Here is a 144179-nt window from a genome sequence, read left to right on the forward strand (position 1 = left end):
CACTTATGCACGCAATCTGTATTTTTAAAGTGTTGGATACACATCTTATCTGTGTGTTCTCTAGCCTAAAATCCTAAACAATGTACTCTAGTTTGGAAGATTTGCTTATAAAAAATTTTAAAGTAATGCCAACGAGATATTACCTGACAATTGTGGCCTGTCTCCAGCCCGTCCCAACGGCTTAGGAACTGGGCTTTCATCATGGCCGTCACTTCATGGTCACTCATGGAACGACTTCGAAGGAAAGAGTCTGTGTGGAGAGAAAGAAAAAGTCAAGCATGATGAATGTACAAAAAGACTCATTAATGCCCATTGATTGGGCACCAGTTGTCTAATATCACATTGAAGTCTAATACATACACCATTTGGCATGGCTAGAGATTGGTGACTTCCAAGAGCAACTTACCGATTTCATCGATGAAAATGATAGTTGGCTGGAGCTTCACAGCCAAAGAGAAAACAGCAGCTGCTAGTTTCTCAGACTCTCCATACCACTTGTTGGTCAGGGTGGATGGCTGGAGATTAATAAACCGGCATCCGGCTTCTTTGGCTGTGGCTTTGGCAATAAGTGTCTTTCCACAACCTGGAGGTCCATAAAGAAGGACACCTGTATAAAAAAACGTGCATGATTTTATTTATACAATAGAAGTACCTTTAGTAATTAAACAATATTAAAATAATGTATTTAAAGGCTCCAGTAATTTAATCTGCTTAAAAATATAAAGGGTACCAAGTGAAGATAGCCTCTGATCAAGCACATTTGTGCATATTGCAGTCTGGAGTAAGAGCTTCTAATAGTTAATTATATAAGTTTGAAAGAAAGCATTAAAAAGAAATAATCCCCCCCCCCCAAAAAAAAAAACAAAAAAAAAAAAAACATCCTTTTGGTGTTTTGTTTAGCAAGAATGTATAACCTTTTAAATATTTGAAAGTATTTCTTGGAGGTGCATACTATAATACAAATAAATGATACCGCAGCAATCTTATGCCAAGCTAAAACATCAAAATGTATTGTAACATAATATAACAGGGACAAAAAAGAAGAACTGGCACCACTCCAAGTCATTCTGCAGATTACCCTTGACAAAGGCTACCACTCCGAAACATTGTTGATCTCAGTAACACTGTCTACTTCTCTGCAACATTTACCTGAGTGACTCGTAAGTTCTGTACCAAGTCCTTTTTATATTATTTTAAAGTAGATTTCTACTTTTTTACTTCAGGTATCAGATTTTATAGTTTACTCTTATATTTTGCACCGCCTACAAATACATTTTCTGCTACCTGTTGCGCACAGGTTGGGAGTTTTTGCACCTCATTTACTTATTTCTGTGCTTTTTTGTGCCTTTTGTTTGCCACCTCTCATAACTACACAGTTACTAACCTATCTAGATATAATTATCCAGCCTAACTGCAAAGAAACCTGCCCAGATAGAGATACCATTATGTTAACTCCCTTGCAGTGAGCGCAAACAGCACAATCAGATACAGGTAAAAAGAAGTACAGATAAAATGTACTTTCAATTTACTGGTGAACAGAGCAGGCTTGTCGATAACTCAACCGAGTCTAAGGATATCCTGACGGTAACTGCCTGAGGGCCAGAATTGGACAGCCTTGTGGCTCACCAAAATGCTTCCACATAGATAATCTTTCTACATATAAAATAAGTCATGAATGGAGCACCTTAAGCCTTAATAAGTGAAACAGATTCAACCCAAAAAGCCCCGCATACAGGGTTTGAGTAATACCTTTAGGAGGCTGCATCAGCCTGGATTTTGGAAACAGGTGTCTCTTTCTTATAGGGAGGATGACGCTGGTTATTAGGGCCTCGATGACATTGTCAAGACCTGCGATGTCACTCCAGGTCACCTACAGGGAACAAACACAATTGTAAAACTGCTTCTACAATGCAACCTTAGAAATATTAGACAAAGCAAAAAGGAATAGCACTATAAAGTAATGGGGGTTTAAAAGGATATATACAGGTTTCTTCACTGTCCTGGTCCTTCCTTCCCCAGTTTACTTCTTTCCATGTAACCTTTTCCCTTACCTCCATGTTGAGTGGGTCCACTAACTGTGCGGCGATGCACATTTCGTATTGCGTCAGACTGACAGTTTTTTCCTCCAATCTGACTCATCGGTTGTTTAGCCTACAAGATACCAAAAGAATAAAAGTAAGTTTACCGTGTTTTAAAATGATTAACTAAGGATCCCACCAAGAATACCACATCTCAGGCAATGCTATTAAAACCCTTTCCCGTGTGAGGTCCACCTGGTGAGATTCATGGATGATCACTGCACATAGCTTTGGAGAACTAATGTAAATACTGATATCTGTAGATCCCGTTTACAATCACAGGATTTTATCTTTTAGGGAACATTGTTACCCCTTCTTTCTATAGACTTAACTAGTATTCTCTGTTGTCAAAGTTATTAAGAAAAAAGTTCCATACCTCTATCTGAGGTTCATCTTCTGGTTCCGGTTTTCTGGTTGAATCGAAGGCATGCATCATCCATTTGGCGGTGTAATAACTGGCTGCGCCCAATACCGTCAGTTTGACAATATTGCCGATAACATGATTCCCAACCAGATAACGAGAAAAGACATCCATAGAAAACATGTTCTAAAGACAAATAAAAATACATTAATACATAAGAACCTTTTTTGACAACTGCTACTTTAGATTTTCAAGTAAATGAAACATCACATTTGCTCACTTTACATATTTCCATATATGGTAATATTGCTGTGGCTGGTGGTACAGTGGTCATGTCACATAATTATTAGGACTTGAAATTTACCTGCTTTGTGTGTTCACAGCTTACTGATTTTTAAACCACAATAGAGAAGCAAACTAGTGGGTTTAAGAAAAAACAAAATCTTCCAAAACCTTTTTTTAATTTTAAAACTATACTTTTATACGTCTATTTACTTTTTAAGTCTAGATTGTAAACGTAATATCCTCACATTCTCTGTCACATTATAGCCTTGTAGCTTCTTTGCTATTATGACATCACAATTGCCCACTTTGCATATTTCCATATATGGTAATATGGGCCTTGGTAACTGTAAACAGGATGTTGGAATCAAATTGTTTATGAAATAAATTAAACCACATTTGGCCAGAAATAATAGCTCTCTGATCAGAGATATTTCAAACGTTTTGGTTATGGATGGATGTAATACCGGTCCTGAGTGCTTTGCTGGAGAAAGTTCAGCCACCTCTTGTATTGCAGCCATCTATCCATAGAGGAGATGATAACATCCTGTTTTGTTTTGCCATATTTGCTTAGCGCAGAGTAATTTCTATGTCATTGTTTTACTATCTATATTCTACCACGTTCCATGGGGAAGGACACCTCAGTTCAATCATTTTTCGACCAAAACAGAGAAGCAAGTTTTGAGCAAAACAATACTATCTAATTCCCTTTATCTTTTTATAATATAACTATACATTTGACTTATGGTCTATGTTAGATTATGTGCATTTATAATTTAGGGTATACATACTTTTCCTAAGAAGCTACAGTCCTGTAGCTTCTTCTCTCTCTGAGGTCCTCGTCTATGAACAATCACTGTGTGAATGAGGGCACAGTCACTGCAGGCATCGGGGGTTTATAGCCTAGCTATTATGACATCATAGTTGACTGCTTTGCATGTTTTCCATATATGGTGATATGGGCGTGGCTTAAAGTGTGTGTGTGTGTCAAGACCGTGCAAGTTAACTATTATGACATAACATGCCTGATTTACATATTTTCCATATTTGGCAATGTTGGTGTGGCCTGCATGTTTACAGCTTACTGATCATGAAAACATCAATTTCAAAGATGCAAATAATGATGGTTCAAGTTAAATAAATGAGATAAAAATAGATGTTGGACTAAAAGCAGACTGCAAATTATGTTTGTTTTTAACATCTTTAATAAGGAAAAAAAAAAACATTTTTCTTAGTAGTTTAATGAGTTATTTTTTGCTAAAGTACCTTGAAAGGAATGAAACAGGCTGCAGCACCTGAATCCGGTTTTGAGATGTAAGAACCGTCCGCACACTGTGACTTTTAATAGTATCGCTGTAGAGTCGCTCCCACAGTTACTGCAGAAAGGATCCATATAATGATATAATTGTCGGCACGCTTGAGTTGGGCTCTCCTCAGCGGTCCTGTCCTCTAGGTTTACAGACCCCCGTTTGCCTTTAGGAGGGGTAAATTTAAAAAAATATACATATGTAGAATATGCTAGTATATTTCTTAAAGACACTTCTGCTCCCTTTATGATGTTTTCTAATAAACACATGTTTTCCATGTGAATAAACAGAACTCCACATTCTCCTGTCGGGTGATGTGATCTGTCTGTTTATAAAAAGAGGGGAAGCCATTTTTATAAACTTTACTTTTAAAAAATAGTTTCAAAATTCAAAGCTGAATGGATTTAGGTGACATCAAAGACCCCCCCCCCCCGCTTTATGCATCCAATTATAGTGATGCCACCAGAAAAAAACGCTTGTGTAACGTCTACTGGAAATGCAAGATGTTTTTCCATGGTGATTCTCGTAAAGGATATCAGATGGCAACTGCGCACATCACGAAAATTAGTGACAGTCAATTATCCAATTAGACATTAAAATGGTTTAATATTATGTATTTTACTGTTAATGCACATCATTTGTGTAAGACATGATAACAACAAGTTTACACTTTTATCTGGATAGACGCATCTATAATAATCACTGCATGAATTGTTATCACAATATAAATAAAATATATTAATAAGGATAAAATATAGTAATAATCCCCACATGAACTGCCCTTGGTTATTCCCATCTATATTTGAGTGCAATTTGCACATGCTTTGTTTTACCATCTGGTGTCTCACTAGACGTCTTAAGGTTGTGATCGAGAAAGTTTAAATTAGACTTGGGCGCCGGCGAAGACGAAGACGTGTTTGTCTTCGTGTTAGTCTTCGATGGAAAGATATCTGCAAATTCTAGAAATATTCGTCCTTTCCCGTGTTAGTTTCGTATGTGTACTTTGTATTCATTTTTTCTTCGTTTTCTGGTGGTTGCCATGGAAATGCCATGAAACGGTGCTAAAGTCAATAAATGAATGCATTGTTCAATAGGGAATTTGAGACCGATTTTACGCACTTGCCTAACATTTGCGACTTGAGTATAATGGCATACTTACCTACAACCCCAATTTAACCGTACAGGATTGAATGACAAGCGGGACTGTCCCGTGAGATTTGGGACTGTTGGGAGGTATGTGGATGGATGAAAGTGGTCAAAAACTCAAAATAAGCTTAGACTTAGAGTTATAGGGTTAATTAAGGTTAAGGATAGTAGTGGTGCACCGGTTTGGTTAAACATCTATTATTAATTTATCTAACTTAAAATTTAATAGGTGTTATTAACATAAGGGGTTATTTTCTAATTATATTTTACAAGTTATTTAATTTATTATATTTTTTGTACCTATATTTGCATACCTACTTTACCCAAATGTGACGGGACAGGACTGAAAAAAACTGAAAAATCGGGACTTTTTTCAGGTAGAGAAAGCTGAAAACAGCCCATGGGCTATTTTGCTTATCTAACATTCAAAAAATAGATTAATAAATATAGTGCAGCGCTCCGTTTATAATAACTCTATATTAGTAGTGCTATGCAGTTTTGTATTATATAACAATTGAATATGTCCCTTCTTACAAAGTAACACCCATCGTATGTAAAGAGAAAAAAAAGGATACTTGGATTCAAATCACAGATGGTATCTTCTATGAGACCCTCAACATAGGGGTTATGTGTTAAGTGCTAGCAGCTATTTTTTATATTCATTTTATATACTTTATTTATCCATATATCTATTAGAAGCGCCATTAGTCACTTTATTTTTGTATGGCTTATCTAACATTTACTACAAGAATTTAGCTACATCCCTGGTGCCACGTCTCTGTTTCCTATTCATAGCTTTAAAGAAAGAAAGACCCATCCCGAAGGAGAGCCTTCAAGCCCTCATAGTGACAATTCCCAACCAGTGATAAAATTGGACAACTGCTCTATCTACAGGCCAATTTCCCTGCTGAATGGGGTTGTTAAATTGTATGCCAAAGTGTTTGCGAATTGACTTACTCCCTTTGTGTTGTCCCTTCTGCATCTGGATAAGTTGGGGTTCATTTTAGGTAGCCAACCCCATAACAATACCGCAACTTCTTGAATGTCATATGGAAATCAGAGGCCCACACCTCCCTTGTCTTCTGGCATCTTTTGACGCTGACACACAAAAGAAAGCCCTGCGCTCAAACTCCCATCATTCTTAGGCGGCAGCAACGGCTATAGTATTCATCAGCCCAAAATACATAGAACAAACACAAAAAAAGTTACCTGCGCACTATCCCAAACACCTGTGCTCATATAGACAAATGGAGGTTTTTAGTTTCACTCCAATGGCCATTAAAATGGAAGCTCGCCTGCCACGTCACGGCAAACCTCTTAGGCGAGTCCTACACTATACAATTCACCTCGCTGCTGTGAGCTAAAGGTAAAAATCTCCTTTGACGCTGAGAAGGCTTTTGACCGACTTTACTAGGAATGCTTACAAAAAAGTTTAGCGAAATTGGGCGTCCACCAATCCCTACAAACAGGGATAAATGGCACTATATAGAAACCCCGGCAAGTGTCTGTTTGTTAGGATTCTGCACTATGCTTTTTAATTTTACCAATGTGATCCGTGTAAGAGCATATGCCTTGATCAAAGGATTCCCAATTGAGACATCTCCCTCGGTCTCTTCGGGTATGATATCTTCACCGTCCTTACATCCCCAAACAGTTCTTCTTCTACCTAGATGAACGCCTGGAGAACTATAAATAAGTATCCTATTGCAAACCTATCATTTCGAAAACTCAGGCACTGAACAATCTTTTACTCATCCCAAAAAAAGCTCATGAAAAAACCTGCTAAATAGATTCTACTATTTGTCTTGAGTTTAGAAATACCAGATGGGAGTGTTGGTTAAGAAGGACCAGGAAAAAGCGGAAACTTTAAATAACAGTTTTTCCTCAGTATATATTAAGGAGGAACCTATGGCAATGGATATATTGAAGGGCTGTTTAGGGATAATATTCAAGCATTCATTGGGAAGAGAAGATGGATGGTGACGTAGAACGCTGCACGCATCACGCTATGCGTGCTGAGTAATACGCCTGCGGCTAGTGCCGGCTTTTGGAGACGTATGGCGATGCTCGGTTTTACCGGGTAATGGTGTAGCTGCCGAGACGAAAATTTAGCGCTTCCGAGCCTCAGAATAATCCCAGGACAGCGGTTTATTTTATTACAGCGGACTCAGCCTGACCCAGCCTGGGGGATCAACCTGGTATTTGGCACCCACTTACTTGCATACTTTCTATACATTTCCTGCGTGTTTTTATTTGCCTGGAGTAAGAAGCAGGATATATGGCATCCTGATGGTCGAATAGAAAACACAGATGCAGAGATATATGGACATATCCCTCGTCCACGACTACAACTGCGATTCCATCTAGTTGTTCACCGTCCGGTTTTCAACGCAAGATAAGTGACGTTTTTAGTATACATATATCTCTCTGTATACTGCTATTAACTGAGATTCAAAGAAATTTCTGGAAGTATCAACACACTATCGCACTACATTGCTGCACTACGCCATTAACTGGAGATATTTATACTTATAAACATCCGGAGGCCTAAATCTATGAGGTCCCTGGGAATTTCACTGCTTACCACCGAATATATTTTTTATTTTTCTCATTATTTTGAAATAGCTTGAATTTTTTGGACTCAAAATGAATTAATAAGAATTAATGCGAATAATCTAAGTAAAAGACGAGAGGTATAAAACCTTAGGAGATCAAGGAAATATATGAGGAGGGGGTTAACAAGCTAAGGAAAGAAAGGAGTAAAAAAGAGAGAGAGGAAGGAAGAAAAAGAGCAAAAAAAAAAAAAAGGAAAATAAAGGGAAAAAAAAATAAGGAGAGAAACATCATATAAGAAATTAACGGGTATAAACGGCTTCAGAGCACTTGTATTTAAAATACTAAGATGCCGCCAAAAAAGACAGAGAAAGGGATAGAGAAAAGGACAGAAGATTGAGCCATGAAAAATCTAAAGTCCTAACTACATAATACTCTCCCAAACCGATTCTCACTACACCTACACCCAAACATCCTTCAAAAGACTCCTCGGACATATCAGTTGATTCCTCTCTTGATACTCACCCCCAATTGGTACAAACTGAATTAATCAATCCAATCAAGATTAATAATATAAGTGATTTATATTCCAAACTCACTATAGAAATGAAAACCAATACAATCTCTCTGAAGCAAGACAGTGCATCAATTTCAGAAAAATTTATCTCACAATCAAACCTAATCCAGGCACTGCAGGACGAACTAGAGAATCTTAGAATGCAGAACAGTGATCTCAGATCTAATTATCAAGCTATAGAAACGAAATTAACACTCTTGGAAGACAGATCAAGATGGAAAAACTTGCGGATAAGGGGGATACCTGAAGAAATTAGCAATCTGGAGAATTATTTAAAGGATCTTCTATCAACCTTTATTAAAGAAGATAGTTTAGGTCATTTTTTGCTGGAAAACTTTCATAGACTTCCTAAACCAAAAGACCTAATCACTAGCACTCCAAGGGATGTAATAGTCCGTTTCAACAATTTTTACATCAAGAATCTTTTTATAACACAATTTAATAAAAATTCTGCACAAAGTCAGCAATATAAAGATCTGAAACTTCTTCCTGATTTCTCAATGGCAATACGAAAGTTTAGAAGACAATTTTATGATGGCACTAAGAAACTCCGCGATCTGAGCATCAAGTATAAATGGGGATCACCCTTTAAGTTGATTATACAGAATGAGGGAGAAACGCTAGTAATTAATAAACCTCCAGAACTTGAAGATTTCTTATCTACATTCTCGCATAGGAAAAGTACTTTGTAGGGACGACGATAGCAAGGCAGCTATCCCATTATGAATTGAACTTTTTATTAATAATTTATTTAATTTATTTAACTTATTATTATTTATTTTTTTTTGGTATTTAGGACACTTGTCACTTTAAATTATGAGTACTTGCACACTATTAGAAGATTTGCACACTCTCTATCATAATTGTATGTATTAGAAATGCACTTGGAAAATCTGAAGTTTTTTAAGTTATATTGATTTTGAATAGTTAATACACTATGAATTGAGTTTTATAGTTAGATATATCTACTTAAATATCTATAATATTTATTATTTTAACTTTCACCATATTTTCTATTTATTTGGATAGTTAGCACCTTTGCACTTTAATTCTGCAAATATTCACTATTATTTGCAGACTCAATACACCACATTATAAATATTAATTTTGGGTAAAGGAACATTAATATACACTAGAAATACACACTGTAATAATTTATTTATTATTATTATTGATTAACTAATTTTACCAATGATCACATAACAATGAAGTGGCAGCACACTAAATGCCTTTGGCACTTTATACCCGCTAAATTGCACTTAATTACTACCTATAATAATGTATTTATTTGATGCAGTAATTTATTTATTATTATTATTATTGATTGATTAATTCCATTAATAATGAAATTATCATATAATAATGAAATGGCAGCACACTAAATGTTTTTAGCACTTTATTCTTGCTCATTTGCACTTAATTATCACTTACAATAATTAAAAAATAAGTTTGAGGAATTTGTAAGTTTAAAGTGCTACTGGGTTAAGCCATTTCTTACATATTTCATATGTTTACTAGTGTCTAAACAATATATTATATTATTTATTTACTTAATTTATATTTAATTCTGTAATAATTTACTTATTATTATTATTGATTAATTAATTTTACCAATAATGAATTTATTATATAACAATGAAATGGCTGCACACTAAATTTCTTTAGCACTTTATATCTGCTTATTTGCACTTAATTATTATTTACAATAACGTATTTATTTGATGAAATAACTTACTTATTATTATTATTACTGATTAATTAATTCTATTAATAATGAAAGTATTATATAATAATGAAATGGCGGCACATTAAATGCCTTTAGCACTTTATTTTTGCTCATTTGCACTTAATTATCACCTACAATAATTAATGATTAATTAATTCTATTAATAATGAAAGTATTATATAATAATGAAATGGCGGCACATTAAATGCCTCTAGCACTTTATTTTTGCTCATTTGCACTTAATTATCACTTACAATAATTAAAAAACAAGCTTGAGGAAATTGAAAGTTTTAAGTATTACTGGGTTAAGCCATTTTTTTACATGCTTCACATGTTTACTAGTGTCTAAACAATATATTATATTAAATATTTATTTAACTTATATTTAATTTTGTAATAATCTACTTATTATTATTATCGATTAATTAATTCTACTAATAATGAATTTATCACTTAACAATGAAGTGGCAGCACACTAAATTTCTTTAGCACTTTATACCTGTTTATTTGCACCTAATTATTATTTACAATAATGTATTTATTGGATGAAATAACTTATTTATTAATATTATTATTGATTAATTAATTCCATTAATAATGAAAGTATCATATAATAATGATACTTTGGTATCATTTAGCACCTTGTTTTTGCTCATTTGCACTTAATTATTACTTACAATAATGTATTTATTTATTTAATGTATATCTTTATTTTTATTAATTCATTTATTATTATTATTTTCATTAACTATATTGGTTAAAATCGAATTTATTATATTTTAATGAAAATAGAAGTGTATTAATTAATTAAATAATATACTAAGATATAATTACATCATATTAGTGTATTGCACATAAACACTGCTTAATAAATATTATTTATTTACTTATTTGGTTAAATTACACTTAAAATTTTTACTTATTTATTATCACCCTATTCATTAATTAATATGGCTAAAAGAATTTACCATATTTAAAGAAGTAGTAGTACACTAATTTGTTAATATGATCAATTTAAATTACATTAAGCTGGTCTACTGGTGCCTAGACATTATTTAAAATATACAAATATTTTTTTTTTTATTTTTTTTTATTAACTTAAAGGTCTCCTAAACGTCGGCACCTACGCATGAATTCGCCCAATCTAATGATGGGGCAAAGGACGCATGAAAGATTTTCATGTGTAAACTGTATAAATGCTTTGTTTTTTGTTGTCTGTCTATGTCTTGACGGTAAATCAAAGTTGAGGAGGGAGGAAGAGGGCCTAATATTATTTAATATCTATGACACTTAAACTTGTTTCTATTAATTGCCAAGGTTTAAATTCCCATACAAAAGAGGTTTCTTATATGATATGTTAATTAGAGAACAAATAGACATATGTTTTGCGCAAGAAACACATTGGAAAAAAGGAGTTTCCCACCATTGGACTTATAAGAAATACCCTGTTATTACTCACTCCAGTTTAAGTGGGGGAAAAAAAGAGGAGTTGCAATCTTGATAAACAAAAATATTAAGTTTGAACAGATATGGAATCTGACCAAGAAGCTAGATACACTATTCTCCTTTGTAAGTTGAATGACGTGACCTATACGTTAGTTAATATATATGCACCAAATATCTCTACAGTTAGATTTTTGGATAAAACTCCTGAAAAAGTCCATGCTATCTCAAAAGGTTTCTTAGTAATCGGAGGAGATATGAATTGTATATTAGACGTTAAATTGGATAAGAGTTTTATGCATGGTACATATCCAAATTTAAAGTTGAAATCCTTAGCTAACTCATTTTCTCTGTGTCTTGCGCGTAATAATTTGTTCGATATTTGGAGAATGTGTAATCCATCTGTGAAGGAGTTTACGCATTATTCTGTTAGGCATCACTCGTATTCCAGAATTGATATGTTTTTTTCAGACAATAAATCTTTAGAAATCTATGAGTCGCCTACTATAGGAAATTTGACTTGGTCCGATCACGCACCTATCTTTATAAAAATTAAAAACAATGAAGAATTTAAAATAAAATCTAATTGGAGGCTTAATGAATCCCTTTTGCTTTCACGCGATTTCAAGGAACAACTTAGGAATTTGGCCAAAAATTTTATTGAGACCAACGATAATGGTACAGTCTCGATTGCAACTCTATGGTGCGCTTTTAAATGCACCATGCGGGGCTATCTTATAAAACAGGGTGCATATATAAAGAAAATGAAAGGCGCGACCCTAACAGATTTATATATTGAGCTGGCACAATTAGAAGCTAGTAATAAAATAAGACCTTCAAATCTCCTATACACAGACATAAAAGAAATTCAATGTAAGATTAAAGAGAGACTAATGGAGAACATCAATAAAAATCTTTTATTCCTTAAACAGGATTGGTATTACAGTAGTAACAGGGCCAGTAAGAATTTAACTAAAAAAATTAAAAATAGGTTAGCTAAAAGTAGAATTAATAAGATCGTATATAATGGTAAAACCTATTTAACCCCAAAACTAATTGGAGAAGCTTTTAGAGAATACTATAGCACATTATATAATTTACCTATAGTTAATAAGGATAAAACACAGATAAGTTCATTTCTTAACGATTTAAATTTACCTAAACTATCTAAAGTAAAGTTGGAAAACTTAAATCTATCTATTCAACTCTCTGAGATTAACACTATAATAAGGAATCCAAAGCTCCCGGTCCAGATGGATTTTCAGCTCCTTTCTATCAATTATTGGACCCTATAATATCTCCATTATTATTGAAAGTATTTAGAGAAGTTCCTTTAGGGAAAGAGTTTCCGTCGGAAATGTTACAGACCACAATAACTCCTATCCCAAAGATTGGGAAAGATCTGAGTAAGGTTTCAAACTACCGCCCTATTTCTCTTATAAACCTTGACATTAAAATATTTTCAAAAATTTTAGCTAACAGATTAGCTGCTGTTATGCAGGACTTGATCCATTCAGACCAAACAGGCTTTATACTGGGTAGGAGTGGTGAAGATAATACCCGTAGGATATTAAATCTTATACATGAAATACACTTTAATAATACGCCGGCAGTCTTCTTAGCCTTAGATGCGGAGAAGGCTTTTGACCGGGTGAGTTGGCCCTTTTTGGAAGAAACTTTAAAAATGTTTGGCCTGAATGGACAGCAGTATAAAAATCTGCAAGCAAAGATCTCAGGTTCAAACTTAAATTCGACCATTTTTTCTATCAATAATGGGACAAGACAAGGATACCCTCTAGCTCCATTACTGTATGCCCTCTCTATTGAACCCCTCGCGACGATAATACGTCGGTCGGAAAAAATCTCTGGAATAACAACAGGTCCATATGAACACAAAATCTCTTTATACGCAGATGATATTCTCCTCACTTTATCTTTACCTGAAATATCACTCTCAGAGACATTGGAAAGTATTAAGGAATATGCAGTATACTCTAATTATAAATTGAATTTAGATAAATCTCAGATCATTGACTTTAATATGGATTTTCTAGATTTGAAGAAATTAAAAGTAACTTTGCTTTTTTATGGGGACAAAACCACATTGACTATCTAGGCATTAAGATATATCAGAACCTTAGAGATACTGTAATTAATAACTATACTATCCTTCTGGAAACTCTGAGAAATCAACTTACACAATGGAAAGGCTTAGAAATATCATGGTTAGGCAGACTAAACACATTAAAGTCGTATGTCCTTCCAAAATTAATTTACTTATTCAGAGTTATTCCTTTATCAGTTCCACTAAGAATTTTAAATCAATTTGAAAAATTATTTTACTCATTCGTATGGTTGGGTAAAAAATCGAGGATCTCATGAATAATACTTACCAAAAGTCTCTCACAGATTGGACTTAATTTCTCCAATTTACGTACCCTCCATCAAATCTGCCTCTTTGGCCATTTTTTGGCATGGGATACAAAACGAGAACTGCACCTTCCATGGTATAGATACGAGAGGTGGAAGTGTCATAATTTAGATCCATATTATCTGTATTGGTTCAATATAAAGGGAATAAATGATTTAGAGATTGTTAACCCTATCATCTCGAATATTTTGAACAACATGATTAGTTTCATGAAAAAATTTGGTATAACTGAGTCTTCTTCGATATTTACTCCTCTAATAGTCTTGCAAAATCTGATAAAAGATATTGATTTAAGACTCTGGTTTTCCCAAGGAGTGGCTACATTAGAGGACATCTGGTCTTCTACGGACCTAGCTTCCTTTAAAGAACTACAAGTTAAATATTCTTTCTTAAGTAAAGAATTTTTCCCATATTTAAGGATTAGAAATTTTATTAAACATAACCCGGTCAGACCTTTGACTAATCTGGATAGGTTTTTGAACAGACATCATAAAAGAAATACAATTATGCAAATAACTAAACTGCTTGAACAAGATTCTATTCCAGATAAACCCAATACTATCTTAAAATGGGAAACGGACTTGGGAATTTCTTATTCATCTGATATCTGGGCTGCAGCCTGGATTAACACAAGAAAGGCACGAACAATTTTTTAAACTCCTTCACAGATGGTATTACGTTCCGACATCTATACATAAAATGTATGGATCCACTTCTAACAAATGTTGGAGATGTAAATTAGAATTAGGATCCATGCTACATATCTGGTGGGAATGTGACAAACTCTCTAATATGAAATTTAAAGTTGTTGAATTATTTAGGAATTTATTTGGGTTCGACTTAATATTGTACCCTCAAACTTTTTTATTTCATATCGACATATCCTTGCAAAATAAATCAAATCGATATCTGGCCATTAACATTCTGGCCGCTATCAAAATTTGTATCGCAAGAAACTGGAAAATGGAACAAGCACCGTCATGGTCTCAAGTAATTACTCAGATAAATTATCAATATAAAATGGAAAAACAATTTTATAGGATATATAGTAACATCTATAATTATAAGGCAATCTGGCTCCCATGGCAAAATATGATCTCGGAGACCGATTTAGTATAATAGAGATTCCTTTTTCTCTCTCTTTTCTTCTTTTTTTCTTATATTTTTAATTTTTTCTTTTTTTTAACCTTGGCAAATTACTATTATTATTTTCATTATTAGTAATTTTATGATATTTTCTCTTCCTCCCTCCCGCAGCTCTGGTTATAATATCAGATTATGATAATCTCAATTTACTGTCATTGTATGTATGTCAGATATTTTATTTTGTAAAATTTTACTCTTGAGACATAGAAATGTAAGATCTTGTCTTGTTATATGTTTGTAATGGTCAAATTTTATATGTAATAAAATCTTAAAAAAAAAAAAAAAAAGAATTCATTGGGAAGAACAGTATTATTAGCAAAAATCAGCATGGTTTTATGAAACATAGGTCCTGTTAAACTAATTTAATTGCATTCTACAAAGAAGTAAGTCAAAGTATAGATCAGGGGGTTGCAGTGGATGTAATCTACTTGGATTTTGCCAAGGCGTTTGAGACGGTTCCACACAATAGGTTAGTATTCAAACTGCAGGAAATTGGTCTAGATGCAAATTCTTGTGCTCAGGTAGAACCTTGGCTTAGAGATAGAGAACAGAGAGTTGTTATAAATGGTAAATTTTCGAGCTGGTCAAAAGTGGTGTCCCTCAGGGTTCTGTTCTGGGACCAATTTTATTCAACTTATTTATAAATGACCTGGCAGGAGGCATTGAAAGTCATGTTTCTGTATTTGCAGATGACACAAAACTAGGTAAAGTTATACAGGGCGAGCAGGATATTACTGTGCTGCAGAGGGATCTAGATAGACTGGGGACTGGGCACTCAAATGGCAGATGAAATTCAATGTAGATAAATGTAAAGTTATGCACTTCTGGGTAGCGAATGCACAAGCAACCTACACCCTAAACGGTAGTGAATTAGGGGTAATGACAAATGAGGAGGATTTGGGAATTGTTGTAGACAACAAACTAGGCAACAATGTGCAGTGTCAGTCTGCGGTTGCTAAGGCCAGTAAGGTATTGTCGTGTATAAAAAGGGGCATCAAGTCGCGGAATAAAGATATAATTTTGCCTCTGTATAAATCAATGGTAAGGCCGCACCTTGAATATGCTGTGCAATTTTGGGCACCTATTCTAAAGAAGGATATCATAGCAATAGAAAGGGTGCAGAGGCGGGCTACAAAATTAATAAAAGGAATGGAGCATTATATGTTATGGTGTTAGAAAAATGCGTGTGTTATCATAAATAGTATTTCTGACAAAGACATAAGAAAGTAGAAAATGTCTAGTCTATGATATATGCACGAGTTCACGTCAAAACGTCTACTCTATGTTCTACATATATATATGTGCAAAGGGTCAAGTCTAGGCCATTCTTAATTATGCAGCTTAAAGAGGTGTAACTTGCTTGAAAGGTAACCAATCAGAATGAAGCATGCTATTAGAAATAGATAAGAGGTTATATAAACCATGTAATCCAAACATGTAATCAGACAACGCTTCGACTTTTGTTTCTTGTGTGTCTTGTGTCGATTATGCGCATGATCTAAATAAAGGAAAACTCTTTCTGAGGAGAATTCGACCATTAATTCAACCAACATTTTGGTGCCCTGTGTGAGGAGGTCCTGACCGGAGACAGGGACGACGGTCCTGAGGAACCACACCTCGAGGATCTGCATCTGGGGTAATAATATAAGTCCTCCAGCTAAGATTGCTGTTAACCAGAGGCACTTCGCGACATCGTCCCTGAAACCGGCAGCGTCCTCCCGAAAGTTTATGACGGTCTTCTCTTCAGAAATGTGAGTAGGAAAAATATTTCTGGGAAATATTATAAGTGGTCAAAGTCTGTCAGGGACTACTGAAATAAATAACTGCGTATGCATTCGACAATGAGAAATATTACTTGGAGTAATATGAGGCTGATCAGGAGAAATGTGCACAGATAGTTAGTCATTATTTTTGTGATAACGAATTGTTGTTGTTTGTGATTGTGGTAATACTGTTGGGGTTGCTTGCAGCTTGTATTATTGTGAAAGAGTATCACAAGACCTTAAAGAGAAGAACTCTTATGGTCCAGGGACAGCTATACCAACCCATGTCACAAATCATGTCTGAATGACTCTGTCTGTGTGAATGACTGTTCAGGAGTCTTTTACGGCGAACGAACAGTGAATAAGGTTGTTGTTAATACGCCCCCCGGCATTTGTGAGAAGCTCTCTGTGATCAAGTGCTGGGATTGCAAGTGAACAACTTCGCTGCAAAAGCAATTTTCCTACCTCTACTGTCTATGTACGGTATCTTATAATTACAGAGGTCCTTTGTTTCATTCTGTCTAGAAGCGGTATCTCATAAATACAGAGGTCCTTTGTTTCACTCTGTCAATAAGTGGTATCTTATAAATACCAAGAGCTCTCTGTTTCACTCTGTCCAGACGTGGTATCTTATAAATACCGAAAGATTTTCTTTTTTCTGTCTTTTTTGACATTGCGGTGAGATTGTATTATGGGGATATTCCACAGTAAGGGAAAGGGACAGAAGGATAAAAATGTTGGTATTTGAAATACCAGAAAGAATATATAGTGACAATGGGCCTCATTTTGTCAATCAACTAATCTCCAGATTTGCACAAGTATTTGGTATACAATTAAAGAATCATTGCGCCTATCATCCTCAGTCAGCAGGGTTGGTGGAAAGAAACATTGGAACAATAAAGAATAAATTAAAAAAGACCATGGCAGAAACTGAGAAGAATTTCTTGCCTACCTATGGTAAAATTGAGTATGCGTATTACACCCAATAAGCAAGGCCTCATCCCATTTGAAGTAATGTATGAGAGACCCTATAGTTTGCCACAGATAAAGATAAAAGAAGCAAATGATGAAAGGGAATTGACCCTAGCAGATTATATGGCAAAAATGTTGAATACCAGATCAATACAAACTGTTAATTCTCTTCCAGAAACATAAGAGCCAATTCCTGAGAAATTGAACGTTGCTTTGGAGATTGGGTACTAATAAGGATAATCAAATGAAAGAATTGGTCATCACCGAGGTGGGAAAGACCGTACCAAGTACTATTAACCACCCCACGGCGTGTAAGCTGAGAGGAGTTGTTGTATACATCAGTCACACTGTAAGAAGGTAACACCACTTGCTGGTAGTCACTCATTAAGTCTGGGTACAAAGGGGGGTCCAGACGATAGGTTGGACTCGTCTCAAACCAGTGAAGAAATCCATTCCCCAAACCCTGAGTTGACGGCCAGATAGGATGAAGGGGTGGTGCCTGCTTATAGTTTTTTGGGTAGTGACTGATGTTTTTACAGTAATTCCTTATTCTAATGCTAATGCTAAGTGGGATGAGAACAAGAAGGTGACCAGATGGGAAGATACCAAAGCACAAAATCTGACTTTTTTATTAACAGGAGATAGTTGCATTGTTATTGATCTGTGTAAATTAATTCATTGTAAAAATATTGGGCAAGCAAGAAACTATGCTAAGGCCGATGTATATATATATATATATATATATGCTGGATGCCCGAAAAGCCCCCTGGAAAACGAAGTATAACATCATGCCTTGGTTGGGATTATGCTATGTGGACAACAGCTAGTCGAGATTGGGGATATGATATTTTCGGGGCAGGAGCGAGCAAGATCAAAACAAGATTGAAATGATTACGATCCGAATGTACAACCTTTGATAACTGTAATAAATTGCTATTTACTTTAAAGGAACCTATGAAGACGGATGAGAGACTATATACCATAGGTCCGTGGGTTTCCAATAGAGACCCGAAGGGAACTTTCTTTTTGTCTTTTCCAGAAAATAAGGTCCAAGCAGAAAAAAAGTTACAGATCCAGGAAGAAAAACAAATTCAGGAAAGGTTAACAAATTTAAATCTGTTTAGTTTAGAAAAACAGCGCCTCAGAGGGAATATGATAGCTTTATATAAATATATTCGGGGCCAATACAAACCATTGTGTGGAAATCTGTTCATAAACAGGACTATGCACAGGACACGTGGTCATGCATTTAGACAGGAAGAAAGCAGATTTAGTCTAAAGCAGAGGAAAGGGTTTTTTACAGTAAGGACAATAAGGATGTGGAATTCTCTGCCTGCAGATGTAGTTTTATCTGAGTCTGTACAGACATTTAAACAGCAACTGTATGGATACTTGGGGGATATAATCTTTAATTATGGGGAAACAGCTTATTTGTTTTTGGACTTTTTTTACATTTTGATGGAACTGGATGGTTCCTCTGATTATTATTTTAAATTATTTTAAAATGTTACTAATTTTATTTTTACATTTTTTTCATTTTCTTTTATTATTTATTAAATGTTTTACTAATCACATTGTGATTAGAAAGCTGGGCTCCATTGACTTGTATGGTTGAATGCAGTAACCTGCAAGTGGAGCCAGAGTTCTCAAGAGGGTCTGGAGACCCTCTAGTAAACTTTTCCATCTTTGTTATAAGGACGTGCCGCCATCTTGCGAGTGGTAAAATCACTCTCCGGAAGCACCAATGTGACGGGACCTACCCATACCCCAACTGGGTACACCCTCCAGAGGCTGTTTTCTTTTCCCCATAGCTACCAGGAATACAAGACTTCAATCGTGAGGTGGAGCTAGCGCCGAAGACAGCAGGAAACACCGCTCCTCATGAACCTTAGTGGCACTGGAGCGTAGCAATATAGTTCATTACTGTCCTTACAAGGACAGCACCGAGGCTTACCCCAATAATAAGACAGAACGCGTATTGAGGTAAAACAGGAACTGACTTTATTGAGAACATCAAAGATATGTATATCTATAGACAACATATTTGGATCAGGAGTATAATCCCATCAACGACCAGACAGCCCAGTGCCTCCATACAGTTATATGTCCAGCAATGCCCACACGACAAAAAGTCTCTATTTCGTGCATCAATCCCGGTATACCAATGGAGAGCTCATGGTCCGAGGATGTTGCGTTCCAAAAAGCGAATTGATCCGACGTCGGGACCTGGTGATCCCTCTTTTCTCAATACGTCTGATCGGTTTAACAAAGAACTCTATGCAACAGACAAAAAGATGAGGCGAAAGAGGGCTGTGATGAGTGACTCCTGAGCAAACAGGAAATACATTGTACATATAGAGTATATACATATACAATGAGTGTGTGTCTCATTTCATTCATACATGCATAATATATATATATTAGATTTTTCCAACCAAAGCAAACTCAATAACTTATAACACTTTATTCAAGTGAAAATGTTTTATAGACTCCTAGACTTGAAAAGTGCATATTGTATGCATCTTGGAACCCTGTGTCTTTTAAGTCTGCCGCAACAACTATTGTCTCCAGTTTATGTTTTATATACTGTTCCATCAGTAGGTGGTGATGTTTCTGGATGTCTCTGCTCACTGTTTATATGGTATCTTCTCGCTTGCCTTAATAAAGTTTTCTAAAGGCCTCAGCCATGTTTAAGTGGATAAGACTGTGACAATTCATTTCTGTAGAGCTTTAAAGTATTTCTAATAATGTTAGTCTGCATTTTATCAGAATTTTGTCCATACGTTAAGCCTTCACAGGACTGGACGTTTGCGCTAGTCTATGAATGGCGCAGAAGAACAAGAGATTTGGTTTTACTTTTCATGATCATTAAGAAGGAATATATATCCTTCCTTCTAGGCTAATTTTCTTGCCCTGTACAATTAAATGTTACCACGCATAGCTTTTCTTTTCCCTGTAAACCTATAACATAAGTACATACCCTTGTCCTCATACACACATGAGAAATGCACTCATTTAATTTCCGGAATAAAATGCGTATGTTTTTGGACTATTAAATGACATTTATATAACACACGCAGGTTCTGCAGCTCTGTTATTGACTTAAGCGTCTTAAGAGGAAAACTATTCACACTATTCTGTAGAAGACACACACACACAACCTTAAACAGAAAGATAACACTGCCCTTGGCCTTAACCTACTTTATTCAAACTACAACTTACAACTTACAACTAACAATACTATTACTAATAATAATCCTATGAGTCCAACTTGAGAACCAATACGTCTTGGTTATCTCTAAATCCATTAGGCTTCGTGTATTAGGACAGCATGTCGATTCCCTGGCTCATTGGCTCCTGGAACATGCACATTCTTTCTATTGCCTTATGTAAGTGGAGCCGTCCTATTTTTACACTATCCTGACAAAAGCTGGAAAAGAAGAAATAAAAATAGCTTGTCAGTGGGCATAGTTTTGTTATCAGCTCATTGTCACTCTGAAATCTAACTTACTGCGAGTTGAGTTTACAAAGTGTGAAGATGCTGAGAAATGATACAATGATTCACTTGGTGGAGCCAACTCTACAATATGAAGTTGTAAAGTTCTCTGGACTGTATTCACTCAATCATTCAGTGGGACAAAAAAAAAACAGGAGGTCTATGGGGGTTTCTCCTCTGAGAAGGACAGAGTGTGTGCTCCATAACACGCACTTACTATGTCAAAATGGCACATCTTGCTTTGACTTTGTCACGTCAGTTTTTTGTGTCACTGAACACAAAGGCTTTTCTTACGTTTACCATTAGCCAAAAAACATTACATAGGAGTTTCATATGCAATACATGAATATAAGAGAGAGAGAGAGGTGACACATACCCAACGTCTGAATGGCTGTCTGCATATTCTTTGAGGGAAAGCAGAGCGGCATCGCGGCATATTTCCCTCAGATCACTTCCTGAGAATCCATCGGTGTAGTCGGCAATTTCACGCAGGTCTACATCTTCATTCACCTAAAGAAAACATATTAGGACACATAAGGACAATGAATTGGTGATTTTCCCCAGTGTAATTCAAATAACTACCAAGAGACCAAAGCCGGGTGATATAGATTCATAAGGAGTAAACAAGGGCATGTTTTTCTAAACATTTAGGGAAAGGAAAAGAGTCAAACAAGACTGAGAAGAATCGTGTCCAACTGAAAATGCATTGTGTAAAAAGATCGCAATTGCCTAGGAATCATGTAAAAGATTGATATTATACCAGTAGCCAGAGAATGGTGGCGTTATGATTTTTGACATTTAACAGTATGTTGTGGAAAGGGGTGACTATCTGAGGCAGTTCCAGCTGAGCAGGACGGTTCTTGGGCCATTGGTGGAATAGTCAACCATTACATAAAAATCACATATATCATAGTATAAGTTGCTTACATTTTCATTTTCCAAGATGAGACTGAGAATTGATTGACGCTGTGCCGTAGACTAGAAAAAAAAGATGAAAACAGCATTTTAGAAAAACTATTCATAATTAGTCTTGTTAATCCCAACAAGAATGCATTTTGAAGTATAGGAATGGGGAAATATATGAAGAATTCATAGTTATGGAGTGGCTAAAACAAACTTTAAATAACCTTGTTTCTTCAGTAGCATTTAGTATTAGTAGTATTTGACCCATACATCACTATCTAAGAGAACCGCAAGTTCTAATTATCTTCATTATTTATCTTAACAATAGTGATTTGGTTTAAAACCGGCTGTAAAAGTTGTGTATTTATACAATAGCTACTAAATGTTTAATGCAGGTCATAAAATGGGTTTGTTTTAAAATATAAACAACTCCACTTTTTACTAAAGTTCTATTTGTCATGCAACATTTTTTGCAGGTTGATGTATTGAGATTATTTAGAACATGGATATACACCAGTTTAACATGAGGATTTCCTTCAAAAAGACATTTTAGTTACATACTGGTTTCTTAATCAGGAATCTGGCTGGCATCCTCCGCAGTATTGCTGGATCGATGTCCTGAGGTCGGTTAGTGGCCCCCATGATAATAACCTATGAAAATACAACAAAAGTGAAACATAAGAAGTACTATATGGTAGGAAAATGTGTTGAAAAAATATGATAAATCTAGAATGAATGATGTGTGGTTTCTTCTCCAAATCCCAGAGCCTCAAAAATCCTTTAGGAACTACACTTATGCACGCAATCTGTATTTTTAAAGTGTTGGATACACATCTTATCTGTGTGTTCTCTAGCCTAAAATCCTAAACAATGTACTCTAGTTTGGAAGATTTGCTTATAAAAATTTTTAAAGTAATGCCAACCTGACAATTGTGGCCTGTCTCCAGCCCGTCCCAACGGCTTAGGAACTGGGCTTTCATCATGGCCGTCACTTCATGGTCACTCATGGAACGACTTCGAAGGAAAGAGTCTGTGTGGAGAGAAAGAAAAAGTCAAGCATGATGAATGTACAAAAAGACTCATTAATGCCCACTGATTGGGCACCAGTTGTCTAATATCACATTGAAGTCTAATACATACACCATTCGGCATGGCTAGAGATTGGTGACTTCCAAGAGCAACTTACCGATTTCATCGATGAAAATGATAGTTGGCTGGAGCTTCACAGCCAAAGAGAAAACAGCAGCTGCTAGTTTCTCAGACTCTCCATACCACTTGTTGGTCAGGGTGGATGGCTGGAGATTAATAAACCGGCATCCGGCTTCTTTGGCTGTGGCTTTGGCAATAAGTGTCTTTCCACAACCTGGAGGTCCATAAAGAAGGACACCTGTATAAAAAAACGTGCATGATTTTATTTATACAATAGAAGTACTTTTAGTAATTGAACAATATTAAAATAATGTATTTAAAGGCTCCAGTAATTTAATCTGCTTAAAAATATAAAGGGTACCAAGTGAAGATAGCCTCTGATCAAGCACATTTCTGCATATTGCAGTCTGGAGTAAGAGCTTCTAATAGTTAATTATATAAGTTTGAAAGAAAGCATTACAAAGAAATAATCCCCCCCCCCCCCAAAAAAAAACAACAAACAAAAAAAAACATCCTTTTGGTGTTTTGTTTAGCAAGAATGTATAACCTTTTAAATATTTGAAAGTATTTCTTGGAGGTGCATACTATAATACAAATAAATGATACCGCAGCAATCTTATGCCAAGCTAAAAAGTCAAAATGTATTGTAACATAATATAACAGGGACAAAAAAGAAGTACTGGCACCACTCCAAGTCACTCTGCAGATTACCCTTGACAAAGGCTACCACTCCGAAACATTGTTGATCTCAGTAACACTGTCTACTTCTCTGCAACATTTACCTGAGTGACTCGTAAGTTCTGTACCAAGTCCTTTTTATATTATTTTAAAGTAGATTTCTACTTTTTTACTTCAGGTATCAGATTTTATAGTTTACTCTTATATTTTGCACCGCCTACAAATACATTTTCTGCTACCTGTTGCGCACAGGTTGGGAGTTTTTGCACCTCATTTACTTATTTCTGTGCTTTTTTGTGCCTTTTGTTTGCCACCTCTCATAACTACACAGTTACTAACCTATCTAGATATAATTATCCAGCCTAACTGCAAGGAAACCTGCCCAGATAGAGATACCATTATGTTAACTCCCTTGCAGTGAGCGCAAACAGCACAATCAGATACAGGTAAAAAGAAGTACAGATAAAATGTACTTTCAATTTACTGGTGAATAAAGCAGGTTTGTCGATAACTCAACCGAGTCTAAGGATATCCTGACGGTAACTGCCTGAGGGCCAGAATTGGACAGCCTTGTGGCTCACGAAATTGCTTCCATATAGATAATCTTTCTACATATAAAATAAGTCATGAATGGGAGCCTTCAGCCTTAATAAGTGAAACAGATTCAGCCCAAAAAGTCCCGCATACATGGTTTGAGTAATACCTTTAGGAGGCTGCATCAGCCTGGATTTTGGAAACAGGTGTCTCTTTCTTATAGGGAGGATGACGCTGGTTATTAGGGCCTCGATGACATTGTCAAGACCTGCGATGTCACTCCAGGTCACCTACGGGGAACAAACACAATTGTAAAACTGCTTCTACAATGCAACCTTAGAAATATTAGACAAAGCAAAAAGGAATAGCACTATAAAGTAATGGGGGTTTAAAAGGATATATACAGGTTTCTTCACTGTCCTGGTCCTTCCTTCCCCAGTTTACTTCTTTCCATGTAACCTTTTCCCTTACCTCCATGTTGAGTGGGTCCACTAACTGTGCGGCGATGCACATTTCGTATTGCGTCAGACTGACAGTTTTTCCTCCAATCTGACTCATCGGTTGTTTAGCCTACAAGATACCAAAAGAACAAAAGTAAGTTTACCGTATTTTAAAATGATTAACTAAGGATCCACCAAGAATACCACATCTCAGGCAATGCTATTAAATCCCTTTCCCGTGTGAGGTCCACCTGGTGAGATTCATGGATGATCACTGCACATAGCTTTGGAGAACTAATGTAAATACTGATATCTGTACATCCCGTTTACAATCACAGGATTTTATCTTTTAGGAAACATTGTTACCCCTTCTTTCTATAGACTTTACTGGTATTCTCTATTGTCAAAGTTATTAAGAAAAAAGTCCCATACCTCTATCTGAGGTTCATCTTCTGGTTCCTGTTTTCTGGTTGAATCGAAGGCATGCATCATCCATTTGGCGGTGTAATAACTGGCTGCGCCCAATACCGTCAGTTTGACAATATTGCCGATAACATGATTCCCAACCAGATAACGAGAAAAGACATCCATAGAAAACATGTTCTAAAGACAAATAAAAATACATTAATACATAAGAACCTTTTTTGGCAACTGCTACTTTAGATTTTCAAGTAAATGAAACATCACATTTGCTCACTTTACATATTTCCATATATGGTAATATAGTTGTGGCTGGTGGTACAGTGGTCATGTAACATAATTATTAGGACTTGAAATTTGCCTGCTTTGTGTGTTCACAGCTTACTGATTTTTAAACCCCAAAAGAGAAGCAAACTAGTGGGTTTAAGAAAAAACGAAATCTTCCAAAACCTTTTCTTAATTTTAAAACTATACTTTTATACTTCTATTTACTTTTTAAGTCTAGATTGTAAACGCAATATCCTCACATTTTCTATCGCATTATAGCCTTGCAGCTTCTTTGCTATTATGACATCACAATTGCCCACTTTGCATATTTTCTTATATGGTAATATGGGTCTTGGTAACTGTAAGCTGGATGTTGGAATCAAATTGTTTATGAAATAAATTAAACCACTTTTGGCCAGAAATAATAGCGCTCTGATCAGAGATATTTCAAACGTTTTGGTTATGGATGGATGTAACACCGGTCCTGAGTGCTTTGCTGGAGAAAGTTCAGCCACCTCTTGTATTGCAGCCATCTATCCATAGAGGAGATGATAACATCCTGTTTTGTTTTGCCATATTTGCTTAGCGCAGAGTAATTTCTATGTCATTGTTTTACTATCTATATTCTACCACGTTCCATGGGGAAGGACACCTCAGTTCAATCATTTTTCGACCACAACAGAGAAGCAAGTTTTGAGCAAAACAATACTATCTAAATCCCTTTATCTTTTTATAATATAACTATACATTTGACTTATGGTCTATGTTAGATTATGTGCATTTATAATTTAGGGTATACATACTTTTCCTAAGAAGCTACAGTCCTGTAGCTTCTCCTTCTCTCTGAGGTCCTCGTCTATGAACAATCACTGTGTGAATGAGGGCACAGTGACTGCAGGCACCGGGGTTTTATAGCCTAGCTATTATGACATCATAGTTGCCTGCTTTGCATGTTTTCCATATATGGTGATATGGGCGTGGCTTAGAGTAAAGTCAAGACCGTGCAAGTTAACTATTATGACATAACATGCCTGATTTACATATTTTCCATATATGGCAATGTAGGTGTGGCCTGCATGTTTACAGCTTACTGATCATTAAAAAATCAATTCAAAGATGCAAATAATGATGGTTCAAGTTAAATAAATGAGATAAAAATAGATGTTGGACGAAAAGCAGACTGCTAATTTTCTTGCCCTGTACAATGAAATGCTACCACGCATAGCTTTTCTTTTCCCTGTAAACCTATAACATAAGTACATACCCTTGTCCTCATACACACATGAGAAATGCAGCTCTGTTATTGACTTAAGCGTCTTAAGAGGAAAACTATTCACACTATTCTGTAGAAGACACACACACAACCTTTAACAAGGCTCCAGGGCCTGACGGTATTCACCCACGAGTACTTAAGGAGCTGTGTCAGGAAATAAGTGAACCTCTGTCTCCAATCTTTCGGGATTCTTTTCTTTCAGGAATTGTACCAGAGGATTGGAGGAAGGCAGATGTGGTTCCTATTTTCAAAAAGGGTTCCAACTCTGTGCCCGGAAATTATAGACCTGTGAGCCTAACTTCCGTTGCTGGGAAAGTATTTGAAGGGCTGTTTAGGGATAATATTGAAGAATTCCTTGGGAAGAATAGTATTATTAGCATAAATCAGCATGGTTTTATGAAACCTAGGTCCTGTCAAACTAATTTAATTGCATTCTACGAAGAAGTAAGTAGAAGTGTAGATCAGGGTGTTGCAGTGGATGTAATCTACTTGGATTTTGCCAAGGCGTTTGACACGGTTCCACACAATAGGTTAGTATTCAAACTGAAAGAAATTGGCCTAGATGCAAATTCTTGTTCTTGGGTAGAACATTGGCTTAGAGCAGACCTGGGCAAAGCACGGCCCGCGGGCCACATCCGGCCCGCTGAATAGCTCGGACCGGCCCGCAAAGAGTGTCCTGGTGACTCACCAATGAGTCCGGTGTCCCCCCCCGCCCCGGTCACTTACCTTAAACTCCTGTGTTGGAAGCGTTTGTCTCGGGTGCCGGCGCTTTACGCTGGGCGCCGGCATATGACGTCAGACGCCGGCGATCAGCAGTGAAGCGCCGGCACCCGAGACAAACGCCTCACGCTTCCAACACAGGAGTTTAAGGTAAGTGACCGGGGCGGGGGGGGGGAGATCCTGAGAAGGGGGGGTTAGGGAGTTAGAGGGGAGATACTGAGAAGGGGGGGTTAGGGAGTTAGAGGGGAGATACTGAGAAGGGGGGTTAGGGAGGGAGGTCTTACTGTGTGTGTGTGTCTTACTGTGTTTGTGTGTGTGTGTCTTACTGTGTGTGTGTGTATCTTACTGTGTCTGTGTGTGTCTCACTGTGTCTGTGTGTGTCTTACTGTGTCTGTGTGTGTCTCACTGTGTCTGTGTGTGTCTCACTGTGTCTGTGTGTGTCTCACTGTGTCTGTGTGTGTCTTACTGTGTCTGTGTGTGTCTCACTGTGTCTGTGTGTGTCTCACTGTGTCTGTGTGTGTCTCACTGTGTCTGTGTGTGTCTCACTGTGTCTTACTGTGTCTGTGTGTGTCTTACTGTGTGTGTGTGTCTCACTGTGTCTGTGTGTGTCTTACTGTATCTGTGTGTGTCTCACTGTGTCTGTGTGTGTCTTACTGTGTCTGTGTGTGTCTTACTGTGTCTGTGTGTGTCTCACTGTGTCTGTGTGTGTCTCACTGTGTCTGTGTGTGTCTTACTGTGTCTGTGTGTGTCTCACTGTGTCTGTGTGTGTCTCACTGTGTCTGTGTGTGTCTTACTGTGTCTGTGTGTGTCTTACTGTGTCTGTGTGTGTCTTACTGTGTCTGTGTGTGTCTTACTGCGTGTGTCTTACTGTGTTCATAGCTTATTCAGTTATTGTAATAAATATTTTAGCCCATTTTTTAGCTCAAAATATTTTTTCCTTTTTTTTCTCCTCTAAAATCTAGGTGCGTCTTATCAGCAGGTGCGTCTTATAGAGCGAAAAATACGGTATGCACTCCGAAGCCTTGTTCATTTTGTTCACTTCTGTGCTGTGCTAATAGTTATTCAGGCCTTACTTATTCAAGCACCTCTACCAATGACGTAGGCTTGAATAACTTTATTAAACAGCACATAAGTTAACAAAATGGACAAGGCTTCGGAGTTTGTAGTTTGTAGAGGTCTGGCCCTCTAAAACCATTCCAATTTCTCATGTGGCCCCATGGGAAAATTAATTGCCCACCCCTGGCTTAGAGGTAGAGAACAGAGAGTTGTTATAAATGGTAAATTTTCAAGCTGGTCAAAAGTGGTAAGTGGTGTCCCTCAGGGTTCTGTTCTGGGACCAATTTTATTCAACTTATTTATAAATGACCTGGCAGGAGGCATTGAAAGTCATGTTTCTGTATTTGCAGATGACACAAAACTAGGTAAAGTTATACAGGGCGAGCAGGATATTACTGTGCTGCAGAGGGATCTAGATAGACTGGGGGACTGGGCACTCAAATGGCAGATGAAATTCAATGTAGATAAATGTATAGTTATGCACTTCGGGGTAGCGAATGCACAAGCAACCTACACCCTAAACGGTAGTGAATTAGGGGTAATGACAAATGAGGAGGATTTGGGAATTGTTATAGACAACAAACTAGGCAACAATGTGCAGTGTCAGTCTGCGGTTGCTAAGGCCAGTAAGGTATTGTCGTGTATAAAAAGGGGCATCAAGTCGCGGAATAAAGATATAATTTTGCCTCTGTATAAATCAATGGTAAGGCCGCACCTTGAATATGCTGTGCAATTTTGGGCACCTATTCTAAAGAAGGATATCATAGCACTAGAAAGGGTGCAGAGGCGGGCTACAAAATTAATAAAAGGAATGGAGCACTATAGTTATGAAGAAAGGTTAACTAATTTAAATCTGTTTAGTTTAGAAAAACGTCGCCTCAGAGGGGATATGATAACGTTATATAAATATATTCGGGGCCAATACAAACCATTGTGTGGAAATCTGTTCATAAACAGGACTATGCACAGGACACGTGGTCATGCATTTAGACTGGAAGAAAGGAGATTTAGACTAAATCAGAGGAAAGGGTTTTTTACAGTAAGGACAATAAGGATGTGGAATTCTCTGCCTGCAGAGGTAGTTTTTTCAGAGTCTGTACAGACGTTTAAACTGCAACTGGATGGATACCTGGAAAAACATAATATTCGGGGATATAATCTTTAATTATGGGGAAACAGCTTATTGATCCAAGGAGAAATCTGACTGCCATTTTGGGGTCAAGAAGGAATTTTTTTTCCCTGGTTAGTGCAAAATTAGAAAGAGTGAAGCCGGGGTTTTTTGCCTTCTTTTGGATCAAACAGCAATAAATTAACAGATATAGGAAAGGCTGAACTTGATGGACGCATGTCTTTTTTCAGCCTATGTAGCTATGTAACTATGTAACCTTAAACAGAAAGATAACACTGCCCTTGGCCTTAACCTACTTTATTCAAACTACAACTTACAACTTATAACTAACAATACTATTACTAATAATAATCCTATGAGTCCAACTTGAGAACCAATACGTCTTGGTTATCTCTAAATCCATTAGGCTTCGTGTATTAGGACAGCATGTCGATTCCCTGGCTCATTGGCTCCTGGAACATGCACATTCTTTCTATTGCCTTATGTAAGTGGAGCCGTCCTATTTTTACACTATCCTGACAAAAGCTGGAAAAGAAGAAATAAAAATAGCTTGTCAGTGGGCATAGTTTTGTTATCAGCTCATTGTCACTCTGAAATCTAACTTACTGCAAGTTGAGTTTACAAAGTGTGAAGATGCTGAGAAATGATACAATGATTCACTTGGTAGAGCCAACTCAACAATATGAAGTTGTAAAGTTCTCTGGACTGTATTCACTCAATCATTCAGTGGGACAAAAAAAACAGGAGGTCTATGTGGGTTTCTCCTCTGAGAAGGACAGAGTGTGTGCTCCATAACACGCATTTACTATGTCAAAATGGCACATCTTGCTTTGACTTTGTCACGTCAGTATTTTGTGTCACTGGACACAAAGGCTTTTCTTACGTTTACCATTAGCCAAAAAACATTACATAGGGGTTTCATATGCAATACATGAATATAAGAGAGAGAGAGAGGTGACACATACCCATCGTCTGAATGGCTGTCTGCATATTCTTTGAGGGAAAGCAGAGCGGCATCGCGGCATATTTCCCTCAGATCACTTCCTGAGAATCCATCGGTGTAGTCGGCAATTTCACGCAGGTCTACATCTTCATTCACCTAAAGAAAACATATTAGGACACATAAGGACAATGAATTGGTGATTTTCCCCAGTGTAATTCAAATAACTACCAAGAGACCAAAGCCGGGTGATATAGATTCATAAGGAGTAAACAAGGGCGTGTTTTTCTAAACATTTAGGGAAAGGAAAAGAGTCAAACAAGACTGAGAAGAATCGAGTCCAACTGAAAATACATTGTGTAAAAGGATCGCAATTGCCTAGGATTCTTGTAAAAGATTGATATTATACCAGTAGCCAGAGAATGGTGGCTTTATGATTTTTGACATTTAACAGTATGTTGTGGAAAGAGGTGACTATCTGAGGCAGTTCCAGCTGAGCAGGACGGTTCTTGGGCCATTGGTGGAATAGTCAACCATTACATAAAAATCACATATATCAAAGTATAAGTCGCTTACATTTTCATTTTCCAAGATGAGACTGAGAATTGATTGACGCTGTGCCGTAGACTAGAAAAAAAAGATGAAAACAGCATTTTAGAAAAACTATTCATAATTAGTCTTGTTAATCTCAACAAGAATGCATTTTGAAGTATAGGAATGGGAAAATATATGAAGAATTCATAGTTATGGAGTGGCTAAAACAAACTTTAAATAACCTTGTTTCTTCAGTAGCATTTAGTATTAGTAGTATTTGACCCATACATCACTATCTAAGAGAACCGCAGGTTCTAATTATCTTCATTATTTATCTTAACAATAGTGATTTGGTTTAAAACCGGCTGTAAAAGTTGTGTATTTATACAATAGCTACTAAATGTTTAATGCAGGTCATAAAATGGGTTTGTTTTAAAATATAAACAACTCCTCTTTTTACTAAAGTTCTATTTGTCATGCAACATTTTTTGCAGGTTGATGTATTGAGATTATTTAGAACATGGATATACACCAGTTTAACATGAGGATTTCCTTTAAAAAGACATTTTAGTTACATACTGGTTTCTTAATCAGGAATCTGGCTGGCATCCTCCGCAGTATTGCTGGATCGATGTCCTGAGGTCGGTTAGTGGCCCCCATGATAATAACCTATGAAAATACAACAAAAGTGAAACATAAGAAGTACTATATGGTAGGAAAATGTGTTGAAAAAATATGATAAATCTAGAATGAATGATGTGTGGTTTCTTCTCCAAATCCCAGAGCCTCAAAAATCCTTTAGGAACTACACTTATGCACGCAATCTGTATTTTTAAAGTGTTGGATACACATCTTATCTGTGTGTTCTCTAGCCTAAAATCCTAAACAATGTACTCTAGTTTGGAAGATTTGCTTATAAAAAATTTTAAAGTAATGCCAACGAGATATTACCTGACAATTGTGGCCTGTATCCAGCCCGTCCCAACGGCTTAGGAACTGGGCTTTCATCATGGCCGTCACTTCATGGTCACTCATGGAACGACTTCGAAGGAAAGAGTCTGTGTGGAGAGAAAGAAAAAGTCAAGCATGATGAATGTACAAAAAGACTCATTAATGCCCATTGATTGGGCACCAGTTGTCTAATATCACATTGAAGTCTAATACATACACCATTTGGCATGGCTAGAGATTGGTGACTTCCAAGAGCAACTTACCGATTTCATCGATGAAAATGATAGTTGGCTGGAGCTTCACAGCCAAAGAGAAAACAGCAGCTGCTAGTTTCTCAGACTCTCCATACCACTTGTTGGTCAGGGTGGATGGCTGGAGATTAATAAACCGGCATCCGGCTTCTTTGGCTGTGGCTTTGGCAATAAGTGTCTTTCCACAACCTGGAGGTCCATAAAGAAGGACACCTGTATAAAAAAACGTGCATGATTTTATTTATACAATAGAAGTACCTTTAGTAATTAAACAATATTAAAATAATGTATTTAAAGGCTCCAGTAATTTAATCTGCTTAAAAATATAAAGGGTACCAAGTGAAGATAGCCTCTGATCAAGCACATTTGTGCATATTGCAGTCTGGAGTAAGAGCTTCTAATAGTTAATTATATAAGTTTGAAAGAAAGCATTAAAAAGAAATAATCCCCCCCCCCCCAAAAAAAAACAAAACAAAAAAAAAAACATCCTTTTGGTGTTTTGTTTAGCAAGAATGTATAACCTTTTAAATATTTGAAAGTATTTCTTGGAGGTGCATACTATAATACAAATAAATGATACCGCAGCAATCTTATGCCAAGCTAAAACATCAAAATGTATTGTAACATAATATAACAGGGACAAAAAAGAAGAACTGGCACCACTCCAAGTCACTCTGCAGATTACCCTTGACAAAGGCTACCACTCCGAAACATTGTTGATCTCAGTAACACTGTCTACTTCTCTGCAACATTTACCTGAGTGACTCGTAAGTTCTGTACCAAGTCCTTTTTATATTATTTTAAAGTAGATTTCTACTTTTTTACTTCAGGTATCAGATTTTATAGTTTACTCTTATATTTTGCACCGCCTACAAATACATTTTCTGCTACCTGTTGCGCACAGGTTGGGAGTTTTTGCACCTCATTTACTTATTTCTGTGCTTTTTTGTGCCTTTTGTTTGCCACCTCTCATAACTACACAGTTACTAACCTATCTAGATATAATTATCCAGCCTAACTGCAAAGAAACCTGCCCAGATAGAGATACCATTATGTTAACTCCCTTGCAGTGAGCGCAAACAGCACAATCAGATACAGGTAAAAAGAAGTACAGATAAAATGTACTTTCAATTTACTGGTGAATAGAGCAGGTTTGTCGATAACTCAACCGAGTCTAAGGATATCCTGACGGTAACTGCCTGAGGGCCAGAATTGGACAGCCTTGTGGCTCACCAAAATGCTTCCACATAGATAATCTTTCTACATATAAAATAAGTCATGAATGGAGCACCTTAAGCCTTAATAAGTGAAACAGATTCAACCCAAAAAGCCCCGCATACAGGGTTTGAGTAATACCTTTAGGAGGCTGCATCAGCCTGGATTTTGGAAACAGGTGTCTCTTTCTTATAGGGAGGATGACACTGGTTATTAGGGCCTCGATGACATTGTCAAGACCTGCGATGTCACTCCAGGTCACCTACAGGGAACAAACACAATTGTAAAACTGCTTCTACAATGCAACCTTAGAAATATTAGACAAAGCAAAAACGAATAGCACTATAAAGTAATGGGGGTTTAAAAGGATATATACAGGTTTCTTCACTGTCCTGGTCCTTCCTTCCCCAGTTTACTTCTTTCCATGTAACCTTTTCCCTTACCTCCATGTTGAGTGGGTCCACTAACTGTGCGGCGATGCACATTTCGTATTGCGTCAGACTGACAGTTTTTCCTCCAATCTGACTCATCGGTTGTTTAGCCTACAAGATACCAAAAGAATAAAAGTAAGTTTACCGTGTTTTAAAATGATTAACTAAGGATCCCACCAAGAATACCACATCTCAGGCAATGCTATTAAAACCCTTTCCCGTGTGAGGTCCACCTGGTGAGATTCATGGATGATCACTGCACATAGCTTTGGAGAACTAATGTAAATACTGATATCTGTAGATCCCGTTTACAATCACAGGATTTTATCTTTTAGGGAACATTGTTACCCCTTCTTTCTATAGACTTAACTAGTATTCTCTGTTGTCAAAGTTATTAAGAAAAAAGTTCCATACCTCTATCTGAGGTTCATCTTCTGGTTCCGGTTTTCTGGTTGAATCGAAGGCATGCATCATCCATTTGGCGGTGTAATAACTGGCTGCGCCCAATACCGTCAGTTTGACAATATTGCCGATAACATGATTCCCAACCAGATAACGAGAAAAGACATCCATAGAAAACATGTTCTAAAGACAAATAAAAATACATTAATACATAAGAACCTTTTTTGACAACTGCTACTTTAGATTTTCAAGTAAATGAAACATCACATTTGCTCACTTTACATATTTCCATATATGGTAATATTGCTGTGGCTGGTGGTACAGTGGTCATGTCACATAATTATTAGGACTTGAAATTTACCTGCTTTGTGTGTTCACAGCTTACTGATTTTTAAACCACAATAGAGAAGCAAACTAGTGGGTTTAAGAAAAAACAAAATCTTCCAAAACCTTTTTTTAATTTTAAAACTATACTTTTATACGTCTATTTACTTTTTAAGTCTAGATTGTAAACGTAATATCCTCACATTCTCTGTCACATTATAGCCTTGTAGCTTCTTTGCTATTATGACATCACAATTGCCCACTTTGCATATTTCCATATATGGTAATATGGGCCTTGGTAACTGTAAACAGGATGTTGGAATCAAATTGTTTATGAAATAAATTAAACCACATTTGGCCAGAAATAATAGCTCTCTGATCAGAGATATTTCAAACGTTTTGGTTATGGATGGATGTAATACCGGTCCTGAGTGCTTTGCTGGAGAAAGTTCAGCCACCTCTTGTATTGCAGCCATCTATCCATAGAGGAGATGATAACATCCTGTTTTGTTTTGCCATATTTGCTTAGCGCAGAGTAATTTCTATGTCATTGTTTTACTATCTATATTCTACCACGTTCCATGGGGAAGGACACCTCAGTTCAATCATTTTTCGACCAAAACAGAGAAGCAAGTTTTGAGCAAAACAATACTATCTAATTCCCTTTATCTTTTTATAATATAACTATACATTTGACTTATGGTCTATGTTAGATTATGTGCATTTATAATTTAGGGTATACATACTTTTCCTAAGAAGCTACAGTCCTGTAGCTTCTTCTCTCTCTGAGGTCCTCGTCTATGAACAATCACTGTGTGAATGAGGGCACAGTCACTGCAGGCATCGGGGGTTTATAGCCTAGCTATTATGACATCATAGTTGACTGCTTTGCATGTTTTCCATATATGGTGATATGGGCGTGGCTTAAAGTGTGTGTGTGTGTCAAGACCGTGCAAGTTAACTATTATGACATAACATGCCTGATTTACATATTTTCCATATTTGGCAATGTTGGTGTGGCCTGCATGTTTACAGCTTACTGATCATGAAAACATCAATTTCAAAGATGCAAATAATGATGGTTCAAGTTAAATAAATGAGATAAAAATAGATGTTGGACTAAAAGCAGACTGCAAATTATGTTTGTTTTTAACATCTTTAATAAGGAAAAAAAAAAACATTTTTCTTAGTAGTTTAATGAGTTATTTTTTGCTAAAGTACCTTGAAAGGAATGAAACAGGCTGCAGCACCTGAATCCGGTTTTGAGATGTAAGAACCGTCCGCACACTGTGACTTTTAATAGTATCGCTGTAGAGTCGCTCCCACAGTTACTGCAGAAAGGATCCATATAATGATATAATTGTCGGCACGCTTGAGTTGGGCTCTCCTCAGCGGTCCTGTCCTCTAGGTTTACAGACCCCCGTTTGCCTTTAGGAGGGGTAAATTTAAAAAAATATACATATGTAGAATATGCTAGTATATTTCTTAAAGACACTACTGCTCCCTTTATGATGTTTTCTAATAAACACATGTTTTCCATGTGAATAAACAGAACTCCACATTCTCCTGTCGGGTGATGTGATCTGTCTGTTTATAAAAAGAGGGGAAGCCATTTTTATAAACTTTACTTTTAAAAAATAGTTTCAAAATTCAAAGCTGAATGGATTTAGGTGACATCAAAGACCCCCCCCCCCCCCGCTTTATGCATCCAATTATAGTGATGCCACCAGAAAAAAACGCTTGTGTAACGTCTACTGGAAATGCAAGATGTTTTTCCATGGTGATTCTCGTAAAGGATATCAGATGGCAACTGCGCACATCACGAAAATTAGTGACAGTCAATTATCCAATTAGACATTAAAATGGTTTAATATTATGTATTTTACTGTTAATGCACATCATTTGTGTAAGACATGATAACAACAAGTTTACACTTTTATCTGGATAGACGCATCTATAATAATCACTGCATGAATTGTTATCACAATATAAATAAAATATATTAATAAGGATAAAATATAGTAATAATCCCCACATGAACTGCCCTTGGTTATTCCCATCTATATTTGAGTGCAATTTGCACATGCTTTGTTTTACCATCTGGTGTCTCACTAGACGTCTTAAGGTTGTGATCGAGAAAGTTTAAATTAGACTTGGGCGCCGGCGAAGACGAAGACGTGTTTGTCTTCGTGTTAGTCTTCGATGGAAAGATATCTGCAAATTCTAGAAATATTCGTCCTTTCCCGTGTTAGTTTCGTATGTGTACTTTGTATTCATTTTTTCTTCGTTTTCTGGTGGTTGCCATGGAAATGCCATGAAACGGTGCTAAAGTCAATAAATGAATGCATTGTTCAATAGGGAATTTGAGACCGATTTTACGCACTTGCCTAACATTTGCGACTTGAGTATAATGGCATACTTACCTACAACCCCAATTTAACCGTACAGGATTGAATGACAAGCGGGACTGTCCCGTGAGATTTGGGACTGTTGGGAGGTATGTGGATGGATGAAAGTGGTCAAAAACTCAAAATAAGCTTAGACTTAGAGTTATAGGGTTAATTAAGGTTAAGGATAGTAGTGGTGCACCGGTTTGGTTAAACATCTATTATTAATTTATCTAACTTAAAATTTAATAGGTGTTATTAACATAAGGGGTTATTTTCTAATTATATTTTACAAGTTATTTAATTTATTATATTTTTTGTACCTATATTTGCATACCTACTTTACCCAAATGTGACGGGACAGGACTGAAAAAAACTGAAAAATCGGGACTTTTTTCAGGTAGAGAAAGCTGAAAACAGCCCATGGGCTATTTTGCTTATCTAACATTCAAAAAATAGATTAATAAATATAGTGCAGCGCTCCGTTTATAATAACTCTATATTAGTAGTGCTATGCAGTTTTGTATTATATAACAATTGAATATGTCCCTTCTTACAAAGTAACACCCATCGTATGTAAAGAGAAAAAAAAGGATACTTGGATTCAAATCACAGATGGTATCTTCTATGAGACCCTCAACATAGGGGTTATGTGTTAAGTGCTAGCAGCTATTTTTTATATTCATTTTATATACTTTATTTATCCATATATCTATTAGAAGCGCCATTAGTCACTTTATTTTTGTATGGCTTATCTAACATTTACTACAAGAATTTAGCTACATCCCTGGTGCCACGTCTCTGTTTCCTATTCATAGCTTTAAAGAAAGAAAGACCCATCCCGAAGGAGAGCCTTCAAGCCCTCATAGTGACAATTCCCAACCAGTGATAAAATTGGACAACTGCTCTATCTACAGGCCAATTTCCCTGCTGAATGGGGTTGTTAAATTGTATGCCAAAGTGTTTGCGAATTGACTTACTCCCTTTGTGTTGTCCCTTCTGCATCTGGATAAGTTGGGGTTCATTTTAGGTAGCCAACCCCATAACAATACCGCAACTTCTTGAATGTCATATGGAAATCAGAGGCCCACACCTCCCTTGTCTTCTGGCATCTTTTGACGCTGACACACAAAAGAAAGCCCTGCGCTCAAACTCCCATCATTCTTAGGCGGCAGCAACGGCTATAGTATTCATCAGCCCAAAATACATAGAACAAACACAAAAAAAGTTACCTGCGCACTATCCCAAACACCTGTGCTCATATAGACAAATGGAGGTTTTTAGTTTCACTCCAATGGCCATTAAAATGGAAGCTCGCCTGCCACGTCACGGCAAACCTCTTAGGCGAGTCCTACACTATACAATTCACCTCGCTGCTGTGAGCTAAAGGTAAAAATCTCCTTTGACGCTGAGAAGGCTTTTGACCGACTTTACTAGGAATGCTTACAAAAAAGTTTAGCGAAATTGGGCGTCCACCAATCCCTACAAACAGGGATAAATGGCACTATATAGAAACCCCGGCAAGTGTCTGTTTGTTAGGATTCTGCACTATGCTTTTTAATTTTACCAATGTGATCCGTGTAAGAGCATATGCCTTGATCAAAGGATTCCCAATTGAGACATCTCCCTCGGTCTCTTCGGGTATGATATCTTCACCGTCCTTACATCCCCAAACAGTTCTTCTTCTACCTAGATGAACGCCTGGAGAACTATAAATAAGTATCCTATTGCAAACCTATCATTTCGAAAACTCAGGCACTGAACAATCTTTTACTCATCCCAAAAAAAGCTCATGAAAAAACCTGCTAAATAGATTCTACTATTTGTCTTGAGTTTAGAAATACCAGATGGGAGTGTTGGTTAAGAAGGACCAGGAAAAAGCGGAAACTTTAAATAACAGTTTTTCCTCAGTATATATTAAGGAGGAACCTATGGCAATGGATATATTGAAGGGCTGTTTAGGGATAATATTCAAGCATTCATTGGGAAGAGAAGATGGATGGTGACGTAGAACGCTGCACGCATCACGCTATGCGTGCTGAGTAATACGCCTGCGGCTAGTGCCGGCTTTTGGAGACGTATGGCGATGCTCGGTTTTACCGGGTAATGGTGTAGCTGCCGAGACGAAAATTTAGCGCTTCCGAGCCTCAGAATAATCCCAGGACAGCGGTTTATTTTATTACAGCGGACTCAGCCTGACCCAGCCTGGGGGATCAACCTGGTATTTGGCACCCACTTACTTGCATACTTTCTATACATTTCCTGCGTGTTTTTATTTGCCTGGAGTAAGAAGCAGGATATATGGCATCCTGATGGTCGAATAGAAAACACAGATGCAGAGATATATGGACATATCCCTCGTCCACGACTACAACTGCGATTCCATCTAGTTGTTCACCGTCCGGTTTTCAACGCAAGATAAGTGACGTTTTTAGTATACATATATCTCTCTGTATACTGCTATTAACTGAGATTCAAAGAAATTTCTGGAAGTATCAACACACTATCGCACTACATTGCTGCACTACGCCATTAACTGGAGATATTTATACTTATAAACATCCGGAGGCCTAAATCTATGAGGTCCCTGGGAATTTCACTGCTTACCACCGAATATATTTTTTATTTTTCTCATTATTTTGAAATAGCTTGAATTTTTTGGACTCAAAATGAATTAATAAGAATTAATGCGAATAATCTAAGTAAAAGACGAGAGGTATAAAACCTTAGGAGATCAAGGAAATATATGAGGAGGGGGTTAACAAGCTAAGGAAAGAAAGGAGTAAAAAAGAGAGAGAGGAAGGAAGAAAAAGAGCAAAAAAAAAAAAAAAGGAAAATAAAGGGAAAAAAAAATAAGGAGAGAAACATCATATAAGAAATTAACGGGTATAAACGGCTTCAGAGCACTTGTATTTAAAATACTAAGATGCCGCCAAAAAAGACAGAGAAAGGGATAGAGAAAAGGACAGAAGATTGAGCCATGAAAAATCTAAAGTCCTAACTACATAATACTCTCCCAAACCGATTCTCACTACACCTACACCCAAACATCCTTCAAAAGACTCCTCGGACATATCAGTTGATTCCTCTCTTGATACTCACCCCCAATTGGTACAAACTGAATTAATCAATCCAATCAAGATTAATAATATAAGTGATTTATATTCCAAACTCACTATAGAAATGAAAACCAATACAATCTCTCTGAAGCAAGACAGTGCATCAATTTCAGAAAAATTTATCTCACAATCAAACCTAATCCAGGCACTGCAGGACGAACTAGAGAATCTTAGAATGCAGAACAGTGATCTCAGATCTAATTATCAAGCTATAGAAACGAAATTAACACTCTTGGAAGACAGATCAAGATGGAAAAACTTGCGGATAAGGGGGATACCTGAAGAAATTAGCAATCTGGAGAATTATTTAAAGGATCTTCTATCAACCTTTATTAAAGAAGATAGTTTAGGTCATTTTTTGCTGGAAAACTTTCATAGACTTCCTAAACCAAAAGACCTAATCACTAGCACTCCAAGGGATGTAATAGTCCGTTTCAACAATTTTTACATCAAGAATCTTTTTATAACACAATTTAATAAAAATTCTGCACAAAGTCAGCAATATAAAGATCTGAAACTTCTTCCTGATTTCTCAATGGCAATACGAAAGTTTAGAAGACAATTTTATGATGGCACTAAGAAACTCCGCGATCTGAGCATCAAGTATAAATGGGGATCACCCTTTAAGTTGATTATACAGAATGAGGGAGAAACGCTAGTAATTAATAAACCTCCAGAACTTGAAGATTTCTTATCTACATTCTCGCATAGGAAAAGTACTTTGTAGGGACGACGATAGCAAGGCAGCTATCCCATTATGAATTGAACTTTTTATTAATAATTTATTTAATTTATTTAACTTATTATTATTTTTTTTTTTTTGGTATTTAGGACACTTGTCACTTTAAATTATGAGTACTTGCACACTATTAGAAGATTTGCACACTCTCTATCATAATTGTATGTATTAGAAATGCACTTGGAAAATCTGAAGTTTTTTAAGTTATATTGATTTTGAATAGTTAATACACTATGAATTGAGTTTTATAGTTAGATATATCTACTTAAATATCTATAATATTTATTATTTTAACTTTCACCATATTTTCTATTTATTTGGATAGTTAGCACCTTTGCACTTTAATTCTGCAAATATTCACTATTATTTGCAGACTCAATACACCACATTATAAATATTAATTTTGGGTAAAGGAACATTAATATACACTAGAAATACACACTGTAATAATTTATTTATTATTATTATTGATTAACTAATTTTACCAATGATCACATAACAATGAAGTGGCAGCACACTAAATGCCTTTGGCACTTTATACCCGCTAAATTGCACTTAATTACTACCTATAATAATGTATTTATTTGATGCAGTAATTTATTTATTATTATTATTATTGATTGATTAATTCCATTAATAATGAAATTATCATATAATAATGAAATGGCAGCACACTAAATGTTTTTAGCACTTTATTCTTGCTCATTTGCACTTAATTATCACTTACAATAATTAAAAAATAAGTTTGAGGAATTTGTAAGTTTAAAGTGCTACTGGGTTAAGCCATTTCTTACATATTTCATATGTTTACTAGTGTCTAAACAATATATTATATTATTTATTTACTTAATTTATATTTAATTCTGTAATAATTTACTTATTATTATTATTGATTAATTAATTTTACCAATAATGAATTTATTATATAACAATGAAATGGCTGCACACTAAATTTCTTTAGCACTTTATATCTGCTTATTTGCACTTAATTATTATTTACAATAACGTATTTATTTGATGAAATAACTTACTTATTATTATTATTACTGATTAATTAATTCTATTAATAATGAAAGTATTATATAATAATGAAATGGCGGCACATTAAATGCCTTTAGCACTTTATTTTTGCTCATTTGCACTTAATTATCACCTACAATAATTAATGATTAATTAATTCTATTAATAATGAAAGTATTATATAATAATGAAATGGCGGCACATTAAATGCCTCTAGCACTTTATTTTTGCTCATTTGCACTTAATTATCACTTACAATAATTAAAAAACAAGCTTGAGGAAATTGAAAGTTTTAAGTATTACTGGGTTAAGCCATTTTTTTACATACTTCACATGTTTACTAGTGTCTAAACAATATATTATATTAAATATTTATTTAACTTATATTTAATTTTGTAATAATCTACTTATTATTATTATCGATTAATTAATTCTACTAATAATGAATTTATCACTTAACAATGAAGTGGCAGCACACTAAATTTCTTTAGCACTTTATACCTGTTTATTTGCACCTAATTATTATTTACAATAATGTATTTATTGGATGAAATAACTTATTTATTAATATTATTATTGATTAATTAATTCCATTAATAATGAAAGTATCATATAATAATGATACTTTGGTATCATTTAGCACCTTGTTTTTGCTCATTTGCACTTAATTATTACTTACAATAATGTATTTATTTATTTAATGTATATCTTTATTTTTATTAATTCATTTATTATTATTATTTTCATTAACTATATTGGTTAAAATCGAATTTATTATATTTTAATGAAAATAGAAGTGTATTAATTAATTAAATAATATACTAAGATATAATTACATCATATTAGTGTATTGCACATAAACACTGCTTAATAAATATTATTTATTTACTTATTTGGTTAAATTACACTTAAAATTTTTACTTATTTATTATCACCCTATTCATTAATTAATATGGCTAAAAGAATTTACCATATTTAAAGAAGTAGTAGTACACTAATTTGTTAATATGATCAATTTAAATTACATTAAGCTGGTCTACTGGTGCCTAGACATTATTTAAAATATACAAATATTTTTTTTTTTATTTTTTTTTATTAACTTAAAGGTCTCCTAAACGTCGGCACCTACGCATGAATTCGCCCAATCTAATGATGGGGCAAAGGACGCATGAAAGATTTTCATGTGTAAACTGTATAAATGCTTTGTTTTTTGTTGTCTGTCTATGTCTTGACGGTAAATCAAAGTTGAGGAGGGAGGAAGAGGGCCTAATATTATTTAATATCTATGACACTTAAACTTGTTTCTATTAATTGCCAAGGTTTAAATTCCCATACAAAAGAGGTTTCTTATATGATATGTTAATTAGAGAACAAATAGACATATGTTTTGCGCAAGAAACACATTGGAAAAAAGGAGTTTCCCACCATTGGACTTATAAGAAATACCCTGTTATTACTCACTCCAGTTTAAGTGGGGGAAAAAAAGAGGAGTTGCAATCTTGATAAACAAAAATATTAAGTTTGAACAGATATGGAATCTGACCAAGAAGCTAGATACACTATTCTCCTTTGTAAGTTGAATGACGTGACCTATACGTTAGTTAATATATATGCACCAAATATCTCTACAGTTAGATTTTTGGATAAAACTCCTGAAAAAGTCCATGCTATCTCAAAAGGTTTCTTAGTAATCGGAGGAGATATGAATTGTATATTAGACGTTAAATTGGATAAGAGTTTTATGCATGGTACATATCCAAATTTAAAGTTGAAATCCTTAGCTAACTCATTTTCTCTGTGTCTTGCGCGTAATAATTTGTTCGATATTTGGAGAATGTGTAATCCATCTGTGAAGGAGTTTACGCATTATTCTGTTAGGCATCACTCGTATTCCAGAATTGATATGTTTTTTTCAGACAATAAATCTTTAGAAATCTATGAGTCGCCTACTATAGGAAATTTGACTTGGTCCGATCACGCACCTATCTTTATAAAAATTAAAAACAATGAAGAATTTAAAATAAAATCTAATTGGAGGCTTAATGAATCCCTTTTGCTTTCACGCGATTTCAAGGAACAACTTAGGAATTTGGCCAAAAATTTTATTGAGACCAACGATAATGGTACAGTCTCGATTGCAACTCTATGGTGCGCTTTTAAATGCACCATGCGGGGCTATCTTATAAAACAGGGTGCATATATAAAGAAAATGAAAGGCGCGACCCTAACAGATTTATATATTGAGCTGGCACAATTAGAAGCTAGTAATAAAATAAGACCTTCAAATCTCCTATACACAGACATAAAAGAAATTCAATGTAAGATTAAAGAGAGACTAATGGAGAACATCAATAAAAATCTTTTATTCCTTAAACAGGATTGGTATTACAGTAGTAACAGGGCCAGTAAGAATTTAACTAAAAAAATTAAAAATAGGTTAGCTAAAAGTAGAATTAATAAGATCGTATATAATGGTAAAACCTATTTAACCCCAAAACTAATTGGAGAAGCTTTTAGAGAATACTATAGCACATTATATAATTTACCTATAGTTAATAAGGATAAAACACAGATAAGTTCATTTCTTAACGATTTAAATTTACCTAAACTATCTAAAGTAAAGTTGGAAAACTTAAATCTATCTATTCAACTCTCTGAGATTAACACTATAATAAGGAATCCAAAGCTCCCGGTCCAGATGGATTTTCAGCTCCTTTCTATCAATTATTGGACCCTATAATATCTCCATTATTATTGAAAGTATTTAGAGAAGTTCCTTTAGGGAAAGAGTTTCCGTCGGAAATGTTACAGACCACAATAACTCCTATCCCAAAGATTGGGAAAGATCTGAGTAAGGTTTCAAACTACCGCCCTATTTCTCTTATAAACCTTGACATTAAAATATTTTCAAAAATTTTAGCTAACAGATTAGCTGCTGTTATGCAGGACTTGATCCATTCAGACCAAACGGGCTTTATACTGGGTAGGAGTGGTGAAGATAATACCCGTAGGATATTAAATCTTATACATGAAATACACTTTAATAATACGCCGGCAGTCTTCTTAGCCTTAGATGCGGAGAAGGCTTTTGACCGGGTGAGTTGGCCCTTTTTGGAAGAAACTTTAAAAATGTTTGGCCTGAATGGACAGCAGTATAAAAATCTGCAAGCAAAGATCTCAGGTTCAAACTTAAATTCGACCATTTTTTCTATCAATAATGGGACAAGACAAGGATACCCTCTAGCTCCATTACTGTATGCCCTCTCTATTGAACCCCTCGCGACGATAATACGTCGGTCGGAAAAAATCTCTGGAATAACAACAGGTCCATATGAACACAAAATCTCTTTATACGCAGATGATATTCTCCTCACTTTATCTTTACCTGAAATATCACTCTCAGAGACATTGGAAAGTATTAAGGAATATGCAGTATACTCTAATTATAAATTGAATTTAGATAAATCTCAGATCATTGACTTTAATATGGATTTTCTAGATTTGAAGAAATTAAAAGTAACTTTGCTTTTTTATGGGGACAAAACCACATTGACTATCTAGGCATTAAGATATATCAGAACCTTAGAGATACTGTAATTAATAACTATACTATCCTTCTGGAAACTCTGAGAAATCAACTTACACAATGGAAAGGCTTAGAAATATCATGGTTAGGCAGACTAAACACATTAAAGTCGTATGTCCTTCCAAAATTAATTTACTTATTCAGAGTTATTCCTTTATCAGTTCCACTAAGAATTTTAAATCAATTTGAAAAATTATTTTACTCATTCGTATGGTTGGGTAAAAAATCGAGGATCTCATGAATAATACTTACCAAAAGTCTCTCACAGATTGGACTTAATTTCTCCAATTTACGTACCCTCCATCAAATCTGCCTCTTTGGCCATTTTTTGGCATGGGATACAAAACGAGAACTGCACCTTCCATGGTATAGATACGAGAGGTGGAAGTGTCATAATTTAGATCCATATTATCTGTATTGGTTCAATATAAAGGGAATAAATGATTTAGAGATTGTTAACCCTATCATCTCGAATATTTTGAACAACATGATTAGTTTCATGAAAAAATTTGGTATAACTGAGTCTTCTTCGATATTTACTCCTCTAATAGTCTTGCAAAATCTGATAAAAGATATTGATTTAAGACTCTGGTTTTCCCAAGGAGTGGCTACATTAGAGGACATCTGGTCTTCTACGGACCTAGCTTCCTTTAAAGAACTACAAGTTAAATATTCTTTCTTAAGTAAAGAATTTTTCCCATATTTAAGGATTAGAAATTTTATTAAACATAACCCGGTCAGACCTTTGACTAATCTGGATAGGTTTTTGAACAGACATCATAAAAGAAATACAATTATGCAAATAACTAAACTGCTTGAACAAGATTCTATTCCAGATAAACCCAATACTATCTTAAAATGGGAAACGGACTTGGGAATTTCTTATTCATCTGATATCTGGGCTGCAGCCTGGATTAACACAAGAAAGGCACGAACAATTTTTTAAACTCCTTCACAGATGGTATTACGTTCCGACATCTATACATAAAATGTATGGATCCACTTCTAACAAATGTTGGAGATGTAAATTAGAATTAGGATCCATGCTACATATCTGGTGGGAATGTGACAAACTCTCTAATATGAAATTTAAAGTTGTTGAATTATTTAGGAATTTATTTGGGTTCGACTTAATATTGTACCCTCAAACTTTTTTATTTCATATCGACATATCCTTGCAAAATAAATCAAATCGATATCTGGCCATTAACATTCTGGCCGCTATCAAAATTTGTATCGCAAGAAACTGGAAAATGGAACAAGCACCGTCATGGTCTCAAGTAATTACTCAGATAAATTATCAATATAAAATGGAAAAACAATTTTATAGGATATATAGTAACATCTATAATTATAAGGCAATCTGGCTCCCATGGCAAAATATGATCTCGGAGACCGATTTAGTATAATAGAGATTCCTTTTTCTCTCTCTTTTCTTCTTTTTTTCTTATATTTTTAATTTTTTCTTTTTTTTAACCTTGGCAAATTACTATTATTATTTTCATTATTAGTAATTTTATGATATTTTCTCTTCCTCCCTCCCGCAGCTCTGGTTATAATATCAGATTATGATAATCTCAATTTACTGTCATTGTATGTATGTCAGATATTTTATTTTGTAAAATTTTACTCTTGAGACATAGAAATGTAAGATCTTGTCTTGTTATATGTTTGTAATGGTCAAATTTTATATGTAATAAAATCTTAAAAAAAAAAAAAAAAAGAATTCATTGGGAAGAACAGTATTATTAGCAAAAATCAGCATGGTTTTATGAAACATAGGTCCTGTTAAACTAATTTAATTGCATTCTACAAAGAAGTAAGTCAAAGTATAGATCAGGGGGTTGCAGTGGATGTAATCTACTTGGATTTTGCCAAGGCGTTTGAGACGGTTCCACACAATAGGTTAGTATTCAAACTGCAGGAAATTGGTCTAGATGCAAATTCTTGTGCTCAGGTAGAACCTTGGCTTAGAGATAGAGAACAGAGAGTTGTTATAAATGGTAAATTTTTGAGCTGGTCAAAAGTGGTGTCCCTCAGGGTTCTGTTCTGGGACCAATTTTATTCAACTTATTTATAAATGACCTGGCAGGAGGCATTGAAAGTCATGTTTCTGTATTTGCAGATGACACAAAACTAGGTAAAGTTATACAGGGCGAGCAGGATATTACTGTGCTGCAGAGGGATCTAGATAGACTGGGGACTGGGCACTCAAATGGCAGATGAAATTCAATGTAGATAAATGTAAAGTTATGCACTTCTGGGTAGCGAATGCACAAGCAACCTACACCCTAAACGGTAGTGAATTAGGGGTAATGACAAATGAGGAGGATTTGGGAATTGTTGTAGACAACAAACTAGGCAACAATGTGCAGTGTCAGTCTGCGGTTGCTAAGGCCAGTAAGGTATTGTCGTGTATAAAAAGGGGCATCAAGTCGCGGAATAAAGATATAATTTTGCCTCTGTATAAATCAATGGTAAGGCCGCACCTTGAATATGCTGTGCAATTTTGGGCACCTATTCTAAAGAAGGATATCATAGCACTAGAAAGGGTGCAGAGGCGGGCTACAAAATTAATAAAAGGAATGGAGCATTATATGTTATGGTGTTAGAAAAATGCGTGTGTTATCATAAATAGTATTTCTGACAAAGACATAAGAAAGTAGAAAATGTCTAGTCTATGATATATGCACGAGTTCACGTCAAAACGTCTACTCTATGTTCTACATATATATATGTGCAAAGGGTCAAGTCTAGGCCATTCTTAATTATGCAGCTTAAAGAGGTGTAACTTGCTTGAAAGGTAACCAATCAGAATGAAGCATGCTATTAGAAATAGATAAGAGGTTATATAAACCATGTAATCCAAACATGTAATCAGACAACGCTTCGACTTTTGTTTCTTGTGTGTCTTGTGTCGATTATGCGCATGATCTAAATAAAGGAAAACTCTTTCTGAGGAGAATTCGACCATTAATTCAACCAACATTTTGGTGCCCTGTGTGAGGAGGTCCTGACCGGAGACAGGGACGACGGTCCTGAGGAACCACACCTCGAGGATCTGCATCTGGGGTAATAATATAAGTCCTCCAGCTAAGATTGCTGTTAACCAGAGGCACTTCGCGACATCGTCCCTGAAACCGGCAGCGTCCTCCCGAAAGTTTATGACGGTCTTCTCTTCAGAAATGTGAGTAGGAAAAATATTTCTGGGAAATATTATAAGTGGTCAAAGTCTGTCAGGGACTACTGAAATAAATAACTGCGTATGCATTCGACAATGAGAAATATTACTTGGAGTAATATGAGGCTGATCAGGAGAAATGTGCACAGATAGTTAGTCATTATTTTTGTGATAACGAATTGTTGTTGTTTGTGATTGTGGTAATACTGTTGGGGTTGCTTGCAGCTTGTATTATTGTGAAAGAGTATCACAAGACCTTAAAGAGAAGAACTCTTATGGTCCAGGGACAGCTATACCAACCCATGTCACAAATCATGTCTGAATGACTCTGTCTGTGTGAATGACTGTTCAGGAGTCTTTTACGGCGAACGAACAGTGAATAAGGTTGTTGTTAATACGCCCCCCGGCATTTGTGAGAAGCTCTCTGTGATCAAGTGCTGGGATTGCAAGTGAACAACTTCGCTGCGAAAGCAATTTTCCTACCTCTACTGTCTATGTACGGTATCTTATAATTACAGAGGTCCTTTGTTTCATTCTGTCTAGAAGCGGTATCTCATAAATACAGAGGTCCTTTGTTTCACTCTGTCAATAAGTGGTATCTTATAAATACCAAGAGCTCTCTGTTTCACTCTGTCCAGACGTGGTATCTTATAAATACCGAAAGATTTTCTTTTTTCTGTCTTTTTTGACATTGCGGTGAGATTGTATTATGGGGATATTCCACAGTAAGGGAAAGGGACAGAAGGATAAAAATGTTGGTATTTGAAATACCAGAAACAATATATAGTGACAATGGGCCTCATTTTGTCAATCAACTAATCTCCAGATTTGCACAAGTATTTGGTATACAATTAAAGAATCATTGCGCCTATCATCCTCAGTCAGTAGGGTTGGTGGAAAGAAACATTGGAACAATAAAGAATAAATTAAAAAAGACCATGGCAGAAACTGAGAAGAATTTCTTGCCTACCTATGGTAAAATTGAGTATGCGTATTACACCCAATAAGCAAGGCCTCATCCCATTTGAAGTAATGTATGAGAGACCCTATAGTTTGCCACAGATAAAGATAAAAGAAGCAAATGATGAAAGGGAATTGACCCTAGCAGATTATATGGCAAAAATGTTGAATACCAGATCAATACAAACTGTTAATTCTCTTCCAGAAACATAAGAGCCAATTCCTGAGAAATTGAACGTTGCTTTGGAGATTGGGTACTAATAAGGATAATCAAATGAAAGAATTGGTCATCACCGAGGTGGGAAAGACCGTACCAAGTACTATTAACCACCCCACGGCGTGTAAGCTGAGAGGAGTTGTTGTATACATCAGTCACACTGTAAGAAGGTAACACCACTTGCTGGTAGTCACTCATTAAGTCTGGGTACAAAGGGGGGTCCAGACGATAGGTTGGACTCGTCTCAAACCAGTGAAGAAATCCATTCCCCAAACCCTGAGTTGACGGCCAGATAGGATGAAGGGGTGGTGCCTGCTTATAGTTTTTTGGGTAGTGACTGATGTTTTTACAGTAATTCCTTATTCTAATGCTAATGCTAAGTGGGATGAGAACAAGAAGGTGACCAGATGGGAAGATACCAAAGCACAAAATCTGACTTTTTTATTAACAGGAGATAGTTGCATTGTTATTGATCTGTGTAAATTAATTCATTGTAAAAATATTGGGCAAGCAAGAAACTATGCTAAGGCCGATGTATATATATATATATATATATATATGCTGGATGCCCGAAAAGCCCCCTGGAAAACGAAGTATAACATCATGCCTTGGTTGGGATTATGCTATGTGGACAACAGCTAGTCGAGATTGGGGATATGATATTTTCGGGGCAGGAGCGAGCAAGATCAAAACAAGATTGAAATGATTACGATCCGAATGTACAACCTTTGATAACTGTAATAAATTGCTATTTACTTTAAAGGAACCTATGAAGACGGATGAGAGACTATATACCATAGGTCCGTGGGTTTCCAATAGAGACCCGAAGGGAACTTTCTTTTTGTCTTTTCCAGAAAATAAGGTCCAAGCAGAAAAAAAGTTACAGATCCAGGAAGAAAAACAAATTCAGGAAAGGTTAACAAATTTAAATCTGTTTAGTTTAGAAAAACAGCGCCTCAGAGGGAATATGATAGCTTTATATAAATATATTCGGGGCCAATACAAACCATTGTGTGGAAATCTGTTCATAAACAGGACTATGCACAGGACACGTGGTCATGCATTTAGACAGGAAGAAAGCAGATTTAGTCTAAAGCAGAGGAAAGGGTTTTTTACAGTAAGGACAATAAGGATGTGGAATTCTCTGCCTGCAGATGTAGTTTTATCTGAGTCTGTACAGACATTTAAACAGCAACTGTATGGATACTTGGGGGATATAATCTTTAATTATGGGGAAACAGCTTATTTGTTTTTGGACTTTTTTTACATTTTGATGGAACTGGATGGTTCCTCTGATTATTATTTTAAATTATTTTAAAATGTTACTAATTTTATTTTTACATTTTTTTCATTTTCTTTTATTATTTATTAAATGTTTTACTAATCACATTGTGATTAGAAAGCTGGGCTCCATTGACTTGTATGGTTGAATGCAGTAACCTGCAAGTGGAGCCAGAGTTCTCAAGAGGGTCTGGAGACCCTCTAGTAAACTTTTCCATCTTTGTTATAAGGACGTGCCGCCATCTTGCGAGTGGTAAAATCACTCTCCGGAAGCACCAATGTGACGGGACCTACCCATACCCCAACTGGGTACACCCTCCAGAGGCTGTTTTCTTTTCCCCATAGCTACCAGGAATACAAGACTTCAATCGTGAGGTGGAGCTAGCGCCGAAGACAGCAGGAAACAACGCTCCTCATGAACCTTAGTGGCACTGGAGCGTAGCAATATAGTTCATTACTGTCCTTACAAGGACAGCACCGAGGCTTACCCCAATAATAAGACAGAACGCGTATTGAGGTAAAACAGGAACTGACTTTATTGAGAACATCAAAGATATGTATATCTATAGACAACATATTTGGATCAGGAGTATAATCCCATCAACGACCAGACAGCCCAGTGCCTCCATACAGTTATATGTCCAGCAATGCCCACACGACAAAAAGTCTCTATTTCGTGCATCAATCCCGGTATACCAATGGAGAGCTCATGGTCCGAGGATGTTGCGTTCCAAAAAGCGAATTGATCCGACGTCGGGACCTGGTGATCCCTCTTTTCTCAATACGTCTGATCGGTTTAACAAAGAACTCTATGCAACAGACAAAAAGATGAGGCGAAAGAGGGCTGTGATGAGTGACTCCTGAGCAAACAGGAAATACATTGTACATATAGAGTATATACATATACAATGAGTGTGTGTCTCATTTCATTCATACATGCATAATATATATATATTAGATTTTTCCAACCAAAGCAAACTCAATAACTTATAACACTTTATTCAAGTGAAAATGTTTTATAGACTCCTAGACTTGAAAAGTGCATATTGTATGCATCTTGGAACCCTGTGTCTTTTAAGTCTGCCGCAACAACTATTGTCTCCAGTTTATGTTTTATATACTGTTCCATCAGTAGGTGGTGATGTTTCTGGATGTCTCTGCTCACTGTTTATATGGTATCTTCTCGCTTGCCTTAATAAAGTTTTCTAAAGGCCTCAGCCATGTTTAAGTGGATAAGACTGTGACAATTCATTTCTGTAGAGCTTTAAAGTATTTCTAATAATGTTAGTCTGCATTTTATCAGAATTTTGTCCATACGTTAAGCCTTCACAGGACTGGACGTTTGCGCTAGTCTATGAATGGCGCAGAAGAACAAGAGATTTGGTTTTACTTTTCATGATCATTAAGAAGGAATATATATCCTTCCTTCTAGGCTAATTTTCTTGCCCTGTACAATTAAATGTTACCACGCATAGCTTTTCTTTTCCCTGTAAACCTATAACATAAGTACATACCCTTGTCCTCATACACACATGAGAAATGCACTCATTTAATTTCCGGAATAAAATGCGTATGTGTTTGGACTATTAAATGACATTTATATAACACACGCAGGTTCTGCAGCTCTGTTATTGACTTAAGCGTCTTAAGAGGAAAACTATTCACACTATTCTGTAGAAGACACACACACACAACCTTAAACAGAAAGATAACACTGCCCTTGGCCTTAACCTACTTTATTCAAACTACAACTTACAACTTACAACTAACAATACTATTACTAATAATAATCCTATGAGTCCAACTTGAGAACCAATACGTCTTGGTTATCTCTAAATCCATTAGGCTTCGTGTATTAGGACAGCATGTCGATTCCCTGGCTCATTGGCTCCTGGAACATGCACATTCTTTCTATTGCCTTATGTAAGTGGAGCCGTCCTATTTTTACACTATCCTGACAAAAGCTGGAAAAGAAGAAATAAAAATAGCTTGTCAGTGGGCATAGTTTTGTTATCAGCTCATTGTCACTCTGAAATCTAACTTACTGCGAGTTGAGTTTACAAAGTGTGAAGATGCTGAGAAATGATACAATGATTCACTTGGTGGAGCCAACTCTACAATATGAAGTTGTAAAGTTCTCTGGACTGTATTCACTCAATCATTCAGTGGGACAAAAAAAAAACAGGAGGTCTATGGGGGTTTCTCCTCTGAGAAGGACAGAGTGTGTGCTCCATAACACGCACTTACTATGTCAAAATGGCACATCTTGCTTTGACTTTGTCACGTCAGTTTTTTGTGTCACTGAACACAAAGGCTTTTCTTACGTTTACCATTAGCCAAAAAACATTACATAGGAGTTTCATATGCAATACATGAATATAAGAGAGAGAGAGAGGTGACACATACCCAACGTCTGAATGGCTGTCTGCATATTCTTTGAGGGAAAGCAGAGCGGCATCGCGGCATATTTCCCTCAGATCACTTCCTGAGAATCCATCGGTGTAGTCGGCAATTTCACGCAGGTCTACATCTTCATTCACCTAAAGAAAACATATTAGGACACATAAGGACAATGAATTGGTGATTTTCCCCAGTGTAATTCAAATAACTACCAAGAGACCAAAGCCGGGTGATATAGATTCATAAGGAGTAAACAAGGGCATGTTTTTCTAAACATTTAGGGAAAGGAAAAGAGTCAAACAAGACTGAGAAGAATCGTGTCCAACTGAAAATGCATTGTGTAAAAAGATCGCAATTGCCTAGGAATCATGTAAAAGATTGATATTATACCAGTAGCCAGAGAATGGTGGCGTTATGATTTTTGACATTTAACAGTATGTTGTGGAAAGGGGTGACTATCTGAGGCAGTTCCAGCTGAGCAGGACGGTTCTTGGGCCATTGGTGGAATAGTCAACCATTACATAAAAATCACATATATCATAGTATAAGTTGCTTACATTTTCATTTTCCAAGATGAGACTGAGAATTGATTGACGCTGTGCCGTAGACTAGAAAAAAAAGATGAAAACAGCATTTTAGAAAAACTATTCATAATTAGTCTTGTTAATCCCAACAAGAATGCATTTTGAAGTATAGGAATGGGGAAATATATGAAGAATTCATAGTTATGGAGTGGCTAAAACAAACTTTAAATAACCTTGTTTCTTCAGTAGCATTTAGTATTAGTAGTATTTGACCCATACATCACTATCTAAGAGAACCGCAAGTTCTAATTATCTTCATTATTTATTTTAACAATAGTGATTTGGTTTAAAACCGGCTGTAAAAGTTGTGTATTTATACAATAGCTACTAAATGTTTAATGCAGGTCATAAAATGGGTTTGTTTTAAAATATAAACAACTCCACTTTTTACTAAAGTTCTATTTGTCATGCAACATTTTTTGCAGGTTGATGTATTGAGATTATTTAGAACATGGATATACACCAGTTTAACATGAGGATTTCCTTCAAAAAGACATTTTAGTTACATACTGGTTTCTTAATCAGGAATCTGGCTGGCATCCTCCGCAGTATTGCTGGATCGATGTCCTGAGGTCGGTTAGTGGCCCCCATGATAATAACCTATGAAAATACAACAAAAGTGAAACATAAGAAGTACTATATGGTAGGAAAATGTGTTGAAAAAATATGATAAATCTAGAATGAATGATGTGTGGTTTCTTCTCCAAATCCCAGAGCCTCAAAAATCCTTTAGGAACTACACTTATGCACGCAATCTGTATTTTTAAAGTGTTGGATACACATCTTATCTGTGTGTTCTCTAGCCTAAAATCCTAAACAATGTACTCTAGTTTGGAAGATTTGCTTATAAAAATTTTTAAAGTAATGCCAACCTGACAATTGTGGCCTGTCTCCAGCCCGTCCCAACGGCTTAGGAACTGGGCTTTCATCATGGCCGTCACTTCATGGTCACTCATGGAACGACTTCGAAGGAAAGAGTCTGTGTGGAGAGAAAGAAAAAGTCAAGCATGATGAATGTACAAAAAGACTCATTAATGCCCACTGATTGGGCACCAGTTGTCTAATATCACATTGAAGTCTAATACATACACCATTCGGCATGGCTAGAGATTGGTGACTTCCAAGAGCAACTTACCGATTTCATCGATGAAAATGATAGTTGGCTGGAGCTTCACAGCCAAAGAGAAAACAGCAGCTGCTAGTTTCTCAGACTCTCCATACCACTTGTTGGTCAGGGTGGATGGCTGGAGATTAATAAACCGGCATCCGGCTTCTTTGGCTGTGGCTTTGGCAATAAGTGTCTTTCCACAACCTGGAGGTCCATAAAGAAGGACACCTGTATAAAAAAACGTGCATGATTTTATTTATACAATAGAAGTACTTTTAGTAATTGAACAATATTAAAATAATGTATTTAAAGGCTCCAGTAATTTAATCTGCTTAAAAATATAAAGGGTACCAAGTGAAGATAGCCTCTGATCAAGCACATTTCTGCATATTGCAGTCTGGAGTAAGAGCTTCTAATAGTTAATTATATAAGTTTGAAAGAAAGCATTACAAAGAAATAATCCCCCCCCCCCCCAAAAAAACAACAAAAAAAAACAAACATCCTTTTGGTGTTTTGTTTAGCAAGAATGTATAACCTTTTAAATATTTGAAAGTATTTCTTGGAGGTGCATACTATAATACAAATAAATGATACCGCAGCAATCTTATGCCAAGCTAAAAAGTCAAAATGTATTGTAACATAATATAACAGGGACAAAAAAGAAGTACTGGCACCACTCCAAGTCACTCTGCAGATTACCCTTGACAAAGGCTACCACTCCGAAACATTGTTGATCTCAGTAACACTGTCTACTTCTCTGCAACATTTACCTGAGTGACTCGTAAGTTCTGTACCAAGTCCTTTTTATATTATTTTAAAGTAGATTTCTACTTTTTTACTTCAGGTATCAGATTTTATAGTTTACTCTTATATTTTGCACCGCCTACAAATACATTTTCTGCTACCTGTTGCGCACAGGTTGGGAGTTTTTGCACCTCATTTACTTATTTCTGTGCTTTTTTGTGCCTTTTGTTTGCCACCTCTCATAACTACACAGTTACTAACCTATCTAGATATAATTATCCAGCCTAACTGCAAGGAAACCTGCCCAGATAGAGATACCATTATGTTAACTCCCTTGCAGTGAGCGCAAACAGCACAATCAGATACAGGTAAAAAGAAGTACAGATAAAATGTACTTTCAATTTACTGGTGAATAAAGCAGGTTTGTCGATAACTCAACCGAGTCTAAGGATATCCTGACGGTAACTGCCTGAGGGCCAGAATTGGACAGCCTTGTGGCTCACGAAATTGCTTCCATATAGATAATCTTTCTACATATAAAATAAGTCATGAATGGGAGCCTTCAGCCTTAATAAGTGAAACAGATTCAGCCCAAAAAGTCCCGCATACATGGTTTGAGTAATACCTTTAGGAGGCTGCATCAGCCTGGATTTTGGAAACAGGTGTCTCTTTCTTATAGGGAGGATGACGCTGGTTATTAGGGCCTCGATGACATTGTCAAGACCTGCGATGTCACTCCAGGTCACCTACGGGGAACAAACACAATTGTAAAACTGCTTCTACAATGCAACCTTAGAAATATTAGACAAAGCAAAAAGGAATAGCACTATAAAGTAATGGGGGTTTAAAAGGATATATACAGGTTTCTTCACTGTCCTGGTCCTTCCTTCCCCAGTTTACTTCTTTCCATGTAACCTTTTCCCTTACCTCCATGTTGAGTGGGTCCACTAACTGTGCGGCGATGCACATTTCGTATTGCGTCAGACTGACAGTTTTTCCTCCAATCTGACTCATCGGTTGTTTAGCCTACAAGATACCAAAAGAACAAAAGTAAGTTTACCGTATTTTAAAATGATTAACTAAGGATCCACCAAGAATACCACATCTCAGGCAATGCTATTAAATCCCTTTCCCGTGTGAGGTCCACCTGGTGAGATTCATGGATGATCACTGCACATAGCTTTGGAGAACTAATGTAAATACTGATATCTGTACATCCCGTTTACAATCACAGGATTTTATCTTTTAGGAAACATTGTTACCCCTTCTTTCTATAGACTTTACTGGTATTCTCTATTGTCAAAGTTATTAAGAAAAAAGTCCCATACCTCTATCTGAGGTTCATCTTCTGGTTCCTGTTTTCTGGTTGAATCGAAGGCATGCATCATCCATTTGGCGGTGTAATAACTGGCTGCGCCCAATACCGTCAGTTTGACAATATTGCCGATAACATGATTCCCAACCAGATAACGAGAAAAGACATCCATAGAAAACATGTTCTAAAGACAAATAAAAGTACATTAATACATAAGAACCTTTTTTGGCAACTGCTACTTTAGATTTTCAAGTAAATGAAACATCACATTTGCTCACTTTACATATTTCCATATATGGTAATATAGTTGTGGCTGGTGGTACAGTGGTCATGTAACATAATTATTAGGACTTGAAATTTGCCTGCTTTGTGTGTTCACAGCTTACTGATTTTTAAACCCCAAAAGAGAAGCAAACTAGTGGGTTTAAGAAAAAACGAAATCTTCCAAAACCTTTTCTTAATTTTAAAACTATACTTTTATACTTCTATTTACTTTTTAAGTCTAGATTGTAAACGCAATATCCTCACATTTTCTATCGCATTATAGCCTTGCAGCTTCTTTGCTATTATGACATCACAATTGCCCACTTTGCATATTTTCTTATATGGTAATATGGGTCTTGGTAACTGTAAGCTGGATGTTGGAATCAAATTGTTTATGAAATAAATTAAACCACTTTTGGCCAGAAATAATAGCGCTCTGATCAGAGATATTTCAAACGTTTTGGTTATGGATGGATGTAACACCGGTCCTGAGTGCTTTGCTGGAGAAAGTTCAGCCACCTCTTGTATTGCAGCCATCTATCCATAGAGGAGATGATAACATCCTGTTTTGTTTTGCCATATTTGCTTAGCGCAGAGTAATTTCTATGTCATTGTTTTACTATCTATATTCTACCACGTTCCATGGGGAAGGACACCTCAGTTCAATCATTTTTCGACCACAACAGAGAAGCAAGTTTTGAGCAAAACAATACTATCTAAATCCCTTTATCTTTTTATAATATAACTATACATTTGACTTATGGTCTATGTTAGATTATGTGCATTTATAATTTAGGGTATACATACTTTTCCTAAGAAGCTACAGTCCTGTAGCTTCTCCTTCTCTCTGAGGTCCTCGTCTATGAACAATCACTGTGTGAATGAGGGCACAGTGACTGCAGGCACCAGGGTTTTATAGCCTAGCTATTATGACATCATAGTTGCCTGCTTTGCATGTTTTCCATATATGGTGATATGGGCGTGGCTTAGAGTAAAGTCAAGACCGTGCAAGTTAACTATTATGACATAACATGCCTGATTTACATATTTTCCATATATGGCAATGTAGGTGTGGCCTGCATGTTTACAGCTTACTGATCATTAAAAAATCAATTCAAAGATGCAAATAATGATGGTTCAAGTTAAATAAATGAGATAAAAATAGATGTTGGACGAAAAGCAGACTGCTAATTTTCTTGCCCTGTACAATGAAATGCTACCACGCATAGCTTTTCTTTTCCCTGTAAACCTATAACATAAGTACATACCCTTGTCCTCATACACACATGAGAAATGCAGCTCTGTTATTGACTTAAGCGTCTTAAGAGGAAAACTATTCACACTATTCTGTAGAAGACACACACACAACCTTTAACAAGGCTCCAGGGCCTGACGGTATTCACCCACGAGTACTTAAGGAGCTGTGTCAGGAAATAAGTGAACCTCTGTCTCCAATCTTTCGGGATTCTTTTCTTTCAGGAATTGTACCAGAGGATTGGAGGAAGGCAGATGTGGTTCCTATTTTCAAAAAGGGTTCCAACTCTGTGCCCGGAAATTATAGACCTGTGAGCCTAACTTCCGTTGCTGGGAAAGTATTTGAAGGGCTGTTTAGGGATAATATTGAAGAATTCCTTGGGAAGAATAGTATTATTAGCATAAATCAGCATGGTTTTATGAAACCTAGGTCCTGTCAAACTAATTTAATTGCATTCTACGAAGAAGTAAGTAGAAGTGTAGATCAGGGTGTTGCAGTGGATGTAATCTACTTGGATTTTGCCAAGGCGTTTGACACGGTTCCACACAATAGGTTAGTATTCAAACTGAAAGAAATTGGCCTAGATGCAAATTCTTGTTCTTGGGTAGAACATTGGCTTAGAGCAGACCTGGGCAAAGCACGGCCCGCGGGCCACATCCGGCCCGCTGAATAGCTCGGACCGGCCCGCAAAGAGTGTCCTGGTGACTCACCAATGAGTCCGGTGTCCCCCCCCCGCCCCGGTCACTTACCTTAAACTCCTGTGTTGGAAGCGTTTGTCTCGGGTGCCGGCGCTTTACGCTGGGCGCCGGCATATGACGTCAGACGCCGGCGATCAGCAGTGAAGCGCCGGCACCCGAGACAAACGCCTCACGCTTCCAACACAGGAGTTTAAGGTAAGTGACCGGGGCGGGGGGGGGAGATCCTGAGAAGGGGGGGTTAGGGAGTTAGAGGGGAGATACTGAGAAGGGGGGGTTAGGGAGTTAGAGGGGAGATACTGAGAAGGGGGGGTTAGGGAGTTAGAGGGGAGATACTGAGAAGGGGGGTTAGGGAGGGAGGTCTTACTGTGTGTGTGTGTCTTACTGTGTTTGTGTGTGTGTCTTACTGTGTGTGTGTGTATCTTACTGTGTCTGTGTGTGTCTCACTGTGTCTGTGTGTGTCTTACTGTGTCTGTGTGTGTCTCACTGTGTCTGTGTGTGTCTCACTGTGTCTGTGTGTGTCTCACTGTGTCTGTGTGTGTCTCACTGTGTCTGTGTGTGTCTCACTGTGTCTGTGTGTGTCTCACTGTGTCTGTGTGTGTCTCACTGTGTCTTACTGTGTCTGTGTGTGTCTTACTGTGTGTGTGTGTCTCACTGTGTCTGTGTGTGTCTTACTGTATCTGTGTGTGTCTCACTGTGTCTGTGTGTGTCTTACTGTGTCTGTGTGTGTCTTACTGTGTCTGTGTGTGTCTCACTGTGTCTGTGTGTGTCTCACTGTGTCTGTGTGTGTCTTACTGTGTCTGTGTGTGTCTCACTGTGTCTGTGTGTGTCTCACTGTGTCTGTGTGTGTCTTACTGTGTCTGTGTGTGTCTTACTGTGTCTGTGTGTGTCTTACTGTGTCTGTGTGTGTCTTACTGCGTGTGTCTTACTGTGTTCATAGCTTATTCAGTTATTGTAATAAATATTTTAGCCCATTTTTTAGCTCAAAATATTTTTTCCTTTTTTTTCTCCTCTAAAATCTAGGTGCGTCTTATCAGCAGGTGCGTCTTATAGAGCGAAAAATACGGTATGCACTCCGAAGCCTTGTTCATTTTGTTCACTTCTGTGCTGTGCTAATAGTTATTCAGGCCTTACTTATTCAAGCACCTCTACCAATGACGTAGGCTTGAATAACTTTATTAAACAGCACATAAGTTAACAAAATGGACAAGGCTTCGGAGTTTGTAGTTTGTAGAGGTCTGGCCCTCTAAAACCATTCCAATTTCTCATGTGGCCCCATGGGAAAATTAATTGCCCACCCCTGGCTTAGAGGTAGAGAACAGAGAGTTGTTATAAATGGTAAATTTTCAAGCTGGTCAAAAGTGGTAAGTGGTGTCCCTCAGGGTTCTGTTCTGGGACCAATTTTATTCAACTTATTTATAAATGACCTGGCAGGAGGCATTGAAAGTCATGTTTCTGTATTTGCAGATGACACAAAACTAGGTAAAGTTATACAGGGCGAGCAGGATATTACTGTGCTGCAGAGGGATCTAGATAGACTGGGGGACTGGGCACTCAAATGGCAGATGAAATTCAATGTAGATAAATGTATAGTTATGCACTTCGGGGTAGCGAATGCACAAGCAACCTACACCCTAAACGGTAGTGAATTAGGGGTAATGACAAATGAGGAGGATTTGGGAATTGTTATAGACAACAAACTAGGCAACAATGTGCAGTGTCAGTCTGCGGTTGCTAAGGCCAGTAAGGTATTGTCGTGTATAAAAAGGGGCATCAAGTCGCGGAATAAAGATATAATTTTGCCTCTGTATAAATCAATGGTAAGGCCGCACCTTGAATATGCTGTGCAATTTTGGGCACCTATTCTAAAGAAGGATATCATAGCACTAGAAAGGGTGCAGAGGCGGGCTACAAAATTAATAAAAGGAATGGAGCACTATAGTTATGAAGAAAGGTTAACTAATTTAAATCTGTTTAGTTTAGAAAAACGTCGCCTCAGAGGGGATATGATAACGTTATATAAATATATTCGGGGCCAATACAAACCATTGTGTGGAAATCTGTTCATAAACAGAACTATGCACAGGACATGTGGTCATGCATTTAGACTGGAAGAAAGGAGATTTAGACTAAATCAGAGGAAAGGGTTTTTTACAGTAAGGACAATAAGGATGTGGAATTCTCTGCCTGCAGAGGTAGTTTTTTCAGAGTCTGTACAGACGTTTAAACTGCAACTGGATGGATACCTGGAAAAACATAATATTCGGGGATATAATCTTTAATTATGGGGAAACAGCTTATTGATCCAAGGAGAAATCTGACTGCCATTTTGGGGTCAAGAAGGAATTTTTTTTCCCTGGTTAGTGCAAAATTAGAAAGAGTGAAGCCGGGGTTTTTTGCCTTCTTTTGGATCAAACAGCAATAAATTAACAGATATAGGAAAGGCTGAACTTGATGGACGCATGTCTTTTTTCAGCCTATGTAGCTATGTAACTATGTAACCTTAAACAGAAAGATAACACTGCCCTTGGCCTTAACCTACTTTATTCAAACTACAACTTACAACTTATAACTAACAATACTATTACTAATAATAATCCTATGAGTCCAACTTGAGAACCAATACGTCTTGGTTATCTCTAAATCCATTAGGCTTCGTGTATTAGGACAGCATGTCGATTCCCTGGCTCATTGGCTCCTGGAACATGCACATTCTTTCTATTGCCTTATGTAAGTGGAGCCGTCCTATTTTTACACTATCCTGACAAAAGCTGGAAAAGAAGAAATAAAAATAGCTTGTCAGTGGGCATAGTTTTGTTATCAGCTCATTGTCACTCTGAAATCTAACTTACTGCAAGTTGAGTTTACAAAGTGTGAAGATGCTGAGAAATGATACAATGATTCACTTGGTAGAGCCAACTCAACAATATGAAGTTGTAAAGTTCTCTGGACTGTATTCACTCAATCATTCAGTGGGACAAAAAAAACAGGAGGTCTATGTGGGTTTCTCCTCTGAGAAGGACAGAGTGTGTGCTCCATAACACGCATTTACTATGTCAAAATGGCACATCTTGCTTTGACTTTGTCACGTCAGTATTTTGTGTCACTGGACACAAAGGCTTTTCTTACGTTTACCATTAGCCAAAAAACATTACATAGGGGTTTCATATGCAATACATGAATATAAGAGAGAGAGAGAGGTGACACATACCCATCGTCTGAATGGCTGTCTGCATATTCTTTGAGGGAAAGCAGAGCGGCATCGCGGCATATTTCCCTCAGATCACTTCCTGAGAATCCATCGGTGTAGTCGGCAATTTCACGCAGGTCTACATCTTCATTCACCTAAAGAAAACATATTAGGACACATGAGGACAATGAATTGGTGATTTTCCCCAGTGTAATTCAAATAACTACCAAGAGACCAAAGCCGGGTGATATAGATTCATAAGGAGTAAACAAGGGCGTGTTTTTCTAAACATTTAGGGAAAGGAAAAGAGTCAAACAAGACTGAGAAGAATCGTGTCCAACTGAAAATGCATTGTGTAAAAAGATCGCAATTGCCTAGGAATCTTGTAAAAGATTGATATTATACCAGTAGCCAGAGAATGGTGGCGTTATGATTTTTGACATTTAACAGTATGTTGTGGAAAGGGGTGACTATCTGAGGCAGTTCCAGCTGAGCAGGACGGTTCTTGGGCCATTGGTGGAATAGTCAACCATTACATAAAAATCACATATATCATAGTATAAGTTGCTTACATTTTCATTTTCCAAGATGAGACTGAGAATTGATTGACGCTGTGCCGTAGACTAGAAAAAAAAGATGAAAACAGCATTTTAGAAAAACTATTCATAATTAGTCTTGTTAATCTCAACAAGAATGCATTTTGAAGTATAGGAATGGGAAAATATATGAAGAATTCATAGTTATGGAGTGGCTAAAACAAACTTTAAATAACCTTGTTTCTTCAGTAGCATTTAGTATTAGTAGTATTTCACCCATACATCACTATCTAAGAGAACCGCAGGTTCTAATTATCTTCATTATTTATCTTAACAATAGTGATTTGGTTTAAAACCGGCTGTAAAAGTTGTGTATTTATACAATAGCTACTAAATGTTTAATGCAGGTCATAAAATGGGTTTGTTTTAAAATATAAACAACTCCTCTTTTTACTAAAGTTCTATTTGTCATGCAACATTTTTTGCAGGTTGATGTATTGAGATTATTTAGAACATGGATATACACCAGTTTAACATGAGGATTTCCTTTAAAAAGACATTTTAGTTACATACTGGTTTCTTAATCAGGAATCTGGCTGGCATCCTCCGCAGTATTGCTGGATCGATGTCCTGAGGTCGGTTAGTGGCCCCCATGATAATAACCTATGAAAATACAACAAAAGTGAAACATAAGAAGTACTATATGGTAGGAAAATGTGTTGAAAAAATATGATAAATCTAGAATGAATGATGTGTGGTTTCTTCTCCAAATCCCAGAGCCTCAAAAATCCTTTAGGAACTACACTTATGCACGCAATCTGTATTTTTAAAGTGTTGGATACACATCTTATCTGTGTGTTCTCTAGCCTAAAATCCTAAACAATGTACTCTAGTTTGGAAGATTTGCTTATAAAAAATTTTAAAGTAATGCCAACGAGATATTACCTGACAATTGTGGCCTGTCTCCAGCCCGTCCCAACGGCTTAGGAACTGGGCTTTCATCATGGCCGTCACTTCATGGTCACTCATGGAACGACTTCGAAGGAAAGAGTCTGTGTGGAGAGAAAGAAAAAGTCAAGCATGATGAATGTACAAAAAGACTCATTAATGCCCATTGATTGGGCACCAGTTGTCTAATATCACATTGAAGTCTAATACATACACCATTTGGCATGGCTAGAGATTGGTGACTTCCAAGAGCAACTTACCGATTTCATCGATGAAAATGATAGTTGGCTGGAGCTTCACAGCCAAAGAGAAAACAGCAGCTGCTAGTTTCTCAGACTCTCCATACCACTTGTTGGTCAGGGTGGATGGCTGGAGATTAATAAACCGGCATCCGGCTTCTTTGGCTGTGGCTTTGGCAATAAGTGTCTTTCCACAACCTGGAGGTCCATAAAGAAGGACACCTGTATAAAAAAACGTGCATGATTTTATTTATACAATAGAAGTACCTTTAGTAATTAAACAATATTAAAATAATGTATTTAAAGGCTCCAGTAATTTAATCTGCTTAAAAATATAAAGGGTACCAAGTGAAGATAGCCTCTGATCAAGCACATTTGTGCATATTGCAGTCTGGAGTAAGAGCTTCTAATAGTTAATTATATAAGTTTGAAAGAAAGCATTAAAAAGAAATAATCCCCCCCCCCCCCAAAAAAAAAAACAAAAAAAAAAAAAACATCCTTTTGGTGTTTTGTTTAGCAAGAATGTATAACCTTTTAAATATTTGAAAGTATTTCTTGGAGGTGCATACTATAATACAAATAAATGATACCGCAGCAATCTTATGCCAAGCTAAAACATCAAAATGTATTGTAACATAATATAACAGGGACAAAAAAGAAGAACTGGCACCACTCCAAGTCACTCTGCAGATTACCCTTGACAAAGGCTACCACTCCGAAACATTGTTGATCTCAGTAACACTGTCTACTTCTCTGCAACATTTACCTGAGTGACTCGTAAGTTCTGTACCAAGTCCTTTTTATATTATTTTAAAGTAGATTTCTACTTTTTTACTTCAGGTATCAGATTTTATAGTTTACTCTTATATTTTGCACCGCCTACAAATACATTTTCTGCTACCTGTTGCGCACAGGTTGGGAGTTTTTGCACCTCATTTACTTATTTCTGTGCTTTTTTGTGCCTTTTGTTTGCCACCTCTCATAACTACACAGTTACTAACCTATCTAGATATAATTATCCAGCCTAACTGCAAAGAAACCTGCCCAGATAGAGATACCATTATGTTAACTCCCTTGCAGTGAGCGCAAACAGCACAATCAGATACAGGTAAAAAGAAGTACAGATAAAATGTACTTTCAATTTACTGGTGAATAGAGCAGGTTTGTCGATAACTCAACCGAGTCTAAGGATATCCTGACGGTAACTGCCTGAGGGCCAGAATTGGACAGCCTTGTGGCTCACGAAATTGCTTCCACATAGATAATCTTTCTACATATAAAATAAGTCATGAATGGAGCACCTTAAGCCTTAATAAGTGAAACAGATTCAACCCAAAAAGCCCCGCATACAGGGTTTGAGTAATACCTTTAGGAGGCTGCATCAGCCTGGATTTTGGAAACAGGTGTCTCTTTCTTATAGGGAGGATGACACTGGTTATTAGGGCCTCGATGACATTGTCAAGACCTGCGATGTCACTCCAGGTCACCTACGGGGAACAAACACAATTGTAAAACTGCTTCTACAATGCAACCTTAGAAATATTAGACAAAGCAAAAAGGAATAGCACTATAAAGTAATGGGGGTTTAAAAGGATATATACAGGTTTCTTCACTGTCCTGGTCCTTCCTTCCCCAGTTTACTTCTTTCCATGTAACCTTTTCCCTTACCTCCATGTTGAGTGGGTCCACTAACTGTGCGGCGATGCACATTTCGTATTGCGTCAGACTGACAGTTTTTCCTCCAATCTGACTCATCGGTTGTTTAGCCTACAAGATACCAAAAGAACAAAAGTAAGTTTACCGTATTTTAAAATGATTAACTAAGGATCCACCAAGAATACCACATCTCAGGCAATGCTATTAAATCCCTTTCCCGTGTGAGGTCCACCTGGTGAGATTCATGGATGATCACTGCACATAGCTTTGGAGAACTAATGTAAATACTGATATCTGTACATCCCGTTTACAATCACAGGATTTTATCTTTTAGGAAACATTGTTACCCCTTCTTTCTATAGACTTTACTGGTATTCTCTATTGTCAAAGTTATTAAGAAAAAAGTCCCATACCTCTATCTGAGGTTCATCTTCTGGTTCCTGTTTTCTGGTTGAATCGAAGGCATGCATCATCCATTTGGCGGTGTAATAACTGGCTGCGCCCAATACCGTCAGTTTGACAATATTGCCGATAACATGATTCCCAACCAGATAACGAGAAAAGACATCCATAGAAAACATGTTCTAAAGACAAATAAAAATACATTAATACATAAGAACCTTTTTTGGCAACTGCTACTTTAGATTTTCAAGTAAATGAAACATCACATTTGCTCACTTTACATATTTCCATATATGGTAATATAGTTGTGGCTGGTGGTACAGTGGTCATGTAACATAATTATTAGGACTTGAAATTTGCCTGCTTTGTGTGTTCACAGCTTACTGATTTTTAAACCCCAAAAGAGAAGCAAACTAGTGGGTTTAAGAAAAAACGAAATCTTCCAAAACCTTTTCTTAATTTTAAAACTATACTTTTATACTTCTATTTACTTTTTAAGTCTAGATTGTAAACGCAATATCCTCACATTTTCTATCGCATTATAGCCTTGCAGCTTCTTTGCTATTATGACATCACAATTGCCCACTTTGCATATTTTCTTATATGGTAATATGGGTCTTGGTAACTGTAAGCTGGATGTTGGAATCAAATTGTTTATGAAATAAATTAAACCACTTTTGGCCAGAAATAATAGCGCTCTGATCAGAGATATTTCAAACGTTTTGGTTATGGATGGATGTAACACCGGTCCTGAGTGCTTTGCTGGAGAAAGTTCAGCCACCTCTTGTATTGCAGCCATCTATCCATAGAGGAGATGATAACATCCTGTTTTGTTTTGCCATATTTGCTTAGCGCAGAGTAATTTCTATGTCATTGTTTTACTATCTATATTCTACCACGTTCCATGGGGAAGGACACCTCAGTTCAATCATTTTTCGACCACAACAGAGAAGCAAGTTTTGAGCAAAACAATACTATCTAAATCCCTTTATCTTTTTATAATATAACTATACATTTGACTTATGGTCTATGTTAGATTATGTGCATTTATAATTTAGGGTATACATACTTTTCCTAAGAAGCTACAGTCCTGTAGCTTCTCCTTCTCTCTGAGGTCCTCGTCTATGAACAATCACTGTGTGAATGAGGGCACAGTGACTGCAGGCACCAGGGTTTTATAGCCTAGCTATTATGACATCATAGTTGCCTGCTTTGCATGTTTTCCATATATGGTGATATGGGCGTGGCTTAGAGTAAAGTCAAGACCGTGCAAGTTAACTATTATGACATAACATGCCTGATTTACATATTTTCCATATATGGCAATGTAGGTGTGGCCTGCATGTTTACAGCTTACTGATCATTAAAAAATCAATTCAAAGATGCAAATAATGATGGTTCAAGTTAAATAAATGAGATAAAAATAGATGTTGGACGAAAAGCAGACTGCTAATTTTCTTGCCCTGTACAATGAAATGCTACCACGCATAGCTTTTCTTTTCCCTGTAAACCTATAACATAAGTACATACCCTTGTCCTCATACACACATGAGAAATGCAGCTCTGTTATTGACTTAAGCGTCTTAAGAGGAAAACTATTCACACTATTCTGTAGAAGACACACACACAACCTTTAACAAGGCTCCAGGGCCTGACGGTATTCACCCACGAGTACTTAAGGAGCTGTGTCAGGAAATAAGTGAACCTCTGTCTCCAATCTTTCGGGATTCTTTTCTTTCAGGAATTGTACCAGAGGATTGGAGGAAGGCAGATGTGGTTCCTATTTTCAAAAAGGGTTCCAACTCTGTGCCCGGAAATTATAGACCTGTGAGCCTAACTTCCGTTGCTGGGAAAGTATTTGAAGGGCTGTTTAGGGATAATATTGAAGAATTCCTTGGGAAGAATAGTATTATTAGCATAAATCAGCATGGTTTTATGAAACCTAGGTCCTGTCAAACTAATTTAATTGCATTCTACGAAGAAGTAAGTAGAAGTGTAGATCAGGGTGTTGCAGTGGATGTAATCTACTTGGATTTTGCCAAGGCGTTTGACACGGTTCCACACAATAGGTTAGTATTCAAACTGAAAGAAATTGGCCTAGATGCAAATTCTTGTTCTTGGGTAGAACATTGGCTTAGAGCAGACCTGGGCAAAGCACGGCCCGCGGGCCACATCCGGCCCGCTGAATAGCTCGGACCGGCCCGCAAAGAGTGTCCTGGTGACTCACCAATGAGTCCGGTGTCCCCCCCCGCCCCGGTCACTTACCTTAAACTCCTGTGTTGGAAGCGTTTGTCTCGGGTGCCGGCGCTTTACGCTGGGCGCCGGCATATGACGTCAGACGCCGGCGATCAGCAGTGAAGCGCCGGCACCCGAGACAAACGCCTCACGCTTCCAACACAGGAGTTTAAGGTAAGTGACCGGGGCGGGGGGGGAGATACTGAGAAGGGGGGGTTAGGGAGTTAGAGGGGAGATACTGAGAAGGGGGGGTTAGGGAGTTAGAGGGGAGATACTGAGAAGGGGGGTTAGGGAGGGAGGTCTTACTGTGTGTGTGTGTCTTACTGTGTTTGTGTGTGTGTGTCTTACTGTGTGTGTGTGTATCTTACTGTGTCTGTGTGTGTCTCACTGTGTCTGTGTGTGTCTTACTGTGTCTGTGTGTGTCTCACTGTGTCTGTGTGTGTCTCACTGTGTCTGTGTGTGTCTCACTGTGTCTGTGTGTGTCTCACTGTGTCTGTGTGTGTCTCACTGTGTCTGTGTGTGTCTCACTGTGTCTGTGTGTGTCTCACTGTGTCTGTGTGTGTCTCACTGTGTCTTACTGTGTCTGTGTGTGTCTTACTGTGTGTGTGTGTCTCACTGTGTCTGTGTGTGTCTCACTGTATCTGTGTGTGTCTCACTGTGTCTGTGTGTGTCTTACTGTGTCTGTGTGTGTCTTACTGTGTCTGTGTGTGTCTCACTGTGTCTGTGTGTGTCTCACTGTGTCTGTGTGTGTCTCACTGTGTCTGTGTGTGTCTCACTGTGTCTGTGTGTGTCTCACTGTGTCTGTGTGTGTCTTACTGTGTCTGTGTGTGTCTTACTGTGTCTGTGTGTGTCTTACTGTGTCTGTGTGTGTCTTACTGCGTGTGTCTTACTGTGTTCATAGCTTATTCAGTTATTGTAATAAATATTTTAGCCCATTTTTTAGCTCAAAATATTTTTTCCTTTTTTTTCTCCTCTAAAATCTAGGTGCGTCTTATCAGCAGGTGCGTCTTATAGAGCGAAAAATACGGTATGCACTCCGAAGCCTTGTTCATTTTGTTCACTTCTGTGCTGTGCTAATAGTTATTCAGGCCTTACTTATTCAAGCACCTCTACCAATGACGTAGGCTTGAATAACTTTATTAAACAGCACATAAGTTAACAAAATGGACAAGGCTTCGGAGTTTGTAGTTTGTAGAGGTCTGGCCCTCTAAAACCATTCCAATTTCTCATGTGGCCCCATGGGAAAATTAATTGCCCACCCCTGGCTTAGAGGTAGAGAACAGAGAGTTGTTATAAATGGTAAATTTTCAAGCTGGTCAAAAGTGGTAAGTGGTGTCCCTCAGGGTTCTGTTCTGGGACCAATTTTATTCAACTTATTTATAAATGACCTGGCAGGAGGCATTGAAAGTCATGTTTCTGTATTTGCAGATGACACAAAACTAGGTAAAGTTATACAGGGCGAGCAGGATATTACTGTGCTGCAGAGGGATCTAGATAGACTGGGGGACTGGGCACTCAAATGGCAGATGAAATTCAATGTAGATAAATGTATAGTTATGCACTTCGGGGTAGCGAATGCACAAGCAACCTACACCCTAAACGGTAGTGAATTAGGGGTAATGACAAATGAGGAGGATTTGGGAATTGTTATAGACAACAAACTAGGCAACAATGTGCAGTGTCAGTCTGCGGTTGCTAAGGCCAGTAAGGTATTGTCGTGTATAAAAAGGGGCATCAAGTCGCGGAATAAAGATATAATTTTGCCTCTGTATAAATCAATGGTAAGGCCGCACCTTGAATATGCTGTGCAATTTTGGGCACCTATTCTAAAGAAGGATATCATAGCACTAGAAAGGGTGCAGAGGCGGGCTACAAAATTAATAAAAGGAATGGAGCACTATAGTTATGAAGAAAGGTTAACTAATTTAAATCTGTTTAGTTTAGAAAAACGTCGCCTCAGAGGGGATATGATAACGTTATATAAATATATTCGGGGCCAATACAAACCATTGTGTGGAAATCTGTTCATAAACAGGACTATGCACAGGACACGTGGTCATGCATTTAGACTGGAAGAAAGGAGATTTAGACTAAATCAGAGGAAAGGGTTTTTTACAGTAAGGACAATAAGGATGTGGAATTCTCTGCCTGCAGAGGTAGTTTTTTCAGAGTCTGTACAGACGTTTAAACTGCAACTGGATGGATACCTGGAAAAACATAATATTCGGGGATATAATCTTTAATTATGGGGAAACAGCTTATTGATCCAAGGAGAAATCTGACTGCCATTTTGGGGTCAAGAAGGAATTTTTTTTCCCTGGTTAGTGCAAAATTAGAAAGAGTGAAGCCGGGGTTTTTTGCCTTCTTTTGGATCAAACAGCAATAAATTAACAGATATAGGAAAGGCTGAACTTGATGGACGCATGTCTTTTTTCAGCCTATGTAGCTATGTAACTATGTAACCTTAAACAGAAAGATAACACTGCCCTTGGCCTTAACCTACTTTATTCAAACTACAACTTACAACTTATAACTAACAATACTATTACTAATAATAATCCTATGAGTCCAACTTGAGAACCAATACGTCTTGGTTATCTCTAAATCCATTAGGCTTCGTGTATTAGGACAGCATGTCGATTCCCTGGCTCATTGGCTCCTGGAACATGCACATTCTTTCTATTGCCTTATGTAAGTGGAGCCGTCCTATTTTTACACTATCCTGACAAAAGCTGGAAAAGAAGAAATAAAAATAGCTTGTCAGTGGGCATAGTTTTGTTATCAGCTCATTGTCACTCTGAAATCTAACTTACTGCAAGTTGAGTTTACAAAGTGTGAAGATGCTGAGAAATGATACAATGATTCACTTGGTAGAGCCAACTCAACAATATGAAGTTGTAAAGTTCTCTGGACTGTATTCACTCAATCATTCAGTGGGACAAAAAAAACAGGAGGTCTATGTGGGTTTCTCCTCTGAGAAGGACAGAGTGTGTGCTCCATAAAACGCATTTACTATGTCAAAATGGCACATCTTGCTTTGACTTTGTCACGTCAGTATTTTGTGTCACTGGACACAAAGGCTTTTCTTACGTTTACCATTAGCCAAAAAACATTACATAGGGGTTTCATATGCAATACATGAATATAAGAGAGAGAGAGAGGTGACACATACCCATCGTCTGAATGGCTGTCTGCATATTCTTTGAGGGAAAGCAGAGCGGCATCGCGGCATATTTCCCTCAGATCACTTCCTGAGAATCCATCGGTGTAGTCGGCAATTTCACGCAGGTCTACATCTTCATTCACCTAAAGAAAACATATTAGGACACATAAGGACAATGAATTGGTGATTTTCCCCAGTGTAATTCAAATAACTACCAAGAGACCAAAGCCGGGTGATATAGATTCATAAGGAGTAAACAAGGGCGTGTTTTTCTAAACATTTAGGGAAAGGAAAAGAGTCAAACAAGACTGAGAAGAATCGAGTCCAACTGAAAATACATTGTGTAAAAGGATCGCAATTGCCTAGGATTCTTGTAAAAGATTGATATTATACCAGTAGCCAGAGAATGGTGGCTTTATGATTTTTGACATTTAACAGTATGTTGTGGAAAGAGGTGACTATCTGAGGCAGTTCCAGCTGAGCAGGACGGTTCTTGGGCCATTGGTGGAATAGTCAACCATTACATAAAAATCACATATATCAAAGTATAAGTCGCTTACATTTTCATTTTCCAAGATGAGACTGAGAATTGATTGACGCTGTGCCGTAGACTAGAAAAAAAAAAGATGAAAACAGCATTTTAGAAAAACTATTCATAATTAGTCTTGTTAATCCCAACAAGAATGCATTTTGAAGTATAGGAATGGGAAAATATATGAAGAATTCATAGTTATGGAGTGGCTAAAACAAACTTTAAATAACCTTGTTTCTTCAGTAGCATTTAGTATTAGTAGTATTTGACCCATACATCACTATCTAAGAGAACCGCAAGTTCTAATTATCTTCATTATTTATCTTAACAATAGTGATTTGGTTTAAAACCGTCTGTAAAAGTTGTGTATTTATACAATAGCTACTAAATGTTTAATGCAGGTCATAAAATGGGTTTGTATTAAAATATAAACAACTCCTCTTTTTACTAAAGTTCTATTTGTCATGCAACATTTTTTGCAGGTTGATGTATTGAGATTATTTAGAACATGGATATACATCAGTTTAACATGAGGATTTCCTTTAAAAAGACATTTTAGTTACATACTGGTTTCTTAATCAGGAATCTGGCTGGCATCCTCCGCAGTATTGCTGGATCGATGTCCTGAGGTCGGTTAGTGGCCCCCATGATAATAACCTATGAAAATACAACAAAAGTGAAACATAAGAAATACTATATGGTGGGAAAAATGTGTTGAAAAAATATGATAAATCTAGAATGAATGATGTGTGGTTTCTTCTCCAAATCCCAGAGCCTCAAAAATCCTTTAGGAACTACACTTATGCACGCAATCTGTATTTTTAAAGTGTTGAATACACATCTTATCTGTGTGTTCTCTAGCTTAAAATCCTAAACAATGTACTCTAGTTTGGAAGATTTGCTTCTAAAAAATTTTAAGGTAATGCCAACGAGATATTACCTGACAATTGTGGCCTGTCTCCAGCCCGTCCCAACGGCTTAGGAACTGGGCTTTCATCATGGCCGTCACTTCATGGTCACTCATGGAACGACTTCGAAGGAAAGAGTCTAGGTGGAGAGAAAGAAAAAGTCAAGCATGATGAATGTACAAAAAGACTCATTAATGCCCATTGATTGGGCACCAGTTGTCTAATATCACATTGAAGTCTAATACATACACCATTCGGCATGGCTAGAGATTGGTGACTTCCAAGAGCAACTTACCGATTTCATCGATGAAAATGATAGTTGGCTGGAGCTTCACAGCCAAAGAGAAAACAGCAGCTGCTAGTTTCTCAGACTCTCCATACCACTTGTTGGTCAGGGTGGATGGCTGGAGATTAATAAACCGGCATCCGGCTTCTTTGGCTGTGGCTTTGGCAATAAGGGTCTTTCCACAACCTGGAGGTCCATAAAGAAGGACACCTGTATAAAAAACAGTGCATGATTTTATTTATACAATAGAAGTACCTTTAGTAATTAAACAATATTAAAATAATGTATTTAAAGGCTCCAGTAATTCAATCTGCTTAAAAATATAAAGGGTACCAAGTGAAGATAGCCTCTGATCAAGCACATTTCTGCATATTGCAGTCTGGAGGAAGAGCTTCTAATAGTTAATTATATAAGTTTGAAAGAAAGCATTACAAAGAAATAATCCCCCCCCCCCCAAAAAAAAACACAAAAAAAAAAAAAACATCCTTTTGGTGTTTTGTTTAGCAAGAATGTATAACCTTTCAAATATTTGAAAGTATTTCTTGGAGGTGCATACTATAATACAAATAAATGATACCGCAGCAATCTTATGCCAAGCTAAAAAGTCAAAATGTATTGTAACATAATATAACAGGGACAAAAAAGAAGAACTGGCACCACTCCAAGTCACTCTGCAGATTACCCCTGACAAAGGCTACCAAGCCGAATCATTGTTGATCGCAGTAACACCGTCTACTTCTCTGCAACATTTACCTGAGTGACTCGTAAATTCTGTACCACGTCCTTTTTATATTATGTTAAAGTAGATTTCTACTTTTTTACTTCAGGTATCAGATTTTATAGTTTACGCTTATATTTTGCACCGCCTACAAATACATTTTCTGCTACCTGTTACGCACAGGTTGAGAGTTTTTGCACCTCATTTACTTATTTCTGTGCTTTTTTGTGCCTTTTGTTTGCCACCTCTCATAACTACACAGTTACTAACCTATCTAGATATAATTAAACAGCCTAACTGCAAAGAAACCTGCCCAGATAGAGATACCATTATGTTAACTCCCTTGCAGTGAGCGCAAACAGCACAATCAGCTACAGGTAAAAAGAAGTACAGATAAAATGTACTTTCAATTTACTGGTGAATAGAGCGGGTTTGTCTATAACTCAACCGAGTCTAAGGATATCCTGACGGTAACTGCCTGAGGGCCAGAATTGGACAGCCTTGTGGCTCACGAAATTGCTTCCATATAGATAATCTTTGTACATATAAAATAAGTCATGAATGGGAGCCTTCAGCCTTCATAAGTGAAACAGATTCAACCCAAAAAGTCCCGCATACAGGGTTTGAGTAATACCTTTAGGAGGCTGCATCAGCCTGGATTTTGGAAACAGGTGTCTCTTTCTTATAGGGAGGATGACGCTGGTTATTAGGGCCTCGATGACATTGTCAAGACCTGCGATGTCACTCCAGGTCACCTACAGGGAACAAACACAATTGTAAAACTGCTTCTACAATGCAACCTTAGAAATGTTAGACAAAGCAAAAAGGAATAGCACTATAAAGTAATGGGGGTTTAAAAGGATATATACAGGTTTCTTCACTGTCCTGGTCCTTCCTTCCCCAGTTTACTTCTTTCCATGTAACCTTTTCCCTTACCTCCATGTTGAGTGGGTCCACTAACTGTGCGGCGATGCACATTTCGTATTGCGTCAGACTGACAGTTTTTCCTCCAATCTGTCTCATCGGTTGTTTAGCCTACAAGATACCAAAAGAATAAAAGTAAGTTTACCGTATTTTAAAATGATTAACTAAGGATCCCACCAAGAATACCACATCTCAGGCAATGCTATTAAAACCCTTTCCCGTGTGAGGTCCACCTGGTGAGATTCATGGATGATCACTGCACATAGCTTTGGAGAACTAATGTAAATACTGATATCTGTAGATCCCGTTTACAATCACAGGATTTTATCTTTTAGGGAACATTGTTACCCCTTCTTTCTATAGACTTAACTAGTATTCTCTGTTGTCAAAGTTATTAAGAAAAAAGTTCCATACCTCTATCTGAGGTTCATCTTCTGGTTCCGGTTTTCTGGTTGAATCGAAGGCATGCATCATCCATTTGGCGGTGTAATAACTGGCTGCGCCCAATACCGTCAGTTTGACAATATTGCCGATAACATGATTCCCAACCAGATAACGAGAAAAGACATCCATAGAAAACATGTTCTAAAGACAAATAAAAATACATTAATACATAAGAACCTTTTTTGACAACTGCTACTTTAGATTTTCAAGTAAATGAAACATCACATTTGCTCACTTTACATATTTCCATATATGGTAATATTGCTGTGGCTGGTGGTACAGTGGTCATGTCACATAATTATTAGGACTTGAAATTTACCTGCTTTGTGTGTTCACAGCTTACTGATTTTTAAACCACAATAGAGAAGCAAACTAGTGGGTTTAAGAAAAAACGAAATCTTCCAAAACCTTTTCTTAATTTTAAAACTATACTTTTATACTTCTATTTACTTTTTAAGTCTAGATTGTAAACGTAATATCCTCACATTTTCTATCGCATTATAGCCTTGCAGCTTCTTTGCTATTATGACATCACAATTGCCCACTTTGCATATTTTCTTATATGGTAATATGGGTCTTGGTAACTGTAAGCTGGATGTTGGAATCAAATTGATTATGAAATAAATTAAACCCCATTTGGCCAGAAATAATAGCGCTCTGATCAGAGATATTTCAAACGTTTTGGTTATGGATAGATGTAACTCCGGTCCTGAGTGCTTTGCTGGAGAAAGTTCAGCCACCTCTTGTATTGCAGCCATCTATCCATAGAGGAGATGATAACATCCTGTTTTGTTTTGCCATATTTGCTTAGCGCAGAGTAATTTCTATGTCATTGTTTTACTATCTATATTCTACCTCGTTCCATGGGGAAGGACACCTCAGTTCAATCATTTTTCGACCACAACAGAGAAGCAAGTTTTGAGCAAAACAATACTATCTAAATCCCTTTATCTTTTTATAATATAACTATACATTTGACTTATGGTCTATGTTAGATTATGTGCATTTATAATTTAGGGTATACATACTTTTCCTAAGAAGCTACAGTCCTGTAGCTTCTCCTTCTCTCTGAGGTCCTCGTCTATGAACAATCACTGTGTGAATGAGGGCACAGTGACTGCAGGCACCGGGGTTTTATAGCCTAGCTATTATGACATCATAGTTGCCTGCTTTGCATGTTTTCCATATATGGTGATATGGGCGTGGCTTAGAGTAAAGTCAAGACCGTGCAAGTTAACTATTATGACATAACATCCCTGATTTACATATTTTCCATATATGGCAATGTAGGTGTGGCCTGCATGTTTACAGCTTACTGATCATTAAAAAATCAATTCAAAGATGCAAATAATGATGGTTCAAGTTAAATAAATGAGATAAAAATAGATGTTGGACGAAAAGCAGACTGCTAATTTTCTTGCCCTGTACAATGAAATGCTACCACGCATAGCTTTTCTTTTCCCTGTAAACCTATAACATAAGTACATACCCTTGTCCTCATACACACATGAGAAATGCAGCTCTGTTATTGACTTAAGCGTCTTAAGAGGAAAACTATTCACACTATTCTGTAGAAGACACACACACAACCTTAAACAGAAAGATAACACTGCCCTTGGCCTTAACCTACTTTATTCAAACTACAACTTACAACTTATAACTAACAATACTATTACTAATAATAATCCTATGAGTCCAACTTGAGAACCAATACGTCTTGGTTATCTCTAAATCCATTAGGCTTCGTGTATTAGGACAGCATGTCGATTCCCTGGCTCATTGGCTCCTGGAACATGCACATTCTTTCTATTGCCTTATGTAAGTGGAGCCGTCCTATTTTTACACTATCCTGACAAAAGCTGGAAAAGAAGAAATAAAAATAGCTTGTCAGTGGGCATAGTTTTGTTATCAGCTCATTGTCACTCTGAAATCTAACTTACTGCGAGTTGAGTTTACAAAGTGTGAAGATGCTGAGAAATGATACAATGATTCACTTGGTGGAGCCAACTCTACAATATGAAGTTGTAAAGTTCTCTGGACTGTATTCACTCAATCATTCAGTGGGACAAAAAAAAACAGGAGGTCTATGTGGGTTTCTCCTCTGAGAAGGACAGAGTGTGTGCTCCATAACACGCACTTACTATGTCAAAATGGCACATCTTGCTTTGACTTTGTCACGTCAGTATTTTGTGTCACTGGACACAAAGGCTTTTCTTACGTTTACCATTAGCCAAAAAACATTACATAGGGGTTTCATATGCAATACATGAATATAAGAGAGAGAGAGGTGACACATACCCATCGTCTGAATGGCTGTCTGCATATTGTTTGAGGGAAAGCAGAGCGGCATCGCGGCATATTTCCCTCAGATCACTTCCTGAGAATCCATCGGTGTAGTCGGCAATTTCACGCAGGTCTACATCTTCATTCACCTAAAGAAAACATATTAGGACACATAAGGACAATTAATTGGTGATTTTCCCCAGTGTAGTTCAAAAAACTACCAAGAGACCAAAGTCGGGTGATATAGATTCATAAAGAGTAATCAAGGGCGTGTTTTTCTAAACATTTAGGGAAAGGAAAAGAGTCAAACAAGACTGAGAAGAATCGAGTCCATCTGAAAATGCATTGTGTAAAAAGATCGCAATTGCCTAGGAATCTTGTAAAAGATTGATATTATACCAGTAGCCAGAGAATGGTGGCTTTATGATTTATGACATTTAACAGTATGTTGTGGAAAGGGGTGACTATCTGAGGCAGTTCCAGCTGAGCAGGACGGTTCTTGGGCCATTGGTGGAATAGTCAACCATTACATAAAAATCACATATATCAAAGTATAAGTCGCTTACATTTTCATTTTCCAAGATGAGACTGAGAATTGATTGACGCTGTGCCGTAGACTAGGAAAAAAAAGATGAAAACAGCATTTTAGAAAAACTATTCATAATTAGTCTTGTTAATCCCAACAAGAATGCATTTTGAAGTATAGGAATGGGAAAATATATGAAGAATTCATAGTTATGGAGTGGCTAAAACAAACTTTAAATAACCTTGTTTCTTCAGTAGCATTTAGTATTAGTAGTATTTGACCCATACATCACTATCTAAGAGAACCGCAGGTTCTAATTATCTTCATTATTTATCTTAACAATAGTGATTTGGTTTAAAACCGGCTGTAAAAGTTGTGTATTTATACAATAGCTACTAAATGTTTAATGCAGGTCATAAAATGGGTTTGTTTTAAAATATGTGCAAAGAGGGAAAAGAAAAAATGTCGGTGCGCTAAGCTAGTCACAGGCTCAAATAATACAAATATGTAATACGAGGCCTACCAAACAGGTGTAAGCATGCAGCAAGAAACAGTGTATTGGCTGTACAATGTATACAAAAAACAAAAACTGTCTGCGCTTCTTACCCTAATAAAGTTGGCAACAAATATATAAACATAATATAAATGAGAGGTTTTGGTTATATGAATTGGCCAAAGCATAATTAAGCTCACCCGCCACGTCAAGGCACACTCTCAATAGGGTGAGAACCTACTCTCACCTCCTACATAGTGGACACACAAAGCAGTTTATACTGCTACCAAAACCTTATTAATGTGTTGGGGGAGGTGCAATTAAACCTCCTCCACATTAACCCCTGGACAGCAAGCTGCAACCAGCTTAATTATGCTTTGGCCAATTCATATAACCAAAACCTCTCATTTATATTATGTTTATATATTTGTTGCCAACTTTATTAGGGTAAGAAGCGCAGACAGTTTTTGTTTTTTGTATACATTGTACAGCCAATACACTGTTTCTCGCTGCATGCTTACACCTGTTTGGTAGGCCTCGTATTACATATTTGTATTATTTGAGCCTGTGACTAGCTTAGCGCACCGACATTTTTTCTTTTCCCTGTTTGCACATATTTGAGGTTGTTGGCTCATCAGTCTGGTTGCAGCTTGCTGTCCAGGGGTTAATGGGGAGGAGGTTTAATTGCACCTCCCCCAACACATTAATAAGGTTTTGGTAGCAGTATAAACTGCTTTGTGTGTCAGCTATGTAGGAGGTGAGAGTAGGTTCTCACCCTATTGAGAGTGTGCCTTGACGTGGCGGGTGAGCTTAATTATGCTTTGGCCAATTCATATAACCAAAACCTCTCATTTATATTATGTTTATATATTTGTTGCCAACTATATTAGGGTAAGAAGCGCAGACAGTTTTTGTTTTTTGTATACATTGTTTTAAAATATAAACAACTCCTCTTTTTACTAAAGTTCTATTTGTCATGCAACATTTTTTGCAGGTTGATGTATTGAGATTATTTAGAACATGGATATACACCAGTTTAACATGAGGATTTCCTTTAAAAAGACATTTTAGTTACATACTGGTTTCTTAATCAGGAATCTGGCTGGCATCCTCCGCAGTATTGCTGGATCGATGTCCTGAGGTCGGTTCGTGGCCCCCATGATAATAACCTATGAAAATACAACAAAAGTGAAACATAAGAAGTACTATATGGTAGGAAAATGTGTTGAAAAAATATGATAAATCTAGAATGAATGATGTGTGGTTTCTTCTCCAAATCCCAGAGCCTCAAAAATCCTTTAGGAACTACACTTATGCACGCAATCTGTATTTTTAAAGTGTTGGATACACATCTTATCTGTGTGTTCTCTAGCCTAAAATCCTAAACAATGTACTCTAGTTTGGAAGATTTGCTTATAAATTTTTTTTAAGGTAATGCCAACGAGATATTACCTGACAATTGTGGCCTGTCTCCAGCCCGTCCCAACGGCTTAGGAACTGGGCTTTCATCATGGCCGTCACTTCATGATCACTCATGGAACGACTTCGAATGTACAAAAAGACTCATTAATGCCCATTGATTGGGCACCAGTTGCCTAATATCACATTGAAGTCTAATACATACACCATTTGGCATGGCTAGAGATTGGTGACTTCCAAGAGCAACTTACCGATTTCATCGATGAAAATGATAGTTGGCTGGAGCTTCACAGCCAAAGAGAAAACAGCAGCTGATTCGATGGGCTTCGATGACATTGTCAAGACCTGCGATGTCACTCCAGGTCACCTACAGGGAACAAACACAATTGTAAAACTGCTTCTACAATGCAACCTTAGAAATATTAGACAAAGCAAAAAGGAATAGCACTATAAAGTAATGGGCGTTTAAAAGGATATATACAGGTTTCTTCACTGTCCTGGTCCTTCCTTCCCCAGTTTATTTCTTTCCATGTAACCTTTTCCCTTACCTCCATGTTGAGTGGGTCCACTAACTGTGCGGCGATGCACATTTCGTATTGCGTCAGACTGACAGTTTTTCCTCCAATCTGACTCATCGGTTCTTTAGCCTACAAGATACCAAAAGAATAAAAGTAAGTTTACCGTATTTTAAAATGATTAACTAAGGATCCCACCAAGAATACCACATTTCAGGCAATGCTATTAAAACCCTTTCCCGTGTGAGGTCCACCTGGTGAGATTCATGGATGATCACTGCACATAGCTTTGGAGAACTAATGTAAATACTGATATCTGTACATCCCGTTTACAATCACAGGATTTTATCTTTTAGGGAACATTGTTACTCCTTCTTTCTATAGACTTTACTGGTATTCTCTATTGTCAAAGTTATTAAGAAAAAAGTTCCATACCTCTATCTGAGGTTCATCTTCTGGTTCCTGTTTTCTGGTTGAATCGAAGGCATGCATCATCCATTTGGCAGTGTAATAACTGGCTGCGCCCAATACCGTCAGTTTGACAATATTGCCGATAACATGATTCCCAACCAGATAACGAGAAAAGACATCCATAGAAAACATGTTCTAAAGACAAATAAAAATGGAATTTTTTTACTCACCGTAAATTCCTTTTTTCTTAATACAGTGGCAGTACGAGTGGTAATGTCCTTTTCTAAAGATATAAAAACAATTAAATGCCCCGGAGCCCCTCCTCCTTACCCATAAAGCCGGGGCCGACCATAGGAAGTCAGTAAGTAACAAGACACACACAGAATTGCTTGCCAAAAACATTTTATTCTATCACAAGAAGGGAGGGAAACCTGTACTGCCACTGTATTAAGGAAAAAGGAATTTACGGTGAGTAAAAAATTTCCGTTTTTCCTGGCATACAGTGGCAGTACGAGTGGGATGTAGCAAGATCCCGGAACTGGGGGGGAGAACATATCAGGAGACCACCGCCTGGAGCACCTTACGCCCAAAATCCGCCGCAGAGAAGGAGAAGATGTCTAGCCGATAATGGTGAACGAAGGTGGAGAATGAGGACCACGTAGCAGCCTTACAAATGTCCTCAGGCGAAGCTGCAGCCTTTTCTGCCCAGGAGGCTGCCATGGCCCTTGTGGAATGGGCCCTGATGGGCCATTGTAGAGTGAGACCATTGGACTGGTAGGCCATACAGATGGTATCCACCAGCCATCTGGAAATGGAAGATTTAGAAGCCGCTCTCCCAGCAGACCGCCCAAAAAAATTGACAAACAGACGGTCCGAGGAACGGATGGAGGAGGTCCGATCAATATAAATCTCTAAAGCTCTTTTGACGTCTAACGTGTGCCAAGCCAATTCCTCAGGAGAGGAAGGATACAGAAAAAAGTAGGAAGAACCAAGGGCTGATTAATACTGGTCCTGGAAATGACCTTAGGGAGAAACGAAGGTTTAACATGGAGAACAACCTTATCATCATGAAAAACGGTGAACTCCGGAGAGGAGGAAAGAGCCTGGATTTCCCCAACTCTCCTAGCCGAGGTAATAGCCACTAGAAAAACCGTTTTTAGCGAGAGAAGTTTCATGGACACTTCCTCCAGAGGTTCGAAGGGCGCTGAACATAGGGCTCGAAGCACAACGGTAAGATCCCATGACGGAAACAAAGACCTCCTAGGAGGACGTCGAATAGTGGCGGCCTTAAAGAAATGCCTAATAAGAATGTGAGAGGCCAGATCAGAAAGAAAAAAATGACTAAGGGCCGAGATCTGCCCTTTAAGGGTCGAGACACTAAGGCCCAAAGCCAGACCCTCCTGTAAAAAACGAATGACGGAGTTGATGGACGGAGGAAAAATCGTAAGATGCCTTGCGGAGCACCACAGGAGGAACTTGGTCCACACCCGGAAATAAATTCTGGACGTTGAACTTCTGACCGATGTCAACAGAAAATCTGAGATGTCTTCGTCCAGACCCTGGTTACTCAAAATCAGCCTTGCAACAGCCAGGCTGTCAGACGGAACACCTGAAGAAGTTCCGGGCGAAGGTCGACGTTCTCCAGTAACTGTGTTGAAATTGGCAGCTCCCAACAGGTGATGGTCAACTGCTTGAGGAGGACAAACCAACTCCTGTTGGGCCAGTACGGAAGGATGGCCAAGACCCTGGCCTTGTCGTAGCGAATTTTCAGCAGGACGCGAGGAATCAAAGCCACTGGCGGGAAGATGTAGGCCAACCAGAAATTCCACACCATGGAAAGACCATCTAGAAAATGAGGCGAATCCCATCTGTTGAGGGACGCGAACACCGGGACCTTGTGGTTTTTTCGAGTCGCCATCAAATCCACTTCCGGGAGACCGAAGCGTGCCACCAAAGCGCAGAAGGTTTGTGGGGTCAAAGACCATTCTGTCTGTGACCATTTTGCCCTGCTTAAATCGTCCGCAATTAAATTGTAGCGGCCTCTGATATGAGTTGCCGAAATATCTGTCAAATGAAGTTGGGACCACTCCTTAATTTCTGCACACAGGATCTGAAGACTCCGTATCCACGTCCCACCTTGCTTGTTGATATAGGCGACGGCCGCTGCGTTGTCTGATTGGATCTTCACCGTCTGACCCTCTAGGAAGGGCCTGAAGACCAGGAGAGCCTGAAGAACTGCCTTCAGCTCTTGGAAATTTGACGAGCGGACAACATCTACCGGAGCCCAATCTTCCCTTCGAAAAAGATGGGCTCCCCATCCTCGGCCGGAGGCATCTGTGGTGATAATTATCCAACTTCTTGGTCGAAAGAGAGCCCTCTGGCGAGATGGGTTGACTGTTTCCACCAATTCAATTGGGATAGGACCTGGCCACTTATTGTGAAGGAAGTGTCCAGATCCTCTTCTTGCTTGGACCAGTTTGAGAGAATCTGCCACTGCAAGGGACGAAGCTGACACCTTGCCCAAGGTACCGCCGGGATGGAAGCGGTTAGCAGACCCAGGACGCTCATAGCCTTCCTGACAGAACAAGTTGGACATCTTTGCAGTGTCGAGATCTCTTGTTTTATCTTTATCCGCTTGGGACGCGGGAGATAAACGCAAAGGGACATTGAGTCCACCAAAAACCCCAGGAAAAGAGTCCTGGAAGCAGGAATGAGGCAAGATTTTTGCTTGTTTATTAACCAGCCGTGTTGTTCCAAAAACTTCATAGTTGTGGACAGGTCTAACAACAACTTCTCCCGGGAAGCCGCCATGATCAGCCAATCGTCCAGGAATGATCGACATATTCTGTTCTCTGAGGTGAGCTGTCAAAGGACAAAGGATCTTTGTGAAAACCCTTGGGGCTGATGCCAGACCGAATGGAAGGGCCTTGAATTGAAAATGATGCACCCTCTGATTGACCCACAGAGCAAACCTCAGAAACTTCCTGGACGCCTCGGCTATCGGGACATGAAGATATGCGTCTTACAGGTCTAAGGTGACCATAAAATCTCCCTCCTTTAGAACCTGTGTGACTGAGGTGATACTCTCCATCCGAAAATTCTGTACAGCGGTTTACAGTAACCCTCTGAAATAATCTGAGTGCCGGAGGAGAGTCTGAAGTGCCGCAGGCGTCCTCCCACTTTGTCAGAATTTTCTTTAGTCCTGCTTTTTCGGCCGGTCTTGGAATTTCTTATCTCCAAAGGGCCCACGAAAATTCTGAGATCTAGCGGATTGGAAAAAAGGCCTCGGGTTCCTATATGGATATCTACGGTTCCACCTTGGTCTTCTATCCTGAGGTAAGGCTCTTTTAGTATCCGAAATCTGCTTAATAAGGTCTTCCAAAGGAGCACCAAACAACTTCTTACTTTCCAAAGGTAAGTCACAGAGAGCAGATTTGGAAGCGGAATCAGCCGTCCAGGACCGTAACCACAGGGCTCTGCGTGACACAGAAGACAATGCCATGTTCTTGGCTGAGAGCTTAAGAGATTCATGAGCCGAATCCACAAAAAAACTGTTAGAAAGCTTTAAGTTCTTTAAAAGCCTAGCAATCTCTGAATCAGAATCATCCGCAAGACGATCTTGCAAAACTGGAATCCACATGTGCTGGGCCCTAGCCACTGCTGCACTGGACACCGCCACCCTACATTGAGCTCCTGCAGCCTGGAAAATACGCCTGCATGAAGTCTCCGCTCTCCTGTCCATAGGGTCTTTAAGACCGGACACCTCACCAATAGGGAGAGTAGTCTTTTTGGAGAGCTGGGCCACTTGTACGTCCACTTTGGGGGGATCCTCCCAAGAATATTCCCCCTGAAGCCTGAACAGCTGCTTAAATTGTTTGGAAATGAAAGCTCGCTTCCCAGGGTGCTTCCATTCCCTGGCAATAAGGTCATCCACTTTAGGAAGCACAGGAAAACCTTTAATTCTTCCTACATCATCCTCTAGGAGTAGACGAGTCACCTCCTTGGTGAACTTACGGAGGTCACGGGGAGGAAAAACCATCTCATCCTCCGAACTATCACTTGATGATGAATTAGAGGACCGGGAGATCTCACCCGAGGAAAGGTCTGATTGAGAGAAATACCTGGACCTCTTGTGCTTGTGTGTAGAACCAATCTTGACTTTCTCCTGGGTTTGAGCTGCCGAGAACTGGAACGCCTCAAATGTCTGAGCCAAATTTTCCTGGAACCACCCAAGGAAAGATTGTAGGTCTTTACGCTTCTCAGAAGCAAGCTGTTCAGCAGAGCATGAGTTACACAATTTTTTCCAGCAGCCATCAGGCAGTGGAGTAGCACACTCAGAACATGTTAAATGTTTAGCTTTAGAAATGGCTTTTTTGGGAGCTGGAGCAGGTCTTTTATCCTTATCCGGATTCTCTGATGGTACCGGACTAGACATCTGATAAAAAGAAAAAAGCGTATAAATAAAAAAAAATTTTTTTTGTTTTTTTTTCTTTAGGAGGGAAGAGGATCAGAAAGAGCCAAGATAAAGAAATATCTTACCCTAACCACCTCTGAACCGTGTGGGGGGGCTGGTGACACGGCTGCCCTGTACTGACGAAAGCTCCAGCAGTCAGACAGGCAAAGCGCTTTATAAGCAATTTTAAAATTGCCGCCCTCCGGAAGATCCGACTCGCACATGCTCAGTAGCGCGATCGGATCTTCAGTGGAACGCAACGACACCCGGGCGTGCGTTCCACCAGACTGCGCATGCTCCCACTTCCTTGGCAACAAAAGGAAGACATCAAATACATCCTCCGTAACGCGAACCGCTACGGAGGGAAGACCTCTCTCTGCTTACCACCCGGGGAGCAATCGGAGGCTCACGAAACCCCAAGGCAGCAACCCGTGCGCCTCACCAGTTGCTGAAAATACCGGACTCCTGTCCGGACCGACGATTCCAACCTGTCCGTCCCTGAAAGGGACAAAAAAAGAACTGACTTCCTACGGTCGGCCCCGGCTTTATGGGTAAGGAGGAGGGGCTCCGGGGCATTTAATTGTTTTTATATCTTTAGATTCTTCTTGTCCCTAAGAAAAGGACATTACCACTCGTACTGCCACTGTATGCCAGGAAAAATACATTAATACAGAAGAACCTTTTTTGGCAACTGCTACTTTAGATTTTCAAGTAAATGAAACATCACATTTGCTCACTTTACATATTTCCATATATGGTAATATTGTTGTGGCTGGTGGTACAATGGTCATGTAACATAATTATTAGGACTTGAAATTTGCCTGCTTTGTGTGTTCACAGCTTACTGATTTTTAAACCACAATAGAGAAGCAAACTAGTGGATTTAAGAAAAAACGAAATCTTTTTTTTTAATTTTAAAACTATACTTTTATACGTCTATTTACTTTTTAAGTCTAGATTGTAAACGTAATATCCTCACATTTTCTATCGCATTATAGCCTTGTAGCTTCTTTGCTATTATGACATCACAATTGCCCACTTTGCATATTTCCATATATGGTAATATGGGTCTTGGTAACTGTAAGCTGGATGTTGGAATCAAATTGTTTATGAAATAAATTAAACCACATTTGGCCAGAAATAATAGTGCTCTGATCAGAGATATTTCAAACGTTTTGGTTATGGATGGATGTAACACCGGTCCTGAGTGCTTTGCTGGAGAAAGTTCAGCCACCTCTTGTATTGCAGCCATCTATCCATAGAGGAGATGGTAACATCCTGTTTTGTTTTGCTATATTTGCTTAGCGCAGAGTAATTTCTATGTCATTGTTTTACTATCTATATTCTACCACGTTCCATGGGGAAGGACACCTCAGTTCAATCATTTTTCGAGAGAAGCAAGTTTTGAGCAAAACAATACTATCCAAATCCCTTTATCTTTTTATCATATAACTATACATTTGACTTATGGTCTATGTTAGATTATGTGCATTTATAATTTAGTGTATACATACTTTTCCTAAGAAGCTACAGTCCTGTAGCTTCTTCTTCTCTCTGAGGTCCTCATCTATGAACAATCACTGTGTGAATGAGGGCACAGTCACTGCAGGCCCCTGGGGTTTTATAGCCTGGCTATTATGACGTCGTAGTTGCCTGCTTTGCATGTTTTCCATATATGGTGATATGGGCATGGCTTAGAGTAAGGTCAAGACCATGCAAGTTAACTATTATGACATAACATGCCTGATTTACATATTTTCCATATATGGCAATGTAGGTGTGGCCTGCATGTTTACAGCTTACTGATCATGAAAACATCAATTCAAAGATGCAAATAATGATGGTTCAAGTTAAATAAATGAGATAAAAATAGATGTTGGACGAAAAGCAGACTGCTAATTTTCTTGCCCTGTACAATGAAATGCTACCACGCATAGCTTTTCTTTTCCCTGTAAACCTATAGCATAAGTACATACCCTTGTCCTCATACACACATGAGAAATGCACTCATTTGGTTTCCGGAATAAAGTGCGCATGTTTTTGGACTATTAAATTACATTTATATAACACACGCAGGTTCTGCAGCTCTGTTATTGACTTAAGCGTCTTAAGAGGAAAACTATTCACACTATTCTGTAGAAGACACACACACACAACCTTAAACAGAAAGATAACACTGCCCTTGGCCTTAACCTACTTTATTCAAACTACATCTTACAACTTACAACTTATAACTAACAATACTATTACTAATAATAATCCTATGAGTCCAACTTGAGAACCAATACGTCTTGGTTATCTCTAAATCCATTAGGCTTCGTGTATTAGGACAGCATGTCGATTCCCTGGCTCATTGGCTCCTGGAACATGCACATTCTTTCTATTGCCTTATGTAAGTGGAGCCGTCCTATTTTTACACTATCCTGACAAAAGCTGGAAAAGAAGAAATAAAAATAGCTTGTCAGTGGGCATAGTTTTGTTATCAGCTCATTGTCACTCTGAAATCTAACTTACTGCGAGTTGAGTTTACAAAGTGTGAAGATGCTGAGAAATGATACAATGGTTCACTTGGTGGAGCCAACTCTACAATATGAAGTTGTAAAGTTCTCTGGACTGTATTCACTCAATCATTCAGTGGGACAAAAAAAAACAAAACAGGAGGTCTATGTGGGTTTCTCCTCTGAGAAGGACAGAGTGTGTGCTCCATAACACGCACTTACTATGTCAAAATGGCACATCTTGCTTTGACTTTGTCACGTCAGTTTTTTGTGTCACTGGACACAAAGGCTTTTCTTACGTTTACCATTAGCCAAAAAACATTACATAGGAGTTTCATATGCAATACATGAATATAAGAGAGAGAGAGGTGACACATACCCATCGTCTGAATGGCTGTCTGCATATTCTTTGAGGGAAAGCAGAGCAGCATCGCGGCATATTTCCCTCAGATCACTTCCTGAGAATCCATCGGTGTAGTCGGCAATTTCACGCAGGTCTACATCTTCATTCACCTAAAGAAAACATATTAGGACACATGAGGACAATGAATTGGTGATTTTCCCCAGTGTAATTCAAATAACTACCAAGAGACCAAAGCCGGGTGATATAGATTCATAAGGAGTAAACAAGGGCGTGTTTTTCTAAACATTTAGGGAAAGGAAAAGAGTCAAACAAGACTGAGAAGAATCGTGTCCAACTGAAAATGCATTGTGTAAAAAGATCGCAATTGCCTAGGAATCTTGTAAAAGATTGATATTATACCAGTAGCCAGAGAATGGTGGCGTTATGATTTTTGACATTTAACAGTATGTTGTGGAAAGGGGTGACTATCTGAGGCAGTTCCAGCTGAGCAGGACGGTTCTTGGGCCATTGGTGGAATAGTCAACCATTACATAAAAATCACATATATCATAGTATAAGTTGCTTACATTTTCATTTTCCAAGATGAGACTGAGAATTGATTGACGCTGTGCCGTAGACTAGAAAAAAAAGATGAAAACAGCATTTTAGAAAAACTATTCATAATTAGTCTTGTTAATCTCAACAAGAATGCATTTTGAAGTATAGGAATGGGAAAATATATGAAGAATTCATAGTTATGGAGTGGCTAAAACAAACTTTAAATAACCTTGTTTCTTCAGTAGCATTTAGTATTAGTAGTATTTCACCCATACATCACTATCTAAGAGAACCGCAGGTTCTAATTATCTTCATTATTTATCTTAACAATAGTGATTTGGTTTAAAACCGGCTGTAAAAGTTGTGTATTTATACAATAGCTACTAAATGTTTAATGCAGGTCATAAAATGGGTTTGTTTTAAAATATAAACAACTCCTCTTTTTACTAAAGTTCTATTTGTCATGCAACATTTTTTGCAGGTTGATGTATTGAGATTATTTAGAACATGGATATACACCAGTTTAACATGAGGATTTCCTTTAAAAAGACATTTTAGTTACATACTGGTTTCTTAATCAGGAATCTGGCTGGCATCCTCCGCAGTATTGCTGGATCGATGTCCTGAGGTCGGTTAGTGGCCCCCATGATAATAACCTATGAAAATACAACAAAAGTGAAACATAAGAAGTACTATATGGTAGGAAAATGTGTTGAAAAAATATGATAAATCTAGAATGAATGATGTGTGGTTTCTTCTCCAAATCCCAGAGCCTCAAAAATCCTTTAGGAACTACACTTATGCACGCAATCTGTATTTTTAAAGTGTTGGATACACATCTTATCTGTGTGTTCTCTAGCCTAAAATCCTAAACAATGTACTCTAGTTTGGAAGATTTGCTTATAAAAATTTTTAAAGTAATGCCAACGAGATATTACCTGACAATTGTGGCCTGTCTCCAGCCCGTCCCAACGGCTTAGGAACTGGGCTTTCATCATGGCCGTCACTTCATGGTCACTCATGGAACGACTTCGAAGGAAAGAGTCTGTGTGGAGAGAAAGAAAAAGTCAAGCATGATGAATGTACAAAAAGACTCATTAATGCCCATTGATTGGGCACCAGTTGTCTAATATCACATTGAAGTCTAATACATACACCATTTGGCATGGCTAGAGATTGGTGACTTCCAAGAGCAACTTACCGATTTCATCGATGAAAATGATAGTTGGCTGGAGCTTCACAGCCAAAGAGAAAACAGCAGCTGCTAGTTTCTCAGACTCTCCATACCACTTGTTGGTCAGGGTGGATGGCTGGAGATTAATAAACCGGCATCCGGCTTCTTTGGCTGTGGCTTTGGCAATAAGTGTCTTTCCACAACCTGGAGGTCCATAAAGAAGGACACCTGTATAAAAAAACGTGCATGATTTTATTTATACAATAGAAGTACCTTTAGTAATTAAACAATATTAAAATAATGTATTTAAAGGCTCCAGTAATTTAATCTGCTTAAAAATATAAAGGGTACCAAGTGAAGATAGCCTCTGATCAAGCACATTTGTGCATATTGCAGTCTGGAGTAAGAGCTTCTAATAGTTAATTATATAAGTTTGAAAGAAAGCATTAAAAAGAAATAATCCCCCCCCCAAAAAAAAAAAACAAAAAAAAAAAAAACATCCTTTTGGTGTTTTGTTTAGCAAGAATGTATAACCTTTTAAATATTTGAAAGTATTTCTTGGAGGTGCATACTATAATACAAATAAATGATACCGCAGCAATCTTATGCCAAGCTAAAACATCAAAATGTATTGTAACATAATATAACAGGGACAAAAAAGAAGAACTGGCACCACTCCAAGTCACTCTGCAGATTACCCTTGACAAAGGCTACCACTCCGAAACATTGTTGATCTCAGTAACACTGTCTACTTCTCTGCAACATTTACCTGAGTGACTCGTAAGTTCTGTACCAAGTCCTTTTTATATTATTTTAAAGTAGATTTCTACTTTTTTACTTCAGGTATCAGATTTTATAGTTTACTCTTATATTTTGCACCGCCTACAAATACATTTTCTGCTACCTGTTGCGCACAGGTTGGGAGTTTTTGCACCTCATTTACTTATTTCTGTGCTTTTTTGTGCCTTTTGTTTGCCACCTCTCATAACTACACAGTTACTAACCTATCTAGATATAATTATCCAGCCTAACTGCAAAGAAACCTGCCCAGATAGAGATACCATTATGTTAACTCCCTTGCAGTGAGCGCAAACAGCACAATCAGATACAGGTAAAAAGAAGTACAGATAAAATGTACTTTCAATTTACTGGTGAATAGAGCAGGTTTGTCGATAACTCAACCGAGTCTAAGGATATCCTGACGGTAACTGCCTGAGGGCCAGAATTGGACAGCCTTGTGGCTCACCAAAATGCTTCCACATAGATAATCTTTCTACATATAAAATAAGTCATGAATGGAGCACCTTAAGCCTTAATAAGTGAAACAGATTCAACCCAAAAAGCCCCGCATACAGGGTTTGAGTAATACCTTTAGGAGGCTGCATCAGCCTGGATTTTGGAAACAGGTGTCTCTTTCTTATAGGGAGGATGACACTGGTTATTAGGGCCTCGATGACATTGTCAAGACCTGCGATGTCACTCCAGGTCACCTACAGGGAACAAACACAATTGTAAAACTGCTTCTACAATGCAACCTTAGAAATATTAGACAAAGCAAAAACGAATAGCACTATAAAGTAATGGGGGTTTAAAAGGATATATACAGGTTTCTTCACTGTCCTGGTCCTTCCTTCCCCAGTTTACTTCTTTCCATGTAACCTTTTCCCTTACCTCCATGTTGAGTGGGTCCACTAACTGTGCGGCGATGCACATTTCGTATTGCGTCAGACTGACAGTTTTTCCTCCAATCTGACTCATCGGTTGTTTAGCCTACAAGATACCAAAAGAATAAAAGTAAGTTTACCGTGTTTTAAAATGATTAACTAAGGATCCCACCAAGAATACCACATCTCAGGCAATGCTATTAAAACCCTTTCCCGTGTGAGGTCCACCTGGTGAGATTCATGGATGATCACTGCACATAGCTTTGGAGAACTAATGTAAATACTGATATCTGTAGATCCCGTTTACAATCACAGGATTTTATCTTTTAGGGAACATTGTTACCCCTTCTTTCTATAGACTTAACTAGTATTCTCTGTTGTCAAAGTTATTAAGAAAAAAGTTCCATACCTCTATCTGAGGTTCATCTTCTGGTTCCGGTTTTCTGGTTGAATCGAAGGCATGCATCATCCATTTGGCGGTGTAATAACTGGCTGCGCCCAATACCGTCAGTTTGACAATATTGCCGATAACATGATTCCCAACCAGATAACGAGAAAAGACATCCATAGAAAACATGTTCTAAAGACAAATAAAAATACATTAATACATAAGAACCTTTTTTGACAACTGCTACTTTAGATTTTCAAGTAAATGAAACATCACATTTGCTCACTTTACATATTTCCATATATGGTAATATTGCTGTGGCTGGTGGTACAGTGGTCATGTCACATAATTATTAGGACTTGAAATTTACCTGCTTTGTGTGTTCACAGCTTACTGATTTTTAAACCACAATAGAGAAGCAAACTAGTGGGTTTAAGAAAAAACAAAATCTTCCAAAACCTTTTTTTAATTTTAAAACTATACTTTTATACGTCTATTTACTTTTTAAGTCTAGATTGTAAACGTAATATCCTCACATTCTCTGTCACATTATAGCCTTGTAGCTTCTTTGCTATTATGACATCACAATTGCCCACTTTGCATATTTCCATATATGGTAATATGGGCCTTGGTAACTGTAAACAGGATGTTGGAATCAAATTGTTTATGAAATAAATTAAACCACATTTGGCCAGAAATAATAGCTCTCTGATCAGAGATATTTCAAACGTTTTGGTTATGGATGGATGTAATACCGGTCCTGAGTGCTTTGCTGGAGAAAGTTCAGCCACCTCTTGTATTGCAGCCATCTATCCATAGAGGAGATGATAACATCCTGTTTTGTTTTGCCATATTTGCTTAGCGCAGAGTAATTTCTATGTCATTGTTTTACTATCTATATTCTACCACGTTCCATGGGGAAGGACACCTCAGTTCAATCATTTTTCGACCAAAACAGAGAAGCAAGTTTTGAGCAAAACAATACTATCTAATTCCCTTTATCTTTTTATAATATAACTATACATTTGACTTATGGTCTATGTTAGATTATGTGCATTTATAATTTAGGGTATACATACTTTTCCTAAGAAGCTACAGTCCTGTAGCTTCTTCTTCTCTCTGAGGTCCTCGTCTATGAACAATCACTGTGTGAATGAGGGCACAGTCACTGCAGGCACCGGGGTTTTATAGCCTAGCTATTATGACATCATAGTTGCCTGCTTTGCATGTTTTCCATATATGGTGATATGGGCATGGCTTAGAGTAAAGTCAAGACCGTGCAAGTTAACTATTATGACATCACATGCCTGATTTACATATTTTCCATATATGGCAATGTAGGTGTGGCCTGCATGTTCACAGCTTACTGATCATGAAAACATCAATTCAAAGATGCAAATAATGATGGTTCAAGTTAAATAAATGAGATAAAAATAGATGTTGGACGAAAAGCAGACTGCTAATTTTCTTGCCCTGTACAAGGAAATGCTACCACGCATAGCTTTTCTTTTCCCTGTAAACCTATAACATAGGTACATACCCTTGTCCTCATACACACATGAGAAATGCACTCATTTAGTTTCCGGAATAAAGTGCGCATGTTTTTGGACTATTAAATTACATTTATATAACACACGCAGGTTCTGCAGCTCTGTTATTGACTTAAGCGTCTTAAGAGGAAAACTATTCACACTATTCTGTAGAAGACACACACACACAACCTTAAACAGAAAGATAACACTGCCCTTGGCCTTAACCTACTTTATTCAAACTACAACTTACAACTTATAACTAACAATACTATTACTAATAATAATCCTATGAGTCCAACTTAAGAACCAATACGTCTTGGTTATCTCTCAATCCATTAGGCTTCGTGTATTAGGACAGCATGTCGATTCCCTGGCTCATTGGCTCCTGGAACATGCACATTCTTTCTATTGCCTTATGTAAGTGGAGCCGTCCTATTTTTACACTATCCTGACAAAAGCTGGAAAAGAAAAAATAAAAAGAGCTTGTCAGTGGGCATAGTTTTGTTATCAGCTCATTGTCACTCTGAAATCTAACTTACTGCGAGTTGAGTTTACAAAGTGTGAAGATGCTGAGAAATGATACAATGAGTCACTTGGTGGAGCCAACTCTACAATATGAAGTTGTAAAGTTCTCTGGACTGTATTCACTCAATCATTCAGTGGGACAAAAAAAAAAACAGGAGGCCTATGTGGGTTTCTCCTCTGAGAAGGACAGAGTGTGTGCTCCATAACACGCACTTACTATGTCAAAATGGCACATCTTGCTTTGACTTTGTCACGTCAGTATTTTTTGTCACTGGACACAAAGGCTTTTCTTACGTTTACTATTAGCCAAAAAACATTACATAGGGGTTTCATATGCAATACATGAATATAAGAGAGAGAGAGGTGTCACATACCCATCGTCTGAATGGCTGTCTGCATATTCTTTGAGGGAAAGCAGAGCGGCATCGCGGCATATTTCCCTCAGATCACTTCCTGAGAATCCATCGGTGTAGTCGGCAATTTCACGCAGGTCTACATCTTCATTCACCTAAAGAAAACATATTAGGACACATAAGGACAATTAATTGGTGATTTTCCCCAGTGTCATTTAAATAACTACCAAGAGACCAAAGCCGGGTGATATAGATTCATAAGGAGTAAACAAGGGCGTGTTTTTCTAAACATTTAGGGAAAGGAAAAGAGTCAAACAAGACTGAGAAGAATCGAGTCCAACTGAAAATGCATTGTGTAAAAAGATTGCAATTGCCTAGCAATCTTGTAAAAGATTGATATTATACCAGTAGCCAGAGAATAGTGGCTTTATGATTTTTGACATTTAATAGTATGTTGTGGAAAGGGGTGACTATCTGAGGCAGTTCCAGCTGAGCAGGACGGTTCTTGGGCCATTGGTGGAATAGTCAACCATTACATAAAAATCACATATATCAAAGTATAAGTTGCTTACATTTTCATTTTCCAAGATGAGACTGAGAATTGATTGACGCTGTGCCGTAGACTAGAAAAAAAAAAGATGAAAACAGCATTTTAGAAAAACTATTCATAATTAGTCCTGTTAATCCCAACAAGAATGCATTTTGAAGTATAGGAATGGGAAAATATATGAAGAATTCATAGTTATGGAGTGGCTAAAACAAACTTTAAATAACCTTGTTTCTTCAGTAGCATTTAGTATTAGTAGTATTTCACCCATACATCACTATCTAAGAGAACCGCAAGTTCTATTTATCTTCATTATTTATCTTAACAATAGTGATTTGGTTTAAAACCGGCTGTAAAAGTTGTGTATTTATACAATAGCTACTAAATGTTTAATGCAGGTCATAAAATGGGTTTGTTTTAAAATATAAACAACTCCTCTTTTTACTAAAGTTCTATTTGTCATGCAACATTTTTTGCAGGTTGATGTATTGAGATTATTTAGAACATGGATATACATCAGTTTAACATGAGGATTTCCTTTAAAAAGACATTTTAGTTACATACTGGTTTCTTAATCAGGAATCTGGCTGGCATCCTCCGCAGTATTGCTGGATCGATGTCCTGAGGTCGGTTAGTGGCCCCCATGATAATAACCTATGAAAATACAACAAAAGTGAAACATAAGAAATACTATATGGTGGGAAAAATGTGTTGAAAAAATATGATAAATCTAGAATGAATGATGTGTGGTTTCTTCTCCAAATCCCAGAGCCTCAAAAATCCTTTAGGAACTACACTTATGCACGCAATCTGTATTTTTAAAGTGTTGGATACACATCTTATCTGTGTGTTATCTAGCTTAAAATCCTAAACAATGTACTCTAGTTTGGAAGATTTGCTTCTAAAAATTTTTAAGGTAATGCCAACGAGATATTACCTGACAATTGTGGCCTGTCTCCAGCCCGTCCCAACGGTTTAGGAACTGGGCTTTCATCATGGCCGTCACTTCATGGTCACTCATGGAACGACTTCGAAGGAAAGAGTCTGTGTGGAGAGAAAGAAAAAGTCAAGCATGATGAATGTACAAAAAGACTCATTAATGCCCATTGATTGGGCACCAGTTGTCTAATATCACATTGAAGTCTAATACATACACCATTTGGCATGGCTAGAGATTGGTGACTTCCAAGAGCAACTTACCGATTTCATCGATGAAAATGATAGTTGGCTGGAGCTTCACAGCCAAAGAGAAAACAGCAGCTGCTAGTTTCTCAGACTCTCCATACCACTTGTTGGTCAGGGTGGATGGTTGGAGATTAATAAACCGGCATCCGGCTTCTTTGGCTGTGGCTTTGGCAATAAGTGTCTTTCCACAACCTGGAGGTCCATAAAGAAGGACACCTGTATAAAAAACAGTGCATGATTTTATTTATACAATAGAAGTACCTTTAGTAATTAAACAATATTAAAATAATGTATTTAAAGGCTCCAGTAATTTAATCTGCTTAAAAATATAAAGGGTACCAAGTGAAGATAGCCTCTGATCAAGCACATTTCTGCATATTGCAGTCTGGAGGAAGAGCTTCTAATAGTTAATTATATAAGTTTGAAAGAAAGCATTACAAAGAAATAATCCCCCCCCCCCAAAAAAAAAAAATAAAAAAAAATACATCCTTCTGGTGTTTTGTTTAGCAAGAATGTATAACCTTTCAAATATTTGAAAGTATTTCTTGGAGGTGCATACTATAATGCAAATAAATGATACCGCAGCAATCTTATGCCAAGCTAAAAAGTCAAAATGTATTGTAACATAATATAACAGGGACAAAAAAGAAGAACTGGCACCACTCAAAGTCACTCTGCAGATTACCCTTGACAAAGGCTACCAAGCCGAAACATTGTTGATCTCAGTAACACTGTCTACTTCTCTGCAACATTTACCTGAGTGACTGTAAATTCTGTACCAAGTCCTTTTTATATTATGTTAAAGTAGATTTCTAGTTTTTTACTTCAGGTATCAGATTTTATAGTTTACTCTTATATTTTGCACCTCCTACAAATACATTTTCTGCTACCTGTTACGCACAGGTTGAGAGTTTTTGCACCTCATTTACTTATTTCTGTGCTTTTTTGTGCCTTTTGTTTGCCACCTCTCATAACTACACAGTTACTAACCTATCTAGATATAATTATACAGCCTAACTGCAAAGAAACCTGCCCAGATAGAGATACCATTATGTTAACTCCCTTGCAGTGAGCACAAACAGCACAATCAGCTACAGGTAAAAAGAAGAAACGTGAAAAAACCTAAAATCACGTGTGATGTGTTAAGTTGAATAAGTGACAAAAGTGAAAATATATATTATTCCCCAAATAGGACCGCAGCTACCCACAAAGAAAACACTCTTCCTCAAAGTGTAAAAATACAACCAAACAAAAGAAGTATGGGGCGCAGATGCATATAAGGGAGAAAACAATTGAAGTGAAATATAATAATATTTTAATAATAAAATATATGTAAAACAAACTAAAAAAGTGCAATATGCAGGTAAAGAGTCAATAGACCAGCAAAATGCAACTTACATTTAGTCCATGCACCCAAAGTGCATAATGCGTATATATAGAAAAAACCACCAATGGTGGAATATGGACAAAGTTCAGATAAGTCCTTCCAGATCCTTCCAAACGCGTTTCGCCGACTTGGCTTCTTCAGTAGAAGTATGCTCTGTCCGGTAAGTGGTTTCCTTCTGTTTTTGTGTTGTTTTTGTAGTTATTTCGGTGTATACGTCATCCCGCGTTGTCCATCACTCGTCCGGTAATTTCGTCGCATGCCGTACGCGTCATCGCGTTTTTGCGTGTTGTATGCGTCATCGCGTACTGTCTGTTTCAAGCTGCCGCGTTTCGTGTATCTCTAAGTCTCCGTGTACGATTTAATAAAGATGTGTTGGAAAAAACCTAGACGATTCAGCTTGTATTTGGGGAGATCGTGACGCGATCCTCCCAATGTGTGGGGATGAAAGAACACATGCGGTTAGGAGCGATCTAACAGGTAAGTGGAAATAAAGTTGGCCTCCATACTTCAAGACAAAGGATAGACGGGAAGAAGACTAAAGATACAGAAGAAAAACGAATCCACCAAAGTGTATTACCACCATTACCGAAATGAAATGTTTATTAAATCATTATAGTTGTGTAAAACGTAATATATATCTATAATATTGATAACGATAATTTCAAAAATGTTAAAATTAATTTTATGAAATTATAAAGAATGTGATGCATTAATTTATTTTTGAAGATATAATAAATGTCACTTCTGGCTATTCATTAATGTGTGTAATAAAGTGGAATGAAATAAATAGGTGTCTAAGATCTTTCTGTGTTATACTTCATTTTTTAATATAAAGGCTGAAATAAAAAATAATGAATATATCATATGAGAGGATATCTATATAGGTCAAGGTACTACAGTAAAAAAATTGTGTATATAATAGAAAAAATAAATATAGATAAAATATAATATCCCGTATAATTTATTATAAATTTCGTATAAGATCCCCTTTTTATAGTACTTTATACATTTTCCTCTCACAGTATTATTTCTACAAATATTTATATTTATTTTTTTATGAATACACAATTCTTTTATTGTAGTACCTCAATCTCTATAGATATCCCCTTATATGATATATTCACTATTTTATCTTTTTAGCTTTTAACGGACAGTACGCGATGACGCATACAACACGCAAAAACGCGATGACGCGTACGGCATGCGACGAAATTACCGGACGAGTGATGAACAACGCGGGATGACGTATACACCGAAATAACTACAAAAAAACACAAAAACAGAAGGAAACCACTTACCGGACAGAGCATACTTCTACTGAAGAAGCCAAGTCGGCGAAACGCGTTTGGAAGGATCTGGAAGGACTTATCTGAACTTTGTCCATATTCCACCATTGGTGGTTTTTTCTATATATACGCATTATGCACTTTGGGTGCATGGACTAAATGTAAGTTGCATTTTGCTGGTCTATTGACTCTTTACCTGCATATTGCACTTTTTTAGTTTGTTTTACATATATTTTATTATTAAAATATTATTATATTTCACTTCAATTGTTTTCTCCCTTATATGCATCTGCGCCCCATACTTCTTTTGGACAGGTAAAAAGAAGTACAGATAAAATGTACTTTCAATTTACTGGTGAACAGAGCAGGTTTGTCTATAACTCAACCGAGTCTAAGGATATCCTGACGGTAACTGCCTGAGGGCCAGAATTGGACAGCCTTGTGGCTCACGAAATTGCTTCCATATAGATAATCTTTGTACATATAAAATAAGTCATGAATGGAGAGCCTTCAGCCTTCATAAGTGAAACAGATTCAACCCAAAAAGCCCCGCATACAGGGTTTGAGTAATACCTTTAGGAGGCTGCATCAGCCTGGATTTTGGAAACAGGTGTCTCTTTCTTATAGGGAGGATGACGCTGGTTATTAGGGCCTCGATGACATTGTCAAGACCTGCGATGTCACTCCAGGTCACCTACAGGGAACAAACACAATTGTAAAACTGCTTCTACAATGCAACCTTAGAAATATTAGACAAAGCAAAAAGGAATAGCACTATAAAGTAATGGGGGTTTAAAAGGATATATACAGGTTTCTTCACTGTCCTGGTCCTTCCTTCCCCAGTTTACTTCTTTCCATGTAACCTTTTCCCTTACCTCCATGTTGAGTGGGTCCACTAACTGTGCGGCGATGCACATTTCGTATTGCGTCAGACTGACAGTTTTTCCTCCAATCTGACTCATCGGTTGTTTAGCCTACAAGATACCAAAAGAATAAAAGTAAGTTTACCGTGTTTTAAAATGATTAACTAAGGATCCCACCAAGAATACCACATCTCAGGCAATGCTATTAAAACCCTTTCCCGTGTGAGGTCCACCTGGTGAGATTCATGGATGATCACTGCACATAGCTTTGGAGAACTAATGTAAATACTGATATCTGTAGATCCCGTTTACAATCACAGGATTTTATCTTTTAGGGAACATTGTTACCCCTTCTTTCTATAGACTTAACTAGTATTCTCTGTTGTCAAAGTTATTAAGAAAAAAGTTCCATACCTCTATCTGAGGTTCATCTTCTGGTTCCGGTTTTCTGGTTGAATCGAAGGCATGCATCATCCATTTGGCGGTGTAATAACTGGCTGCGCCCAATACCGTCAGTTTGACAATATTGCCGATAACATGATTCCCAACCAGATAACGAGAAAAGACATCCATAGAAAACATGTTCTAAAGACAAATAAAAATACATTAATACATAAGAACCTTTTTTGACAACTGCTACTTTAGATTTTCAAGTAAATGAAACATCACATTTGCTCACTTTACATATTTCCATATATGGTAATATTGCTGTGGCTGGTGGTACAGTGGTCATGTCACATAATTATTAGGACTTGAAATTTACCTGCTTTGTGTGTTCACAGCTTACTGATTTTTAAACCACAATAGAGAAGCAAACTAGTGGGTTTAAGAAAAAACAAAATCTTCCAAAACCTTTTTTTAATTTTAAAACTATACTTTTATACGTCTATTTACTTTTTAAGTCTAGATTGTAAACGTAATATCCTCACATTCTCTGTCACATTATAGCCTTGTAGCTTCTTTGCTATTATGACATCACAATTGCCCACTTTGCATATTTCCATATATGGTAATATGGGCCTTGGTAACTGTAAACAGGATGTTGGAATCAAATTGTTTATGAAATAAATTAAACCACATTTGGCCAGAAATAATAGCTCTCTGATCAGAGATATTTCAAACGTTTTGGTTATGGATGGATGTAACACCGGTCCTGAGTGCTTTGCTGGAGAAAGTTCAGCCACCTCTTGTATTGCAGCCATCTATCCATAGAGGAGATGATAACATCCTGTTTTGTTTTGCCATATTTGCTTAGCGCAGAGTAATTTCTATGTCATTGTTTTACTATCTATATTCTACCACGTTCCATGGGGAAGGACACCTCAGTTCAATCATTTTTCGACCAAAACAGAGAAGCAAGTTTTGAGCAAAACAATACTATCTAATTCCCTTTATCTTTTTATAATATAACTATACATTTGACTTATGGTCTATGTTAGATTATGTGCATTTATAATTTAGGGTATACATACTTTTCCTAAGAAGCTACAGTCCTGTAGCTTCTTCTCTCTCTGAGGTCCTCGTCTATGAACAATCACTGTGTGAATGAGGGCACAGTCACTGCAGGCATCGGGGGTTTATAGCCTAGCTATTATGACATCATAGTTGACTGCTTTGCATGTTTTCCATATATGGTGATATGGGCGTGGCTTAAAGTGTGTGTGTGTGTCAAGACCGTGCAAGTTAACTATTATGACATAACATGCCTGATTTACATATTTTCCATATTTGGCAATGTTGGTGTGGCCTGCATGTTTACAGCTTACTGATCATGAAAACATCAATTTCAAAGATGCAAATAATGATGGTTCAAGTTAAATAAATGAGATAAAAATAGATGTTGGACTAAAAGCAGACTGCAAATTATGTTTGTTTTTAACATCTTTAATAAGGAAAAAAAAAAACATTTTTCTTAGTAGTTTAATGAGTTATTTTTTGCTAAAGTACCTTGAAAGGAATGAAACAGGCTGCAGCACCTGAATCCGGTTTTGAGATGTAAGAACCGTCCGCACACTGTGACTTTTAATAGTATCGCTGTAGAGTCGCTCCCACAGTTACTGCAGAAAGGATCCATATAATGATATAATTGTCGGCACGCTTGAGTTGGGCTCTCCTCAGCGGTCCTGTCCTCTAGGTTTACAGACCCCCGTTTGCCTTTAGGAGGGGTAAATTTAAAAAAATATACATATGTAGAATATGCTAGTATATTTCTTAAAGACACTACTGCTCCCTTTATGATGTTTTCTAATAAACACATGTTTTCCATGTGAATAAACAGAACTCCACATTCTCCTGTCGGGTGATGTGATCTGTCTGTTTATAAAAAGAGGGGAAGCCATTTTTATAAACTTTACTTTTAAAAAATAGTTTCAAAATTCAAAGCTGAATGGATTTAGGTGACATCAAAGACCCCCCCCCCCCCGCTTTATGCATCCAATTATAGTGATGCCACCAGAAAAAAACGCTTGTGTAACGTCTACTGGAAATGCAAGATGTTTTTCCATGGTGATTCTCGTAAAGGATATCAGATGGCAACTGCGCACATCACGAAAATTAGTGACAGTCAATTATCCAATTAGACATTAAAATGGTTTAATATTATGTATTTTACTGTTAATGCACATCATTTGTGTAAGACATGATAACAACAAGTTTACACTTTTATCTGGATAGACGCATCTATAATAATCACTGCATGAATTGTTATCACAATATAAATAAAATATATTAATAAGGATAAAATATAGTAATAATCCCCACATGAACTGCCCTTGGTTATTCCCATCTATATTTGAGTGCAATTTGCACATGCTTTGTTTTACCATCTGGTGTCTCACTAGACGTCTTAAGGTTGTGATCGAGAAAGTTTAAATTAGACTTGGGCGCCGGCGAAGACGAAGACGTGTTTGTCTTCGTGTTAGTCTTCGATGGAAAGATATCTGCAAATTCTAGAAATATTCGTCCTTTCCCGTGTTAGTTTCGTATGTGTACTTTGTATTCATTTTTTCTTCGTTTTCTGGTGGTTGCCATGGAAATGCCATGAAACGGTGCTAAAGTCAATAAATGAATGCATTGTTCAATAGGGAATTTGAGACCGATTTTACGCACTTGCCTAACATTTGCGACTTGAGTATAATGGCATACTTACCTACAACCCCAATTTAACCGTACAGGATTGAATGACAAGCGGGACTGTCCCGTGAGATTTGGGACTGTTGGGAGGTATGTGGATGGATGAAAGTGGTCAAAAACTCAAAATAAGCTTAGACTTAGAGTTATAGGGTTAATTAAGGTTAAGGATAGTAGTGGTGCACCGGTTTGGTTAAACATCTATTATTAATTTATCTAACTTAAAATTTAATAGGTGTTATTAACATAAGGGGTTATTTTCTAATTATATTTTACAAGTTATTTAATTTATTATATTTTTTGTACCTATATTTGCATACCTACTTTACCCAAATGTGACGGGACAGGACTGAAAAAAACTGAAAAATCGGGACTTTTTTCAGGTAGAGAAAGCTGAAAACAGCCCATGGGCTATTTTGCTTATCTAACATTCAAAAAATAGATTAATAAATATAGTGCAGCGCTCCGTTTATAATAACTCTATATTAGTAGTGCTATGCAGTTTTGTATTATATAACAATTGAATATGTCCCTTCTTACAAAGTAACACCCATCGTATGTAAAGAGAAAAAAAAGGATACTTGGATTCAAATCACAGATGGTATCTTCTATGAGACCCTCAACATAGGGGTTATGTGTTAAGTGCTAGCAGCTATTTTTTATATTCATTTTATATACTTTATTTATCCATATATCTATTAGAAGCGCCATTAGTCACTTTATTTTTGTATGGCTTATCTAACATTTACTACAAGAATTTAGCTACATCCCTGGTGCCACGTCTCTGTTTCCTATTCATAGCTTTAAAGAAAGAAAGACCCATCCCGAAGGAGAGCCTTCAAGCCCTCATAGTGACAATTCCCAACCAGTGATAAAATTGGACAACTGCTCTATCTACAGGCCAATTTCCCTGCTGAATGGGGTTGTTAAATTGTATGCCAAAGTGTTTGCGAATTGACTTACTCCCTTTGTGTTGTCCCTTCTGCATCTGGATAAGTTGGGGTTCATTTTAGGTAGCCAACCCCATAACAATACCGCAACTTCTTGAATGTCATATGGAAATCAGAGGCCCACACCTCCCTTGTCTTCTGGCATCTTTTGACGCTGACACACAAAAGAAAGCCCTGCGCTCAAACTCCCATCATTCTTAGGCGGCAGCAACGGCTATAGTATTCATCAGCCCAAAATACATAGAACAAACACAAAAAAAGTTACCTGCGCACTATCCCAAACACCTGTGCTCATATAGACAAATGGAGGTTTTTAGTTTCACTCCAATGGCCATTAAAATGGAAGCTCGCCTGCCACGTCACGGCAAACCTCTTAGGCGAGTCCTACACTATACAATTCACCTCGCTGCTGTGAGCTAAAGGTAAAAATCTCCTTTGACGCTGAGAAGGCTTTTGACCGACTTTACTAGGAATGCTTACAAAAAAGTTTAGCGAAATTGGGCGTCCACCAATCCCTACAAACAGGGATAAATGGCACTATATAGAAACCCCGGCAAGTGTCTGTTTGTTAGGATTCTGCACTATGCTTTTTAATTTTACCAATGTGATCCGTGTAAGAGCATATGCCTTGATCAAAGGATTCCCAATTGAGACATCTCCCTCGGTCTCTTCGGGTATGATATCTTCACCGTCCTTACATCCCCAAACAGTTCTTCTTCTACCTAGATGAACGCCTGGAGAACTATAAATAAGTATCCTATTGCAAACCTATCATTTCGAAAACTCAGGCACTGAACAATCTTTTACTCATCCCAAAAAAAGCTCATGAAAAAACCTGCTAAATAGATTCTACTATTTGTCTTGAGTTTAGAAATACCAGATGGGAGTGTTGGTTAAGAAGGACCAGGAAAAAGCGGAAACTTTAAATAACAGTTTTTCCTCAGTATATATTAAGGAGGAACCTATGGCAATGGATATATTGAAGGGCTGTTTAGGGATAATATTCAAGCATTCATTGGGAAGAGAAGATGGATGGTGACGTAGAACGCTGCACGCATCACGCTATGCGTGCTGAGTAATACGCCTGCGGCTAGTGCCGGCTTTTGGAGACGTATGGCGATGCTCGGTTTTACCGGGTAATGGTGTAGCTGCCGAGACGAAAATTTAGCGCTTCCGAGCCTCAGAATAATCCCAGGACAGCGGTTTATTTTATTACAGCGGACTCAGCCTGACCCAGCCTGGGGGATCAACCTGGTATTTGGCACCCACTTACTTGCATACTTTCTATACATTTCCTGCGTGTTTTTATTTGCCTGGAGTAAGAAGCAGGATATATGGCATCCTGATGGTCGAATAGAAAACACAGATGCAGAGATATATGGACATATCCCTCGTCCACGACTACAACTGCGATTCCATCTAGTTGTTCACCGTCCGGTTTTCAACGCAAGATAAGTGACGTTTTTAGTATACATATATCTCTCTGTATACTGCTATTAACTGAGATTCAAAGAAATTTCTGGAAGTATCAACACACTATCGCACTACATTGCTGCACTACGCCATTAACTGGAGATATTTATACTTATAAACATCCGGAGGCCTAAATCTATGAGGTCCCTGGGAATTTCACTGCTTACCACCGAATATATTTTTTATTTTTCTCATTATTTTGAAATAGCTTGAATTTTTTGGACTCAAAATGAATTAATAAGAATTAATGCGAATAATCTAAGTAAAAGACGAGAGGTATAAAACCTTAGGAGATCAAGGAAATATATGAGGAGGGGGTTAACAAGCTAAGGAAAGAAAGGAGTAAAAAAGAGAGAGAGGAAGGAAGAAAAAGAGCAAAAAAAAAAAAAAAGGAAAATAAAGGGAAAAAAAAATAAGGAGAGAAACATCATATAAGAAATTAACGGGTATAAACGGCTTCAGAGCACTTGTATTTAAAATACTAAGATGCCGCCAAAAAAGACAGAGAAAGGGATAGAGAAAAGGACAGAAGATTGAGCCATGAAAAATCTAAAGTCCTAACTACATAATACTCTCCCAAACCGATTCTCACTACACCTACACCCAAACATCCTTCAAAAGACTCCTCGGACATATCAGTTGATTCCTCTCTTGATACTCACCCCCAATTGGTACAAACTGAATTAATCAATCCAATCAAGATTAATAATATAAGTGATTTATATTCCAAACTCACTATAGAAATGAAAACCAATACAATCTCTCTGAAGCAAGACAGTGCATCAATTTCAGAAAAATTTATCTCACAATCAAACCTAATCCAGGCACTGCAGGACGAACTAGAGAATCTTAGAATGCAGAACAGTGATCTCAGATCTAATTATCAAGCTATAGAAACGAAATTAACACTCTTGGAAGACAGATCAAGATGGAAAAACTTGCGGATAAGGGGGATACCTGAAGAAATTAGCAATCTGGAGAATTATTTAAAGGATCTTCTATCAACCTTTATTAAAGAAGATAGTTTAGGTCATTTTTTGCTGGAAAACTTTCATAGACTTCCTAAACCAAAAGACCTAATCACTAGCACTCCAAGGGATGTAATAGTCCGTTTCAACAATTTTTACATCAAGAATCTTTTTATAACACAATTTAATAAAAATTCTGCACAAAGTCAGCAATATAAAGATCTGAAACTTCTTCCTGATTTCTCAATGGCAATACGAAAGTTTAGAAGACAATTTTATGATGGCACTAAGAAACTCCGCGATCTGAGCATCAAGTATAAATGGGGATCACCCTTTAAGTTGATTATACAGAATGAGGGAGAAACGCTAGTAATTAATAAACCTCCAGAACTTGAAGATTTCTTATCTACATTCTCGCATAGGAAAAGTACTTTGTAGGGACGACGATAGCAAGGCAGCTATCCCATTATGAATTGAACTTTTTATTAATAATTTATTTAATTTATTTAACTTATTATTATTTATTTTTTTTTGGTATTTAGGACACTTGTCACTTTAAATTATGAGTACTTGCACACTATTAGAAGATTTGCACACTCTCTATCATAATTGTATGTATTAGAAATGCACTTGGAAAATCTGAAGTTTTTTAAGTTATATTGATTTTGAATAGTTAATACACTATGAATTGAGTTTTATAGTTAGATATATCTACTTAAATATCTATAATATTTATTATTTTAACTTTCACCATATTTTCTATTTATTTGGATAGTTAGCACCTTTGCACTTTAATTCTGCAAATATTCACTATTATTTGCAGACTCAATACACCACATTATAAATATTAATTTTGGGTAAAGGAACATTAATATACACTAGAAATACACACTGTAATAATTTATTTATTATTATTATTGATTAACTAATTTTACCAATGATCACATAACAATGAAGTGGCAGCACACTAAATGCCTTTGGCACTTTATACCCGCTAAATTGCACTTAATTACTACCTATAATAATGTATTTATTTGATGCAGTAATTTATTTATTATTATTATTATTGATTGATTAATTCCATTAATAATGAAATTATCATATAATAATGAAATGGCAGCACACTAAATGTTTTTAGCACTTTATTCTTGCTCATTTGCACTTAATTATCACTTACAATAATTAAAAAATAAGTTTGAGGAATTTGTAAGTTTAAAGTGCTACTGGGTTAAGCCATTTCTTACATATTTCATATGTTTACTAGTGTCTAAACAATATATTATATTATTTATTTACTTAATTTATATTTAATTCTGTAATAATTTACTTATTATTATTATTGATTAATTAATTTTACCAATAATGAATTTATTATATAACAATGAAATGGCTGCACACTAAATTTCTTTAGCACTTTATATCTGCTTATTTGCACTTAATTATTATTTACAATAACGTATTTATTTGATGAAATAACTTACTTATTATTATTATTACTGATTAATTAATTCTATTAATAATGAAAGTATTATATAATAATGAAATGGCGGCACATTAAATGCCTTTAGCACTTTATTTTTGCTCATTTGCACTTAATTATCACCTACAATAATTAATGATTAATTAATTCTATTAATAATGAAAGTATTATATAATAATGAAATGGCGGCACATTAAATGCCTCTAGCACTTTATTTTTGCTCATTTGCACTTAATTATCACTTACAATAATTAAAAAACAAGCTTGAGGAAATTGAAAGTTTTAAGTATTACTGGGTTAAGCCATTTTTTTACATGCTTCACATGTTTACTAGTGTCTAAACAATATATTATATTAAATATTTATTTAACTTATATTTAATTTTGTAATAATCTACTTATTATTATTATCGATTAATTAATTCTACTAATAATGAATTTATCACTTAACAATGAAGTGGCAGCACACTAAATTTCTTTAGCACTTTATACCTGTTTATTTGCACCTAATTATTATTTACAATAATGTATTTATTGGATGAAATAACTTATTTATTAATATTATTATTGATTAATTAATTCCATTAATAATGAAAGTATCATATAATAATGATACTTTGGTATCATTTAGCACCTTGTTTTTGCTCATTTGCACTTAATTATTACTTACAATAATGTATTTATTTATTTAATGTATATCTTTATTTTTATTAATTCATTTATTATTATTATTTTCATTAACTATATTGGTTAAAATCGAATTTATTATATTTTAATGAAAATAGAAGTGTATTAATTAATTAAATAATATACTAAGATATAATTACATCATATTAGTGTATTGCACATAAACACTGCTTAATAAATATTATTTATTTACTTATTTGGTTAAATTACACTTAAAATTTTTACTTATTTATTATCACCCTATTCATTAATTAATATGGCTAAAAGAATTTACCATATTTAAAGAAGTAGTAGTACACTAATTTGTTAATATGATCAATTTAAATTACATTAAGCTGGTCTACTGGTGCCTAGACATTATTTAAAATATACAAATATTTTTTTTTTTATTTTTTTTTATTAACTTAAAGGTCTCCTAAACGTCGGCACCTACGCATGAATTCGCCCAATCTAATGATGGGGCAAAGGACGCATGAAAGATTTTCATGTGTAAACTGTATAAATGCTTTGTTTTTTGTTGTCTGTCTATGTCTTGACGGTAAATCAAAGTTGAGGAGGGAGGAAGAGGGCCTAATATTATTTAATATCTATGACACTTAAACTTGTTTCTATTAATTGCCAAGGTTTAAATTCCCATACAAAAGAGGTTTCTTATATGATATGTTAATTAGAGAACAAATAGACATATGTTTTGCGCAAGAAACACATTGGAAAAAAGGAGTTTCCCACCATTGGACTTATAAGAAATACCCTGTTATTACTCACTCCAGTTTAAGTGGGGGGAAAAAAGAGGAGTTGCAATCTTGATAAACAAAAATATTAAGTTTGAACAGATATGGAATCTGACCAAGAAGCTAGATACACTATTCTCCTTTGTAAGTTGAATGACGTGACCTATACGTTAGTTAATATATATGCACCAAATATCTCTACAGTTAGATTTTTGGATAAAACTCCTGAAAAAGTCCATGCTATCTCAAAAGGTTTCTTAGTAATCGGAGGAGATATGAATTGTATATTAGACGTTAAATTGGATAAGAGTTTTATGCATGGTACATATCCAAATTTAAAGTTGAAATCCTTAGCTAACTCATTTTCTCTGTGTCTTGCGCGTAATAATTTGTTCGATATTTGGAGAATGTGTAATCCATCTGTGAAGGAGTTTACGCATTATTCTGTTAGGCATCACTCGTATTCCAGAATTGATATGTTTTTTTCAGACAATAAATCTTTAGAAATCTATGAGTCGCCTACTATAGGAAATTTGACTTGGTCCGATCACGCACCTATCTTTATAAAAATTAAAAACAATGAAGAATTTAAAATAAAATCTAATTGGAGGCTTAATGAATCCCTTTTGCTTTCACGCGATTTCAAGGAACAACTTAGGAATTTGGCCAAAAATTTTATTGAGACCAACGATAATGGTACAGTCTCGATTGCAACTCTATGGTGCGCTTTTAAATGCACCATGCGGGGCTATCTTATAAAACAGGGTGCATATATAAAGAAAATGAAAGGCGCGACCCTAACAGATTTATATATTGAGCTGGCACAATTAGAAGCTAGTAATAAAATAAGACCTTCAAATCTCCTATACACAGACATAAAAGAAATTCAATGTAAGATTAAAGAGAGACTAATGGAGAACATCAATAAAAATCTTTTATTCCTTAAACAGGATTGGTATTACAGTAGTAACAGGGCCAGTAAGAATTTAACTAAAAAAATTAAAAATAGGTTAGCTAAAAGTAGAATTAATAAGATCGTATATAATGGTAAAACCTATTTAACCCCAAAACTAATTGGAGAAGCTTTTAGAGAATACTATAGCACATTATATAATTTACCTATAGTTAATAAGGATAAAACACAGATAAGTTCATTTCTTAACGATTTAAATTTACCTAAACTATCTAAAGTAAAGTTGGAAAACTTAAATCTATCTATTCAACTCTCTGAGATTAACACTATAATAAGGAATCCAAAGCTCCCGGTCCAGATGGATTTTCAGCTCCTTTCTATCAATTATTGGACCCTATAATATCTCCATTATTATTGAAAGTATTTAGAGAAGTTCCTTTAGGGAAAGAGTTTCCGTCGGAAATGTTACAGACCACAATAACTCCTATCCCAAAGATTGGGAAAGATCTGAGTAAGGTTTCAAACTACCGCCCTATTTCTCTTATAAACCTTGACATTAAAATATTTTCAAAAATTTTAGCTAACAGATTAGCTGCTGTTATGCAGGACTTGATCCATTCAGACCAAACGGGCTTTATACTGGGTAGGAGTGGTGAAGATAATACCCGTAGGATATTAAATCTTATACATGAAATACACTTTAATAATACGCCGGCAGTCTTCTTAGCCTTAGATGCGGAGAAGGCTTTTGACCGGGTGAGTTGGCCCTTTTTGGAAGAAACTTTAAAAATGTTTGGCCTGAATGGACAGCAGTATAAAAATCTGCAAGCAAAGATCTCAGGTTCAAACTTAAATTCGACCATTTTTTCTATCAATAATGGGACAAGACAAGGATACCCTCTAGCTCCATTACTGTATGCCCTCTCTATTGAACCCCTCGCGACGATAATACGTCGGTCGGAAAAAATCTCTGGAATAACAACAGGTCCATATGAACACAAAATCTCTTTATACGCAGATGATATTCTCCTCACTTTATCTTTACCTGAAATATCACTCTCAGAGACATTGGAAAGTATTAAGGAATATGCAGTATACTCTAATTATAAATTGAATTTAGATAAATCTCAGATCATTGACTTTAATATGGATTTTCTAGATTTGAAGAAATTAAAAGTAACTTTGCTTTTTTATGGGGACAAAACCACATTGACTATCTAGGCATTAAGATATATCAGAACCTTAGAGATACTGTAATTAATAACTATACTATCCTTCTGGAAACTCTGAGAAATCAACTTACACAATGGAAAGGCTTAGAAATATCATGGTTAGGCAGACTAAACACATTAAAGTCGTATGTCCTTCCAAAATTAATTTACTTATTCAGAGTTATTCCTTTATCAGTTCCACTAAGAATTTTAAATCAATTTGAAAAATTATTTTACTCATTCGTATGGTTGGGTAAAAAATCGAGGATCTCATGAATAATACTTACCAAAAGTCTCTCACAGATTGGACTTAATTTCTCCAATTTACGTACCCTCCATCAAATCTGCCTCTTTGGCCATTTTTTGGCATGGGATACAAAACGAGAACTGCACCTTCCATGGTATAGATACGAGAGGTGGAAGTGTCATAATTTAGATCCATATTATCTGTATTGGTTCAATATAAAGGGAATAAATGATTTAGAGATTGTTAACCCTATCATCTCGAATATTTTGAACAACATGATTAGTTTCATGAAAAAATTTGGTATAACTGAGTCTTCTTCGATATTTACTCCTCTAATAGTCTTGCAAAATCTGATAAAAGATATTGATTTAAGACTCTGGTTTTCCCAAGGAGTGGCTACATTAGAGGACATCTGGTCTTCTACGGACCTAGCTTCCTTTAAAGAACTACAAGTTAAATATTCTTTCTTAAGTAAAGAATTTTTCCCATATTTAAGGATTAGAAATTTTATTAAACATAACCCGGTCAGACCTTTGACTAATCTGGATAGGTTTTTGAACAGACATCATAAAAGAAATACAATTATGCAAATAACTAAACTGCTTGAACAAGATTCTATTCCAGATAAACCCAATACTATCTTAAAATGGGAAACGGACTTGGGAATTTCTTATTCATCTGATATCTGGGCTGCAGCCTGGATTAACACAAGAAAGGCACGAACAATTTTTTAAACTCCTTCACAGATGGTATTACGTTCCGACATCTATACATAAAATGTATGGATCCACTTCTAACAAATGTTGGAGATGTAAATTAGAATTAGGATCCATGCTACATATCTGGTGGGAATGTGACAAACTCTCTAATATGAAATTTAAAGTTGTTGAATTATTTAGGAATTTATTTGGGTTCGACTTAATATTGTACCCTCAAACTTTTTTATTTCATATCGACATATCCTTGCAAAATAAATCAAATCGATATCTGGCCATTAACATTCTGGCCGCTATCAAAATTTGTATCGCAAGAAACTGGAAAATGGAACAAGCACCGTCATGGTCTCAAGTAATTACTCAGATAAATTATCAATATAAAATGGAAAAACAATTTTATAGGATATATAGTAACATCTATAATTATAAGGCAATCTGGCTCCCATGGCAAAATATGATCTCGGAGACCGATTTAGTATAATAGAGATTCCTTTTTCTCTCTCTTTTCTTCTTTTTTTCTTATATTTTTAATTTTTTCTTTTTTTTAACCTTGGCAAATTACTATTATTATTTTCATTATTAGTAATTTTATGATATTTTCTCTTCCTCCCTCCCGCAGCTCTGGTTATAATATCAGATTATGATAATCTCAATTTACTGTCATTGTATGTATGTCAGATATTTTATTTTGTAAAATTTTACTCTTGAGACATAGAAATGTAAGATCTTGTCTTGTTATATGTTTGTAATGGTCAAATTTTATATGTAATAAAATCTTAAAAAAAAAAAAAAAAAGAATTCATTGGGAAGAACAGTATTATTAGCAAAAATCAGCATGGTTTTATGAAACATAGGTCCTGTTAAACTAATTTAATTGCATTCTACAAAGAAGTAAGTCAAAGTATAGATCAGGGGGTTGCAGTGGATGTAATCTACTTGGATTTTGCCAAGGCGTTTGAGACGGTTCCACACAATAGGTTAGTATTCAAACTGCAGGAAATTGGTCTAGATGCAAATTCTTGTGCTCAGGTAGAACCTTGGCTTAGAGATAGAGAACAGAGAGTTGTTATAAATGGTAAATTTTCGAGCTGGTCAAAAGTGGTGTCCCTCAGGGTTCTGTTCTGGGACCAATTTTATTCAACTTATTTATAAATGACCTGGCAGGAGGCATTGAAAGTCATGTTTCTGTATTTGCAGATGACACAAAACTAGGTAAAGTTATACAGGGCGAGCAGGATATTACTGTGCTGCAGAGGGATCTAGATAGACTGGGGACTGGGCACTCAAATGGCAGATGAAATTCAATGTAGATAAATGTAAAGTTATGCACTTCTGGGTAGCGAATGCACAAGCAACCTACACCCTAAACGGTAGTGAATTAGGGGTAATGACAAATGAGGAGGATTTGGGAATTGTTGTAGACAACAAACTAGGCAACAATGTGCAGTGTCAGTCTGCGGTTGCTAAGGCCAGTAAGGTATTGTCGTGTATAAAAAGGGGCATCAAGTCGCGGAATAAAGATATAATTTTGCCTCTGTATAAATCAATGGTAAGGCCGCACCTTGAATATGCTGTGCAATTTTGGGCACCTATTCTAAAGAAGGATATCATAGCACTAGAAAGGGTGCAGAGGCGGGCTACAAAATTAATAAAAGGAATGGAGCATTATATGTTATGGTGTTAGAAAAATGCGTGTGTTATCATAAATAGTATTTCTGACAAAGACATAAGAAAGTAGAAAATGTCTAGTCTATGATATATGCACGAGTTCACGTCAAAACGTCTACTCTATGTTCTACATATATATATGTGCAAAGGGTCAAGTCTAGGCCATTCTTAATTATGCAGCTTAAAGAGGTGTAACTTGCTTGAAAGGTAACCAATCAGAATGAAGCATGCTATTAGAAATAGATAAGAGGTTATATAAACCATGTAATCCAAACATGTAATCAGACAACGCTTCGACTTTTGTTTCTTGTGTGTCTTGTGTCGATTATGCGCATGATCTAAATAAAGGAAAACTCTTTCTGAGGAGAATTCGACCATTAATTCAACCAACATTTTGGTGCCCTGTGTGAGGAGGTCCTGACCGGAGACAGGGACGACGGTCCTGAGGAACCACACCTCGAGGATCTGCATCTGGGGTAATAATATAAGTCCTCCAGCTAAGATTGCTGTTAACCAGAGGCACTTCGCGACATCGTCCCTGAAACCGGCAGCGTCCTCCCGAAAGTTTATGACGGTCTTCTCTTCAGAAATGTGAGTAGGAAAAATATTTCTGGGAAATATTATAAGTGGTCAAAGTCTGTCAGGGACTACTGAAATAAATAACTGCGTATGCATTCGACAATGAGAAATATTACTTGGAGTAATATGAGGCTGATCAGGAGAAATGTGCACAGATAGTTAGTCATTATTTTTGTGATAACGAATTGTTGTTGTTTGTGATTGTGGTAATACTGTTGGGGTTGCTTGCAGCTTGTATTATTGTGAAAGAGTATCACAAGACCTTAAAGAGAAGAACTCTTATGGTCCAGGGACAGCTATACCAACCCATGTCACAAATCATGTCTGAATGACTCTGTCTGTGTGAATGACTGTTCAGGAGTCTTTTACGGCGAACGAACAGTGAATAAGGTTGTTGTTAATACGCCCCCCGGCATTTGTGAGAAGCTCTCTGTGATCAAGTGCTGGGATTGCAAGTGAACAACTTCGCTGCGAAAGCAATTTTCCTACCTCTACTGTCTATGTACGGTATCTTATAATTACAGAGGTCCTTTGTTTCATTCTGTCTAGAAGCGGTATCTCATAAATACAGAGGTCCTTTGTTTCACTCTGTCAATAAGTGGTATCTTATAAATACCAAGAGCTCTCTGTTTCACTCTGTCCAGACGTGGTATCTTATAAATACCGAAAGATTTTCTTTTTTCTGTCTTTTTTGACATTGCGGTGAGATTGTATTATGGGGATATTCCACAGTAAGGGAAAGGGACAGAAGGATAAAAATGTTGGTATTTGAAATACCAGAAAGAATATATAGTGACAATGGGCCTCATTTTGTCAATCAACTAATCTCCAGATTTGCACAAGTATTTGGTATACAATTAAAGAATCATTGCGCCTATCATCCTCAGTCAGCAGGGTTGGTGGAAAGAAACATTGGAACAATAAAGAATAAATTAAAAAAGACCATGGCAGAAACTGAGAAGAATTTCTTGCCTACCTATGGTAAAATTGAGTATGCGTATTACACCCAATAAGCAAGGCCTCATCCCATTTGAAGTAATGTATGAGAGACCCTATAGTTTGCCACAGATAAAGATAAAAGAAGCAAATGATGAAAGGGAATTGACCCTAGCAGATTATATGGCAAAAATGTTGAATACCAGATCAATACAAACTGTTAATTCTCTTCCAGAAACATAAGAGCCAATTCCTGAGAAATTGAACGTTGCTTTGGAGATTGGGTACTAATAAGGATAATCAAATGAAAGAATTGGTCATCACCGAGGTGGGAAAGACCGTACCAAGTACTATTAACCACCCCACGGCGTGTAAGCTGAGAGGAGTTGTTGTATACATCAGTCACACTGTAAGAAGGTAACACCACTTGCTGGTAGTCACTCATTAAGTCTGGGTACAAAGGGGGGTCCAGACGATAGGTTGGACTCGTCTCAAACCAGTGAAGAAATCCATTCCCCAAACCCTGAGTTGACGGCCAGATAGGATGAAGGGGTGGTGCCTGCTTATAGTTTTTTGGGTAGTGACTGATGTTTTTACAGTAATTCCTTATTCTAATGCTAATGCTAAGTGGGATGAGAACAAGAAGGTGACCAGATGGGAAGATACCAAAGCACAAAATCTGACTTTTTTATTAACAGGAGATAGTTGCATTGTTATTGATCTGTGTAAATTAATTCATTGTAAAAATATTGGGCAAGCAAGAAACTATGCTAAGGCCGATGTATATATATATATATATATATATATATGCTGGATGCCCGAAAAGCCCCCTGGAAAACGAAGTATAACATCATGCCTTGGTTGGGATTATGCTATGTGGACAACAGCTAGTCGAGATTGGGGATATGATATTTTCGGGGCAGGAGCGAGCAAGATCAAAACAAGATTGAAATGATTACGATCCGAATGTACAACCTTTGATAACTGTAATAAATTGCTATTTACTTTAAAGGAACCTATGAAGACGGATGAGAGACTATATACCATAGGTCCGTGGGTTTCCAATAGAGACCCGAAGGGAACTTTCTTTTTGTCTTTTCCAGAAAATAAGGTCCAAGCAGAAAAAAAGTTACAGATCCAGGAAGAAAAACAAATTCAGGAAAGGTTAACAAATTTAAATCTGTTTAGTTTAGAAAAACAGCGCCTCAGAGGGAATATGATAGCTTTATATAAATATATTCGGGGCCAATACAAACCATTGTGTGGAAATCTGTTCATAAACAGGACTATGCACAGGACACGTGGTCATGCATTTAGACAGGAAGAAAGCAGATTTAGTCTAAAGCAGAGGAAAGGGTTTTTTACAGTAAGGACAATAAGGATGTGGAATTCTCTGCCTGCAGATGTAGTTTTATCTGAGTCTGTACAGACATTTAAACAGCAACTGTATGGATACTTGGGGGATATAATCTTTAATTATGGGGAAACAGCTTATTTGTTTTTGGACTTTTTTTACATTTTGATGGAACTGGATGGTTCCTCTGATTATTATTTTAAATTATTTTAAAATGTTACTAATTTTATTTTTACATTTTTTTCATTTTCTTTTATTATTTATTAAATGTTTTACTAATCACATTGTGATTAGAAAGCTGGGCTCCATTGACTTGTATGGTTGAATGCAGTAACCTGCAAGTGGAGCCAGAGTTCTCAAGAGGGTCTGGAGACCCTCTAGTAAACTTTTCCATCTTTGTTATAAGGACGTGCCGCCATCTTGCGAGTGGTAAAATCACTCTCCGGAAGCACCAATGTGACGGGACCTACCCATACCCCAACTGGGTACACCCTCCAGAGGCTGTTTTCTTTTCCCCATAGCTACCAGGAATACAAGACTTCAATCGTGAGGTGGAGCTAGCGCCGAAGACAGCAGGAAACACCGCTCCTCATGAACCTTAGTGGCACTGGAGCGTAGCAATATAGTTCATTACTGTCCTTACAAGGACAGCACCGAGGCTTACCCCAATAATAAGACAGAACGCGTATTGAGGTAAAACAGGAACTGACTTTATTGAGAACATCAAAGATATGTATATCTATAGACAACATATTTGGATCAGGAGTATAATCCCATCAACGACCAGACAGCCCAGTGCCTCCATACAGTTATATGTCCAGCAATGCCCACACGACAAAAAGTCTCTATTTCGTGCATCAATCCCGGTATACCAATGGAGAGCTCATGGTCCGAGGATGTTGCGTTCCAAAAAGCGAATTGATCCGACGTCGGGACCTGGTGATCCCTCTTTTCTCAATACGTCTGATCGGTTTAACAAAGAACTCTATGCAACAGACAAAAAGATGAGGCGAAAGAGGGCTGTGATGAGTGACTCCTGAGCAAACAGGAAATACATTGTACATATAGAGTATATACATATACAATGAGTGTGTGTCTCATTTCATTCATACATGCATAATATATATATATTAGATTTTTCCAACCAAAGCAAACTCAATAACTTATAACACTTTATTCAAGTGAAAATGTTTTATAGACTCCTAGACTTGAAAAGTGCATATTGTATGCATCTTGGAACCCTGTGTCTTTTAAGTCTGCCGCAACAACTATTGTCTCCAGTTTATGTTTTATATACTGTTCCATCAGTAGGTGGTGATGTTTCTGGATGTCTCTGCTCACTGTTTATATGGTATCTTCTCGCTTGCCTTAATAAAGTTTTCTAAAGGCCTCAGCCATGTTTAAGTGGATAAGACTGTGACAATTCATTTCTGTAGAGCTTTAAAGTATTTCTAATAATGTTAGTCTGCATTTTATCAGAATTTTGTCCATACGTTAAGCCTTCACAGGACTGGACGTTTGCGCTAGTCTATGAATGGCGCAGAAGAACAAGAGATTTGGTTTTACTTTTCATGATCATTAAGAAGGAATATATATCCTTCCTTCTAGGCTAATTTTCTTGCCCTGTACAATTAAATGTTACCACGCATAGCTTTTCTTTTCCCTGTAAACCTATAACATAAGTACATACCCTTGTCCTCATACACACATGAGAAATGCACTCATTTAATTTCCGGAATAAAATGCGTATGTTTTTGGACTATTAAATGACATTTATATAACACACGCAGGTTCTGCAGCTCTGTTATTGACTTAAGCGTCTTAAGAGGAAAACTATTCACACTATTCTGTAGAAGACACACACACACAACCTTAAACAGAAAGATAACACTGCCCTTGGCCTTAACCTACTTTATTCAAACTACAACTTACAACTTACAACTAACAATACTATTACTAATAATAATCCTATGAGTCCAACTTGAGAACCAATACGTCTTGGTTATCTCTAAATCCATTAGGCTTCGTGTATTAGGACAGCATGTCGATTCCCTGGCTCATTGGCTCCTGGAACATGCACATTCTTTCTATTGCCTTATGTAAGTGGAGCCGTCCTATTTTTACACTATCCTGACAAAAGCTGGAAAAGAAGAAATAAAAATAGCTTGTCAGTGGGCATAGTTTTGTTATCAGCTCATTGTCACTCTGAAATCTAACTTACTGCGAGTTGAGTTTACAAAGTGTGAAGATGCTGAGAAATGATACAATGATTCACTTGGTGGAGCCAACTCTACAATATGAAGTTGTAAAGTTCTCTGGACTGTATTCACTCAATCATTCAGTGGGACAAAAAAAAAACAGGAGGTCTATGGGGGTTTCTCCTCTGAGAAGGACAGAGTGTGTGCTCCATAACACGCACTTACTATGTCAAAATGGCACATCTTGCTTTGACTTTGTCACGTCAGTTTTTTGTGTCACTGAACACAAAGGCTTTTCTTACGTTTACCATTAGCCAAAAAACATTACATAGGAGTTTCATATGCAATACATGAATATAAGAGAGAGAGAGAGGTGACACATACCCAACGTCTGAATGGCTGTCTGCATATTCTTTGAGGGAAAGCAGAGCGGCATCGCGGCATATTTCCCTCAGATCACTTCCTGAGAATCCATCGGTGTAGTCGGCAATTTCACGCAGGTCTACATCTTCATTCACCTAAAGAAAACATATTAGGACACATAAGGACAATGAATTGGTGATTTTCCCCAGTGTAATTCAAATAACTACCAAGAGACCAAAGCCGGGTGATATAGATTCATAAGGAGTAAACAAGGGCATGTTTTTCTAAACATTTAGGGAAAGGAAAAGAGTCAAACAAGACTGAGAAGAATCGTGTCCAACTGAAAATGCATTGTGTAAAAAGATCGCAATTGCCTAGGAATCATGTAAAAGATTGATATTATACCAGTAGCCAGAGAATGGTGGCGTTATGATTTTTGACATTTAACAGTATGTTGTGGAAAGGGGTGACTATCTGAGGCAGTTCCAGCTGAGCAGGACGGTTCTTGGGCCATTGGTGGAATAGTCAACCATTACATAAAAATCACATATATCATAGTATAAGTTGCTTACATTTTCATTTTCCAAGATGAGACTGAGAATTGATTGACGCTGTGCCGTAGACTAGAAAAAAAAGATGAAAACAGCATTTTAGAAAAACTATTCATAATTAGTCTTGTTAATCCCAACAAGAATGCATTTTGAAGTATAGGAATGGGGAAATATATGAAGAATTCATAGTTATGGAGTGGCTAAAACAAACTTTAAATAACCTTGTTTCTTCAGTAGCATTTAGTATTAGTAGTATTTGACCCATACATCACTATCTAAGAGAACCGCAAGTTCTAATTATCTTCATTATTTATCTTAACAATAGTGATTTGGTTTAAAACCGGCTGTAAAAGTTGTGTATTTATACAATAGCTACTAAATGTTTAATGCAGGTCATAAAATGGGTTTGTTTTAAAATATAAACAACTCCACTTTTTACTAAAGTTCTATTTGTCATGCAACATTTTTTGCAGGTTGATGTATTGAGATTATTTAGAACATGGATATACACCAGTTTAACATGAGGATTTCCTTCAAAAAGACATTTTAGTTACATACTGGTTTCTTAATCAGGAATCTGGCTGGCATCCTCCGCAGTATTGCTGGATCGATGTCCTGAGGTCGGTTAGTGGCCCCCATGATAATAACCTATGAAAATACAACAAAAGTGAAACATAAGAAGTACTATATGGTAGGAAAATGTGTTGAAAAAATATGATAAATCTAGAATGAATAATGTGTGGTTTCTTCTCCAAATCCCAGAGCCTCAAAAATCCTTTAGGAACTACACTTATGCACGCAATCTGTATTTTTAAAGTGTTGGATACACATCTTATCTGTGTGTTCTCTAGCCTAAAATCCTAAACAATGTACTCTAGTTTGGAAGATTTGCTTATAAAAATTTTTAAAGTAATGCCAACCTGACAATTGTGGCCTGTCTCCAGCCCGTCCCAACGGCTTAGGAACTGGGCTTTCATCATGGCCGTCACTTCATGGTCACTCATGGAACGACTTCGAAGGAAAGAGTCTGTGTGGAGAGAAAGAAAAAGTCAAGCATGATGAATGTACAAAAAGACTCATTAATGCCCACTGATTGGGCACCAGTTGTCTAATATCACATTGAAGTCTAATACATACACCATTCGGCATGGCTAGAGATTGGTGACTTCCAAGAGCAACTTACCGATTTCATCGATGAAAATGATAGTTGGCTGGAGCTTCACAGCCAAAGAGAAAACAGCAGCTGCTAGTTTCTCAGACTCTCCATACCACTTGTTGGTCAGGGTGGATGGCTGGAGATTAATAAACCGGCATCCGGCTTCTTTGGCTGTGGCTTTGGCAATAAGTGTCTTTCCACAACCTGGAGGTCCATAAAGAAGGACACCTGTATAAAAAAACGTGCATGATTTTATTTATACAATAGAAGTACTTTTAGTAATTGAACAATATTAAAATAATGTATTTAAAGGCTCCAGTAATTTAATCTGCTTAAAAATATAAAGGGTACCAAGTGAAGATAGCCTCTGATCAAGCACATTTCTGCATATTGCAGTCTGGAGTAAGAGCTTCTAATAGTTAATTATATAAGTTTGAAAGAAAGCATTACAAAGAAATAATCCCCCCCCCCCCCAAAAAAACAACAAACAAAAAAAAACATCCTTTTGGTGTTTTGTTTAGCAAGAATGTATAACCTTTTAAATATTTGAAAGTATTTCTTGGAGGTGCATACTATAATACAAATAAATGATACCGCAGCAATCTTATGCCAAGCTAAAAAGTCAAAATGTATTGTAACATAATATAACAGGGACAAAAAAGAAGTACTGGCACCACTCCAAGTCACTCTGCAGATTACCCTTGACAAAGGCTACCACTCCGAAACATTGTTGATCTCAGTAACACTGTCTACTTCTCTGCAACATTTACCTGAGTGACTCGTAAGTTCTGTACCAAGTCCTTTTTATATTATTTTAAAGTAGATTTCTACTTTTTTACTTCAGGTATCAGATTTTATAGTTTACTCTTATATTTTGCACCGCCTACAAATACATTTTCTGCTACCTGTTGCGCACAGGTTGGGAGTTTTTGCACCTCATTTACTTATTTCTGTGCTTTTTTGTGCCTTTTGTTTGCCACCTCTCATAACTACACAGTTACTAACCTATCTAGATATAATTATCCAGCCTAACTGCAAGGAAACCTGCCCAGATAGAGATACCATTATGTTAACTCCCTTGCAGTGAGCGCAAACAGCACAATCAGATACAGGTAAAAAGAAGTACAGATAAAATGTACTTTCAATTTACTGGTGAATAAAGCAGGTTTGTCGATAACTCAACCGAGTCTAAGGATATCCTGACGGTAACTGCCTGAGGGCCAGAATTGGACAGCCTTGTGGCTCACGAAATTGCTTCCATATAGATAATCTTTCTACATATAAAATAAGTCATGAATGGGAGCCTTCAGCCTTAATAAGTGAAACAGATTCAGCCCAAAAAGTCCCGCATACATGGTTTGAGTAATACCTTTAGGAGGCTGCATCAGCCTGGATTTTGGAAACAGGTGTCTCTTTCTTATAGGGAGGATGACGCTGGTTATTAGGGCCTCGATGACATTGTCAAGACCTGCGATGTCACTCCAGGTCACCTACGGGGAACAAACACAATTGTAAAACTGCTTCTACAATGCAACCTTAGAAATATTAGACAAAGCAAAAAGGAATAGCACTATAAAGTAATGGGGGTTTAAAAGGATATATACAGGTTTCTTCACTGTCCTGGTCCTTCCTTCCCCAGTTTACTTCTTTCCATGTAACCTTTTCCCTTACCTCCATGTTGAGTGGGTCCACTAACTGTGCGGCGATGCACATTTCGTATTGCGTCAGACTGACAGTTTTTCCTCCAATCTGACTCATCGGTTGTTTAGCCTACAAGATACCAAAAGAACAAAAGTAAGTTTACCGTATTTTAAAATGATTAACTAAGGATCCACCAAGAATACCACATCTCAGGCAATGCTATTAAATCCCTTTCCCGTGTGAGGTCCACCTGGTGAGATTCATGGATGATCACTGCACATAGCTTTGGAGAACTAATGTAAATACTGATATCTGTACATCCCGTTTACAATCACAGGATTTTATCTTTTAGGAAACATTGTTACCCCTTCTTTCTATAGACTTTACTGGTATTCTCTATTGTCAAAGTTATTAAGAAAAAAGTCCCATACCTCTATCTGAGGTTCATCTTCTGGTTCCTGTTTTCTGGTTGAATCGAAGGCATGCATCATCCATTTGGCGGTGTAATAACTGGCTGCGCCCAATACCGTCAGTTTGACAATATTGCCGATAACATGATTCCCAACCAGATAACGAGAAAAGACATCCATAGAAAACATGTTCTAAAGACAAATAAAAATACATTAATACATAAGAACCTTTTTTGGCAACTGCTACTTTAGATTTTCAAGTAAATGAAACATCACATTTGCTCACTTTACATATTTCCATATATGGTAATATAGTTGTGGCTGGTGGTACAGTGGTCATGTAACATAATTATTAGGACTTGAAATTTGCCTGCTTTGTGTGTTCACAGCTTACTGATTTTTAAACCCCAAAAGAGAAGCAAACTAGTGGGTTTAAGAAAAAACGAAATCTTCCAAAACCTTTTCTTAATTTTAAAACTATACTTTTATACTTCTATTTACTTTTTAAGTCTAGATTGTAAACGCAATATCCTCACATTTTCTATCGCATTATAGCCTTGCAGCTTCTTTGCTATTATGACATCACAATTGCCCACTTTGCATATTTTCTTATATGGTAATATGGGTCTTGGTAACTGTAAGCTGGATGTTGGAATCAAATTGTTTATGAAATAAATTAAACCACTTTTGGCCAGAAATAATAGCGCTCTGATCAGAGATATTTCAAACGTTTTGGTTATGGATGGATGTAACACCGGTCCTGAGTGCTTTGCTGGAGAAAGTTCAGCCACCTCTTGTATTGCAGCCATCTATCCATAGAGGAGATGATAACATCCTGTTTTGTTTTGCCATATTTGCTTAGCGCAGAGTAATTTCTATGTCATTGTTTTACTATCTATATTCTACCACGTTCCATGGGGAAGGACACCTCAGTTCAATCATTTTTCGACCACAACAGAGAAGCAAGTTTTCAGCAAAACAATACTATCTAAATCCCTTTATCTTTTTATAATATAACTATACATTTGACTTATGGTCTATGTTAGATTATGTGCATTTATAATTTAGGGTATACATACTTTTCCTAAGAAGCTACAGTCCTGTAGCTTCTCCTTCTCTCTGAGGTCCTCGTCTATGAACAATCACTGTGTGAATGAGGGCACAGTGACTGCAGGCACGGGGGTTTTATAGCCTAGCTATTATGACATCATAGTTGCCTGCTTTGCATGTTTTCCATATATGGTGATATGGGCGTGGCTTAGAGTAAAGTCAAGACCGTGCAAGTTAACTATTATGACATAACATGCCTGATTTACATATTTTCCATATATGGCAATGTAGGTGTGGCCTGCATGTTTACAGCTTACTGATCATTAAAAAATCAATTCAAAGATGCAAATAATGATGGTTCAAGTTAAATAAATGAGATAAAAATAGATGTTGGACGAAAAGCAGACTGCTAATTTTCTTGCCCTGTACAATGAAATGCTACCACGCATAGCTTTTCTTTTCCCTGTAAACCTATAACATAAGTACATACCCTTGTCCTCATACACACATGAGAAATGCAGCTCTGTTATTGACTTAAGCGTCTTAAGAGGAAAACTATTCACACTATTCTGTAGAAGACACACACACAACCTTAAACAGAAAGATAACACTGCCCTTGGCCTTAACCTACTTTATTCAAACTACAACTTACAACTTATAACTAACAATACTATTACTAATAATAATCCTATGAGTCCAACTTGAGAACCAATACGTCTTGGTTATCTCTAAATCCATTAGGCTTCGTGTATTAGGACAGCATGTCGATTCCCTGGCTCATTGGCTCCTGGAACATGCACATTCTTTCTATTGCCTTATGTAAGTGGAGCCGTCCTATTTTTACACTATCCTGACAAAAGCTGGAAAAGAAGAAATAAAAATAGCTTGTCAGTGGGCATAGTTTTGTTATCAACTCATTGTCACTCTGAAATCTAACTTACTGCGAGTTGAGTTTACAAAGTGTGAAGATGCTGAGAAATGATACAATGATTCACTTGGTGGAGCCAACTCTACAATATGAAGTTGTAAAGTTCTCTGGACTGTATTCACTCAATCATTCAGTGGGACAAAAAAAAACAGGAGGTCTATGTGGGTTTCTCCTCTGAGAAGGACAGAGTGTGTGCTCCATAACACGCACTTACTATGTCAAAATGGCACATCTTGCTTTGACTTTGTCACGTCAGTATTTTGTGTCACTGGACACAAAGGCTTTTCTTACGTTTACCATTAGCCAAAAAACATTACATAGGGGTTTCATATGCAATACATGAATATAAGAGAGAGAGAGGTGACACATACCCATCGTCTGAATGGCTGTCTGCATATTGTTTGAGGGAAAGCAGAGCGGCATCGCGGCATATTTCCCTCAGATCACTTCCTGAGAATCCATCGGTGTAGTCGGCAATTTCACGCAGGTCTACATCTTCATTCACCTAAAGAAAACATATTAGGACACATAAGGACAATTAATTGGTGATTTTCCCCAGTGTAGTTCAAAAAACTACCAAGAGACCAAAGTCGGGTGATATAGATTCATAAAGAGTAATCAAGGGCGTGTTTTTCTAAACATTTAGGGAAAGGAAAAGAGTCAAACAAGACTGAGAAGAATCGAGTCCAACTGAAAATGCATTGTGTAAAAAGATCGCAATTGCCTAGGAATCTTGTAAAAGATTGATATTATACCAGTAGCCAGAGAATGGTGGCTTTATGATTTATGACATTTAACAGTATGTTGTGGAAAGGGGTGACTATCTGAGGCAGTTCCAGCTGAGCAGGACGGTTCTTGGGCCATTGGTGGAATAGTCAACCATTACATAAAAATCACATATATCAAAGTATAAGTCGCTTACATTTTCATTTTCCAAGATGAGACTGAGAATTGATTGACGCTGTGCCGTAGACTAGGAAAAAAAAGATGAAAACAGCATTTTAGAAAAACTATTCATAATTAGTCTTGTTAATCCCAACAAGAATGCATTTTGAAGTATAGGAATGGGAAAATATATGAAGAATTCATAGTTATGGAGTGGCTAAAACAAACTTTAAATAACCTTGTTTCTTCAGTAGCATTTAGTATTAGTAGTATTTGACCCATACATCACTATCTAAGAGAACCGCAGGTTCTAATTATCTTCATTATTTATCTTAACAATAGTGATTTGGTTTAAAACCGGCTGTAAAAGTTGTGTATTTATACAATAGCTACTAAATGTTTAATGCAGGTCATAAAATGGGTTTGTTTTAAAATATGTGCAAAGAGGGAAAAGAAAAAATGTCGGTGCGCTAAGCTAGTCACAGGCTCAAATAATACAAATATGTAATACGAGGCCTACCAAACAGGTGTAAGCATGCAGCAAGAAACAGTGTATTGGCTGTACAATGTATACAAAAAACAAAAACTGTCTGCGCTTCTTACCCTAATAAAGTTGGCAACAAATATATAAACATAATATAAATGAGAGGTTTTGGTTATATGAATTGGCCAAAGCATAATTAAGCTCACCCGCCACGTCAAGGCACACTCTCAATAGGGTGAGAACCTACTCTCACCTCCTACATAATGGACACACAAAGCAGTTTATACTGCTACCAAAACCTTATTAATGTGTCGGGGGAGGTGCAATTAAACCTCCTCCCCATTAACCCCTGGACAGCAAGCTGCAACCAGCTTAATTATGCTTTGGCCAATTCATATAACCAAAACCTCTCATTTATATTATGTTTATATATTTGTTGCCAACTTTATTAGGGTAAGAAGCGCAGACAGTTTTTGTTTTTTGTATACATTGTACAGCCAATACACTGTTTCTTGCTGCATGCTTACACCTGTTTGGTAGGCCTCGTATTACATATTTGTATTATTTGAGCCTGTGACTAGCTTAGCGCACCGACATTTTTTCTTTTCCCTGTTTGCACATATTTGAGGTTGTTGGCTCATCAGTCTGGTTGCAGCTTGCTGTCCAGGGGTTAATGGGGAGGAGGTTTAATTGCACCTCCCCCAACACATTAATAAGGTTTTGGTAGCAGTATAAACTGCTTTGTGTGTCAGCTATGTAGGAGGTGAGAGTAGGTTCTCACCCTATTGAGAGTGTGCCTTGACGTGGCGGGTGAGCTTAATTATGCTTTGGCCAATTCATATAACCAAAACCTCTCATTTATATTATGTTTATATATTTGTTGCCAACTATATTAGGGTAAGAAGCGCAGACAGTTTTTGTTTTTTGTATACATTGTTTTAAAATATAAACAACTCCTCTTTTTACTAAAGTTCTATTTGTCATGCAACATTTTTTGCAGGTTGATGTATTGAGATTATTTAGAACATGGATATACACCAGTTTAACATGAGGATTTCCTTTAAAAAGACATTTTAGTTACATACTGGTTTCTTAATCAGGAATCTGGCTGGCATCCTCCGCAGTATTGCTGGATCGATGTCCTGAGGTCGGTTCGTGGCCCCCATGATAATAACCTATGAAAATACAACAAAAGTGAAACATAAGAAGTACTATATGGTAGGAAAATGTGTTGAAAAAATATGATAAATCTAGAATGAATGATGTGTGGTTTCTTCTCCAAATCCCAGAGCCTCAAAAATCCTTTAGGAACTACACTTATGCACGCAATCTGTATTTTTAAAGTGTTGGATACACATCTTATCTGTGTGTTCTCTAGCCTAAAATCCTAAACAATGTACTCTAGTTTGGAAGATTTGCTTATACATTTTTTTTAAGGTAATGCCAACGAGATATTACCTGACAATTGTGGCCTGTCTCCAGCCCGTCCCAACGGCTTAGGAACTGGGCTTTCATCATGGCCGTCACTTCATGGTCACTCATGGAACGACTTCGAATGTACAAAAAGACTCATTAATGCCCATTGATTGGGCACCAGTTGCCTAATATCACATTGAAGTCTAATACATACACCATTTGGCATGGCTAGAGATTGGTGACTTCCAAGAGCAACTTACCGATTTCATCGATGAAAATGATAGTTGGCTGGAGCTTCACAGCCAAAGAGAAAACAGCAGCTGCTTCGATGGGCTTCGATGACATTGTCAAGACCTGCGATGTCACTCCAGGTCACCTACAGGGAACAAACACAATTGTAAAACTGCTTCTACAATGCAACCTTAGAAATGTTAGACAAAGCAAAAAGGAATAGCACTATAAAGTAATGGGGGTTTAAAAGGATATATACAGGTTTCTTCACTGTCCTGGTCCTTCCTTCCCCAGTTTACTTCTTTCCATGTAACCTTTTCCCTTACCTCCATGTTGAGTGGGTCCACTAACTGTGCGGCGATGCACATTTCGTATTGCGTCAGACTGACAGTTTTTCCTCCAATCTGACTCATCGGTTCTTTAGCCTACAAGATACCAAAAGAATAAAAGTAAGTTTACCGTATTTTAAAATGATTAACTAAGGATCCCACCAAGAATACCACATTTCAGGCAATGCTATTAAAACCCTTTCCCGTGTGAGGTCCACCTGGTGAGATTCATGGATGATCACTGCACATAGCTTTGGAGAACTAATGTAAATACTGATATCTGTACATCCCGTTTACAATCACAGGATTTTATCTTTTAGGGAACATTGTTACTCCTTCTTTCTATAGACTTTACTGGTATTCTCTATTGTCAAAGTTTTTAAGAAAAAAGTTCCATACCTCTATCTGAGGTTCATCTTCTGGTTCCTGTTTTCTGGTTGAATCGAAGGCATGCATCATCCATTTGGCAGTGTAATAACTGGCTGCGCCCAATACCGTCAGTTTGACAATATTGCCGATAACATGATTCCCAACCAGATAACGAGAAAAGACATCCATAGAAAACATGTTCTAAAGACAAATAAAAATGGAATTTTTTTACTCACCGTAAATTCCTTTTTTCTTAATACAGTGGCAGTACGAGTGGTAATGTCCTTTTCTAAAGATATAAAAACAATTAAATGCCCCGGAGCCCCTCCTCCTTACCCATAAAGCCGGGGCCGACCATAGGAAGTCAGTAAGTAACAAGACACACACAGAATTGCTTGCCAAAAACATTTTATTCTATCACAAGAAGGGAGGGAAACCTGTACTGCCACTGTATTAAGGAAAAAGGAATTTACGGTGAGTAAAAAATTTCCGTTTTTCCTGGCATACAGTGGCAGTACGAGTGGGATGTAGCAAGATCCCGGAACTGGGGGGGAGAACATATCAGGAGACCACCGCCTGGAGCACCTTACGCCCAAAATCCGCCGCAGAGAAGGAGAAGATGTCTAGCCGATAATGGTGAACGAAGGTGGAGAATGAGGACCACGTAGCAGCCTTACAAATGTCCTCAGGCGAAGCTGCAGCCTTTTCTGCCCAGGAGGCTGCCATGGCCCTTGTGGAATGGGCCCTGATGGGCCATTGTAGAGTGAGACCATTGGACTGGTAGGCCATACAGATGGTATCCACCAGCCATCTGGAAATGGAAGATTTAGAAGCCGCTCTCCCAGCAGACCGCCCAAAAAAATTGACAAACAGACGGTCCGAGGAACGGATGGAGGAGGTCCGATCAATATAAATCTCTAAAGCTCTTTTGACGTCTAACGTGTGCCAAGCCAATTCCTCAGGAGAGGAAGGATACAGAAAAAAGTAGGAAGAACCAAGGGCTGATTAATACTGGTCCTGGAAATGACCTTAGGGAGAAACGAAGGTTTAACATGGAGAACAACCTTATCATCATGAAAAACGGTGAACTCCGGAGAGGAGGAAAGAGCCTGGATTTCCCCAACTCTCCTAGCCGAGGTAATAGCCACTAGAAAAACCGTTTTTAGCGAGAGAAGTTTCATGGACACTTCCTCCAGAGGTTCGAAGGGCGCTGAACATAGGGCTCGAAGCACAACGGTAAGATCCCATGACGGAAACAAAGACCTCCTAGGAGGACGTCGAATAGTGGCGGCCTTAAAGAAATGCCTAATAAGAATGTGAGAGGCCAGATCAGAAAGAAAAAAATGACTAAGGGCCGAGATCTGCCCTTTAAGGGTCGAGACACTAAGGCCCAAAGCCAGACCCTCCTGTAAAAAACGAATGACGGAGTTGATGGACGGAGGAAAAATCGTAAGATGCCTTGCGGAGCACCACAGGAGGAACTTGGTCCACACCCGGAAATAAATTCTGGACGTTGAACTTCTGACCGATGTCAACAGAAAATCTGAGATGTCTTCGTCCAGACCCTGGTTACTCAAAATCAGCCTTGCAACAGCCAGGCTGTCAGACGGAACACCTGAAGAAGTTCCGGGCGAAGGTCGACGTTCTCCAGTAACTGTGTTGAAATTGGCAGCTCCCAACAGGTGATGGTCAACTGCTTGAGGAGGACAAACCAACTCCTGTTGGGCCAGTACGGAAGGATGGCCAAGACCCTGGCCTTGTCGTAGCGAATTTTCAGCAGGACGCGAGGAATCAAAGCCACTGGCGGGAAGATGTAGGCCAACCAGAAATTCCACACCATGGAAAGACCATCTAGAAAATGAGGCGAATCCCATCTGTTGAGGGACGCGAACACCGGGACCTTGTGGTTTTTTCGAGTCGCCATCAAATCCACTTCCGGGAGACCGAAGCGTGCCACCAAAGCGCAGAAGGTTTGTGGGGTCAAAGACCATTCTGTCTGTGACCATTTTGCCCTGCTTAAATCGTCCGCAATTAAATTGTAGCGGCCTCTGATATGAGTTGCCGAAATATCTGTCAAATGAAGTTGGGACCACTCCTTAATTTCTGCACACAGGATCTGAAGACTCCGTATCCACGTCCCACCTTGCTTGTTGATATAGGCGACGGCCGCTGCGTTGTCTGATTGGATCTTCACCGTCTGACCCTCTAGGAAGGGCCTGAAGACCAGGAGAGCCTGAAGAACTGCCTTCAGCTCTTGGAAATTTGACGAGCGGACAACATCTACCGGAGCCCAATCTTCCCTTCGAAAAAGATGGGCTCCCCATCCTCGGCCGGAGGCATCTGTGGTGATAATTATCCAACTTCTTGGTCGAAAGAGAGCCCTCTGGCGAGATGGGTTGACTGTTTCCACCAATTCAATTGGGATAGGACCTGGCCACTTATTGTGAAGGAAGTGTCCAGATCCTCTTCTTGCTTGGACCAGTTTGAGAGAATCTGCCACTGCAAGGGACGAAGCTGACACCTTGCCCAAGGTACCGCCGGGATGGAAGCGGTTAGCAGACCCAGGACGCTCATAGCCTTCCTGACAGAACAAGTTGGACATCTTTGCAGTGTCGAGATCTCTTGTTTTATCTTTATCCGCTTGGGACGCGGGAGATAAACGCAAAGGGACATTGAGTCCACCAAAAACCCCAGGAAAAGAGTCCTGGAAGCAGGAATGAGGCAAGATTTTTGCTTGTTTATTAACCAGCCGTGTTGTTCCAAAAACTTCATAGTTGTGGACAGGTCTAACAACAACTTCTCCCGGGAAGCCGCCATGATCAGCCAATCGTCCAGGAATGATCGACATATTCTGTTCTCTGAGGTGAGCTGTCAAAGGACAAAGGATCTTTGTGAAAACCCTTGGGGCTGATGCCAGACCGAATGGAAGGGCCTTGAATTGAAAATGATGCACCCTCTGATTGACCCACAGAGCAAACCTCAGAAACTTCCTGGACGCCTCGGCTATCGGGACATGAAGATATGCGTCTTACAGGTCTAAGGTGACCATAAAATCTCCCTCCTTTAGAACCTGTGTGACTGAGGTGATACTCTCCATCCGAAAATTCTGTACAGCGGTTTACAGTAACCCTCTGAAATAATCTGAGTGCCGGAGGAGAGTCTGAAGTGCCGCAGGCGTCCTCCCACTTTGTCAGAATTTTCTTTAGTCCTGCTTTTTCGGTCTTGGAATTTCTTATCTCCAAAGGGCCCACGAAAATTCTGAGATCTAGCGGATTGGAAAAAAGGCCTCGGGTTCCTATATGGATATCTACGGTTCCACCTTGGTCTTCTATCCTGAGGTAAGGCTCTTTTAGTATCCGAAATCTGCTTAATAAGGTCTTCCAAAGGAGCACCAAACAACTTCTTACTTTCCAAAGGTAAGTCACAGAGAGCAGATTTGGAAGCGGAATCAGCCGTCCAGGACCGTAACCACAGGGCTCTGCGTGACACAGAAGACAATGCCATGTTCTTGGCTGAGAGCTTAAGAGATTCATGAGCCGAATCCACAAAAAAACTGTTAGAAAGCTTTAAGTTCTTTAAAAGCCTAGCAATCTCTGAATCAGAATCATCCGCAAGACGATCTTGCAAAACTGGAATCCACATGTGCTGGGCCCTAGCCACTGCTGCACTGGACACCGCCACCCTACATTGAGCTCCTGCAGCCTGGAAAATACGCCTGCATGAAGTCTCCGCTCTCCTGTCCATAGGGTCTTTAAGACCGGACACCTCACCAATAGGGAGAGTAGTCTTTTTGGAGAGCTGGGCCACTTGTACGTCCACTTTGGGGGGATCCTCCCAAGAATATTCCCCCTGAAGCCTGAACAGCTGCTTAAATTGTTTGGAAATGAAAGCTCGCTTCCCAGGGTGCTTCCATTCCCTGGCAATAAGGTCATCCACTTTAGGAAGCACAGGAAAACCTTTAATTCTTCCTACATCATCCTCTAGGAGTAGACGAGTCACCTCCTTGGTGAACTTACGGAGGTCACGGGGAGGAAAAACCATCTCATCCTCCGAACTATCACTTGATGATGAATTAGAGGACCGGGAGATCTCACCCGAGGAAAGGTCTGATTGAGAGAAATACCTGGACCTCTTGTGCTTGTGTGTAGAACCAATCTTGACTTTCTCCTGGGTTTGAGCTGCCGAGAACTGGAACGCCTCAAATGTCTGAGCCAAATTTTCCTGGAACCACCCAAGGAAAGATTGTAGGTCTTTACGCTTCTCAGAAGCAAGCTGTTCAGCAGAGCATGAGTTACACAATTTTTTCCAGCAGCCATCAGGCAGTGGAGTAGCACACTCAGAACATGTTAAATGTTTAGCTTTAGAAATGGCTTTTTTGGGAGCTGGAGCAGGTCTTTTATCCTTATCCGGATTCTCTGATGGTACCGGACTAGACATCTGATAAAAAGAAAAAAGCGTATAAATAAAAAAAATTTTTTTTTGTTTTTTTTTCTTTAGGAGGGAAGAGGATCAGAAAGAGCCAAGATAAAGAAATATCTTACCCTAACCACCTCTGAACCGTGTGGGGGGGCTGGTGACACGGCTGCCCTGTACTGACGAAAGCTCCAGCAGTCAGACAGGCAAAGCGCTTTATAAGCAATTTTAAAATTGCCGCCCTCCGGAAGATCCGACTCGCACATGCTCAGTAGCGCGATCGGATCTTCAGTGGAACGCAACGACACCCGGGCGTGCGTTCCACCAGACTGCGCATGCTCCCACTTCCTTGGCAACAAAAGGAAGACATCAAATACATCCTCCGTAACGCGAACCGCTACGGAGGGAAGACCTCTCTCTGCTTACCACCCGGGGAGCAATCGGAGGCTCACGAAACCCCAAGGCAGCAACCCGTGCGCCTCACCAGTTGCTGAAAATACCGGACTCCTGTCCGGACCGACGATTCCAACCTGTCCGTCCCTGAAAGGGACAAAAAAAGAACTGACTTCCTACGGTCGGCCCCGGCTTTATGGGTAAGGAGGAGGGGCTCCGGGGCATTTAATTGTTTTTATATCTTTAGATTCTTCTTGTCCCTAAGAAAAGGACATTACCACTCGTACTGCCACTGTATGCCAGGAAAAATACATTAATACAGAAGAACCTTTTTTGGCAACTGCTACTTTAGATTTTCAAGTAAATGAAACATCACATTTGCTCACTTTACATATTTCCATATATGGTAATATTGTTGTGGCTGGTGGTACAATGGTCATGTAACATAATTATTAGGACTTGAAATTTGCCTGCTTTGTGTGTTCACAGCTTACTGATTTTTAAACCACAATAGAGAAGCAAACTAGTGGATTTAAGAAAAAACGAAATCTTTTTTTTTAATTTTAAAACTATACTTTTATACGTCTATTTACTTTTTAAGTCTAGATTGTAAACGTAATATCCTCACATTTTCTATCACATTATAGCCTTGTAGCTTCTTTGCTATTATGACATCACAATTGCCCACTTTGCATATTTCCATATATGGTAATATGGGTCTTGGTAACTGTAAGCTGGATGTTGGAATCAAATTGTTTATGAAATAAATTAAACCACATTTGGCCAGAAATAATAGTGCTCTGATCAGAGATATTTCAAACGTTTTGGTTATGGATGGATGTAACACCGGTCCTGAGTGCTTTGCTGGAGAAAGTTCAGCCACCTCTTGTATTGCAGCCATCTATCCATAGAGGAGATGATAACATCCTGTTTTGTTTTGCCATATTTGCTTAGCGCAGAGTAATTTCTATGTCATTGTTTTACTATCTATATTCTACCACGTTCCATGGGGAAGGACACCTCAGTTCAATCATTTTTCGACCACAACAGAGAAGCAAGTTTTCAGCAAAACAATACTATCTAAATCCCTTTATCTTTTTATAATATAACTATACATTTGACTTATGGTCTATGTTAGATTATGTGCATTTATAATTTAGGGTATACATACTTTTCCTAAGAAGCTACAGTCCTGTAGCTTCTTCTTCTCTCTGAGGTCCTCGTCTATGAACAATCACTGTGTGAATGAGGGCACAGTCACTGCAGGCACCGGGGTTTTATAGCCTAGCTATTATGACATCATAGTTGCCTGCTTTGCATGTTTTCCATATATGGTGATATGGGCATGGCTTAGAGTAAAGTCAAGACCGTGCAAGTTAACTATTATGACATCACATGCCTGATTTACATATTTTCCATATATGGCAATGTAGGTGTGGCCTGCATGTTCACAGCTTACTGATCATGAAAACATCAATTCAAAGATGCAAATAATGATGGTTCAAGTTAAATAAATGAGATAAAAATAGATGTTGGACGAAAAGCAGACTGCTAATTTTCTTGCCCTGTACAAGGAAATGCTACCACGCATAGCTTTTCTTTTCCCTGTAAACCTATAACATAGGTACATACCCTTGTCCTCATACACACATGAGAAATGCACTCATTTAGTTTCCGGAATAAAGTGCGCATGTTTTTGGACTATTAAATTACATTTATATAACACACGCAGGTTCTGCAGCTCTGTTATTGACTTAAGCGTCTTAAGAGGAAAACTATTCACACTATTCTGTAGAAGACACACACACACAACCTTAAACAGAAAGATAACACTGCCCTTGGCCTTAACCTACTTTATTCAAACTACAACTTACAACTTATAACTAACAATACTATTACTAATAATAATCCTATGAGTCCAACTTAAGAACCAATACGTCTTGGTTATCTCTCAATCCATTAGGCTTTGTGTATTAGGACAGCATGTCGATTCCCTGGCTCATTGGCTCCTGGAACATGCACATTCTTTCTATTGCCTTATGTAAGTGGAGCCGTCCTATTTTTACACTATCCTGACAAAAGCTGGAAAAGAAAAAATAAAAAGAGCTTGTCAGTGGGCATAGTTTTGTTATCAGCTCATTGTCACTCTGAAATCTAACTTACTGCGAGTTGAGTTTACAAAGTGTGAAGATGCTGAGAAATGATACAATGATTCACTTGGTGGAGCCAACTCTACAATATGAAGTTGTAAAGTTCTCTGGACTGTATTCACTCAATCATTCAGTGGGACAAAAAAAAAAACAGGAGGCCTATGTGGGTTTCTCCTCTGAGAAGGACAGAGTGTGTGCTCCATAACACGCACTTACTATGTCAAAATGGCACATCTTGCTTTGACTTTGTCACGTCAGTATTTTTTGTCACTGGACACAAAGGCTTTTCTTACGTTTACTATTAGCCAAAAAACATTACATAGGGGTTTCATATGCAATACATGAATATAAGAGAGAGAGAGGTGTCACATACCCATCGTCTGAATGGCTGTCTGCATATTCTTTGAGGGAAAGCAGAGCGGCATCGCGGCATATTTCCCTCAGATCACTTCCTGAGAATCCATCGGTGTAGTCGGCAATTTCACGCAGGTCTACATCTTCATTCACCTAAAGAAAACATATTAGGACACATAAGGACAATTAATTGGTGATTTTCCCCAGTGTCATTTAAATAACTACCAAGAGACCAAAGCCGGGTGATATAGATTCATAAGGAGTAAACAAGGGCGTGTTTTTCTAAACATTTAGGGAAAGGAAAAGAGTCAAACAAGACTGAGAAGAATCGAGTCCAACTGAAAATGCATTGTGTAAAAAGATTGCAATTGCCTAGCAATCTTGTAAAAGATTGATATTATACCAGTAGCCAGAGAATAGTGGCTTTATGATTTTTGACATTTAATAGTATGTTGTGGAAAGGGGTGACTATCTGAGGCAGTTCCAGCTGAGCAGGACGGTTCTTGGGCCATTGGTGGAATAGTCAACCATTACATAAAAATCACATATATCAAAGTATAAGTTGCTTACATTTTCATTTTCCAAGATGAGACTGAGAATTGATTGACGCTGTGCCGTAGACTAGAAAAAAAAAAGATGAAAACAGCATTTTAGAAAAACTATTCATAATTAGTCCTGTTAATCCCAACAAGAATGCATTTTGAAGTATAGGAATGGGAAAATATATGAAGAATTCATAGTTATGGAGTGGCTAAAACAAACTTTAAATAACCTTGTTTCTTCAGTAGCATTTAGTATTAGTAGTATTTGACCCATACATCACTATCTAAGAGAACCGCAAGTTCTATTTATCTTCATTATTTATCTTAACAATAGTGATTTGGTTTAAAACCGGCTGTAAAAGTTGTGTATTTATACAATAGCTACTAAATGTTTAATGCAGGTCATAAAATGGGTTTGTTTTAAAATATAAACAACTCCTCTTTTTACTAAAGTTCTATTTGTCATGCAACATTTTTTGCAGGTTGATGTATTGAGATTATTTAGAACATGGATATACATCAGTTTAACATGAGGATTTCCTTTAAAAAGACATTTTAGTTACATACTGGTTTCTTAATCAGGAATCTGGCTGGCATCCTCCGCAGTATTGCTGGATCGATGTCCTGAGGTCGGTTAGTGGCCCCCATGATAATAACCTATGAAAATACAACAAAAGTGAAACATAAGAAATACTATATGGTGGGAAAAATGTGTTGAAAAAATATGATAAATCTAGAATGAATGATGTGTGGTTTCTTCTCCAAATCCCAGAGCCTCAAAAATCCTTTAGGAACTACACTTATGCACGCAATCTGTATTTTTAAAGTGTTGGATACACATCTTATCTGTGTGTTCTCTAGCTTAAAATCCTAAACAATGTACTCTAGTTTGGAAGATTTGCTTCTAAAAATTTTTAAGGTAATGCCAACGAGATATTACCTGACAATTGTGGCCTGTCTCCAGCCCGTCCCAACGGTTTAGGAACTGGGCTTTCATCATGGCCGTCACTTCATGGTCACTCATGGAACGACTTCGAAGGAAAGAGTCTGTGTGGAGAGAAAGAAAAAGTCAAGCATGATGAATGTACAAAAAGACTCATTAATGCCCATTGATTGGGCACCAGTTGTCTAATATCACATTGAAGTCTAATACATACACCATTTGGCATGGCTAGAGATTGGTGACTTCCAAGAGCAACTTACCGATTTCATCGATGAAAATGATAGTTGGCTGGAGCTTCACAGCCAAAGAGAAAACAGCAGCTGCTAGTTTCTCAGACTCTCCATACCACTTGTTGGTCAGGGTGGATGGTTGGAGATTAATAAACCGGCATCCGGCTTCTTTGGCTGTGGCTTTGGCAATAAGGGTCTTTCCACAACCTGGAGGTCCATAAAGAAGGACACCTGTATAAAAAACAGTGCATGATTTTATTTATACAATAGAAGTACCTTTAGTAATTAAACAATATTAAAATAATGTATTTAAAGGCTCCAGTAATTTAATCTGCTTAAAAATATAAAGGGTACCAAGTGAAGATAGCCTCTGATCAAGCACATTTCTGCATATTGCAGTCTGGAGGAAGAGCTTCTAATAGTTAATTATATAAGTTTGAAAGAAAGCATTACAAAGAAATAATCCCCCCCCCCCAAAAAAAAAAAATAAAAAAAAATACATCCTTCTGGTGTTTTGTTTAGCAAGAATGTATAACCTTTCAAATATTTGAAAGTATTTCTTGGAGGTGCATACTATAATGCAAATAAATGATACCGCAGCAATCTTATGCCAAGCTAAAAAGTCAAAATGTATTGTAACATAATATAACAGGGACAAAAAAGAAGAACTGGCACCACTCAAAGTCACTCTGCAGATTACCCTTGACAAAGGCTACCAAGCCGAAACATTGTTGATCTCAGTAACACTGTCTACTTCTCTGCAACATTTACCTGAGTGACTGTAAATTCTGTACCAAGTCCTTTTTATATTATGTTAAAGTAGATTTCTAGTTTTTTACTTCAGGTATCAGATTTTATAGTTTACTCTTATATTTTGCACCTCCTACAAATACATTTTCTGCTACCTGTTACGCACAGGTTGAGAGTTTTTGCACCTCATTTACTTATTTCTGTGCTTTTTTGTGCCTTTTGTTTGCCACCTCTCATAACTACACAGTTACTAACCTATCTAGATATAATTATACAGCCTAACTGCAAAGAAACCTGCCCAGATAGAGATACCATTATGTTAACTCCCTTGCAGTGAGCACAAACAGCACAATCAGCTACAGGTAAAAAGAAGAAACGTGAAAAAACCTAAAATCACGTGTGATGTGTTAAGTTGAATAAGTGACAAAAGTGAAAATATATATTATTCCCCAAATAGGACCGCAGCTACCCACAAAGAAAACACTCTTCCTCAAAGTGTAAAAATACAACCAAACAAAAGAAGTATGGGGCGCAGATGCATATAAGGGAGAAAACAATTGAAGTGAAATATAATAATATTTTAATAATAAAATATATGTAAAACAAACTAAAAAAGTGCAATATGCAGGTAAAGAGTCAATAGACCAGCAAAATGCAACTTACATTTAGTCCATGCACCCAAAGTGCATAATGCGTATATATAGAAAAAACCACCAATGGTGGAATATGGACAAAGTTCAGATAAGTCCTTCCAGATCCTTCCAAACGCGTTTCGCCAACTTGGCTTCTTCAGTAGAAGTATGCTCTGTCCGGTAAGTGGTTTCCTTCTGTTTTTGTGTTGTTTTTGTAGTTATTTCGGTGTATACGTCATCCCGCGTTGTCCATCACTCGTCCGGTAATTTCGTCGCATGCCGTACGCGTCATCGCGTTTTTGCGTGTTGTATGCGTCATCGCGTACTGTCTGTTTCAAGCTGCCGCGTTTCGTGTATCTCTAAGTCTCCGTGTACGATTTAATAAAGATGTGTTGGAAAAAACCTAGACGATTCAGCTTGTATTTGGGGAGATCGTGACGCGATCCTCCCAATGTGTGGGGATGAAAGAACACATGCGGTTAGGAGCGATCTAACAGGTAAGTGGAAATAAAGTTGGCCTCCATACTTCAAGACAAAGGATAGACGGGAAGAAGACTAAAGATACAGAAGAAAAACGAATCCACCAAAGTGTATTACCACCATTACCGAAATGAAATGTTTATTAAATCATTATAGTTGTGTAAAACGTAATATATATCTATAATATTGATAACGATAATTTCAAAAATGTTAAAATTAATTTTATGAAATTATAAAGAATGTGATGCATTAATTTATTTTTGAAGATATAATAAATGTCACTTCTGGCTATTCATTAATGTGTGTAATAAAGTGGAATGAAATAAATAGGTGTCTAAGATCTTTCTGTGTTATACTTCATTTTTTAATATAAAGGCTGAAATAAAAAATAATGAATATATCATATGAGAGGATATCTATATAGGTCAAGGTACTACAGTAAAAAAATTGTGTATATAATAGAAAAAATAAATGTAGATAAAATATAATATCCCGTATAATTTATTATAAATTTCGTATAAGATCCCCTTTTTATAGTACTTTATACATTTTCCTCTCACAGTATTATTTCTACAAATATTTATATTTATTTTTTTATGAATACACAATTCTTTTATTGTAGTACCTCAATCTCTATAGATATCCCCTTATATGATATATTCACTATTTTATCTTTTTAGCTTTTAACGGACAGTACGCGATGACGCATACAACACGCAAAAACGCGATGACGCGTACGGCATGCGACGAAATTACCGGACGAGTGATGAACAACGCGGGATGACGTATACACCGAAATAACTACAAAAAAACACAAAAACAGAAGGAAACCACTTACCGGACAGAGCATACTTCTACTGAAGAAGCCAAGTCGGCGAAACGCGTTTGGAAGGATCTGGAAGGACTTATCTGAACTTTGTCCATATTCCACCATTGGTGGTTTTTTCTATATATACGCATTATGCACTTTGGGTGCATGGACTAAATGTAAGTTGCATTTTGCTGGTCTATTGACTCTTTACCTGCATATTGCACTTTTTTAGTTTGTTTTACATATATTTTATTATTAAAATATTATTATATTTCACTTCAATTGTTTTCTCCCTTATATGCATCTGCGCCCCATACTTCTTTTGGACAGGTAAAAAGAAGTACAGATAAAATGTACTTTCAATTTACTGGTGAACAGAGCAGGTTTGTCTATAACTCAACCGAGTCTAAGGATATCCTGACGGTAACTGCCTGAGGGCCAGAATTGGACAGCCTTGTGGCTCACGAAATTGCTTCCATATAGATAATCTTTGTACATATAAAATAAGTCATGAATGGAGAGCCTTCAGCCTTCATAAGTGAAACAGATTCAACCCAAAAAGCCCCGCATACAGGGTTTGAGTAATACCTTTAGGAGGCTGCATCAGCCTGGATTTTGGAAACAGGTGTCTCTTTCTTATAGGGAGGATGACGCTGGTTATTAGGGCCTCGATGACATTGTCAAGACCTGCGATGTCACTCCAGGTCACCTACAGGGAACAAACACAATTGTAAAACTGCTTCTACAATGCAACCTTAGAAATATTAGACAAAGCAAAAAGGAATAGCACTATAAAGTAATGGGGGTTTAAAAGGATATATACAGGATTCTTCACTGTCCTGGTCCTTCCTTCCCCAGTTTACTTCTTTCCATGTAACCTTTTCCCTTACCTCCATGTTGAGTGGGTCCACTAACTGTGGGGCGATGCACATTTCGTATTGCGTCAGACTGACAGTTTTTCCTCCAATCTGTCTTATCGGTTGTTTAGCCTACAAGATACCAAAAGAATAAAAGTAAGTTTACCGTATTTTAAAATGATTAACTAAGGATCCCACCAAGAATACCACATCTCAGGCAATGCTATTAAAACCCTTTCCCGTGTGAGGTCCACCTGGTGAGATTCATGGATGATCACTGCACATAGCTTTGGAGAACTAATGTAAATACTGATATCTGTACATTCCGTTTACAATCACAGGATTTTATCTTTTAGGGAACATTGTTACCCCTTCTTTCTATAGACTTTACTAGTATTCTCTGTTGTCAAAGTTATTAAGAAAAAAGTTCCATACCTCTATCTGAGGTTCATCTTCTGGTTCCGGTTTTCTGGTTGAATCGAAGGCATGCATCATCCATTTGGCGGTGTAATAACTGGCTGCGCCCAATACCGTCAGTTTGACAATATTGCCGATAACATGATTCCCAACCAGATAACGAGAAAAGACATCCATAGAAAACATGTTTTAAAGACAAATAAAAATACATTAATACATAAGAACCTTTTTTGACAACTGCTACTTTAGATTTTCAAGTAAATGAAACATCACATTTGCTCACTTTACATATTTCCATATATGGTAATATTGCTGTGGCTGGTGGTACAATGGTCATGTCACATAATTATTAGGACTTGAAATTTACCTGCTTTGTGTGTTCACAGCTTACTGATTTTTAAACCACAATAGAGAAGCAAACTAGTGGGTTTAAGAAAAAACAAAATCTTCCAAAATCTTTTTTTAATTTTAAAACTATACTTTTATACGTCTATTTACTTTTTAAGTCTAGATTGTAAACGTAATATCCTCACATTCTCTGTCACATTATAGCCTTGTAGCTTCTTTGCTATTATGACATCACAATTGCCCACTTTGCATATTTCCATATATGGTAATATGGGCCTTGGTAACTGTAAACAGGATGTTGGAATCAAATTGTTTATGAAATAAATTAAACCACATTTGGCCAGAAATAATAGCTCTCTGATCAGAGATATTTCAAACGTTTTGGTTATGGATGGATGTAACACCGGTCCTGAGTGCTTTGCTGGAGAAAGTTCAGCTGTAATGGTATGATGAGGCAGGACCCCAGATGGCGGAGGTAGCCAGGCCAAACAGGAACCAGGGAGTCAGAGAACCAACCGGGTCAGACAGGTAAGCAGGATAAGCCAAATCAGAATCCAGAGACGAGGTCAACAAGCCGAATCAATACCAGGTGAGCAGGAATTAGGAGCCGAATCAGGAGACAGGAACGAGGTCAACAAGCCAAGTCAAACCGGAGCAGTAGTCACAAGCAATGCACAAGCAAATAGCAAAATACACCAACCAAGGGTGATCCAGAAGAGGAATTCCGGGTTTAAATAGGGAGAGGAGGAGGCGTGTCCTGCATGAAGAGGTCACCCGAGGTTATAAAAGCATGTTACAAATGTAACATGCAATATTAACTTTTGACCACACGGTGGCGCTGTGGTACCCGTTTACCGCGTGGTCGGCCATGCGGTGAAGACGCCGACCGGGTAGCGGTGGTACTCGCTGCCCGGGAAGCCGCCTGAGGAAGCGTCGTGGGAGCAGCCATGGAGCGGGGCCGGAGAGGCAGGTAAGTCCTTACAGTACTCCCCCCTCGAGAGCCGCCCGAAGGGCGACCAGGACCCCCACTGGGTTTCCGGGGGTACCTGACATGAAACTGACGAACCAGACGAGGAGCGTGGACTTCAGAGGCGGGCACCCAGGCTCTTTCCTCCGGTCCGTATCCCTTCCAGTGTACAAGGTATTGGAGGGTACCCCGGAAGAAGCGTGAATCCAGGATGGAACGGATCTCATAATCATCCATGGAGGAGACTGAAACAGGACCAGGACTGGCCAGCGTCCGGGAAAAACGGTTAAATATCACCGGCTTCAGGAGGGAAACGTGAAAAGTACGCGGAATACGGAGGTTGCGAGGCAAGTCCAGTTCATAGGTAACAGGGTTGATACGACGGCGGACGGAATAAGGTCCAATAAAGCAAGGAGCCAATTTTTTGGAGGGAGTACGTAGGCGTATATGTCGGGTTGATAGCCAGACTTTGTCCCCGGGCATGTAAGTGGGGGCTGGTAACC

At 37.5% G+C, this 144179-nt stretch overlaps 8 protein-coding genes across 8 annotated transcripts; all 8 read right to left on the reverse strand.

Moving 5' to 3' along the window:
* Positions 1-16592: 16592 nt before the first annotated feature.
* On the reverse strand, positions 16593-25561 carry LOC149288581 (outer mitochondrial transmembrane helix translocase-like). The gene is made up of 9 exons (XM_089491327.1): positions 25418-25561; positions 25017-25115; positions 24715-24835; positions 23371-23571; positions 23108-23214; positions 22746-22835; positions 22209-22259; positions 21658-21791; positions 16593-16791 (listed from the first exon to the last, which is right to left on the reverse strand). The coding sequence occupies exons 1-9, from the start codon at positions 25475-25477 to the stop codon at positions 16593-16595; spliced, it is 1062 nt and encodes a 353-aa protein (XP_089347453.1). The 5' UTR covers positions 25478-25561.
* Positions 25562-30266: 4705 nt separating this feature from the next.
* LOC149288582 (outer mitochondrial transmembrane helix translocase-like) lies at positions 30267-34730 on the reverse strand. Its single transcript, XM_089491329.1, has 9 exons — positions 34587-34730; positions 34185-34283; positions 33883-34003; positions 32539-32739; positions 32276-32382; positions 31904-31993; positions 31367-31417; positions 30816-30949; positions 30267-30375 (listed from the first exon to the last, which is right to left on the reverse strand). The coding sequence occupies exons 1-9, from the start codon at positions 34644-34646 to the stop codon at positions 30267-30269; spliced, it is 972 nt and encodes a 323-aa protein (XP_089347455.1). The 5' UTR covers positions 34647-34730.
* A 13997-nt stretch (positions 34731-48727) lies between these two features.
* On the reverse strand, positions 48728-57696 carry LOC149288583 (outer mitochondrial transmembrane helix translocase-like). Its single transcript, XM_089491330.1, has 9 exons — positions 57553-57696; positions 57152-57250; positions 56850-56970; positions 55508-55708; positions 55245-55351; positions 54883-54972; positions 54346-54396; positions 53795-53928; positions 48728-48926 (listed from the first exon to the last, which is right to left on the reverse strand). Exons 1-9 carry the CDS (start codon positions 57610-57612, stop codon positions 48728-48730), a joined length of 1062 nt encoding a protein of 353 aa, XP_089347456.1. The 5' UTR covers positions 57613-57696.
* A 4719-nt stretch (positions 57697-62415) lies between these two features.
* On the reverse strand, positions 62416-66879 carry LOC149288584 (outer mitochondrial transmembrane helix translocase-like). Its single transcript, XM_089491331.1, has 9 exons — positions 66736-66879; positions 66335-66433; positions 66033-66153; positions 64688-64888; positions 64425-64531; positions 64053-64142; positions 63516-63566; positions 62965-63098; positions 62416-62524 (listed from the first exon to the last, which is right to left on the reverse strand). The coding sequence occupies exons 1-9, from the start codon at positions 66793-66795 to the stop codon at positions 62416-62418; spliced, it is 972 nt and encodes a 323-aa protein (XP_089347457.1). The 5' UTR covers positions 66796-66879.
* Positions 66880-71582: 4703 nt separating this feature from the next.
* On the reverse strand, positions 71583-76048 carry LOC149288585 (outer mitochondrial transmembrane helix translocase-like). The gene is made up of 9 exons (XM_089491332.1): positions 75905-76048; positions 75503-75601; positions 75201-75321; positions 73858-74058; positions 73595-73701; positions 73222-73311; positions 72683-72733; positions 72132-72265; positions 71583-71691 (listed from the first exon to the last, which is right to left on the reverse strand). Exons 1-9 carry the CDS (start codon positions 75962-75964, stop codon positions 71583-71585), a joined length of 972 nt encoding a protein of 323 aa, XP_089347458.1. The 5' UTR covers positions 75965-76048.
* Positions 76049-77684: 1636 nt separating this feature from the next.
* LOC149288586 (outer mitochondrial transmembrane helix translocase-like) lies at positions 77685-80772 on the reverse strand. Its single transcript, XM_089491333.1, has 5 exons — positions 80689-80772; positions 80316-80405; positions 78784-78834; positions 78233-78366; positions 77685-77793 (listed from the first exon to the last, which is right to left on the reverse strand). The coding sequence occupies exons 1-5, from the start codon at positions 80770-80772 to the stop codon at positions 77685-77687; spliced, it is 468 nt and encodes a 155-aa protein (XP_089347459.1).
* A 13768-nt stretch (positions 80773-94540) lies between these two features.
* On the reverse strand, positions 94541-100895 carry LOC149288587 (outer mitochondrial transmembrane helix translocase-like). The gene is made up of 9 exons (XM_089491334.1): positions 100752-100895; positions 100350-100448; positions 100048-100168; positions 96817-97017; positions 96554-96660; positions 96181-96270; positions 95642-95692; positions 95091-95224; positions 94541-94649 (listed from the first exon to the last, which is right to left on the reverse strand). Exons 1-9 carry the CDS (start codon positions 100809-100811, stop codon positions 94541-94543), a joined length of 972 nt encoding a protein of 323 aa, XP_089347460.1. The 5' UTR covers positions 100812-100895.
* Positions 100896-114891: 13996 nt separating this feature from the next.
* On the reverse strand, positions 114892-123862 carry LOC149288588 (outer mitochondrial transmembrane helix translocase-like). The gene is made up of 9 exons (XM_089491335.1): positions 123719-123862; positions 123318-123416; positions 123016-123136; positions 121674-121874; positions 121411-121517; positions 121049-121138; positions 120512-120562; positions 119961-120094; positions 114892-115090 (listed from the first exon to the last, which is right to left on the reverse strand). The coding sequence occupies exons 1-9, from the start codon at positions 123776-123778 to the stop codon at positions 114892-114894; spliced, it is 1062 nt and encodes a 353-aa protein (XP_089347461.1). The 5' UTR covers positions 123779-123862.
* Positions 123863-144179: the final 20317 nt, after the last annotated feature.

This window comes from Sceloporus occidentalis, unplaced genomic scaffold (genome assembly GCF_023333645.1).
Source record: "Sceloporus occidentalis isolate IW3139 unplaced genomic scaffold, rSceOcc1.0.p SCAF_50, whole genome shotgun sequence".
Classification (NCBI taxonomy): domain Eukaryota; kingdom Metazoa; phylum Chordata; class Lepidosauria; order Squamata; family Phrynosomatidae; genus Sceloporus; species Sceloporus occidentalis.

Excerpts from the sequence above, each read along its gene's own strand:
- LOC149288581 (XM_089491327.1), bottom strand. The coding sequence starts at position 25,477 with ATGATGCATGCCTTCGATTCAACCAGAAAACAGGAACCAGAAGATGAA. Across the intron at positions 22,836-23,107 it reads AGACAGGCCACAATTGTCAG|GTTATTATCATGGGGGCCAC; the intron begins GTTGGCATTACT and ends GTATTTTCATAG. Across the intron at positions 21,792-22,208 it reads TCATCTTGGAAAATGAAAAT|GTGAATGAAGATGTAGACCT; the intron begins GTAAGCAACTTA and ends TGTTTTCTTTAG.
- LOC149288582 (XM_089491329.1), bottom strand. The coding sequence starts at position 34,646 with ATGATGCATGCCTTCGATTCAACCAGAAAACCGGAACCAGAAGATGAA. Across the intron at positions 31,994-32,275 it reads ATACAGGCCACAATTGTCAG|GTTATTATCATGGGGGCCAC; the intron begins GTAATATCTCGT and ends GTATTTTCATAG. Across the intron at positions 31,418-31,903 it reads GATTCCTGATTAAGAAACCA|TCTACGGCACAGCGTCAATC; the intron begins GTATGTAACTAA and ends TTTTTTTTCTAG.
- LOC149288583 (XM_089491330.1), bottom strand. The coding sequence starts at position 57,612 with ATGATGCATGCCTTCGATTCAACCAGAAAACAGGAACCAGAAGATGAA. Across the intron at positions 55,352-55,507 it reads CATTTTCATCGATGAAATCG|ACTCTTTCCTTCGAAGTCGT; the intron begins GTAAGTTGCTCT and ends CTCTCCACACAG. Across the intron at positions 48,927-53,794 it reads GACAGCCATTCAGACGTTGG|AGAAGACCGTCATAAACTTT; the intron begins GTATGTGTCACC and ends ACATTTCTGAAG.
- LOC149288584 (XM_089491331.1), bottom strand. The coding sequence starts at position 66,795 with ATGATGCATGCCTTCGATTCAACCAGAAAACAGGAACCAGAAGATGAA. Across the intron at positions 64,889-66,032 it reads GCTGATGCAGCCTCCTAAAG|GTGTCCTTCTTTATGGACCT; the intron begins GTATTACTCAAA and ends TTTTTTATACAG. Across the intron at positions 64,143-64,424 it reads AGACAGGCCACAATTGTCAG|GTTATTATCATGGGGGCCAC; the intron begins GTAATATCTCGT and ends GTATTTTCATAG.
- LOC149288585 (XM_089491332.1), bottom strand. The coding sequence starts at position 75,964 with ATGATGCATGCCTTCGATTCAACCAGAAAACCGGAACCAGAAGATGAA. Across the intron at positions 75,602-75,904 it reads AAGATGAACCTCAGATAGAG|GCTAAACAACCGATGAGACA; the intron begins GTATGGAACTTT and ends GGTATCTTGTAG. Across the intron at positions 71,692-72,131 it reads GACAGCCATTCAGACGATGG|CTTTTGTCAGGATAGTGTAA; the intron begins GTATGTGTCACC and ends CTTCTTTTCCAG.
- LOC149288586 (XM_089491333.1), bottom strand. The coding sequence starts at position 80,772 with ATGAGTGATCATGAAGTGACGGCCATGATGAAAGCCCAGTTCCTAAGC. Across the intron at positions 80,406-80,688 it reads AGACAGGCCACAATTGTCAG|GTTATTATCATGGGGGCCAC; the intron begins GTAATATCTCGT and ends GTATTTTCATAG. Across the intron at positions 78,367-78,783 it reads TCATCTTGGAAAATGAAAAT|GTGAATGAAGATGTAGACCT; the intron begins GTAAGCGACTTA and ends TGTTTTCTTTAG.
- LOC149288587 (XM_089491334.1), bottom strand. The coding sequence starts at position 100,811 with ATGATGCATGCCTTCGATTCAACCAGAAAACCGGAACCAGAAGATGAA. Across the intron at positions 96,271-96,553 it reads AGACAGGCCACAATTGTCAG|GTTATTATCATGGGGGCCAC; the intron begins GTAATATCTCGT and ends GTATTTTCATAG. Across the intron at positions 94,650-95,090 it reads GACAGCCATTCAGACGATGG|CTTTTGTCAGGATAGTGTAA; the intron begins GTATGTGACACC and ends TTTCTTTTCCAG.
- LOC149288588 (XM_089491335.1), bottom strand. The coding sequence starts at position 123,778 with ATGATGCATGCCTTCGATTCAACCAGAAAACAGGAACCAGAAGATGAA. Across the intron at positions 121,875-123,015 it reads GCTGATGCAGCCTCCTAAAG|GTGTCCTTCTTTATGGACCT; the intron begins GTATTACTCAAA and ends TTTTTTATACAG. Across the intron at positions 120,095-120,511 it reads TCATCTTGGAAAATGAAAAT|GTGAATGAAGATGTAGACCT; the intron begins GTAAGCAACTTA and ends TGTTTTCTTTAG.